The sequence below is a fragment of the Bos mutus genome, chromosome 5, assembly GCF_027580195.1.
Source record: "Bos mutus isolate GX-2022 chromosome 5, NWIPB_WYAK_1.1, whole genome shotgun sequence".
NCBI classification, from domain to species: Eukaryota; Metazoa; Chordata; class Mammalia; order Artiodactyla; family Bovidae; genus Bos; species Bos mutus.
In genome coordinates, this window is record NC_091621.1 from 41615899 (window position 1) to 41717543 (window position 101645).

A 101645-nucleotide genomic window follows, 5' to 3' on the forward strand; every position below is an offset into this window, starting at 1 on the left:
CTGGAACTCTCTTGCTTTTTCCATGATCCAGTGGATATTGGCAATTTGATCTCTGGTTCCTCGGCCTTTTCTAAAACCAGCTTGAACATCAGGAAGTTCACGGTTCACGTATTGCTGAAGCCTGGCTTGGAGAACAGAATGAGCCCACTCTAGGAGTCTGTAAAAACATTGGAGGAGTCTTCTGCCATTTAAAATACAGAGTTTAGGATCGCCAAAGGCCTTTGACGGCAACAGCCCAGGACGGATAGGATACAATTCTTTTTGTTGTAAACATACTCCTTATTAGTCCTCTCATCCTTCATCATCTTTTAAAAAAAATCTTATTGGAGTATAGTTGGTTTACAATGTTGTGTTAGTTTCAAGTGTTCAGCAAAGTGATTAAGTTATACATATGTATATTATTCATATATATATATATTCATTCTTTTTCAGATTCTTTTCTCATATAGGTTATCACAGAATATTTGAGTTCCCTGGGCCGTACAGTAGGTCCTTGTTGGTGATCTATTTTATATATAGTAGTGTGTGTATTTTAATCTCAAGCTCTTGATTTATCCCTACCCCCACACCTCGCCCCCCAACGTTTCTCATATGGTAACCACAAGTCTGTTCTTGATCATCCTTCACCAACTTTTTAAAAAATAATACTTTACTTTTATTGGCGTATAGTTGATTTTAAGGGCATCCCTGGTGGCTCAGATGATAAAGAATCTGCCTGCAATCCTGGAGACACAGATTCCATCCCTAGGTTGGGAAGCTCCTCTGGAGAAGGGAATGGCAACCCACTCCAGTATTCTTGCTAGGAGAATCCCATGGGCAGAGGAGCCTGACAGGCTACATTCCATAGGGTTGCAAAGAGTTGGACATGACTGAAGCGACTTAGCACACATAGTTGATTTACTAAACTAATGTGTTAGTTTCAGGTATACAGTGAAGTGATTCAGTTATACCACATATATTTGTTCATTTTTAGATTCTTTTATCATATAGGTTATCATTCATCCTTCACGATTTTAAGTTAAGCTCCTGCTGACTTCACATTCTAGGGTTGTGTTATTCTCCAGGTTAAAACAAAAGCGAAAACAGACTGGGATAAGAGGAAGGGATTGGTGAATGTATATACCAGGGATTGATGAGGACAAGGAGTAGACAGAGTTATCTACCAGTCTAGTTCTTCTTGGAAGGAGACAAGAAATAAGGCCCAAAAAATCAAATTTAAAAAATCGACAATTTTGGCTCAAGCTTTAGGGAAGAGCCATGTGTTTCCTTATACATATGGTCCAAACTTACAATGGTTCCACTTAATGCTTTTTTTTTACTTTATGATGGTACAAAAGTGATATGCCTTGAATAGACTCTGTGATTTGAATTTGATCTTTCCCCAGGCCGTGTGGTATGATTTTCTTCTGTGATGCCCAGCAGTAGCAGTGAGTTGCAGCTCCCGGTCAGCTATACCATCACAAGGGTAAACAACTGACACACTTACAACCACTCTGTTTCCCACTTTCAGGATAGTATTCAATAGATTACATAAGATATTCAACACAATTATAAAATAGGCTTTTTGTCAGATTATTTTGCCCAACTGTAGGCTAGTGTAAATATTCTGAACATCTTTAAGGCAGGCTAGGTTAAGCTATGATGCACTTTCGACCTTAGATATTTTCAACTTACAATGGGTTTATTGGGATGTAACCCCATTGAAGAAAGTAGGGAAAACCACTAGACCATTCAGGTGTGACCTAAATCAAATCCCTTATGATTATACAGTGGAAGTGAGAAATAGATTTAAGGGACTAGATCTGATGGATGGAGTGCCTGATGAACTATGGAATGGGGTTCGTGACATTGTACAGGAGACAGGGATCAAGACCATCCCCATGGAAAAGAAATGCAAAAAAGCAAAATGGTTGTCTGGGGAGGCCTTACAAATAGCTGTGAAAAGAAGAGAAGGGAAAAGCAAAGGAGAAAAGGAAAGATATAAGCATCTGAATGCTGAGTTCCAAAGAATAGCAAGAAGAGATAAGAAAGCCTTCTTCAGTGATCAATGCAAAGAAATAGAGGAAAACAACAGAATGGGAAAGACTAGAGATCTCTTCAAGAAAATTAGAGATACCAAGGGAACATTTCATGCAAAGATGGGCTTGATAAAGGACAGAAATGGTATGGACCTAACAGAAGCAGAAGATATTAAGAAGTGGCAAGAATACACAGAAGAACTGTACAAAAAAGATCTTTACGACCCATATAATCACAATGGTGTGATCACTCACCTAGAGCCAGACGTCCTGGAATGTGAAGTCAAGTCAGCCTTAGAAAGCATCACTACGAACAAAGCTAGTGGAGGTGATGGAATGCCAGTTGAGCTATTTCAAATCCTGAAAGATGATGCTGTGAAAGTGCTGCACTCAATATGTCAGCAAATTTGGAAAACTCAGCAGTGGCCACAGGACTGGAAAAGGTCAGTTTTCATTCAAATCCCAAAGAAAGGCAACGCCAAAGAATGCTCAAACTACCACACAATTGCACTCATCTCACACGCTAGGAAAGTAATGCTCAAAATTCTCCAAGCCAGGCTTCAGCAATATGTGAACCGTGAACTTCCTGATGTTCAAGCTGGTTTTAGAAAAGGCAGAGGAACCAGAGATCAAATTGCCAATATCCACTGGATCATGGAAAAAGCAAGAGAGTTCCAGAAAAACATCTATTTCTGCTTTATTGACTATGCCAAAGCCTTTGACTGTGTGGATCACAATAAACTGTGGAAAATTCTGAAAGAGATGGGAATACCAGACCACCTGACCTGCCTCTTGAGAAATCTGTATGCAGGTCAGGAAGCAACAGTTAGAACTGGACATGGAACAACAGACTGGTTCCAAATAGGAAAAGGAGTACATCAAGGCTATATATTGTCACCCTGCTTATTTAACTTCTATGCAGAGTACATCATGAGAAACGCTGGGCTGGAAGAAGCACAAGCTGGAATCAAGATTGCCGAGAGAAATATCAATAACCTCAGATATGCAGATGACACCACCCTTATGGCAGAAAGTGAAGAGGAACTAAAGAGCCTCTTGATGAAAGTGAAAGAGGAGAGTGAAAAAGTTGGCTTAAAGCTCAACATTCAGAAAACGAAGATCATGGCATCCGGTCCCATCACTTCATGGGAAATAGATGGGGAAACAGTGGAAACAGTGTCAGACTTTATTTTTTTGGGCTCCAAAATCACTGCAGATGGTGACTGCAGCCATGAAATTAAAAGACGCTTACTCTTTGGAAGGACAGTTATGACCAACCCAGATAGCATATTCAAAAGCAGAGACATTACTTTGCCAACAAAGGTCCATCTAGTCAAGGCTATGGTTTTTCCTGTGGTCATGTATGGATGTGAGAGTTGGACTGTGAAGAAGGCTGAGCGCCGAAGAATTGATGCTTTTGAACTGTGGTGTTGCAGAAGACTCCTGAGAGTCCCTTGGACTGCAAGGAGATCCAACCAGTCCATTCTGAAGGAGATCAGCCCTGGGATTTCTTTGGAAGGAATGATGCTAAAGCTGAAACTCCAGTACTCTGGCCACCTCATGCAAAGAGTTGACTTATTGGAAAAGACTCTGATGCTGGGAGGGATTGGGGGCAGGAGGAGAAGGGGACGGCAGAGGATGAGATGGCTGGATGGCATCACTGACTTGATGGACTTGAGTGTGAGTGAACTCCGAGAGTTGATGATGGACAGGGAGGCCTGGCGTGCTGCGATTCATGGGGTCGCAAAGAGTCGGACACAACTGAGCAACTGAACTGAACTGAACTGAGAGTGGGCTCCCGGAGAAGGCAATGGCAACCCACTCCAGTACTCTTGGATGGAAAATCCCATGGGTGGAGGAGCCTGGTAGGCTGCAGTCCATGGGGTCCAAAGAGTCGGACACGACTGAGAGACTTCATTTTCACTTTTCACTTTTATTCATTGGAGAAGGAAATGGTAACCCACTCCAGTGTTCTTGCCTGGAGAATCCCAGGGACAGGGGAGCCTGGTGGGCTGCCATCTATGGGGCCGCACAGAGTTGGACACAACTGAAGCGATTTAGCCGCAGCAGCAGCAGAGTGGGCTCCATGATACCTCCACATGATTTTTCTTTCCATTTCTTTTCCTAGATTTTTTAAGGCACACACCACCAGATTATGCCCTCACACTGATCACCAAAATTATGCTTTGCAACTGCCCTTGCCTCAACCATACCAAGACGCCTTGTGAGACTCTGATAGGAGGTGACACCTGTCAGTGTTCCTGCCCAAGTCTTCAGATCCTCTCAAGGTTGAGTCCCAGGTATGATAGAAGGAAGGAAATGGTGACAGTGTTGTATGGTTAGCAGCAAGTCCCAAGGTATTTGAATCAGGACTGATGAATGGAACTAGAGAATCTTCCAGCCCTGCTATCCTTCACCCTCTGGAGTCTGGAGAGGGAAGTGTCTATTGCAGCATTACTGGGTGCTCCCTATAGAGCAAACAGGAGCACAGACAGGAGGGTTGCTGCTCAGCTAGCAATAAGCCAGCCACTGCCACTCCCCAGCTCCCCAGCCACTTGAAAGGCTAATGCTCTAAGGGGAGAAGAGCTGTATCCAGAGCTGAAGGAGGCCGAGAGGCCTGACTGCAATTGATCAGTCTTTCCCTATCCCTCTGGCTGCCATTGGCGCTAACCAAGGCTGAAATTTTAGCCACCCGCTCTGTGGGTTGCACACTCCCCCTCCACCACTGACCCCAGGCCTGGGCCTGAGCCCAGTGCGTGTGCCGGGAGCAGGGGTGGGGAGGGGAGTGTTGGCCTCACTGACAAAATCCATTTGGAATTTCTCAAGGTTGTGGTTTGGGGCTTCAGTTTGCCACAGAGTGTGTCTGACGAAAGAAGAGAGAAAGCTAGTAAGAGAAAAGGAGCCAAAGAGAGCACAGAGGAAGGAACTGGAGGAAAACCGAAATAGTCCTGCTGTGATTTCATTGGCCATTCTCTTCCCTCTTCCTGAGTGTGAGAAATTCCTAGCCTGGATGTTCCTTATCATTATTTTCCCTCATATCCTATGTCTATTCTAGCTGCATCCATCTCTCTCCTGCTGTCCCATGCATACACGAAGCTCAGTCAGTGCCTAAAGGCCTACCTCCATCAAATTTCCAAACCAAGAATTCTCAGTGTGCAAGTGAAAATTTAGGACATCAAGTTTTACCATAAAGTACTACCCTAAACCAACACCCCTTGCTGTCTTTCCTACCTTGATCCTACCTGATTTTAAGGGTAATTGGGGGCAGATAAAGCTATTGCCTAGAGGTGTGAAAAGGACTATTTCTACATCTCCTGGCCAAGGAGATGACCTGACAGAGTCAGCATCCTGCAACCCCATAAACAATCAGTTATTTGTAAAGTTCTAAATTTGTGCTATAGCTTCCTTTTCTGAATTTAAAGATGATTGTTTATTTTCAATGATACTTGACTAGGAATAGAAAGAAAGTGGAATTGGAATAAAAGAAGTTCTGTTTTCTCTAGTTATGGTTATCTCTTAAAAGATAAAGGAGCTATTTTGCTGAGATTAAGTGCAAAAGAGCTCTAATAAGGAAAGACAAACTACATATGCAAATAATTCAGGGGGATAGCATGCTGATTTGGCTGGTTTCCAGAGTAAAAAACTCCCAATTTTGAGAGTAGGAATCCTTTATATATGTTTCCCGTTAGTCTTGCATCTATCATCAAGTTCTCCAATTTGGAACCACAGAGAAAAGCACCTGCCATTTTTGAGTCCAGGTTCAATGGTGAGACATCTTCAGGACCTGAAAATCCCAGAACAGACGTGACCTTACTGTGTAGGGTAGGTGTCAAAACAAACCACAGCCGAAGAACCAAATCTGGCCCCGCAGTCCATTTTTGTGAATAAAGTTTTATTGGACATAGGCATGCCCGTGAGTTGAGGAAAAAAAAAATCCAAGCCCTGTTATAGGGCAGTGGCCAAGGCAAAATCTGGAGGCGGAACACAGAGAACCAGAATGGGGCCTATGTCTACCTCTTGAGTCCCTCACACCTAGAAGTCCCCCTGCCCCACCCAGTTTTTTCCACACTAAAAATTGTCAACTGAGTCACCTGAAGACCATTTCAAATCCTTTGTGGAATGGGGCATGATATACATAAAGTCACTGAGTGTGGGCGGGTAAGAGAATTCACCTGGAAAAGAAGCCAGGCCTGGGATCCCAAGTGTGGCTAGAAATATCACCATCTATAGTCACCATTCCAGGAACTTAATTTATTTTTATTACAAACAAGAACCAAGAACAAGTCTCAGTACAATAAATTAGCCTTTCCCACCCCTCCTGCTGAAGAAAGAAAAAGAGGCTCAGAGAGTCTTGGGTAAAATTCTTCCTTTGGAGGGTTCCCTTCAACATCTGAATAGGGGCAGACAGCTTCCCTAAGGGCCTTGACAGACAACTTTCAGGGTTTTTGAGTGCCCTGCACCGTGTCCCTTCCCTAAGAAAAAACCTCTCTACAACCGGCTCCTATGACTCCCTAAGATGGGGTCCAGGCTGCAGTAGAGGAGTTTGGAAACAGCAAATAGGAGTGAGAGGTCTCTTTCTGGATATAGGTTGTATGGCTCCACACAATGCTGGGGCTATCCCGCAAAAGAAAAGAGTGGTCAAATTATAGGGACTCCCCAGCCAAAAGGAATATGAATATGAGAGTTAAAGGGACCCCAGGTTGGGTGGCTGGGAGAGCAACACAGTTCATTTCATCTTCTTCCATTCAGGTGTTCAAGGAGCAGAAGAGGGTGACAGCTCCCTGACAAGGCCCTCCTACTGTGGGGGAGAAAGCCACACATCACAGACTCCACCTGACCCAAAGCTGTTTCCAGGTAGACACTTTGAGCTGCCAGGGGCCAAGATTGACCCTGGACAGAAATCAGAGCAAAAGGCTGCAAAGGTGGCCCTCCCCTGCCCCAGCCCCGCAGTGAGGCTGACCCTCACTTACACACATTGACCCACTCTGTGACCTTGCACTCGTCACACAGCACGTAGCAGCACCAGTGGAAGCGGCAATTACAGCGCTCGACTCGGGTCTGCCGGAGCACGTTGTGCCCTCGGCCACAGCACAGGCTGCCACAGCTACCCAGCTGGTGGCTCGTCTTGTTGCAGGCCCGGCCCTGCGTGCCTGGGGAGCCCACAGTGGGGTCTCGCTCACAGAAGTCAGGAGAGTTCTCGAAGTAGACCAGCTCTCCTGAAAGGCGACGGGGCCGAAGACGGGGTTGAAAGGCTCCGGAGTTGCGGTTGTGAGTATCAATGAAGATGGCCCGGTCCAGCCGCTCCCTCAAGGCTGCTCCCACTGCCCGGAACTCTGGGGGTGCCCTCCAGCACGTCTTGAGCTGGCAGCTGCCTGACGTACCATGGCACTTGCATTTCCGCTTCAGGTTTTCAGTTACCACCTAGAGCATCAGCGAGGAAGAAATGAGAGGGGAGGGCAGCAAATGGACAGAGCACAGAGGTACAGGAAGGGGAGGGAGCAGAGAACATGCAGGAACAAACAGAGGGAAGAATGGCAAAGAACTATCAGAAGAGAAAGGGCACCGTGGGACGGCTAATAGCCCCACTCCCTCGTTTCATGTTGGAGAACGGAAGCCAGAGCAGAGAGTAAATTGCCCATCTTCAACAATCAGCTGGTTACAGAGATTTGGCTGATAACTAGTCGGCAACAGGATTCAGCTCCAGTTGCCCTGACTCCCAGTCCAGTGCTCTTTCCAGAGTGAACACTGGTAAACCAGGGAGTCTAGCCCAGAGAACCCCTAAATTCTAGGGAAGGCAGTGACTTGCTTGGCTCCAGGCCACCCCGCAGGTAACAATCACCCCCCACAGCTCATCCTCTTGTGCTGCTGTGCCCTCTCAAATCTAGCCAGGCCTTAAAAACGCCAGGAAGACCCAGGACAAGTTGCGCACACACATACCTGACGCCCCACCCTGTTGTTGTGGATCCGCATTCGTGCCTGGATGTCCCGAGGAGCTTCCCTGGAATCCAAAAAATCCCGAGAGAACTTCTCCCCGAAGTCCATGTCATGGTTACAGCCGCCCCATTCCCACGTGTCCTGGGGGCCAGGGCTGGGACCGGAGCCGGGGCCCGAGCTGGGCAGGGAGTGGGAAAAGCTCTTGCCCCGCGATAGTGCCTGCAGCTGCAGCAGTTTCGCCCTCAGTCGATCCTGCTCACCACTGCCCTTCCAGCCACAGCCACAGCTCACCAGCTTGCCCAGGCTGCAGGCGGTGGCTACCGCATGCATGACCCCAGCAGCCAGCATGGAGAAGGAAAAAGCGCTCTCTCGGAAACCTGGGGATGAAAGGGGTGTGGATAGGGGTAGGTCTGACAAGCCACTGAGAGTAAGGAGGCCAAAGGAAACAGCCAACCTGCAATTCCAGAATTTCCTAACTGACTCCAGATCCTGCCTTTACCAGTTAAGTAGTTTAGGAGCAAGTCACAGGAGAAGGAAGGGAACCTAAAAGCACAGAGTCTCAGTTTCCTCATCTATAAAGGGAGAGGATGAATTGAGATGATCCCTGAGGCCCATTCTTGCTCTGTTTAAGTCTGGGATTGTCAAGTGTGGATGAAAGAGCTAGGCTAGAGGGAAAGACCCCTGGGGATGAGAGATGACTAAGAGAGAGTCCTTGAGGTCTTTGAAGATATGTTCACTTAGTTCTATATCTGAAAGCCTTAGAAATTCCCCAGCTCTGCAGGTGGGATGGAAGCGGAGGCCTTGGTTTTGTGTTGTTGTTTTTTTTAATCAAGGTTATTTAAATCAGTCTTTTCACCAACTTACCCTCCACCAGCCCCAAAATCCTCAAAGAGTTGGAGCTGTGGAGCTGTCCTTCCTCTTTCCAGTTTCTAGTTTTATATTTGCCTGTTAAGACTGCCCCTTGTATTTATCCTAACCTGTTATTACTCTGTAAAATGCTGGGAGAGGGAGAGAGGTGGAGGTGATTCTCCCTAAGGTCCTCTTAAAATGTTGACTTCTTTGTTATGTTTTGGGAGTCACAGAGGCTCAGGATGACAAGCCTTCCCCAAGCTTAGATAGACATGCTTCCCACTGGGCCATCAAAGCCTTCCCCTATGCCAGGCCCTGTAGGAAAGCAGCCTCCCTCTCTGGAGCCTTGAGTGGATGTGAGCACCTCTTTAGGGGCCAGGCCTCTCCCGTCCCAGGATGCAGGGCTCCTGGCCCAGCCTCCTGATCCCCCAACCTCAAGCCTCCAGGGGTGAAGCTGTTTTCACAAGTCTTGGGAATTCCCCCGCAGATGGCAGCTGCCTATTAACCCCATAGTCCCCAAAGTATTGCCCCCACCCTTGGGCTGAGCCTGAGATGGATGTTTACTCCTTTAGGGAGTAAACTGGGGCATGGCCTGGCAAGAGACAGTGATGCACTTCCAGACCAGGGCCCCTAGGCCAGGCCCCACAGTGACCTCCTGTGGGGAACACCTCCAGTGAACACCTCCAGTGCTTCCTCACCTGCTCAAGTGAGAGCCACCTGGGGCCCCCACAGCACTGAGGAGGGGGATGCTCCCCGGCTTCAAAGCCATCGGGGTCTTTGTTCCCAGCTTCTGCTCCTGGGAACCCCAGTAATTAGGGGAGAAGGTTTAACCCTTAAACGGTTGGGGGCGTCACCCCACCCCTGCTGAGGCTATGGGGACACCAGCCTGGGCTTGTCCCATGCAGAGAGGAGGGGCAGAAAAATTGGGGGACGGGGAGGAGGGGGGCATTTAAAGCTTCTAGGGCTGGGGGCATCACTTGCTCACAGGTGCAGCCGAGATCAGCTGGGCGGAGGCAGGAAAGGGGGGCCCTGGGGTAGGGGAGCAGGGACCCAGCTGCCTTGCCGGCAGCAGGCAGGTGGAAGTCTGAAGCACGGGGCCCCAGACGGGTGGCCAGACCCTACTCCGCGCAGCTCCGGGGGGGAATTCCCGGAGAGGCCCCTCCCGGAGTGGTGAACCAGTCCCTTCCCGCCTCCGCTCGCGTCGGCGTGCCCCCCCACCCCCCAGCCCCGGCGGCGGCTCAGCCTCGCCCGGTCAGGCTCACCGCGCTTGAGGATGGCGCTGTGGTGCGGCAGGCGGCCGCCGCCCTCGAGCGCCGAGCAGTTCCAGCGCTGGTCCCGCAGCTGGTGCTGGCACTCGTGGACCGCGATGTGCAGGCCCTGGAGCGCCGACGCCGTCACGTCGGGGCTGCGCAGGCACAGGCCCAGCTGCTGCTTGCTCAGGCCCGACAGCGTCAAGCACACGGTGTTGGCGGTCAGCGGCGGCTCGCCGCCGCCCGGCAGCTTCAAGCCCTGAATCTCATTGCCGAGGGCCCTGGGAACCGAGAAGGCGTCTCAGGTCTGCGGTCCAGGCCTTCGCGCCCCCTCCGACGTCTCCCGACCGGCCTCTAACCCAGGGCTTTCTCTCACGGGCTGGGTGACAGGGGGACGGCTCACCGACTGCACAACGCCAGGAACAGGAGACCGGCGAGGCCCAAGGGCGGAGGCCGCGGCCGGGGCTCCTCCCGCATGTCGAATCCCGGGCCCGAAGGCCCCGATGGGCAGATCGAGCAGGGCCTGCAGGACAGGGACACTTGGGGAACGCTCCAGAATAGGGTGGCTCACCCGGGCAACCGAAGGATGCCCAACTCCCGCTCCTAACTCACCAGGGCCACTCCACTAATCCCGCTCAAACAAAACAGTAAGATCACGCCCTTGATTCCCTGAGTACCTGGGCCCTGGAAGAAGTATGGGCCTAGAAACTGGGACTTACGCCAGCGTCCTGGAGCTCACCCAGCCAGACACAGTGCCCGGCACACTGACACACTCACGTGCAAACAGCTGGATAGTCTCACAAACAGCTCTCCATTACCCTGTCCACTGCTCCCTTTTCAAGGGCCCCAAGATTGGCTTCCCAGGCCCAACAAAGCTTCACCCTCTCACGCTCAGGAGGCCTAGGGGCAGGATTGAGAGGGGGCGGGGTGGGGGAGTGTAGTCTCCAAGTGCCATCTAGCAGCTTCCCTGAAAAGGGTGGAGGAATGGGCTCCCCCTCCCACTCTGCCCTTTGCAGCCCCATTAGGGAGCCAGGGGAGGCTCCAGGTGCCACAAGTCTGGGAGGGGACCTTGCTTCCCTCTTGAAATGGGCCGTGGTGCCGGCTGAGTCCTTTACTTCGTCTGCTACTTTTCCTAACTACACGTTCCTCTCCTCCTGGCACTGCCCATCTGGTCCCCACCAGGTCCTCAGCCTCAGCCCCCACCCCTCCGCTCTCCACTCACTGGCCTCCAAATCTAGGGCCACTCCTTTATTTGCTAGGCTTTTATCTCTGGCAATATCCCGGGCTCTCTCTGCATCTCTGCGCCCCCGTGGGCGGATGCGTGTCTGTCTGACTACCAGAGTGCTTGTCGCGTCCCCGAGTGCGAGTCCCTGCCCTCCCTGCTTTCCCAATTCCGATTACCTCCAGCTGCTCTGGGGCCGAGTCTGCCACAGGCGCGGTTGGGTCGCCTGGGCTCGAGCTGTTCAAACTGTGGGGAGACTGCGTCGGGTTCTGGCCCCTCGGCAGAGCCGCATTCTTCCAGGGCAGGGCCACTCCTCTCCGCCGCTTCCCCAGCGCCGCCGCGGCCGCCGGGAGGAAGGGAGGGAGTGATCGAGAAAGCTAGCGAGCGGGCAAGCACAGAACTGGGGGCTCTGGCTCTACTCGCGCGGAGCTCACCGGCGGCTCTGCCGCGGCTGACAGAGCTGCGGCCCCTCCCCGAGCCCGGGGCATCCCCACCCCAACTCCTCACACCCCCCGCCTTGACCCGGGGAGCCCAGCCGCTCCCCCTCCTCCCGGCGTACTCACACACCCTCTCCCCCGACGCTTGGGTTTCAGGCTTGGCCCCACCGAAGGGGGAGGTGGCCAGAGTTCCACTCACCTGCTCTGGGACCGCCAAGGCTGCAAGGAGGGTGTGGCGACCCAGACTAGAGAGCCAAGCCTCTGGTCCCCAGTGGTCATGTCTCTTTGCCTCAGTTTCCCCCACCGATAGCTGAGTGACTGGAAGGTGCCTTTGACCAGATGAAGACGGAACTCAGATCGAACTTGCCTGGCTTGACTGGCTTGGTCTCCGCGCGACAGCCTGGGGAGAGCGCACTGCAGGGCAATCTGAGCTGGCGGGAGTAGCTCCCTTCTGGGTGGCTTGGCTTCCGCCCACCTCGGAGCCCTACGCCTGCCCCTTGGGAGGGGTCAGCTCTGGCCTCAGAGTTTGGCTGTGGCAGAGGTTCCGGGAGCTCCGGAGATCTTCAGCCTGCCCCTGTGCTTCCTTCGGCTCACAGGCATCCTTGCCAGCAGAGGTCCCCTGCCCTTCCTAAGATCCCAAGTCGCCACTCCGGGGTGGCCCATATTCCTGCTCCAGACTCGCAGACTTGCTTCACGTGGAAAGAGGAGGGATCCCAAACTGAGCCCAGCCTGAGGACAGCCAGGCAGAGTCTGATCGTGGGTTGCACGGACGGAGGCAAACCACCCTAGGGAGTTCCAGTGGCAGCGAAGGGGTTAGGCGCCACTGCGCTCCTGCCTGACTCACCCTCCCAGCTCTAACCACTGTGGGCTATTTTTGCCAGAGAGGGGCCCCAGGCTTCCCAGCCGCCCCCCGCCCCTGCCAGACCGCAGCCCAAGGCACGGCTGGCCCCGCGCGCCCGAGGCTGGCACGTTGACTCAGAGACAGGCCCCCCGGGGAAGAAGAGCCACGGGGTTGAAACCCACAGCCACAGTCATCTCTTCCTTGGTAGTGGCCATGCAGCTTTCCTGGGCAGCCAGCCTCTAGTCTGTGTGGCTGCAGGTCTTGCCCTGGGCTGCAGGGGGCACTGCTGTCTAGGGGGCAAAGCCGTCTGAGAGAGATTAATAACTTTTACCTGTAGGGATATTTATTAATCACCTTTATGTGCCAGGCCGCAGGCAGGCTGGGGAGGTGAAAGTACCCTAATTCCTGACCCCGGACAGCTGTGATCAAAGAGGGGTGCTTTTATCTGCTTTCTCACCTCTGGGTGGAGAGGGGAATAGAGGAGAAGCCCTACAGGAGAAGGGGCTCTTGTCCCTGCTTCCCGTTTAGGGGCCAAGAACCAAACCATGTGTGGCTTTTGAGACCACTAGAATCTGCACCCTATCTTAGTAGCTTTTGGATCCTGTCCTTGTCCTTCCTGCATGTCAGCCTGGAACTTTACCTAGGTCCCTGGAGGAGGGGAACAAGGTTTCCCATGCTCTTGGACACTTGCATTTTTCCATGTGACTCCAAGTCTCCCTCAGGTTTCAGACTGCTCCTTCTGATTTTACCCTTGTTGGGCTGTGGTATAGTCAGGTGCCAAGGAAGGGCCAGGGTCACAGCTACTACCACAGATTCCAACATCTTAGTGACCCCCGGGCTCCCCAGGCTGCCCTGTCCCAAATCCAAAGACCCATACTCCTGTTTCTTTCCCAGGAGAAGCCCAGCTCTGGGACAGGAGGCCACAGGCAGGCAGACTGGGTGGCCTGAGCTGGCCCCCAGTGCCCTCGGCCCGACCGGCTGGCCTGAGCACTGACCCGCAGGCGGCTGGAGGGTGGTGGGGCAGGCGGGGCCTGGAGAGGGCTGTGGGTACACACCCATTGCCTAATACCCCAAGCACGCGGCCAGCTCCAGGAAAGGAGAGGGGCGGGAACCAGAGAGACCTTGACAAGGGTTGGGGCCATGACAGCAGGGGGAAAGTGAGGGGCTGTCATTACTTCAGAGAGGGAGTGGGAGCAAGCTGGTCCCCCTTCCCCTGCGGGGAAGAGTAGGGGGCTGACTTCCCATCATAGGGCTGGACATATCAAGAGCAATCTGAGAACACTGGGACTCTATAGGGCGGGGGTCAAAGAAAAAAGTGGGGGTCCCTGGAGATTGGGGGATCCAGCAACTGAGGCGGTGGCTAAAGCTGAGTGCAGCCTCAAAAGCCTCCTCCTCCTCCCCCCGTGTTTGCCTTGGCCCGGGGTCCCGTGTGACTCATCTATTGCTGAGCTGCTGATAGGGGCGGCCAGGCCCAGGGAACCCAAATTATAGGCCCTGGAGGGATGGATGCACCCGCGGCGGCGGTGAGCTCAGCTGTGCTGCCCACCCTCCGCCTCTCACGCCTTCTGCTGCAGCACCCTGGGCCACCACCCAGAGGCACCAAAGCGTTCGCAGCTGACTGCACTGGACTTCAGAGAAACCCCCAACACTCAGCAGTTGCCCCCCACATATCAGTAAAATTACCCACGACAGAACTTTGCACCCTTCTCCACCAGAGGCTGATGCCTTCCCAGCCCAAAGAGGGAGTGCCACCTGCTGGTGCTTCAAAAGAAGGTAGGCTCCTCTGCCCACAGCTCTCAGCCCTGGTCCCCTGCTTCCCCCCAAGACCCCCATTTAGGTAAAGCCCCTCTCCCTTTGGATATCTCTCTCTCCAATTCCTATTTTAAGAGGGTAGTTTACTACTGACTTTCCACTTTAAGCCTTTAAAGGTATCCATGGTCAAAAGTGATGCAAAAAATAAATAAAGCAGAGTAAAGGAGATAGGTGGCAGAATTCCATTTTATATAGGGGGAGGAGTGAAAGGGATGTGGAGGAACAAACATATGGAGATATCAGGGAAGGGCATTCCGGAAGACAGAAAAGTGAGTGCAAAGATCTTGAAACAGATACTTCCTTGGTATGTTCAAGGAATTAGCAAGGAGGCCAGTGTGGCTGGAGGGAGGAACCTACAGGGGTTTTGAAGACAGAAGAGCAGGAGTTTCGTTTTCTGTTTTTTTTTTTTGACTGATTTGACTTAGAGTATAAGAAAACAGACAAGTCAAGGATGGCTCTAGGGTTCTCATCCTGTGCAACTCAAAGGATGGGGTTGCCATTCACTGGGATGGGGATGACTGAATAAAGAGTAGGTGCAAGTGAATAACTGGGAGTTTAGTTCTGGATATTGTACATTTTGAGATGTTTATTCAAGTGTTAGATGTGCAAGTTCAGAGTTCAGGGCCAGAGATAAAAGTAGGGAGTATGAGACTGTATAGTTCACCAAATGAGTGAGTGTAGACTGAGAAGAAGTTCCAGATTGAAATGGGGTGCAGTCCAATGAGTCATGTAGAAATTGGGTACAAAGGTGGGACCAGATAAAGAGACTGAGAAGGTGAGCAGTCAGGAAGGTAGGAATGGTGTTCCAGGAATCAAGTGAGACTATTTCAAGGAAGAAGTGTTCAACTTTGTCTGCTATTCCTAAAAAGTTTGTTAGGATGAAAACTGAGATTTGACAGTAGAGCAAAATGCAGGTCACGGATGATTTTGAGGAGGAAATGCAGTGGGTTCAAAGGTGTGATTAAGGTGGTGGAAAGAGAGAATAAAGAAAAGAAACTGGCACCGGGGTGATTAAAGCAACACTTTGAGTTGTGCAGTAAAAGACAACACAGAAATGGGGCACACTTAGGTAGTAATGTGACGTCAAATAAAGTTGTGGGGTTTTTTAGATGGGAGACATTATGGCATCTTTGTAGGCTGATAGGTATGATCCAGTAGAGAGGTAAATTGATGACATAGGAAAGGAAGAGAAAACAATTAATAGGGTGATGATTTGAGCTAAATAAATTTGGGCCAGGTCCTGCAAAATTTGACCAGCCCTAGAGCCCTCCCACTCTTCCCCACTATTCCTGGTGGGTGAGATAGTGGAACAAAGGATATGGAATCCTTCTTTCCTCCCTTCTTACTTGTGCTTGTCACCAGTGGCCACAGACAGGACTGCCCTGTCTTCAAGCCCAGGTCCCTCCTTCATGGGGTTTTATCAACCCACTAAAGCAAAAGATGTGACCCAGGCCCCAGTGGGAAAAACTCCTAAGGGACAAAGGGCAAGCTGCCCATGGTACACTATCTACTTACTTGAGCCGTCTGTGCTGGGTGGCCTCCGCAGGGGCCACTGGCTTTTAGACCTTTGGAAGATGCTAAGCCAGTACACCTTGTCCCTCAGGGTCAAATCCTTGGAGGGGCAAAGGGCCTGGGAAAGATATTCCCCTGGAAAATAACCTCCATCAGGTTTCATTTGGGTAATATGCATCCTTTTAAAATGCCCCAGGAAGTGCCCCAGGAAGATTCATTAAACTTATTAGGCATTTATTCTTTAGAGTGATTTGCCTGCACTGGCAGGGAGGCCTGATCATTTCTGGGCTTGGAACTCTTTGGGACCAGGCCTGATACATTACTCAGTCAAAAAAACATCCTAAAGTCAGGGAAGATGAAAAAAGAGAAGATCAAAAGGGAGGCAGGAAGATCCTAAAGACCATTTCTATTTATCTCCCAGTTTGGTGAAGGGCCCCCAGCCTGCTACTGCTGTACAATCACAAGCAGCCATCAAGGTGGAAAAAGCATGGGGTGTGAGTCAGAACAGTCTGGGTTTTAACCTGGCTCTACCGTTCATCCCTTTATTAGCTGCGAGGCCCATGGAAAACTGCCTAATCTAGTTTTTCCTTTGTAAAATGGAGAGAGAGAGGAGAGATGTAAAGGAGGAGATCCTCCTCTTCCAGGGGCAAACTGCATGTGTTGGCGGGGCCTGATAACCAGGCTGGCAGTGCCCCCTATACCCCACACGGGGAACAGCAGCCACTCCTTCCATAGGAGGCAGAGGGGCCCTGAAGCTGAGAGGATGTAGGGAGGCATGTTAGGGTTAGGTATCCCAGCATGGTGAGAGTGAAGAGAGCCAGAGTTTTAGGTGGAGAAGACAGAAACTTGGTGGAAATTTTCAGAAAGAAGCAGAAATGTGGATGCACAGGTTCTCTGCTCTGGGTTCAGTTTAGTCAGCAGCCCTTCTGCTCCCAGCCCCTCCACACACACACCTGACATCTAGTCTAATGCCTGTCTTTTCTGAGCCCAGTCTGAGAGTCACCGCTGCTCCAGGCCTCATCCATTATGATGCCACCTTGGTTACAGGTTTTGTCCCGTGCCCCCAGTGACATGCACAGGTTGACACATGCCATGGGGTGACACACTATAGGATGACACAAGGTACACAGGGCGAGAGTGACACATATATGCATATTTAATCTCCTACTCATCCACCCACCTCCACACACAGCTCCAGACACTTCCTCGGTCAACCTTCTGGGTCTCTCCTGCCCACCCCCTTCCCGACACATAGGAGATGATGCACTGTCCCAGGGGGTGTCTGTGACAAGATGACTCGATGATGCCTTCTGACCTGAGCTAAATTCCAAGATTCTTGAGAAAGGCTCCTAAAATCCCTCCTCAGAACATGGAGTTTCCGTACATGAGGACACACACTCATGGGTGTATGCACATTCTCACATGCAGTCTCATTTACAACTCTCCCACTTAATGCACACACTGGCAGGCATTTGTGCACTTCTTTCCTCCCACAAGTACAAACCTCTGCTGCCTCAGGTTTCTCTCCATGATCGGGCTCTGTGTGCTCAGCTCATCCCCCAACCCCAACCCACCCCTGGGATTTCCCTGACCACAGCCCCAACCCCACCCGTCTCCCCCTTCTCCTTCCCTGTTCAGCCGTCGGGGGTTCATGGGCAGGGAGGCGTCTCCCCAGAGTTGCTGCCCAGAACCACAGCTTTCCTTCTTCCACTCAGGATGGGGGACCGGGGTGACGTCGAAGGGACAGCCCCACAGTGGGCAGCGAAGTGGCTGAGCTCCTAGCCGTTTGTCCCCGCAGCACACTGGTCGCTGCGCCCCCTGGCGGACTCTGGTCCCCGACGGGCTCCGGACGCGGAGAGGACTGAGGCGGGCGCGCGTGGGAGGGCGTCCCAAGGGGAGGGGTCGGCGGCCAGTGCAGGTCTGGAGGCGGGAGCCACCGGGCAGGGGGCGGGGGTGAGCCCCGACGGCCAGCCCGTCAGCTCTCGCCTCAGACGGGCGGGAGCCACGGCCCCGCTCGCTGCCCATTGTCTGCGCCCCTGACCGGTGCGCCCTGGTGCCACAGTGCGGCCGGCGGGGCAGCCTCCTATCGTCACTTCAGCCAGCGCCGCAACTATAAGAGGCGGTGCCGCCCGCCGTGGCTGCCTCAGCCCACCAGCTGGGACCGCGAGCCATGCAGCCGGTCGCCCGCCCCCAGGGCTGTTAGAGCCAGACTGCGAACTCTCGCCACTTGCCGCCACCGCCGCGTCCCGTCCCACCGCCGCGGGCAGCAGCCAAAGCCGCCCCAACTGCAGCATAGAGCGGGCAAGGGCCGGCAGGCCATGGGGCACTGGGCGCTGCTGCCTTGCTGGGTTTCTGCTGCGTTGTTGCTGGCGCTGGCCGCTCTGCCTGCAGCCCTGGCCGCCAACAGCAGTGGCCGATGGTGGTAAGTGAGCTGGTGCGGGGTCGCCACTTGTCTCGGGGCACAGAGCCAGGGGCCAGCCCCATCCAGCTCCCACGCTCTGGGATCCGTCCGCAGACAGACTTCCTCCAGCGCTCTGACTTCCCTTTGAGACACCGAGGGGCGCTCTGGAGCGGAGCTGGTCCAGAAATTCCAGCTCTGCTGAAGTGGGGTGAATGGTCCGTCCGGCGGCCCACGATACTCCAGGAGGGGAGCCCTCTCTCATCTAGCATTGCCCTTCTTCCAAGAACCCCCAAACGAGCTTCACGGTGGTAGTCACACTACAGGGCTTCCCAGCCTCTGGAGAGAAAGGCCAGGCGTGCACTCCGAAAGAAGCCAATAAGCGGGTGGAACTCCCAAGCATTTCACGCCTTGGGTGGGCATGGACGGCAGGCCAGGATTTGCGAGCCAGACTGTCCGGAAACAGGCTCTGAGAGCCAAGGTGAATATCTAGTCCCTGGGCTCTCCATCCCTCCGCTGACCAGCTCCGGGCGCAGCCCGCAGTCCCCGAGCAGCCCTAAGATTCCTGGGAACACAAAAGTCTGAAAGCCAAGTCCTTTCAAACTAGTGAGTGCCTAAGCGCGGAATTGTTACCTTATTATTGATTTCTCCCCGCTCTTGTGGGCAAATAGCTCCAGGAAGAGGACAGAGCGAGCATGACCTTTCTGGTTAGGGTTAGGGTTAGGGTGCAGGTCCCCTTCCAGAGCTTGAACTCCTCTCATGCATCTCACCAGGGGCATCGTGAACGTAGCCTCCTCCACGAACCTGCTGACCGATTCCAAGAGTCTGCAGCTGGTACTCGAGCCCAGTCTGCAGCTGCTGAGCCGCAAACAGCGGCGGCTGATCCGCCAGAACCCGGGGATCCTGCACAGCGTGAGCGGGGGGCTGCAGAGCGCTGTGCGAGAGTGCAAGTGGCAGTTCCGGAACCGCCGCTGGAACTGTCCCACGGCTTCGGGGCCCCACCTCTTCGGCAAGATCGTCAACCGAGGTGGGTACCCCGCAAGTTGATGCTTCCGGGGACCAGGGGAGCGCGGGGTCACCTCAGGGCACGGGCGGGCAAGTGCAGGGAAGATGTCTGGGGCATCTGCAGGGTCACAGAATCAGCCTGCCAAGAGCTTCATGCCAGCACTAGCTCTGGGCCAGACTCGTTCCACCAGGAGGTTTCAACCCATGTGCCTCGGGCAAGAAGCTTAGCTTTTCTGAGCCACTGCCCCAGCGAAAGGGAGTGCTGAATGGTGGACGCTCGCTGGCCACCACTTTTCCGCAGTCCCTCTAAAAGAAGCCTGCGAGGCTGCTCTCTTGCCTCCAGCCCAGCAAGGCTTGCATCGCTGATGTGAGCTGGAGAGTTCTTGGCGGTGCAGAATTCTTCCGCTCCCCTCTATTCTCTTTTCCCTCCGGGGCTGCCCCACTTGCACCGAGAAGTCAAAATGAGCCCGGAGTCTCAGTAAAGCGTGATTACAAGTGTGGACGAGGTAGCGTGCCCACACACGTGCTTTCGCGGGGAGACCAACTTCCCAGCACAGCCGGTCGCCAGGCTTCCAGGACTCTAAGGGCGTGGGACTCAAAGGTCCCAAGGCCTCCCCTGAAGGTGCAGGCTGCACCCCGCGTGCCCCCTCGCTGATCCCCTCTCCCATCCCCAATAGGCTGTCGGGAAACAGCATTTATCTTCGCCATCACCTCGGCCGGGGTCACCCACTCGGTGGCGCGCTCCTGCTCAGAGGGCTCCATCGAATCCTGCACGTGCGACTATCGGCGGCGCGGTCCTGGGGGCCCCGATTGGCACTGGGGAGGCTGCAGCGACAACATCGACTTCGGCCGCCTCTTCGGCCGGGAGTTTGTGGACTCGGGAGAGAAGGGGCGGGACCTTCGCTTCCTCATGAACCTTCACAACAATGAGGCGGGGCGCACGGTGAGCCTGCTTGAGGGTGTCCGCACCCGAAACGGAATGGCAGGGATCTTGGAGTCCCTGCCTTAGGCTAAGCTCGAACTTGGGAAGTAACGGTCGGTGTTAAGGCTAGAGGTTAGGCTAAGGAATCAGGCGAGGGCGTCCGGAGGGCGCGGGGGCTTGGAGGGATTCACAGAATGAAAGGGATAGTCTGACAACGGAGAGGTTAGAAGTCATGTAATCCATGGACTGTGTTGCCTACGCCCGCCACTGTTCAGGTTCAAAAAATAAGGCTGAGAAGCAAAGACAGATTCTCCGGGTGGAGCAGAGTTGGGTTTGGTGTCCAAATCTCTGCGGGGCATTTCGTGGCTCCCTGCCTTTGGGCTCGGCTAGGCCTGGGCCTTTGCTGAGATCCCGGCGACGACCAGGAGGGGGCGGTATCCGGGAAGGTGGCTCTGGCTCTGACGGCGTCCCGGGCCGTCCTTTCTTCTTCTTCTTCCCCACCCCCCGCCTCCCTAGACCGTGTTCTCCGAGATGCGCCAGGAGTGCAAGTGCCACGGGATGTCGGGCTCATGCACGGTGCGCACGTGCTGGATGCGGCTGCCCACGCTGCGCGCAGTGGGCGACGTGCTGCGGGACCGCTTCGACGGTGCCTCGCGCGTCCTCTACGGCAACCGCGGCAACAACCGTGCATCGCGGGCGGAACTGCTGCGCCTGGAGCCGGAGGACCCGGCTCACAAGCCTCCCTCGCCCCACGACCTCGTCTACTTCGAGAAGTCGCCCAACTTCTGCACGTACAGCGGACGCCTGGGTACTGCGGGCACGGCGGGTCGCGCCTGCAATAGCTCGTCGCCCGCGCTGGATGGCTGCGAGCTGCTCTGCTGTGGCCGGGGCCACCGCACGCGCACGCAGCGCGTCACCGAGCGCTGCAACTGCACCTTCCACTGGTGCTGCCACGTCAGCTGCCGCAACTGCACGCACACGCGCGTACTGCACGAGTGCCTGTGAGGCGCTGCGCGGACTCGGCCCCTGGGAGCACTCTCCTCAAGCCCACCCCCAGATTCACCACTGGCACCTCAGACCCGGATCTGCGCCCACCCCGTCCCTCCAGCCACACTCCGGGATTCCTACTACCTATCCCATCATTTCTCCCACCTCCTCAGACCTGGGGACTCCTGAAACCACTTGCCTGGGGCGGCATGAACCCTCTGGCCATCCTGATTGACCCGCCCCCGGACCTACCTCCCTCCCTCTCCGCGGGAGACCCCCTTGTTGCACTGCCCCCTGCTTGGCCGGGAGGTGAGAGAAGGATCGGTCCCCTCCCCAATCAGGGTCAGCTCCCGACGCGAAGCTCTGCCTCCTCCACCGGGCGCAGCGACCTGCCTGCTTTTCTCCTTCCTTCTCTTTTAACCTCCGTTTTCTCCAGGTCCCCACATGCCCTTCCCCTTCTCCTGTCAAGGGTGCACACCCTGAACACACACCTGGGCATCAGGGCCTTTCTCCTCCCCACCTACAGCTGAAGTGGGAGGTTCCGGGGTGAGAGGGCAGCTGTGGTGATGTGGAAAATGACGTTGGGGACCCGCGAGAAATATCGCCATTCTCCCAGCCTCTGTCATGGAGCCATTGAACAGCTGCGAACCATGCCTCCCTCAGCCACCTCCTACCCTCTTCCTGTCCTGCCTCCTCATCAGTGTGTAAATAATTTGCACTGAAACGTGGATACAAAGCCACGAGTTTGGTTGTTGTAAATAAAAACTATTTATTGTGCTGGGTTCCAGCCTGGTTTGCAGAGACCACTTCCCTCCCCAACCTAATTCTTCTCCATTCTTCTCTCCTTTTGCTCTCCAGCCTTTTCTGACCCCTCTTTGTCTCTCCTAGTTTCTCCAAGATGCCTTTGCATTCCGGAATCAGTATTTCCTTCCACTGTAGCTATTAGTGGCTCCTCGCCCCCCACCAATGTAGTATCTTCCTCTGCAGAATAAAATCTCTATTTTTATCAATGACTTGGTGGCTTTTCCTTGAATCCAGAACACACTATTGCTTACCTCCTTTAAACAAATAGGATACATTGTTGAGGGACTGTTTTCCTGACTCTGGAAGAGGACTCTGACATTCTGTCCCTTGGATGACCCTGATGAGGCCACTGGGGATCCAGGTCTCCAGATGAACCCAGTCAGAAGCCAAAAGATGCTACAGGGTCCTTCTTCCTATTTGAACACCAATTGGCTGTATGATACTGTGAAAGTCCATAACTTCAGTTTCTTGCCTTGCTGAGTGGGGATTAAACAAACAAACTTGGAGACCCTGCCTTTCCTATGTAGAAGAGCTGTTGTGAAAATCGCTACAACTGAGTGGTAGCTATGATGGTGTTCTGAAAAGAAACCAAAGAAGAAAGAGAAACCCAAACAGAAAGGATACTGTGGCTCATGGGTGTAGAGGTTTTGGTCCCCAAAGCCTCTCTGGGCCAGCTGTGGTCAGGGTGTTGGGCAACGGGGAAGCCACTCTCCTTCCCAGGACAGGGAAATGCCACATTAGGACATCAACTTCCAAACCTTGGGCTACAAAGAACAGGTGAAAAGCTGAGAGAGGATAATGGGGGAGAAGAAAGGAACAGCAGGGTTAGAATCCAAATAGAGGCTAGACTTTAACCAGTGTAACTGAAAGGAAACCCAACTGTGGTCCATAACCAAACCATGAGGTTAGCCATTCCCATAGAAAGCCCAAATGAGAATTCTGTTACTAACAACACCAACATGATACCTCTGTGTGCATTTCACCAGATCGGAGGGAAGAACTAATTTCTCCTACAGCCCGAAAACCTCTCTCTAACTCTAATCCACTCCCTCTCCCTAGGATTAGGTCTAACCTTAGCCTTAACCTAACTTCAGGCAAACACTAACTGCTTGCTAAGCTCTAATGCCAGTCTCTAATCCTAACACTTCCCCCGCCCCAGGGGAGGGCTTGAAGGACAGGGGGAGCTATGAAGCACCCCACCCCCTAAGGGCAACGACTGATCCCAGCCTACTGGAGAATTTCCCCCTCTCCCCAGGACTCTTTGCTGTTGTTGCTGCCTCCCACCTCCCTGGATGTGTGAACTCTGACCCTTGTTGGCCTTTGGGATATGTGTGGGGGTAGGGAAGTGGAGCCAGGAGCTGCTCAATCCTGCAGTGATATATCCCTTTTCCTTTCTCTCATCCACCAAGCTAGCACCAGTTCAGCTTTGATGGGCAGTTGAGGAAGAGGAATAGAAATCTTACTGATCCTGGGCAGAAGGTACCTGACAGGGCTGCGTGTCCAGTAAAGAACCCCCTGCAATAATGTCCAGTCTATAATCCAAAGAGCTACTAGATCCCCCCAGAGGCAGGAGAGGAGGTGTGGGCCCCTGCCAGACAATACCCAGATTCGGGGAGAAGCAACAGGGTGAAGAGTCAAAGGGTTGGCAGCTGTCCCCAACCACTCTCACCTAACTCCTAACACTACGAACTAGAATGAGTATCTGCTTTCAGGCCTGGAAGCTGGGGGGGGGGGGGGGGCGGGGCGGCTCTGAGCTGCGCCGACACATAGGAGCTGGAAGAAGGGCAAGGAAGAAGTGAATCCTGTTCTGGTCCTAACTAGACTTTCAAAAACTCCGTAGCTTTCTGGGCTTCAGCTGCTTTGTCTATTCAACAGGGATGATTACTGGCACTTAGTCTTCTTCAGGAAGGTGATGAGGTTCAGACAAGATCATGTACATGGACGTGAAATACAGGGTCATTTGAACACTTGCTGACATCTCTTCTGTGCCAGGGATATGCCAAATGCTGGGGATATAGTGATGTATGAGCCATGGAGCCTGCTAGAAGTATACAGTCTGGCCAGGGAATCAGGCACATCAAGATATTGTCAGGATAATGGAAGCAGTGCTGTGAAGGCTCAATGAAGTGTAAAGCCCTCTGCACAAGCATGAAGTTTAAAGACAGACTCCCATACTCATGTCCTCAGCATGGAAGTCCTTTACTTCCAGCCACAGGAACTTCAAGGGAGGGGGTAGGGAAGTGCAGAATGGGGCTGGGTCCTCAAAGGGACATGTGATAATAAAGCAAAAAAAAAAAAAGTAAGCAAAAGAAAAAAAATTTTTTTAAAGCAAAAGGGCTAGATCTGCAAAGCACTACCTAGGAGCTAATTATTGATTAGGATCACATGTGCCATCCTCACACGGAGCAGGTAAACCCTAGGGAGGAAAGCAGCAGTGCCCAGAGCAGGCCCAGGCGGGGGTCACTATCCTCCCGCCCACCTCTGACCTTCAGTTGGGATCCGAGACTGGCAGGGACCCCGGACACAGGCTTGGCTCAGTGAGTGAGGGAGGCACTGGTCCTGAAATATCCTGGGGGGAGCGGAAAAGCTGAGAGGACTGAGGCTGCACAGTCCCCAGGGGGTCAGCAAGCCGGCACCACACACACCCTGCCACACGCACCCTGGAAAAACCCTGTCAGTGGGGCTGCAAATACCCCAGGGTCTAGCACCCCCCACCCCCCACCTCAGGCTGGCTCAGTCCTCCTCTCCAGGCCAGAGGGAGAAAAATAACAAAATGAGGAGAAAATAAGCTGTTTGGCTGTGGTGTGAGCAGGAATATCCATGCAGAGCTGCCCACCACTCACCCTTACTCACTCTTTCCACACCCAGCCAGGGCGCCCAGCATGAGACAGACCACCCCCCTGCCCCCTCCCCCGTCTGGGCTAAAAGCAGACGCTGGTGAGCGAGCAGCAGGTTATAAATATGCCCAGGGAACTGCCGCCAACTCGCTCCCTTGTCATCCCCTGGGAGGGTATAGGGTGGGGTGGCTCCTAGGGAGGAGCCAGGGCTGCCCTGTTCCCTGGGGCCCAGGAGGAAGTGGGGCTTCCAAGAGGCCACTGCATTTTTCCTCCCTTTTCAAAGGGAAAGAGCTACTGCCACTTCATTTTTCCTGGACGTTTGCTCATCTGCTCAGAGGTGGAGCCCTCATCCTCCCTGGGCCATAACTGGGAGCTCAGAATGAAAGGGCCCAAGTCCATTCACTCCATGTCACGGTGGAGCCCAGCGCCGCTTCTCCTCACACCCAACACCAAAGTTCACTCATTCACTCCACAGATATTAACAGAGGACCTGTTGAATGCCAGGCCCTGTGCACAAGCATGTCTGCACATACAAGTGTGTGCATGTGTGTGTGCAGGCACACAGCAGCCCCTACACCCATGCATGCACACCAGCTCCAGCCCCTCCTCAGACTTGGTTTTACCAGCCTCATCAGGAAGGGTAAAGCTTCAGGCTCCCGGTTCCACCTCAGAGTAGGTTTGAGGAGGTGGGGCATTGAGAACAGGGCCCCTAAATATTCCTGCTTTTACTACCTCCCTGAGAAATGAGAGGGTCCCTTCTCTCCTCCCTGCCCAACCATCCTACCAATGGAGGTACCACCCAAGGAAGAAAAAGCCACTCTGTGGGATGCTAGGGGGTACCTGCCCCGGCTGCCAGGGCCCCCTGCCTCCCAACCACTTGCCAAGTAAGTACCAAGCCGGGCAAGAGGGGGCAGTGCCACCCTGGGAAGCTCCAGCTCTCCTCCCCCAGAGCCGAACCCCTCCCTTCTCTCTCCTCCCTATTAATCCTCGGAAGTGAAGGGGCCGTCCCTGGCGGCCCCTCAGCCCTATTGTGGCCCCTCGCCCTCCTCGGCTGGCGTCTAATTAACTCCTCCTGCCCCTGGTTTTATGTGCCCCCCTTACCCCACCTTGTCGGCCCCGCCCCTCCGCTCGGCCCGCTCCCCGCCATGGACATTCCAGCCCGGCCGGGCTGGTGTGCCAGGGCAACCAGGGCCGGACCGAGGCCTAATCCCCCCGCCGCCTGGCCCGACTGGGAGAGCCCCGCTCACCTCCCCGCTCTCTGGGGGCTGCTCGGCTCTGCGGTGGCGGAGACACACAATCGGGACAAAGGAGCAGCCCCCAGGGGGCTAACTCAGCCTTCACGCCCAGGTTGTGCGGCATTTGGGGAGTTTAATGAATTGTCCATCACGCCTTTCAGGGCCCGCCCGTCAGCCTGGATTAATCTTCGGAGCCCTGGTGGGGTAGGAGACACTAAGCCTGTATTTATTACTCTCCCATTGTCACTAATTGAGGTAATTATCTGTGACTCTGGCCTGGCCAACAATGCGGCATTCACTCCCGGGACCTCGACGGGCCTGGCTCCCACTCTCAGCACCAGCCCTCCCTCCTCTCCTCTCCCAAACCCGCCAAGGGCTAACTGGAGCCCCGGAGCATGATGGGAAAGTGGACAATGTCCCATAATGCTTCACCTCCAAACCGGTGTGGAGTTGCAACTAGGGAGAGGTCCCTCTAAAGCAGGTGAGAAAAGAAGGCAGCCTGTCTGGGGACAGGTTTGGCTGGCAGAGCCCCCGAGCCACAGAAGGGCATGCCTCTGGGGTCTTTGGTTTTCTGGACCCTCATCTCTGTGTTGGTGGTGCCAGCGTCTCCCAGGGTCCTTCTGTGAACCCACCTTCATGTTCCTGTAGCCTCCAGAGTTCTAGGGTATTAGGAGGCCCTATCCCATACCAGGTATAATTTACGGAGGGCCCTAAAGTTTCAGGGCTGGCAGAGTAGTGTGGGTGGGGGAGGTGGGGAAAAAGAATAGGCTTGGGCTCAGGGGAAGAGCAAAAGGAGCCATCACAGGAAGGAGCACCGAGGGCTCATGCTACTGTGGCCATGCAATAGCCTTAGGGAGAAACTTGGATGTGAAGAGGGGAGCAGGGCCAAAGAGCAGATTTCACATGGGGATGGCTTCCCAGGTCAAGGGGATTGGCCCTGGGGAACAGGTGTGTGTGTTTGTGTGTGTGTGGGTGGAGGGGGGTGTAAAAGAAAGAGAGAGAGAAAGATAGCAAAGGAAGTTTTGGAAAGGACTAGAGGGTAAGCCCCTACCTTGAGGGTAGGGGCTGTGTCTTGATTACTGTTGTTTTTCTAAGAGCCTGCACTGTGCGTGGCACATAGTAGATCCTATCAAATGAGCGTATAGGATAGGTGAGGATAAATGAGTGTATACTGTAGGTGAGGCCTGTATGATCGTTGGGGTTACGATCTGTCGACTCCTCTGCCACAGCCACACACAAACTCTTCATTCTGCCTCAAGGCTTGCTGAAAGGAAGTTCTGACCATCTGCGGACAGTTCTTGAAGGGCACCTCACCAGCTACTGGTGTCAAGGATCTTGGCAGAGCTCAGTGCTACGCTTGGAACATCGCCACCTTGTGGTGCCTCTTGGGAGAGCTACTGGAGGGACCCCAGCAAAGGAAGCAGGGTCATCCCTGGCAGGTGGGGGGCAAAGAGGAAGGACTGTCACACCAGGCAGCAGCAACCCCTCCCTTATATATGGACCCTGAATTGCTGTGCCAATGTTCCTGTGGCACAGTTTTATCATTTGTTCCTTCTTTCTGCCAGCATCTATTGAGAGCCTGCTCCAGGCCAAGCTTATAGGCGATGCAGAACTAAATCAAAGGCACTACCCTTGAGTAGCTCATGGTCCAGTAGAGAATCACACAAAACCTCTCTGCCCCTCATCTCTCCCTCAGTTCCTCTCACTAAAGCTCAAATGTTTGTTTGTTTAATATTTATTTTTCTGGCTGAGCTGGGTCTTAGTTGCGGCATGCAAGATCTTTTAGTTTCAGCACACAAGCTCTTAGTTGCAGCATGTGGGATCTAGCTCCCTGACCAGGGATCGACTCAGGCTCTCTGCCTTGGGACCATGGGGTTTTAGCCACTGGACCACTAGGGAAGTCCTCAAATGTTTTATCCCTGCTTTCCTGGGATACTTCATGATGTGGTTCCCATACATCATTCCAGGATCCCATCCCCTTGCAACTCTGCCTTCCCCAGTGCCTGTGAAAGCTGTGTGCTCTCCCACCTCTCTACCTTCACCCACACCCTGGAATGAACCTTTTCCCCATCTCCCCTGGCTGAAATTCATCTCAAAGCTGCCTTCCTCATGCTGCTACTGCTGCTAAGTCACTTCAGTCGTGTCCAACTCTGTGCGACCCCATAGACGGCAGCCCACCAGGCTCCCCTGTCCCTGGGATTCTCCAGGCAAGAACACTGAAGTGGGTTGCCATTTCCTTCTCCAATGCATGAAAGTGAAAAGTGAAAGTGAAGTTGCTCAGTCGTGTCCGACTCCTAGCGACCACATGGACTACAGCCTACCAGGCTCCTCTGTCCATGGGATTTTCCAGGCAAGAGTACTGGAGTGAGTGCCATTGCCTTCTCCGGCCTTCCTCATGAGGCTCTTCTAATTTCCCTTGGCGAAGTGGCCTTGCCTCCTGACGCACCTTCTTGGCGGGGCTTTCACTAACAGCACATACTGGCTGCTCCATGGGTGGAACATCTGTGTATGTTATTCATATTTTTATTGGCTTCTAGCTTTCTGAGGGCATGGACTCAATGTTTTGTTCATCTTGGCATCTCTTGCAACACTGAGCTAGGTGCATCACATGCCCTCATTAAGATGGATGGATGGATGGATGGATGGATGAAGGAAGGAAGGAAGGAATGCATAGATGGATAAATTGATGGAAGGATGACAGATGAGTTGGTGAATGGGTGGATAAATGGATGGGTGGGATGTATGGATGCACAGATGAATAAACAAAAGGATGGATGGATGCATGCATAGATAGATGGATGGATGAAGTAACTCTTCTCTAAAAAGATTCACAAAAGCTTATGTAAGGGACTTGCCTGGCAGTCCAGTGGTTAAGACTTCCCCTTTCAATGCAGGGGGTGTTTGGGTCGATCCCTGGTCAGGAAGCTAAGATCCCACATGACTTGCAGCCAAAAAACCAAAATATAAAACAGAAGCAAAAATGATGCACCAATGAAGACTTTTAAAATGGTCCATGTTAAATAGAACTTTTAAAAGAGGCTAAGTAGTACCAGGGGCTTCAAAGGAGGGAGCCCCCACACCAGGACATGCAGAGGAGATAATGGATCCAGGCTGAGCCTCCTTCACTAACACGTGTACCCTCAGTGACTGGTCTCTCAAAAGCTTGGGTATATTCCGACTGCTCAGCAGTTACAGTTTGGGAGCCATTCCTGCCTTTGTGCTCCCCTAGACCCTGTGGGAATGCCTTTATCAACATATATTACATTGTACTGCCTGCACTGTGATGACTCTGTGGGTTTCCTCTTCCAAATCCCTTCCCCTGTTTCTCATACAGCCTAGATGTGTGAACTCCCTGAAGATAGGTAACAGGTCTGAGTCTTTTATGTGTCCCTAGGGCCTGGCATCCATGATCAATGGGTAAGTGAACAAATGAATAACTGAGTGAATGCACAATATCTACATATTCATGTTCAGCCATCTCTCCTTGTCCTCTCCTCCTCACTCACACACACACACACACACACACACTCCTGACGAAAAGTCCCAGAGTTATGGCCTGATTCTTTGTTTCATTTACCCATTTGTGATCTATCTCGGGAAGTCCCAGGGCTCTCCTGAGAGTCTGAAGGGGGAGGGGGCTCTTAGCTGCCTTCAGAAAGGGGCTTCCCTGGGAAGAACTTGGCTGGTGGAAGGGTAGGAGCATTCTGTGGTAACCTGAGGGCTGCTGCCCCGACCTGAGCACACTCTCCAGCATTGCCGTCCCTACAAGGCTGTCCCAACATGGGGTAGGGGGTGCGGTGTAGTTGTGGCCTCTGTCTTGAGGCTGGCTGGCTGGCAGACGCAGCCAGATTTAGAAGTCATTTTCGCAGCAGGGAGCCTCCAGCCTCCCACCCACAGGGCCCTGCAGGGCCAGTCTGAGATATGGCTCACCCAGGGCTGGCCCCCCAGGCCTGTACTAGCTTCTCCCCTTCTCCTCTCCTACCCTTTCTCCCAGATCTTTAGCAGCTGGTGCTGATTTCATCCTTAGGCAAAGATGGAGGAAGTCCTGGGGGAGGGGGTATTGCACTTGACATCCCAACCACCCATGTGCTCTCAGTACACCATTCACCCAGTCAAGGGGCTGCTTGTCTCCACCGCAGGAATCCCCTCTCCTCTCAGCCTCTGCTGCCTCTTCCTCCTATTCCTCTACCTCTACTTCTCTCTTCCCATCTCCCAACCTAATACTCCCAACACTAAAGAAAGTCCCCTAAAGAGAAATAACAGAGTTCAATACATATATCACATACTGTGTGCCAGGAGATGTTCTAAGTGCTTTACATATTGAATCATTAATCCTCCCAACAAGCTTATGAAAAACACACTATTAATAACTTCATTTTGTAACTGAGGCTGCTAAGGCACAGAGATGTCGAGTAACTGGCCCAAAGTCACACAGCTAGTATGAGGTGGTGGTGGTGGTGGTGGTGGTGGTGGTTTAGTCGCTCAGTCGTGTCTGACTCTTGCGACCCCGTGGATTATAGCCCACCAGGCTTCTCTGTCCATGCCCAGGCAAGTATACTGGAGGAGGTTGCCATTTCTTTCTCCAGGGGAATCTTCCTGACCCAGGAATGGAACCTGGGTCTCCTGCATTGCAGGTGGATTCTTTACCGACTGAACTACAAGGGAAGATCGAATATGAGGTAGATGCAAGATTTAAACCCAGGCTGCCAGGTCCCAGAGTCCATGTTCTGGATACAACACTACCATAGTTCTCTAATAATGACAGCAGTCTGCATAAGCTCTTAAAACTAGCCTCCTGTGTGTTCAGCCTCAAAGAAACCTAGGCAGCATTGTGGAACCCCCTCCCCAGGGCTAGCCCCTCTACTTTCCCATGCATCTTACCTCTCCTGCCACTCCCAGAGCCTGGGAGCCCCAGGGCTACAGCAAAATCCAGGCAGATGCTCTCACTACTGCCCTGGTCTTCCTCAGTCTTCCTCCTAGCCTTAAGTCCATCCTATTCTTAGGCCCAGAGGTCAAAGGCACACACCCCTGAGCTGGACCAGGCTCACCCTAGCTTGGCCTCTGTTTTCACGCCTGCCTTTATCATCCATATCTTCTCTGAATGTATCCTCAACTCCAGTCAAACCAGACCATTTGACAATTTCCTAAACAAACCATTTCCCTTACATTCACGCCTCTATTTTTGCTGTCTCCTCTGCTTGGAAACCCTTTCCCCAAATGCTATCTCAGATGCCTACCTCCTTCATGGAGCCTTTCATGATCTCATAGAATCTGTACAATCTGCCTTGTTTGATTCTTTATAATACTTAACACCAACTGCTCAATCTATCATTATTTTCGTGTTTTCCCTTCACCCCATCAGGCAGGTCTTACTCATCTCTTTCTTGGAGTTTAGCTTAGTGCCCAGTTCTTCTCAGGTGCTCAGTAAATGTTTAGGAGTTAGAATCAGCAGCAGTTAGAACTGTAGGTGGAAGGAAGACAGAACTCAGAAACCTTTGATCTCTGCCCAAGGTGAACCCCTACTTACTTCACTTCCTCCAGCAAGAGCTAACTTGAAACCTGGCAGTATGGTTTCCAGGCAGGTTCTGAGATGGACGGACCTTCCTGGGTGACTCTGACCAATGTTACCCATTTAGATTCAAAGCCCCCAAAGCGCCCCCCCTACCACCCGCCGCCCAACCCCTTTCACTGAACCAAGGTCAGACGCCCAGTTTAGGGTCCAATCCAGCGGCCTCCCTACCCTGCCCCACTCCCAGTCCTGCCCAGTCTCTCCGGTTGCGGGTGGGGAGCGACACTGAGATAATTGGAGACCAAAACTCTAAGTGGTTTGAGAGCGGGGCTGGGGATCGGAACGCTGAGCCGGAGTTGCTGTTGGCAGGACTCGGTGGGGGTGGGGGGCAGAGGCGGGGCCGAGGGCCGGGCCAGGACTCGGCGACTGAGTATGAGCGAAGCCCCCGCGCCTGCCTAGTCGGCGGCTAAATTTACCCAGGCTGACTCAGCCCTTGCCCGGAATGGGGGGTGGGGGGAGTGCATCGAAGCAATGGGAAGAGTCAGCGGGGGTGGGGTGGGGGGCAAAGAAGGGAGAGTCCGCACTGGGGGAGACAGGGGTGGACCACCGGAGTTTCCATCAGAGAAAGGGGTCTCCTCCACCGCCCACCGAGCAGGAAGGAGCGCAGGAGCCCTGGGGGGAAAGATGCTGTGGGCAATGGGTCGGTGAGAGGAAAAAGATGCCAAGGCTGGACAAAGGGAAGGTTAGATTTATTGAGCGCCTGCTGTGTACCAGGTACTGTGCAAGGCGCTTTACATACATTATCGCATTAAGTCCTCACAACAACCCTGCGAGGTAGGTGTTTATAAACCCCCATTTGACGGATGAGGAGACTGAGGCTCAGGGAGGTGAAGTGATTTGGCCGAGTTCACATGGCTAGTAAATAGAGACAGAGGAGGTGTCCGAGATCGAAGAGAAAAAAATACTTCAGTGTCTGAATCCCAAGCTGTTTGCTGTGGACGAGTACAGAGAGGGGCTCCGCGCGCTCCAGAGGTCTGCAAGGCCAGAGGCCTACTCGCGATCTCGCATGGCTGGAGACGGCAGGGCAGGGGACCCGCGCGCAGGAACTAGGGAGCAATTGATTAAGTGGCAGTGCCGGGGTTGGCAAGACTCGGGGACTAGCTACGAGGGAAATCCGCGACCTGCGCGCGCCCCGTAGTGGCTACAGCGAGTATCACACCCCACACCTACAGGCTTTTGGGGACTAGCCTCTTCCTTCCCTTGTTGGTTTCTGGAAGAGGCAGAAACATGTAAGACATTCTCAGGATTCTCTCAGATGGGTAATTCCACCTGGGTGGGAAATCGTGGTAACTATTTAGAGCATCACCAAGGGACACTGGGGAGGAGGAACAGGGCTGCTTCATTGGGTGCCTTCCCTCCCCAGCTCAGACCACCACAAACTAGGGACAGTGACAAGGCCACCATCCTGCTCTGCCTCGGGGATCCTACACCTAAACCTGAGAGACTGGAATAGGAGCCCTTGCCCACTTACTTGGCTCTTCTGCAAACCCTGCACAGTCTCTTGAATTGAGCCACCCAGGGACCCTCAGACTCTGTTCACTTATTCCTGTCTTGCGGAGAGGAGGATTGAGATAAGAGCCTCTCCTAGGACTCCAAAACATCAGGAATGGACCTTAGAACTCCCTCATTTTACATATTATGGGAACTGGAGAGGGGAAATGACTTGCTTAAGGTTACCCAGCAAATCAGTGTCAGAGTTGGGGTTGGAACCCAAGATCTGTGAAACCAAAGTGACTCCTCTTCTGCTTTGCTGGTGGCTTCTGCCAAGGGCCTCTCTGTCATCTGATCCTCAGTCTGAGGCCTCTCCATCACCTTCTTCCTCCGGCCCAGAGGTCCTGCCCTGCAGTTGCCCTGACTATCCCACCCCTGCCCTCCAGCCTAATCCCACTTAGGCCTCTCTGCTCAGCTCCATGTTAGTGCACTGGGCCCTGCTGAAGACCTTACCCACAGGCACTGAGTGGAACAGGCATTCAAATCTAGTGCACACCCTCAACTCTCCTGAAAAAAAAAAAATCATGAACTGACATGTGCTCCCTCTCATCTGTGTGCCTTCTATGCTGAGTACGGGAATGGGTGGGTATAGGTAAGGGGTACAAGGAAGTCTGTGAGGAAGAAAGGGGACACAAATACAATAAAGGGCCTCTCACTGTTGCTCCCTATTTCCCTGTGGAGTCCCCTTAATGTCCCTCGCCCCGTAGAGGACCTCCTCGGTTTTGCTGATGGCACCTACAATCTCTCGGGCATTGCCGCTCAGCTCGGCTGTCTTTCCGCCTTCCGGGGGCCCGGTCCGCTCTTTCCGCCAGGAGGCGCCCGAGGCTTCTGTGTCGCTCGCATCAGAAGAGCTGCTATGGACGCTGAGCTCCGCAGCTTCGTCTGAGTCGGAGTCCGGGGCGGTGTGGCGGCGGATGCGGGACACGGCTTCCCGCAGGGCCCCGGCATAGGGTCCAGGGGCTCGCGCCCAGCCCCGGCCTGCGCGCCGCGTGCCGGACGCCACTTTCTCCGATCCCTCGGCACCGCGCGCTCCCCGCGAAGCCGCTGGGCCTAAGGCTGAGTGCTCTGGGCTACCTGGCTGCGTGGGGGGATCCTGTAGGTTTACTTCGCCAACCGGGAGCCCCAAGATGCGGGAGGCGCGCTCCTCCAGTGAGGAGTCCGCGGGCTTCCCGCGCTCAGCTTCGAGCCCGCGTCCCTCACTGGGTTGGAGAGAAGGGCGACTGCTCAATGGCAGCTTTCGGCAAGGGGAGGGAAGGACCGCGGCCCCCTCTCCCTCCTCTTTATTGGGTTTCGGTTGGCTGGGGGCATTCCCTACAAGGCGCGGCACCCCGGCGGGCAAAAGCTGCACATGCTGGGTTCGAGGGGTCGGGACGTACTGGGAGCGTATCACAACGCAAGTGGCATCAATGACAAAGACGCCTTCCCCACGAGCGGGGCCACGGGAACTTCGGGGCAGGGTGTGGGGGCGTCGGGTCGCCTTCCAACCCTCTAAGGTCTCGGGTCCTGCCTCCCCTCTATGACCCAGGGACTCTATCCATCCCGTGCCTCCTGGAGCCCAGGGTCTGGGGAGGGTCTGGCTATGCCGGGGCGGCTGCTTTTTAATGGAGGGAACCCAGCGTTTGGGGAGCCAGGTCTGGTCTCTACCTTCCCTCCCTTCCCCGGAGCCTCTGGGATGGGGTCTGGACCTGGGAGTGGGACGCGGGGGGCTAGGGGTGGCAGTGGCAGACCCCGCAGGAACTGTGCCTGGGCTCCCAGCGGCTTTAGCTTGGGGATGGCCGTCGCTACCACTCTTCAGGCCAGCAGCAGCCAGCCTCAGGCTTTTCTCCGCGGGCCCCTTACCGGACTCCAGCCTTGGCCTGTCTGTTCCACAGCCTGGGGATCCCCCCAAGAGACCCCGCCCCTGACGGAGACCCCAGGCCCCTAGGACGTCCCGGTAGATGCGAGGATCTAGCCTCTTCTTTGCGCACCCTCCCTCTGTCCTAGTCGGCGCACAGGTTGAAGAGGAGCGCGCCTGCGAGGGCTCGGGGCCTCGCTTAGTCCCCAGGGTCCTGTGGGGGCCCTCGTAAGAAGGTGGAGCCACGTAGGGTGGCGGCCGGTCCCAGCGGCGTCGCGGGGCCATCCCCGCAGCGCCTCTCAGCAGCAGGTGAGCCTCGTAGCTGGGGGGCCCTGGCCGCCGACCGCCCCAGGGCCCCGCCCACGCCGCCCCAGGATTGCTCTGCGGCTGCGCGGTTGGACGGGGCGGTCGCCCCACCGACCCCAGGCGCTCGGGCCTTGAGGGAGCTGGGAGCCCTGCAGAGTGGGCCACCCGAAGGGCGTTCCGAGGCTCCGGGCGGGGCCGACCAGGGGGACTCCTTCGGGCCCCACCAGCCTTGCGCCTTTTTCGCTCGGTCTCCTTGGCCTCCCGCTCCTGCGACGCCGCTTTCCTTTTCTCTTGCTCCCGGGCTCGGGCCTCGGCCGGGGGCCCCGCCCGCCAGTTGGTCGCCTCCTGCAGCACCCTGGAGGCCCAGGGCCGGCGGGGCGGCGGCTCAGGGGATCCCGGGCGCGGCCCACACCTGGGACAATGAGCAGGAACCCAGGTGAGCAGTTTGTGGGGGAAGGGAGCCGAGGTCCGGGGAGCTGGGAGCGCTGGAGGCCACTTGGGGCCGCCGGGTGGAGGGGTGTGTGTGAGTGTGTGCGCGTGTGTGCGTGTGTGCGTGTGTGCACGTGCGTATATGTTAGGGTTGAAGTCGAAGCGGGACTCCTCACCATCTCTCCATGCACACTTTAACAGTATCTGCCCCATCTCACCTGCCCTTTCTCACGCCCACTCCTGTGCCCCCAAACAAACGGGATGAGTCAGGCCCCAGCCTTCGGGATGGGGTTGGGGGTGGCGTGGGGAAGAGAAGGGGTAACAGCAGCGCTGGCTGGTGCCCACGGGAAGGTCCAGACCCCAATCCCTGCCCCACCTCTCTCTTCCCCTTACCCGTCCTTCACTCACGTGCGGCTCTGGGGCCCGCGGAGCCAGTGGCTGGCCTGGAAGTCCATGAGCTGTCGAGGAGGGGCGCGGCGACTATAATGACAGGAAATAGTCTTCACTTCGATCACCAGCAGCTTGGATTTCTGCACCCAGAGGCAGCTGCCAGACTCCTCATCCTGGAGCTCCGGGGGCTATCGGGCCCCTCGGAGAAGAGCTGGCCATCCAGCATCCTGCCCCACCCCACCCCGGCCCCCCACCCTCCCACCCGCCCCGAAAGCCCCCTCCCAGCCCGGGGAGCCGGCGCCCACTGCAGAGCGGCAGGCCCAGCGACTGGGGACTATATATACCCAGGCACACGTGTGTGCCTGTCTGTGTGTGTGTGCGCGCGCATGTGACACGGCGCGGACGGCTCCGCGCTGCTACCTCCCCCACGTGCACGACCGCCCCCTGGGGCCCGGGATTGGGCGCCCCTTCCCACTGCTCTTGTCCCGCAAGCCTAATGGGACCCGCACGAGTGGGCAGGGGATTTCTTATTCTTGCCAAGATGACAGTGCCCCCACCCCGCCCCCGTCTCTTCAACCTTCCCGCCGTTTTAACCCTTCAGTCTCCTGCTTCTCAGGGTGCCTGACCAGCAGCATTCTGTCCCTGACATCCTGCCCCAGACTTTTATTTCTTCATCAGGGAGGTGATGGGAACAGAACTCAAGGTCTCCGCCTGCCACTCTCTGCTGGTTTCCAGGGGGTTGGGGTGCAGGAAGGGCTGGCCCACGGCTGGGGGGTTTATTTTTAGCGGCAGTGGCGTTCGGGTGCAGAGGAGATGAGTAACCAGCTTCCATGCGGTGGAGGGAGGAGGTGGTGGCTTGCCCGCAGCCTTTGTGCAACTCTGGGGGAGAGCTGCCTCCAAGCTCAAAAAGGGTCACCCCCACACCCTTAACTCCTTACCCTCTCAGTGTTGTGCCCAGGGCTGATGCCACAGCAGGACAGGAGTCTGTCTTAGCCATCGAAGCGGCCCACACTTTCATCCTTAGATGTTTGTCCTTGGGCACCCATGGAGCCCTCTCTCTGAAGCAGGCTCTCCCAACCCCCAATCCAGAAGCCAGGATTTGGGGGTCCTACTGTTCTCAGCCTGAACTCTGCTCATACTTGTGGAGGAAAGAGTGCTTACGCACTTGCACCCTTTCAGAGGGTATAGAGGCGGAATGGTGTGCTTTCTTGGCTAAACTAATCCCCTAGCAACTGAAATGATACAACTGGCCCCCATTTTCCAGTGTAGCACTCTCTGTCACCACTACCACAGTGCCTAGCTCATTCAACCCCCACCTGGAGTGGTGCTCAAGGTGCCCCCCTTTTAGGCTCATTCTGTCCCGGGTGGGGGTGTTTGCCTGCATGATCCCTCCCCCCAAGCCTATACCAGGTGTCCCCTGATTCACCATGGTAATGTTAGTGGCAGTGCAGCCCACGCCAACCCTTCCATGCAGAGACTTAGCAACCATGCCTGGCAACCATGGCAGCAGCTCCAGTGGAGAGGAGGGGTGCGGGGAGGTGGGAGAAAAGTGTGTGTATGGCAACAGTGCTGAAGAACGGATAATGCACCTCTCCTGAGGAATAGGTTAGAAGGCTATGAGGCTCCCAGACTTTATCCCTTGTTTTTCCTTCTGCTCCGTCCTCATACCCTGAGACTGCCTGGTTGGGTTTTTTGGGGGGACAGGAGAAGCAGATCCCAATTTGTTTTCCACTAAAGTATACACAGCCCTTGGACACAGACCCTTCCTTTTAAGGTGATGAGCCAGGAGGGTTGTTTTAGGATGGGCACTGACTTACTGGGAACCACGGAAACAAAACCCAGGCCTCCTGCTCCCTGACATGGACCTTTAGAGAGAACCCAAACATCCTCTATCCCATATGCTCAGCCCGCTTTACACCTACCAGCTATACCGGTGGGATGGCTCTTGCTTGAAGATGCTTCCTTCTACCCAGGTCCCACCAGAGCCCCAAGGCTTTAAAAGTCCTTGCCTCCTCCCTAGACACGATGGAATGTGACATAAGGCGACATCTGTCCTTTCCATCATGCACACACCCACACTCACATAAACATACCCTAATTCTAATAACTCCCTCCCTCAAGTGTGGGAATGTGCTGTGAGAGCTTTGAAGGGGTGAATGCAGAAGCAGGGGCTTTGGAGAAGCCCCACAACGCAGCACTGAGAGCAGAGCTTGTATGAGTGCCCAGTGCTTTTCCCTGTGTTCCATGGAGAAGCCTGGTTTGGAGGAACCAGTACAGAATACCCGGGGTCATGAGTTATCAGGCCCAGTCTGGGTAGGGGCAAGGAAGTACTCAGAAACTCCTTCAAATCTGGGATAGGAAATGGTACCATATCTCTAAGGCAGTGGTGAGACAGTCCCCAGAATGTGGTTCATACCCAACCATCTAGCAGCCCTTATGGTGCCTGTTGCTTGGACTCCTGCTTTGGTCCATGTAGTTTCAGCACTGGGAGAGGTCTGACAGGGTGACCATAATCCTGCTGCTCCCCACCCCTCACTCTCCAGATCTTATCTACCTTGGAAGAAAGGGATTTATGAGTTCAAAGACAGTGTTGGCTCAGCAAAATCCAGAGTCCAACCTTCCCTAAGAAAAGTGGATGGTAGTGGTAGGTCTCTCTGTCTAGTAGAGAGACTTTCTTTCTCTCTTTCTACTCAGTTCTACCCTCAGTCTTTCTACTCTCTGGAGACAGAGACCTAGCACTGTTATGGAATTTTCCTTGGGTGCCAGCTATGGTCCAGGCAGAGGAGAAAGCGAGGTGATAAGGAGACTGCAGGGAATAGGGTGGGAAACAGTTATGAACGGAGAATTAGAAAGACAGTGAATCTACTGTAGTGGTAAAGTGCATAAGTTCTAAAGCAAGACTGTTTCAGCTCAAATCCTAGCTCTACTTTTTATTAACTGTGTGGCCACAGGCTAGTTACTTGGCCTTTTTGTACCTCAGTTAAAAAAAAATTTGTAAAACTGAAATAGTATCTACTATTGTTCTGAGGATTAATTGAAGTAATATATGTAAAGCACTGAGAATGGTGGCTGGCACACAGTTTAATGTATGTGTGTGTGTGCGCTATTATTGTTGATCTTAATGATGAGTTGAAGAAGCCATATGAAGTAGAAACATTGGAGCAACTACAAAAATCAAACACCGAAATACCATGAAGAGGCTCCTGTCATTTTAATTAGGTTTGCCAGGAAAAGCAATAACCTCAGCTAACCACTCTGCCCTCCCCCTCCCTGCAACTCTCATCTCCTTTCATAGGCATACAGCACAGGAAGCCAAGGGCCCTCCTCCCCATGATCCTCCCCACTCGCATTAGAGGAAGAAATGCCACTACATGGACTCAGCCTCCTCCATACAGCATGAAACATGATGAATAAAAACATCTTTATGCAGAGTTCTGTTGTGCCTATTTTCTTAGGGTGGAGTCAGGGACAGAGGCAAAGGCTGGATGAGGTCTGGGGATCTCTTAGAGATCAGGATTTGCCTGAGGAGCACAGAGTCCATAGGTCACTCAGATAGGGGGCTATGTCTAAAAAGAAAGGGGCTAAGATGGGCTGGGTGAGGATAGGAGAGCTAAAAATCCATTTTCCTTCCTCCCCACACGTTCCCTCCTCCCATGTAGAAGGGTAGGGGGCTCCTGGGCAGGGAACAGTCACAATTCTCTAAAGGTCTCATTTGTGGTTCTCAGAGCTTTGGGCAGGCAGTGAGTGGGGCATATGCCCTGGTGCTGCACGACCCCTTCCCCCGGGCTCAGGGCTTCTCTCCGCCTGTGAGCACCAGCGCCTGCAAGATGTCAGACAGGGATACAATCCCCTTGACCACATCATTCTCATCCACCACTACAAGTCGGTGAACCTGCATAGAGCCATGAGGGAGAAAGGGATGTTCAGTGCCAGCCTCAGTGAAGGTGAGCCCGTCAGTCCCCACCCTCCATGCCAGACCAGAGCTGCTCCCCCAGCTCCTTCTGGGTTGCTGGCCCTCCTACCTCTGCTTCTACCAGCCTATTGATGATGGTTTCCAGAGTCTCATGCAGGTAGCACTTGAGAACACCCTCAAAGTAATGTGATCGATGTTGCAGGGCTTTGGTCACTGACACATCTAGGTTGTTGTAGGTCTTTTCTGCTGCCAGGTTCTGGGGAGAGAGAGGAAGATTCATGCAGGGAAGCAAGGGAGCCAGCCGCCAAACCCTGAGCCCACCCCACCTCACAGAGTGATTTAAAGTAGGTGTCAGCCATGCCCACAAGCCTCGCCCAGCTCATTCAATTCCTTTTCAACCAGAATTTGAAAGCTTGGAAGCTTCCAAAACCCTTAGGTCCCAGAAAAGACTCTTCTTCTCCCTCTCCACATTCAACACCCCACCCCTTTCCCTACCTCCCAACCCCGCCCCCAACAATCACTCACGATAACATCAAACTTGGAGTAGATGTCCACCACACGCCCTAGGGGGACAGAGGCAGCTCAGCAAGGAGGATCTGGCATCCAAGGCTCCCCCTGCCTACAGAATCACCTTCCAGGTTGAGCTGAGGGGACAGCAGATTTTCCCACAGCCTCCCTGGAGCCCTCCTCTCCCTGTGCCCGATCCCTCACCTTTCTCATCCACCACTGGCAGGGCTGAGACTCGGTGCTGTACAAAGATGCCCAGAGCCACGTACACAGGGGTGGTGGTGCGGACCATAGCAATGTTGGCATAGGTGCCAATCTGTAGCTCTTCCAGAGACTTAGACATGAACTCTGGCTTGGGGAACTCGGTGATCTGAGGAAACAGCCATCACCTTGATTTTTTTCAAGGCCCCTCAAACTACCCTTGGATACTCCTCCAACCAGTATCTAAGAAGGTGAGGAGCACTTACAAATAACTTGAGGAACTTGAGGATGCGCTTGTGGGTGAGGATGTACAGGGTGTTGCCTGATTCCGGGTCAATAACTGGCAGCCTGTGGATCTTGTTTCGAATTAATGAAGAGACAGCATCAAACAAGCTGTGGGAAGGCAGGGATTAACAGTAAGTCCCACAGTGGTGGGCCTGAGGGTGCTGAAGTAGCTCTAATTTAGAGTGTGCTTACAAACAGGGAAAACAGGTGGTTAAGGAGAGGAGCAGGGGGTTCAGACCAGACCTAAAGAATGTGCATGCGTGTGTGTGCATGTGTGTGTATGTGGGAGGAGTGTCTTTTTTTCTCTTCTATTCCCGGCTCTTTGGGTATCTAGGGCCTCAGCTATGCTGATGGCAAGGCTCTTTCCCCTTCCGGACAAATGGGTAGGTGGAACTCACCTGGCATTAGGAGAAATGCAGACAAGTGGTTTAAAGGAGTCCTGTAGGTACACCTCTGAAGGGAAAAGGGAGGTTCACAAAATATTACCATGAAAAACTGTTTCCCAGGAAACTCTCCATCCCTTTATCCTTTTACAACCCTCGGCTCTCCACATACCTCTCCAAGTTTCTATCTTGTGTTCTTCCAGCTCATAGATCTGCACCTGAAAGCAGAGGCAACAGAACTCGAGACTCGATCTCTCTGCTGTATTAACCCCTTATAGTTTGCTTGGAAGAAAGGAAATGAGAGTGAGGGACTCTGGGCAGGAAAGTGGTTTTGCTCATGGGCTCAGGAGCCTTACCAAGGCTGATTTATAGTAGCGGTGCAGGATATTGATGAAATCAGTGATGGTCAGCATGCCTAGAGGCCAAGATAACAGCCCTCAGCACTGCTCAAAAGCTTCTCTCCATGCCCAGTACAAGATGCCAATAAAACAGTGTTCCAAAAACTGCTTACCCACAAAACTCTGCTTCTTACTATCCCACAAAGGGGCCGCCCGGACACCATTAGTCACCAAAGCAAAGAAAGCTTTCTTCACCTGTAGTGAAAGAGTAATAACCACAAAGGAAAATTCACAGGAGGCAGGGCTGGAAAAGAACAGGGGTTGGATATGCTGGGGAAAATGGGACCCTAACCACATAGAAAGACAAGCTCATCACCCTTGGGATGAGGTATTGAACCAGCGGCTCTGAGGAAGGGGTAAGGGAAAAGAGGATTTCACCCACCTGAAGGGAAAAGAGGATTTCACCCACCTGAAGGGAAGTATCAAATACAACCAGTTTTGAGCTTGTGGGAATCAGGTCATAGCAGCGATGAGACTTCATGAAGGAAGTATACACGCTATTATTGGATTCCGGAGTCTCTGCATGGGGTGGGATGGTTAGTAGCTTCCTCCCATGCAACAACTCGCAATCAAAAGAGGCAGCAAATAAAAGTGTTGTAGTTGCTCAGATATTTACAGCATGATTTATAAGGCCCCCTTATAAAGGACAACAGGAACAAGTATTCTGTTTTGTTGCTATTGTTCCCACAAAACCTGGATAAACTCCTTAGAAACCATTTCATCCAACTTCACCCCCAGGCAGAACTGTATCTACTGGCTCCTTATGCAAAAGATGGCTGACTAAAACAGAAAATCTATTAAACTTTCATTAACCTGTTCTAGTCTAAAAGTTTTTTTTTTCCTCACCTTTAATTCATTTTCCTTCTCATATATTTAGCACATTTTCACTTGTTCTCTTTCTCAATTAAAATGTAATTAAGCTTCTTAAAATCCAAGAAGTAAACTTCTTAAAATTCTTGTTAGATTCACAGATGAGGAAGTCATGGACCAAGGTGGGCCATTTTAGAACAGCACTAAGTTAGAGCCCAGTGCTCAACTGACCTGGTCCCAAACAACCTGAGAGTCCATCTTGGGATGACTGTGTAATTCAGAAGTCATCCCACCTACTCTAGACAAATGGCTTTCCATTCCTCTGATTTTAACTGCTTGCTCTACTGGAGCAGCAACCCCCAAAAGAACAGCCCAAATGTGCTACATGGTATGCTTGTATATCTAAAAATATTATGTCATTTAATCTGTAAGGCAAATATTGTCATTTTTCAGCTGAGAAAACAGACAGAAAGCCATAAAACAAAAACTGTTCAACGTCATATCATTAGTAACAAGAAAGGCTCAAACATAGATCTACGTGATTCCAAAGTTCATGCTCTTAAATCCTAATCAGTTGTTTTTCATTTTTAATTTTTTTACCAAAGTCATATTGGTACACAGTTTAGAGAGTCAAATAGTTCTATAATTTTGTTAAGACAAACTGCAGTTCCTAGCACCCACCTCACTTCACCCCTCCCCAGAGATGAAACCTCTTTTAGCTGATTATTTGGTACTTATTTCTATGTCTATAAATAATATGCTTATATTGCTACCTTTTTTTTTTTCACTTTTAGGCATTAACTATTATCATGCAAGGAAGATGACAGGCACTCTCTATGATCATATGAGGAAGATGAAAATTTTCAATTCTATTTCCTACCAGGACCCCATTATAAACCTGTACCTCCTAACTCTCCATTCTCCCAGAAGTTAAACTGCATCAGTATTTAAGTAATTTGACTGAATATTCATTATTCTGAGCTACGTCAAGTAGTAAAGTCTGATTTTTTTTTTCCTTCACAACTTTGTTTTCCTTGGAGTTAATAATTGTCTGTTTGCTTAGTTCTCTGTGTTTAGTACTTATAACTAATTCAATCCCCAAACTCTTTATCAATTGTTTAAGTCTCCTTTCAAGAAGTTCAGAAGCATGGGATAGTCTATCAATTTAACTACCCAAAGAAGTCTCTCTGGAGCCTTCTGACCTGCTCAAATCTGGGCTGGTTTGCCTGCCATGCACTTCTGACATCTTGAGATCTTCCTTCATTTCCATCCTGGGACCCCTTTTACGTCTCTCCTGTATTAGCACTCTTGTGTCCTGTATCCCATGATTTCCTCTTTTTTGATTATTTCCTTGTTTTGGTGAAGCACATTTTCCAGTAGCTTCCTGAGAAAGGGTGCATGGGAGGTAAATTTTTTGAGACCTTGCACCCTGCAGACCTATGTTACCCTCGTCTTTGATTTAAATTTGTCTGGCTACAGAATTCTAGGTTGAACTTTATTTTCCTGCAGAATATTGAGGACACTGCTTCATTGCCTTCCAAGCTTCTGGTGTTATTGAGAGTTTGGGGTCCTAGGCCCTTCTGATTCCTTGTATATGTCTTGTTATTTTCTCTCTGGAAACTCAGGATCTTCTCTTTGTTCGGAGTTCTGAAATTTTATGATGATTGTGCTTTGGGTGGGAGAATTTCACCCAAATTGTGAAATTCAACGAGAAAACTAATGTTCTTCAGTTCTAGGAAATGTTCTTGAATTACTTCCTTGATTGTTTCCTTCCCTCTGTGTTGTCATTTTTCTCCTTCTGTAACTCCTATTATTTGGACTTCCAAAACTAACCCTTAACGTTTGTTTTTGTTGTTTTTAAAACACAGTAGTTCCCCCTGCCCCGCTCACCTAATCCAGGGTTTTACTTTCCACCGTTTCAGTTACCCACAATCAAACCTTGTCTGAATATTAAATAGAAAATTCCAGAAACAAGCAATTCATAAGTTTTCAATTGTGTGGCATCCTGAGCAGCGTGATGAAATCTCTTGCTATTCAGCTCAGTTCCAGCCCTGGGAGGCAATCATCCCTTTGTCCACCACATCCCATCCACTACTCATTAGTAGCTCTCTCAGTGATCAGACTGTCATGGATGTTATCACTGTGCTTGTGTGCAAGTAACCCTTTTTTTGGAGAACATCTCTGATGGCCTAGTGGTTAAGACTCCGAGTTTATTGGAGAAGGAAAATGGTAACCCATTCTAGTATTCTTGCCTGGGAAATCTCATGGACAGAGGAGCCTGGCAGGCTACAGTCTATGGGGTTGCAAAGTCTGGCACTACTTTAGCGACTAAACAACAATAACAAACCCTTATTTTATTTACTAATTGGCTATAAAGCATATGTAAAATTGAAGCCCTAATGCTGTGTGTGTGATTAGTCGCTCAGTGGTGTCCAACTCTTTGAGTGTCCAACCCAGGGATGGAACCCATTTCCTGGACAGCAGGCGGATTCTTTACTACTGAGCCACCAGGGAAGTCCTAAAACCTAGAATGCTTCCTATAAGTGAAAAGGTGAAAGTTCTCAACTTAATAAGGGAAAGAAAAACAATCATATGCTGAGGTTGCTAAGATCTATGATAAAAATGAATCTTCTATCTGTGAAACTGAGAAGAAACAGGAAATTATGCTAGTTTTGCTGTTGCAATTCAGTTGCAAAAGTTATAGGGTCAGTGTGTGAAAAGTGCTTAGTCAAGATGTGAAAAGTATTATGTTTGTACAGTAAGATATTTAGAGGTAGACAGACTGAGAGATGCAGGTTTGATCCCTGGGTTGAGAAGATCCCCAGGAGTAGGAAATGGCAACCTGCTCCAGTATTCTTGCCTAGAAAATTCTTTGGACAGAGGAGCCTGGCAGGCTATAGTCCGTGGGGTCACAAAGAGTCAGACACGAATGAGCACACATACACCTTACTCTTATTAGACTGACCAACTACATTCACATAACTCTTAGTACACTGTTATCATTGTTCTATTTTATTATTGTTGTTGTTAATCTCTTACTGTGCCTAATTTGTAAATTAAACTTTATCATAGGTATGCACGGGGCTTCCCAGGTGGTGCTAGTGGTAAATAACTCGCCTGTCAATGAAGGAGACACAAAAGATGTGGGTTCGATCCCTGGGTAGGGAAGAGCCCCCAGAGGAGTGCATGGGAACTGAAGAATCCCTTGGACAGAGAAGTATGGCAGGCTACATAGTCCATATGGTCACACAGAGTCAGACATGACTGAAGCAACTTAGCATGCATACACTTATAGGTATGATTGTATGTATGTATATAAGTCAGGATATATAGGAAAAAAACATTATATATACAATTTAATACTATCTGTGGTTTCAGGCATCCACTGGCAATCTTGCAATGTATCCCCCAAGGATAAGGAGGTACTAACCACTGTTTCTTTTTTCTATTTCCTCTTTTTTCACTTTTTTCATTATAGTTTATTACAAGATACCAAATACAAAACATCCTTGTGCTATACAGTAAGACCTTGTTGTTTCTTTTATATATATAGTAGTTTGTATCTGCTAATCCTATACTCCTAATAAATCCCCCTTCTTTCTTCTTTGGTAACCGTAAGTTTATTTTCTATGTCTGTGAGTTCACTTTGATTTTTAATTCTTACTTTATGAGAGATTTCTTCAACTTGATTTTCCAAACCTCCTACTTAGTTTAACGCTTTTGCTGTTATATTTTTAATCTCTAAGAGCTCCTTTTTTTTTTCTGAACATTCCTTTTCTTTAAAAAATTGCATCCTATACTTGCTTCATGGTGGAAATATGTTCTTTGAGTAAGTATTAATGTTAGTTTTTAAAGTTTTCTTCTTTATGCATTGACTTTTCCCACTGTTGCTTTTTTTCCTGTTTATCTTTTTCTTTTTTCTTCTTCATTTGGGGGGACAATTTGGATCACTCTTTTCACATTAGAGGCTTTCTTTAGATGTCTGGTAATCCTTGGTTTAAAGGAGGATTCAAACCATATTTTAAGAATGGAGTCTTTAAAGCTGATTAGAAGTTCTATGTGTGTAGATGAGCCTTGTTAACTGTGAACCATTTAGATGGGGAACAGTCAGTACTAATATTTTTAGGTTTTTCCTTCAGTGGGATTCTGAAGAAAAGGATTATTCATTTGACTTTGTGCTTGAGGATGAAGTCTTTTCTGTCAGCATTCTGAAAACTGAGTGCAGGAAAAAGACTAGGGTCTCAGCATCTAGTTCACCTCACGCTTGTGCTTTCAGCACAGTACCTCAGCCCCTTTCTGTACCTCCAGTCTGTGCCAAAGTTAGGATGGGCAGTTCTCCAGCTGCACTTAGTGGGGTAGGAAGTCTTGGGATGTGACTCCTCCTTAGACCTTCAGCGCTTCTAGGCTTTCCCCTCTGCTAGTTACAGTTGAGTTTTCTCAGGTATGCTAAGTCATTTACCACCCTTCTGTCTGCTTTCCAGCTTCCAAAAATTCATTGCCATTGTCTCCTTGCTTGTTCTCCCTATTTTGATGGTTTTTGTACCTTCAAGAATAATTCCTTCTGGTGGCTTTAGTGGCTTTTTTTTTTTTTTAGTAGGTTTGTTTTTATAATGGTTTGAGAAAAGCAACTCTGAAACTATTTTAGAAATATTTTAGAATTCAGCAAATTAGTGCTTTTATGGGGATAATCAGCATTCTTTTGAAAGTGAAGTCGATCAGTCGTGTCTGACTCTTTGGGACCCCATGGACTGTAGCCTACCAGGCTTCTCAGTCCATGAGATTTTCCAGGCAAGAGTACTGGAGTGGGTTGCCATTTCCTTCTCCATAGTGGCTTTTTGTGAAGGAACAGAAGTAGATACATGTATTAAACCCACCATCTCTTACTGGAAGGCCACCATTGTTCTTCGAATTTGAAAACTCACAGACTCCCAAGAACGTGTCTTTTGATACCAGTTCAAGACATGCTACAATGATAGTTAAATAATATTACAGGCTGCTGCTGCTGCTACTGCTTCTACGTCACTTCAGTCGTGTCCGACTCTGTGTGACCCCATAGACGGCAGCCCACCAGGCTCCTCTGTCCCTGGGATTTTCCAGGCAAGAATACTGGAGTGGGTTGCCATTTCCCTCTCCAATGCATGAAAGTGAAAAGTGAAAGTGAAGTCGCTGAGTCTTGTCCGACTCTTAGCGACCCCATGGACTGCAGCCTACCAGGCTCCTCCGTCCATGGGATTTTCCAGGCAAGAGTACTGGAGTGGGTTGCCATTGCCTTCTCCAGTATTACAGGCTACAGGCCTGCAAACATATTTGGTTTGGTTTTCATGGTATTTAAATAATTAATTTAAATAATTTAAATTAGTGCCCAATTAAAAAATTCTGGAGATTTATAAGAATCCAAATTCTAAGTTTCTTTTCATAATCAGAAGATCTGACAAAACTAAGTCTTGAATTCCTGAACAGCAGCAATTAACCAGACTAGGCTAGTTGCTGCCTCCTTTTAGACGCAACGAGAACCACAGGTTATTGTAATCATATGCAACCCACGTCACTACTTGATCCATGTAGACAATTTGAGTTTCTTACGCCTGCCTCAGTTGATGCTAATGCAAATGCACTCAGAAACACAAAATAAGCACTGACATTACGTTGCAGTCATCAATTATAAAGAATCATCCAGATAAATTCAAAATATGACTATATTAATTTCTGGATACTAACGACATGAAAATAGAACATTTAAAAATTCTTGTGGCGAACTCACAGACCTTTAATAATATATCCCAGAATCTCATCCCATATTTTAATCCTCTGAGAAAGTATGTATTCCTAATGCCATAAACACGTCCAAGAAAGACTAAGAGTGTTCCTGGGCAAAACCCTTTACCAGAGATGCCTATAATTTTGCTTCTTTCCAGATGACCGGGTTGGACCACCCTGCTCTAACCAGGTATTTGGGCAGATGCTGGAATTCCCTTCTCCTGTGTCCTGAATTTTAGGGTTTAGTGCCTCTATTTCTGGATTAGTTCTAAGGGTTTTCAAGTCCCTTCTATAATTTCTTGTGTATACTCAGTGGCTTTAGTGAGATCGCTAGATGGTAAAATCCTAGTGGCATTGTTTGGGCTACTCAGAACATTCCAGGGACTTCTAAAACATGGTTAGCCATCCCAGAATTGCCTATGGAAGTTCTCCCTGTACCTCAAAAGTTTCTCTCAAGTGGTTTGATGACTGAAAATATTAATCATCCTCACCCTGCCCAAGATTTATTCTTAGGATTTCTCACAAAATCACTTGTTCCTGATTTATGTGGTTTGGCACATTATCTGGCCCAGCCTTGATTTTCCCAGGGAAGACTCTGGGAAAAATTCAAAAGCACTGCTGAATACGAATTAGGATCAGGTTATTGTTTTCATACCAGTTGCCTTTCCTCAGTAAACTTACCTTGAAGATGCTCATTTTCCACAGCTGGGTAGCTATCTGAAGAAGGGACCTGGAAAGACAAGAGAAACAAAGATTCAGCCCGTCTTACGCTCCATCCATCTGAGCCTGGAAACATTAGGGGAAGGGCTGGTGAACTAATGACTTCCTTTAAAGCACTACAAGGTCCTTCAGAAATATTATCTCATTTAATCTTTATAACCCTTGCTGCTGCTAAGTTGCTTCAGTCGTGTCCAACTCTGTGCGACCCCAGAGATGGCAGCCCACCAGGCTCCCCTGTCCCTGGGATTCTCCAGGCAAGAACACTGGAGTGGCTTGCCATTTCCTTCTCCAATGCATGAAAGTGAAAAGTGAAAGTGAAGTCGCTCAGGTTGTCTACTTGAAAGTTACACAGTCGTGTCCGTCTCCTAGCGACCCCGTTGACTGCAGTCTACCAGGCTCCTCTGTCCATGGGATTTTCCAGGCAAGAGTACTAGAGTGGGGTGCCATTGCCTTCTCCATATAACCCTTAGGTGAATACTATTATCAGCCTTATTTTCACAGATTAGGAAACTGAGGTTCAAGAAATATTAAGCAAACTGCCCATGGCTGGCAAGGGGTGAAATGGGGATCTGAATACAGGTTTGTGTGGTTCCAAAGCTCATGGTCTTATATACTACATTGCCTAATGAAACATTAGGACTTAAAAGCTGACACTAGAAAATATGAGCTTAAAGTTGGCCCCACAAGACTTTCACAGACTTATTTATAAAAACCGGGAAGCTGGAGAGACAACACTGCTTTCCTTCAAATAGTCACTAAGTGTAGGCGCAGGCTCCTGAGTCACCGACATGCACCTTACCATGAGAGGGCCGCATCTGGGGAGGGTCCCAGCAGTTGGCTGTCACCAAGGATCAAAGTTTGAATGACTGAGGGGTAGATGAGAAGGATAAATGTTCTGAAACTAGGGAACTGAGTCCTCTCAGCACCTCTGTGAGTCAAAGCCTGCTATAGCCCAGAGGGGACTGGTTTTCTAAGTTTCCTTGTTTAAGACAGTCTGAGATTAGAAAGTGCTCTGAATACAGAGAAACCTTCAGAGCATCTCAGTGCTCCCTCAAGTGGGAACATTTGGAAATTTCATTGTTATCTAGAAACCCAGGAGAGATCATGATCATTTTTGTCTGCTGGAATCAATAGTTTTGACTCTATTTGCTCTTTTTGGCTAATATTCCCAAAGTAACTTAAAGTCACACTTCACCTCCACAGCTGCAGTAGTAACATGAATTTAAAGGCCTTGGCTTGAACCTGGGAGGGTGGCTGGTAAACAGGGTCAAGTTGGTTGGATAGCTCTAAATTTCCCTCCTCTAATAGGCCAGGGTTGGGGCAGGGGTGTAATCTCCCTCTCTTCTCTCTAGGCTGCATAAGACTTTCATCATGGCCTGGCATTTTGGCATAGCTATCGGAACAACAGCCTCATCATTTATAAGTGGGAGAGAGGCCTGTTTAGCAGTAAAGCAGTCTCACAAAGACCTATACAAAGAAGCAGAAACAGTGACTTCTGTAGAAATTATTGTACCGACCATATGATTGATACTTACTTACTTCACTGTGCTACAGTTATTTTGTTCATTATCTATCTGAACAGACTGTAAATTCCTGGAAGCCTGAAACTATCTTACACTTCTTTGTATCTTTCTCTCATATCACCTAGCATGTGGGTTTGCATATAATTCTCAAGTGTTTTGCTTCTCAACACTCAAACTGGTAATGATTCACACTGATATGGACAGAGAGATCTAAGACTACATTACAGAGAGAGAAAAGACATACAGCTAAACAGAGACATAGATACCTACATAAGAGTCAGACACAATTGAATATGACTTTCTTTCTGCCTGTTTCTCCACACAGGAGTGGGGCAATTATGTCTACTCTCTCTACATTTAATAACAGAGGGCACTTGAGACTACTGTACTACATAAGTACAAAATATTATTCACAGAGACACACCCTACATCTGCTACAAGACTCACAATTTCTTCCAAACTCCTGATCCACCTTTCCAGTTGTTTGCTGGACCACCACAGTTGTCACAGAGACGCCTCAAATGCTTCACTACAAGACAGAACAGCATCTGTCCCTCCAATCCTATTATTCTTTTTTTTTAATCCTATTATTCTTAACTGTGGTTCCCACCTCTGCTTTTGTATTGCTCTCTTCCCAGGTGCCTGAACTGTGGTCTTGATTTCTCCAAGAATGAGCTATCCCAACATGCCTGCTTAGAATGATAGAGCAGGGTGTGACCTAAACTTGTCCTTAATGTCTATCAACTAAGCTGCTATGTTAGAAATAAATGCCTCAAATCCATCTCACTCCTTTCCACTTTCACAGCATTAACATAGCCTCTTACATCACATTTCTGCAACATTCTCTAAACTGTTATCCCTGACAGTTCAAGAGAAGAGGAAATCTATTTCCTCTTCAATTTGTCTTTCATGCTGTCACTAAGTTCTCTCCCCAGGCATCTCAGGTTTGGAAGGGACTTTCAACTCCAGGAACCAAGAACTCACTACTTTCTGAAGTAGCTCCTCCATTTACAGAAAGTTATTAGGAATATTCTTAAAGTACACTCACTACCTTGCTCATATATCTGTGTGTGTGTGTGTGTATGTGCATGCACTGTCATGTCCGACTCTTTGCAACCCCATGGACTGTAGCCCGATAGGCTCCTCTGTCCATGGAATTTTCCAGGCAAGAATACTGGTGTGGTTGTCATTACTATTCCAGGGGATCTTCCTGACCAAGGACTGAACTTGTATCTCTTGTGTCTCCTGCATTGGCAGGCAAGTTCTTTACCACTCACACCACCTGGGAAGCCCCAAATCTTCCATGGGTCCCCTTATTACAAAACAAAGTTCAAACTTAATGTGATATGCAATATCTTCAACCTGACCTCAACCTACTTTCCCAGTCTTTTCTCCAACTATGATCAAAATCCAAAGTTCCAGCAACATCAGCCACTGTTCAGTTCACTCACTCAGTCGTGTCTGACTCTTTGCGACCCCATGAATCGCAGCACGCCAGGCCTCCCTGTCCATCACCAGCTCCCGGAGTTCACTCAGACTCACGTCCATTGAGTCAGCGATGCCATCCAGCCATCTCATCCTCTGTCATCCCCTTCTCCTCCTGCCCCCAATCCCTCCCAGCATCAGAGTCTTTTCCAATGAGTCAACTCTTCACATGAGGTGGCCAAAGTGCTGGAGTTTCAGCTTTAGCATCATTCCTTCCAAAGAAATTCCAGGGCTGATCTCCTTCAGAATGGACTGGTTGGATCTCCTTGCAGTCCAAGGGATTCTCAAGAGTCTTCTCCAGCACCACAGTTCAAAAGCATCAATTCTTCAGCGCTCAGCCTTCTTCACAGTCCAACTCTCACATCCATACATGACCACAGGAAAAACCATAGCCTTGACTAGCCGGACCTTTGTCAGCAAAGTAATGTCTCTGCTTTTGAATATGCTATCTAGGTTGGACATAACTGGCTGGTCAGCCACTGGCTGACCCCCAATTAATCGCTACACACCCCAGTTTCTATGCCCTTGCTCACACTGTTCTCTCAACCCGCAATGCCCTCTAGTGGGCTGACAGTAATTTCTCCCTCCCCTATGGTGCCACAGTCCTTTTTTTGCATCTTAATGATAGCATTCACTACAATCTACCTTAAATAACAGCTGTCACTGACTTGCCCTTGCCTCCACTGCAGTTAGGCTAAGCATTTTCAAAGTGGGGTTTCTCTTTTTTCTTCATTTTATTTATTTATCAGCTGCACCACGTGGCCTGTGGTATCTTAATTCCACCAGCAATCAAACCCAGGCTCTAGCAGTGAAAAGGTCGAGTCCTAACCACTGGACTGCCAGTGTACTCCCTTTTTTTTTCTTTTTAGAACAATTTCTATTCCAAGAAGCTTCTAATCTAGTACATAAAATATGATGGCTAAATTAGAAAATCCATATAATAAGTAAAAAATAATGTCATTTTGAATTTAATGGAAGAACACCTTTTATTTTTGCTCAAAATTCTAATCTATAAGAACTTACTCCCTTGCCTGGGTGACCAGCTGCAAATCATTTTACTTTGGTTTGATTTCTTCTTTATAACCTGAGGGACATGACCTCTCTGCAGGCAGAGAAAGAGCACAACAAGGGAATTACTCTGGGCATGTAACTGATGGAGAGAAAGGTGAACCTGCAGCCGTCATACAACTAAAGTAGGAGATGATAAAAAAAACCAGGAGAGGAAGAGCTACTCTGACAAAGAATACATGGAAGGAAGGAAGAGAATGGGAAGGGTTCCAGAGTGCCAGACCAAGGCTCCTGAGAGTGAGGGGAGGTACAAACAGATAGTAGGGGACCTGCAGCAAGTTAGGGAGGATGACAGGGTCCTGCCACAATCTGTCAATGCCTGCTACCCAAGAAGGAGCTAGGCCAACACACCTGCTCAGAATCGCAGAGCAGGGCATGACCTAAACTAGATCAGGGACACAGTGGCCTCAAACACTGGAAAAGTCCCTCCTTCAGGGAAACCCCACTTTTCAGTCTTATTAAGGCTGTTATCTCGCTGAACACCTCAAAGCAGTATAAGTCTTTCAGACGTCCCTCCTGCCAAAGATTCTATGGATCACACTCGGACAACTGGGGACCAGGTGCTACCTGCAAGCGGGGGTCCCTCGGAACCCCCTGCTTCACCTAAGGAAGCTGGCTCACGACCCTTCTCTCTCAGGCAAACCTCTGAAGGGCTTGAGGTGCTAAATGAGGAGGAGGTCCGAGATCGCCAGAGAGTGCGTGGGTTTCAAGGAGGGAGGCAGGAGTCATTGCCCGCTCGGGCTTAAAGTATCGTGGACCGAAGGCAGGCACCGGCGCGGCCCAGTCGCTGAGATGCGCTCAGCCAAAGAGCGGAGGAGCAGGGTCACGGTCTAGGACAGACACCCTGCTTCTCGTTGACTGGGCACCAGCGCCGGTCCCGGTTCCCCAGTCCTCTGACTGGGGTCTCGGGCTCCACAGCGCACCCCCGCCCCCCGCCACATTCCCGCGCTCCTCACCGCCTCCATCGCGAGACGCCGGCTGGGTTCTTTCGCTTTAGGAAGCTGGCCCGGGGCAAGGGGGCGGAGAAGGCCCCGCCCCACGTCCGGTACCGCGACGCACTTCCGCCTACGTCAGAACCTACGCAAGCCAAGGGTGGAAAGCGGGGAGCTCACCCTTCTGGTGTGTCCTGGCCTCAGAAACCGCCCTCCCCGGGTCCTCAGACCTCACTGATCCCACCGGCGGCGAGGGTGACGGGACGGAGTCGCTTGTATTTAAAATGTTCTTTTTTTTATTTGTCGTTTAAAAACAAACTTGGAAGAAGCAAAATCCAAAACTTGCCCTTTGCCTCTTGCAACATAAATTATGTACACTTCAGAATGATCGCTGATACAAAACATGCCAAGGACAGGGGCGCTGGGGGTGGAAGGAGAGAGGGCACTTTAAAAAAGGGAATCATTTCATCCGTTGTTACGAAGGACCAACCTTGCTGTACAGGATACACACAACACAAAATAAAGTCTTCACGGGATTCACACTTGTCAGAGATTTATTTTTTAAAAAGGGGGAGGGTCCTGGAGGTGAGGGGAGAAGACCATAAATGGGAAAAAAACTGAAAATTGAATATGTGCAAGTGTAAACCAACCCAAAGTACAAACATGGGGGGGGCGAGGGGGAGGGAGGGAATTCTGATGCAATTATACAGGCGGGGTACTTAAAAAAAAAAAAAAAAAACCAACAACCAAAATTCCAACCTTGTAGCTTGGGTCTGAGTTAGTTTATATAAAAATTAAAAACTGTATAAGGTTTCTTCACTAAATTCTACAGGACTATCAGATACCTAGCATATGCTTACAAAGTCTGCCCCATCCCCTTTTCCCAATCCCAGGGCCCAAGCCCCAATCAGAGCCTGACTGGCAGGAGCCAATCTCCCCTTCCCTGTAACCTAGACCTTTTGCTCTTGAAAAGGAACATCCAATACCTTTGGGGGCAGAAGCCCAGTCTCCCCACTGTGATTTCATTACAGTGGTTTCTGTGGGGGTGGGGGATGTTATTCTCTTAAAACATTTGCAGCTTGAAACAGTTGAGGAAGCAGCTTAAAAAAAAAAAAAATTCCCTACCCCCATCAATCTGCAACCCCCCAAATTCAAAAACAAACAAAAACAAACCTAAAATCACAACAGCGACCGTGCTCCCCCTCCAGCAGGCCCACCCATACACCACCACCAAGCCCACCCCCACACTCCAGACATTTGATTCTTGAAAATATTAATTACAAAATGCCCTTTGCCCACAGCCCCTAGGAGAGAACTGCATATAAGCTTCATCTTCATCCCCATGGCTCCCTACCAGAGAGGGGTCTGGGGCCTCACCCACCCCCTGATCTACCCCTACCCCCAGGAAGAGGTTCAACTGCAGCACAAGCTTGGGCAGAAAGGGGAAGGAAAGGGAGGCAGGGGAACCCATTACCCTCTGGCTCCCCCTGGGGCCAGCTCACTTTTGTGCGTTATAACATAGTCCAACTATACAAAAGGGGGTGGGAATCGCCCAGCCTCTATACCCCCACCTTACAGCAGTCACAGCCAGGGGGTGGGGAGGAGGGGGTGAGGAAAAGGGCGGTAGGTTGGGTAATGGAGGGGGCTCCCCCACAAGGGGAGCTCCATGTATCCGCCCCACACCCCCCTACCATTTATAAACTGGTTTTGTAAAAAGAAAATAGATATATTTATATAGAATATATAAAGCACAAAAATTAGTAGTTTTACATTTGCTCTCCCCGGGGGTGGGGGGAGAGGGGAGGGTTCTCACCTCCAGCCGGCTCCCCCATGCCCCACAAGACTATGTACAATCCCATGTATAAATAGATAAATACCCCCACCCTCCCCGCGCTGACACTAAGCTCCCCCACCCCCACATCACCACCCCTTCTCACCAGACCAGCAGCAGTTTGGTGACTGAGGGAAAGTGGGAGCTCCGGGCCACACCCTGCCTCACTGGGTATGGGCATGCCACTCAGGGATAGCCCTCACCCTACCACCCACCCACCCCATCCAGGGGCTGGAGGGCAAATGGGCTCATGATGGGGTTGGGAAAACAGGAGGGAGATACTCTGGTCCTAAGTTGAGCACACCCCTCCTGCCCCCATGTCCAGATGGAGAAGGAAGTCCTAGAGCAACTAGGGGCCAGTCATCCCCAATCTTCATCATCATTAGCCTCAACCACCATCCCATGCCCGTAATTAAAAACAAAGATGGATTTTTTGTTGTTGTTTTTTCTTCTTCCTCCTACCCCCCTTCCACCCACTCAGAAGAGGGCAGTGAGGTGGGGGAGAGGGTTGGGGCAGTAGGGGGCTTGGAGAGGGTCTCACATTTCAAAACAGCAAAAAATCCAACACTTAAATGAGGTAGGTGTGGGTGCGGGGTCTCCTTGCCCGGCTTGCCTGGCTTGCCCTCCTGGGCAGCTGGGCGCCTCTTTCCCATTCATGTTGCATTTGTCAGAGTGGAAAACAAGGAAACACAACCCATAGAGAGACAGAAACACAGAGGAGAAGAGGGAGACAGAGACAGATCGAGAGGGAAGGGGATGGGGGTGAGGGTGGGGGCAGGACCCGGCAGGCAGGGCCAGGTGTGGGACCCGGCCTTTGGGATTGTCAAGCTTAGTCAAGTCTCTTTGCAGCCTTGAGTTGGGCCAGAGAGGTCGGTGGGAGCAGCAGGGCTGTGAGGCCCGGCCACACATCCTCCTCCCGCCTCCCTGCTGCCTCCCAGATGCTTCTGGGTAGTTCCCGGCCCATATCCCCCTCAAACCTGAGATGCCCAATGGCTGCTTCTGTCTGGCCCCTCCTGGAGCTGGGGGCAGAGATGCCAGCCTGGGGGCCGGTGGCGGGGAAGAGGGTCATCCCTGGTGCCCAGGGTGGGCTTGGCCTAGGGCCCTCTGCCCCAGCCTCCTGCTCCAGGGGCTCCGGTCAGCCGGCAGCCCCAGCCCTGGGTCCTGGCTCTGGCTGCTACCTCTCTTCCCCCTCATCCCTTTCAGGGAAGAGGTTGGGGGTGGGGGGACTCCCCTGCCTGGTAGCCTCAAAGCTTCTTAGTTCATCCATTTCCGACAATTCCAGGCTCCACAGTGGCAGGGGATCTTGTGCTGATCGTCCTCAAAATCAAACTGATAGTCATATGTCAGCTGGAAAGAGAAGAGGGCACAATCAAGGCCAGTCCACCAGAGGAAGTGGGGGAGGGCGGTGGCCTTGGGATTGGACTTTGGGCAGAGAAGAGGGAGCTGCTCTGTCACTCACTAAGAGACGCTTCCTCTTACCTCCTCTCCTTTGGGGATTCGCCGGCTGGAGATGATGATGATTTTGTCCTCCTTGTCAAATGTCACAACTTCCGCCACACAGTTAGGAGCACAAGAATGGTTAATGTACCTAGGCAGTGGGACAAAGGCAGAAATATCAAGCTACTGGGTTGGATGATGCTGGTTCCTTGTTGGCCTACCCCCAGAGTACCACCCTGAGGGACTCCTAAATCCCTTCTTGCTCATCCCTCTTCTCACCTGGCGGGGCCTCCGGTCAACGTAGCATCAATGACATGTTCATTGTTTATTCGAAACATGTAGATGCCTCGATTCTAGAAAGGCAGAGGTTGCAGAAGGGGCAAGAGTATCAGAGAAGGGCAGGAGTGGTGGTGGTGGGGTCAGGTGGTGGGCTTGGGCAGTGAGCTCATCTTCATTTCTTACTCTTCCTTTCTCCTGCCTCTCCCCTCCTCTTCCCACAGCAGCTTTCCACCTGCTCCTCTGGCCCCAATCCTGCCCCTGCCCCTTGGCTAAGTGCACCATGATGGCCCCTCTGCCAGCCCATACCTGCTCCTCATAGATTTTCTCCCGCCGGTTGGCCACCTCATTGCGAATGATGGTGCCAATGTACTCAATGACCATTGTGTGCTTTTCTAGGTCCTTGGCTGCATAGAGACCCAGGCCCTGGATACGGGAGCGAGCCAGATAGACATTGTTCTTCCACTCAGTGCGCAGCCGCCGGTACTGAGATGACTTGGAGTGCACAAACTGCTTGCTGTACGGGGTGTTGGTCTCTCCTGTGAAGGTGCTCTGATATGCCTTGGACATGCTGGTGCTGTTCAGAGTGTGGGGCCTGGGAGGTGATACAGTCCATAGTCCATGACAAGACAGCTCTAGCCCAGACCGGGCACACACCACCCGCTTCCTCCCTGGGATGTGTAACACTCCAATGAGGGCACGTGCTGCCTTGGGAGTGGAGTAGAGGCATCTGAGTCTTGGCTGTGGTGAGGCAGCAACTAGCTACGGGGACCCTTCCAACACCCTGTGTGGTGGAGAGAGCCCAGGATGGCGGGGTGGGGTGTGAAGGGAGGGGAGGGGCACTGATTCCCCTACACTGAGCCTGCTCTCCCATCTCCCCGCCTTCTACCACCCTCCTGCCAAACCAGACTCAAGGCCATGCTCACGACCTCTGGGAGGTCTTCCCCAAGCAGCCCAGGCCTGGAATTTAGGCTCACGGATTTGTTCAAATCTCTGAGTCCTATCTCCTGCTCGTGCTGGAAGCTCCGCAAACGGGGGCCATGTCTACCACACTGGGCTGGATGTGAATTAAAACTGGCCCTGAATTCACAGCCAAATGGTGGTATCCTTTCCTTTCTTTAGACTGTTCTCTTTCTCTGCCATAACATTGGGCTCTGTGCAGATGGCTCAGTGCAGGGGAATGACTGCTGCCTAGCAGGATGCCTTTTCACCACCCTAGGGCCCCAGCCAAGTTCTTGCCCATCCCAGAGCAGTGGTTTTCAAACTGACTCTTTCTCATACAGCAGAAATCTTGTATTTTTCTTTAACAAAACATTATAGGAATGCCAATACATAAACTAGATGGAAACGGAACTCTTCTGGTTGAATCCAATATGGGGAAGGGGAGAGTTATGCATGGAGAGGGCCAAGTTCTGCCCACTCAGTTTATGTGTTCCAGGGCTTTCTGAAACACAGTTTGAAAACCACTGGTGTAGAGCATCAGGGACCAGGGCTGGCGGGGGTAGAGTCTGACGCTCTACGACAGCCCAAAGAGCAACCGAAGACCTTCAAGAAAGCCCTCCTCTCATGGATTCTGCCTCCCTCTACCCAGGGACCAAGGTCAGGCTACTGTGGTACACAGCAAGAACAGTGAACCACAAGTCAAGAGGTAAGGCTCTGGTCCCAGCTGTGACCTTTGTCTAGTCACTTAACTTTCCTGGGTCTCAGTTTTCTCAGCTGTAAATGGGGATAATACCACCTGCCCTACCTACCTCATAAGGTTGTTGTGAGGATCAAATGAGATAATGGATGTGAAAACGCTTTGAAAAAAAAAGTATAAAGTGCTATACAAATGTAAGGTTTTATTATGTTTTTCTATTATATTCCTAACTATTTATTTTTGACACCAACTCAGCCTGGGGATGGGAAGGTGAATCTAGCACTTGTGGGGCATCTGTCTAAGGTTGGGGAGAATCACAGGCCCCCTGGAAGCAACACAGGAGAGGAGGTGGCATCTGGGTCCTTTACACATAAGATCTCACCACCATCTTCCCAGAACCTCCCCAAGGGCCATTCCCAGGACACCCAAGAGAAGTGTCCCTAGATGCAGGTCAACCCCAAGCACCTGAGAGGCTGGGGGAGGAAAAGGATACCCTAGTGGTACCTGTATACCCTCAAGTCAGGAGGCTAGAGTGAACCCCCAGTCTTTCCAAGGGAACTCTGGTCTGTAACCCCAAACACTCGTAATTAGCCAGAGGGCCCTACCAACCACATACCCACAACCCTTGGTCCAGCCCCACAAGCTCACCGTTTGTAGTGTGTGAGGATTTTAGGCTCTGACCGAGCACAGCCAGTGGGGTTGATCATGAGCGGTAGCTCCATCAGGGGGTGGCGTCCATAGCGGAATAAATAATTTTGACAGCTTTCCACTCCAGGCAGCTGTGGGCACAGGTCACACTCACTTCAGCCTGAGCACTTCTGGGGCAACACCAACATTTCCAGGGCCCTCCCGGCCCCCAGCCACCAGCCGCCAGCCCTCGGCCCTTTCCTTACTGATTCAGCTATGCGCAGCACGGCATGCACTGTCAGCCCAAAGAGCTCCTCGCCTTTCAGGTACTCAGGGAAGAGACGCAGCATGTCGGCCTCTTTCCTCATGGCTGCCACAGGCTCAATGATGCGATTCCAAACGGCTAAGAGACAAGGAAAGACAGCAGCCCTCAGAGGCAACTTCTGCTTACTGACCTCAGCCCTCCATCTGATGCTAGGGTGGTTTTCTGTAGCCTGCCCACCTTGCTATCAAGAGGGTGTGTGGTTCTTCAGGAACCTCTCTTGGCCTCCCAGTCTCAGTCTCCCTCAACAAGCCAGGAGGTTTCCCACCCTGGAGGGGCATCAGAGAGCCTTGTGACACAGAAACATGAACCCAGGGCCCAGGATATGCAACACAGTCCATGGATCTTACATGAGAGCCAGAGCAACTCAAGCTCCAGGCATGTTCTGGAGTGAGAAGACTTAGGTTCAGGTTCTAATGCTGGCCATGGGGCCCTTAAGGCAAATATTAGGTAGGTGAAAAAGTTTGTTTGGGTTTTTTTCTAAAACCTGAACGAATATTTTTTTGGCTAACCACTACTTAAATCTCTCCACTACTCAGTTTATGTATAAACTTGGCATAATAATAGTACTTACCTTGAAGGGTTGCATGAACAAAATAACCTACATAAACCACTCAGCTCAGTTTGTGGCACATAATACACACTCACTACAACGTTAATTCTGTTACTTTTACCATTAATACTGAAACCAAGATCAAAAGATTTTATCCAGGGGAAAGCAACCATAAGGAACTCAAGCTTAGGATGAGATTGGGTAAACTGGGTGACAAGGTCTCAGACCCGTATCCTTCAGATCCACTGAGATTAAGAAAAGGAGCTGGAAAGAGAAGCAAAGTATCTTCAATTACATAGAGAATTCAAAGTGGCTGAGAAAGGCCAAAACACTTTCTCTGGAGAACTTCAAGAGACCTCTACCGGCTGGAAGTGGGGGAACAAGATCACTCAATAAGGAGCCTGAAGGTCTCGTCTCAACATCAGAAAGGTGACTCTGGGAGAAACTCGCCCAATGCTATACTATGGCTGCAAGGGTCCCGTGCTCACCCTGCGGAGAGGCGTCCGTGAAGACCATGTCCTCCAGGCCCTGCTCCATGACTTTGATCACGAACTCCGGCCGCCCATTGTTCTCGCCGATGGAGCAGCGGTAGCAGCAGCGGCGGTTGTTAGTGCGGAGGCTCCAGTAGATGCGCGTGGCCTCGTAGCCCACTGGATAGAGGGCAGTGGCACTGTGGAAGTCGGCCATCTGGTGGGGCAGCAGCTGTCCGATGGCGTGGAACACAAGGCCCCCCACCCGGAACATGTGCAGCCGCTCTCCCCGCTGGATGATGCTGGCAATCTGCTTCACCTCATCCCGCTCAATGTAGACCCTCCGGAAGACAGCAAAAGAGCTCAGCTCCTGCTCACAGGGCCCCTTGATCTTATGCATTGGACATAGCATGGTCTTGTCCTTGAAGAACATGCACTTGGCGCGGATGGCGCAGGCAAAATGGTAGACGTTGGGGCAACGCATTCGATTGCAGCTGCTGGTGGCACCAGTGCGCTGGCACAGGGAGCACTTGGTGAGCAGGCCTCGGTGCAGGGCAACCTCCACGTTCATCAGCGCCCCGCCCTGGGTCTCATATACCTCTGTGGACCACAGGGCACAGTTGAGATGCACCCACAAGTCCAAGTCCAGGTTCAGCAGGCGGGCAGGCCCATCCGTGGCCCCATCCCCCTCCTCATGACAGAAGCAGCAGCGCCGCATGTCTCGAGGCACCTTGTCAGGTCGCAAGGCTGTGCCGAGCTGTTCCATGAACTCAGCCACTTCCCGCTCATCCTCCTGCCGCACACCACCCTTCTGGATAGTCAGCAGCAGCCGGAGCCGCTTCCAGCGCACCCCCTTCCACTTCTTGAGGCGAGGGGGCCGGGAATCTTCACCTTCTTCAGGAGGCCGGGCTCGGGGCTTGGGCCGGGTAGATTCAGGGGATGAGGCCAGTGGCAGAGGCGAGGGGATGGGTGGCTCAGCTGAGGGTTCAGCTGGAAGTTCAACCAAGGGTTCAGCAGGGGGGCTGGCAGGAGAGGGTGCCAGAGGGGAAGGAGGTGGGGAGGGTTCTTCAGGAGGTGGGGCCGAGAGCTGTCGCACATCCAGGTTGGAGACGTTGTAGGTGTAGCTGTGCTGGGCGGGGGGCTCTGGGGCAGGGCTCTCCTATGGGAAGATAGGAGAGCCCTGTACCGTTAGTGCTGGCTCCTCAATTAACTAGTCACCTCTTTCCTCCCACCCAAATTCCACTCGCCCCAAAGCCCTCTGCCTTCTCTGTCCTAGCCAGATATCCACCCTGTCTTCTAACAACAGACCCACCTGTTTGAGGAGACTCAAGATGTCTAACTGACTCTTGAGTGTATAGCCAGGCAACACAGCATCAAACTGCTTCAGCCAATCAGGGCCAGCCTCTGGGCTCTTGCCTCCCAGACTCTTTTCTTTCCCACCTGCAGGAAGGAAGGGGTCAGAGATTCCCACCACAATCACTCCCCGTGGGCCCCAAGGAGTTTTTCTGCCATACTCACCAGGGCCCTCAGCCTCCCCCTTCTTAGGCTCGATGCCAGCCCGGGCAGGGCTCTCTGGGAACAGCACCTCATAGGAATTGGGGATCTTCATGCTCAGCAGCTCTGCCACTGCCACCATCATGCCATTCAGGTTCTGCCAGGGCAGGAAAGGGGATATGACAGCCATGTCGGCAGAGTGGCAGAGTGAGAACTATCACCAGCTTGGTGGGGACCACAACACCCAGAACGCAGGTCCCTAAGCGGCTTGTCAGTCCTGCCCCTGTGCCATCTGGCTTCTTCTCATGCACCTCTTTTAAAGGCAGCCTTTCTCAAATCGCTGTGGGCATTAATGGGAGCTCACAGAAAGAGACCTGCGGTAACTGGGCTTAGGAAATGACACACGGCGTCCACCCCTTGGAAAGTCCCAGTACACATGAGCAAAGTAAAGGATCTGCAGAGTCTTGTAACAAAGAAACCTGTTTTGCTATTTTAACTGAGATTTCCAATTTCCTTTGATCACAAGACCCTGATAACATTTTCAAAAAAAAAAAAAAACAGAATTCCATGCAATGTGACTGGGGGGACATGTTTAGTAACACTTTACCCCTGAACTATGAGCTCCTTGAGGGCAGGGCAGCCCCTTGTGCTACATTTTTTCTAATCCCACACTCCAGCTCAGTGTGGGATTTCATTCACAGGAGGTCCTCAATACACAGGTTTAAATGACTGGATTTATCCAGAGAAGCTGGACTGCCCTCTGACTGGCATCCCCTCCTGGCCCAGAGGCATCCCCAGGACATACCTTGGCGGCAGCAGCAGAAACCGTTAGCATGACTGACACCTCGCTTCCTTTGCCCTTTTCCCAAGTTGGGGCAGGCAGCTTCCTGGTGGTCTCCAGATCCAAGACTCCATAAGGTTTGCTCTCTGGGAAGACTGAATGACAAAGAAGGACCTGTGTAAGCTCCAGCTGCCTCACTCCCTGACCTCTGACAATGCAGCCTGGCCAGGCCAAGCCGGGTCCAGGCCCAGAGTCACCTCTACCTGGAATGCTGGCCCGAGGAATGATGGGGATGACGGGGGAGAGAGCCCGGTCATCCTGCTCCCACCGGCCTGAGCCCAGCTGAGGGAAACGGGGAGCCTCCTCCCCCAGGATGCTCTCAGGGGATGAAGCTGGCACGATGCTGTCAGGAGAATCGCTGTCCTCATCACTCTCCATCCTGTGGGCCAAAAGTAGACACTCACTGCTATAGCCCAGCAGGTGCCCCCTCCCAAATCTAGAGATTTGTGGATGTTACAGCCCTATTTGAAATCTGCCATTGGTCAAAAGAAAAAAACAAGGAAAAATGAGCAACTGGTACCCCACCCCAATTCCTCATCCCCATCTCTGCCCCTTCCACACCTGACATCCTCAGTCTGATTGTGAGGGGGGGTAGGCAAAGCGGCCAGCAGGTCTAGACTTTTCACTTCTGAAGCATCTGCAGGGTAGGGAGAAGAAAAGTCAGGCTGAGGTCAGGCCAGAGCTGCTGGTGCTTTCTCCCACGATTCAGGCCTAACGGGTATAAGATCTAGCTCAGTTCTATGACCACTATCTACTCATCCACCCATCTGCCAGTTTGGGGTACATGAGCTATAAATTTATTGAGCCTTTCTAAAGAATGTACTCTGCAGTGTACGCTCATTGGTTATAGTCTTTCAACAACTCCATTAAGTGAGTATTGTTTTTATTTTAGAGTGAGAAAATTGAGGCTCACACAAGTCAATCAAGTTACTCGGCTACAGTAGCCCAGCTAAATGAATGCAGGAGCCAGAGTTCAAATCCAGATCTGACTGGAGTTCATACCCTGTGGGTAAGGAAACTTGGGTCATTCCTCAAAAACAAAAGCTTCATTAATATTCTCCCTGCCCTGCTGCCTTTGCTCTGGACTCCAGAAGCCCCTCCTTGGCTCCAACAAATCAGTCCCGAAGAGGCCCTTCCTATCTGAAGTACCATCTGTTGTGTATGCACACACAGCAACACACAACCCACTCCTACCCCAAACCCTACCACAGGACCCTAGCCACCAAGACGGGGCCGAGAGGCAGCCCACTCTGCCCCTGACTTACCCCTCAGCACCCCTTCAGTATCCCGGGCACAGGCGGCATCCTTGGGGTGCTCCCCCAGCTCTTCAGATGGAGTGACGCCATTAACCATCTTCTGCTGCACCGATGGGGGTGGGGTGGGGGGCAGCGACGAGGGTGGTGTCGGCGGGTTACTCAGGTTATTCTGGGGGCGGGGTGGGGTGTTGTGTGCAAGATGGCATAGGGAGACTGACATAATCTCCTGGCCCCACACTCCATCAGCCCTTTGCTCAAGTCTGCCACCCCCAACTCCACCTCCCCAAGAACCTCATCATCCCCAAAAGGTACTGCCATTTTTCTGACCTTGGTAAGCAGCTGGGAATAGTAGTCAGGGCCCGTGGGCAGCACCCCACTTCCAAAGGCCCCCCTCAGCTGGCACTGCCCACTGATCGGGCAGCCGCTGCCAAAGGGAGCAAAGAGGCTAAAATTGGCGGTGATGGTAGGCTCCGTGAGGGGCAACAGGGACAGCTCCTAGAAGGGGAAAGATGACAAGGTTGGAATCCTGCAGCATGTACCTCTCTGCTACCGCACAGCTGGGGGCCAGGCTGCCCCCTTATCCTGGGATGGGACCAGGGGACTGGCTCCTGGGGGTCACCTGTTTCAGCTGTTTCAGCAAGGCCTCGCTGGCCCTGACCCCGTCCTCCTTCCGCAGCTTCTTTCGGGAGCTCACCAACCTGTCGCTTGCCTTCTGTACCCGCTTGGGCTTCGGTGTCAAAGGCTTCCTTGCTGCTGTATCCTAAGTCGGACAAACCCACAGTGAAGGCCACCGTGCCCCTCAGCGCCCTCACCTCTTGTTTAGCCCAGACCTGCTCGCTCTACCCCTGGGCTCCAGGCCCCACAAGGTCTGCTCCACTCTAACTGGAGTACTCACCTCCTTGGTGCTGGGGGTACCCTGTGGTTTCTGCTCCAGCCCAGCAAGCTTGCTGTCAATGTGCCCGTTGATCTCAGCTCGCAGCCCCTCAGGCCCCCGCCCAGTGCTGAGTTGCACATTCTTTGCTCGTAGAAGCTTCTGCAAGAGCAGATGCCCGGCTTCTGAGCGGGGCCCTGCCAGCAGGAGGTGGTTGCTGGTACCTGGTGCCCCCACAGGCTCCCCGTTGGCCTCCCTCTTCACCGCCTGGGACCCCAGGGCACATGGCTCTTCCCGAGGCTCCTGCTTGATGTTGAGATGCGGTGGCTCAGGTACCACCTGCCCATTCACCTGGTCCAGATGCCCAGGTACCAGGCTGCTTTGCTCCAGCTTCTGGGCTTCCGCTAGGTGGTCTGGGGGGTCCCAAGGTCCCAGTCCCTTGCCAAAGAAGGTATCCGCAAGCTGGGCAGCAGCAGGTGAGACCCTCCCAGGAGGAAGCTCCAAGGGTGGCCCCTGGGGCTTGGGGGTTCCTGGCTGGGTGGTAGGGAGCTGGGCCTCTGAGGGGAGCTGGGAGCTAGGGGAAGGTAATTGGGAGGAAGGTCTCTTTGGCTCTTGGGGGCTGGATGGTGGAGGTGTGGGATGGACAGGGCCAAGAACTGGTCCTGTGGATAAGGCTCCTTGTGGGGCGGGGAGTCGGGGTGGGCCCTGAGGTCGAAGCCCGGCCCCTAGCTCCTGAAGAGGGCCTGTCTGGGATCCAGGGAAGCCCCCAAGTTGGGGCTGGCGGCCCAGGAGGCCTTGGAGGGGAGAGGGCTGGGTCCCAGGCTCCTGGTATGGTGGGGCCTGGCGTGCTGCCTGACTCTGCTGTAGCTGCCGCTGCATGAGAAGTGCATGGAGCTGCTGCTGCTGCTGAGGACTCAAATGCCGCAGCTGTGGGTTTTTGGCCAGGACTCCTTGGAGCTGTGCCCGAAGCTGACCCACTGTAGGCATGACCCCAGCCCCTGGCAGGCTCTGCCCAGACTGCGGGACAGATCCCAGCTTGGCAGGCTGTGGCCCTATGTTATTTTGCATGGGCCGCTCTAGTCCAAGGGGCTGTTGGGAGCTCAGAAGGTTCTGGGTCACGGATCCAGGCTGTTCCCCTAAGGAAACAGAGGATTGGGCCAGTAGGTGGGGCACAGACGAGGCCTCAGATGATCCACTGCCTGGTTGCCCATGGCTTCCTGCACCTGCTGTGTGGAGCAAGTTAACCGGCGGCTGCTGTTGTCCTGGGAGCCTCAGAGGTGGCTGCAGCTGCAGAGAGTTGGGCTGAGGCTGGGCCTGGGGCTGGACAAGAAGGAGTTGTGAGTCCCCAGACAGTGAGGGCTTCACCTCTCCTGGTTCAGGGGCCACGGACTCTGGTACAGTCCCCATTGGTAAGGGCCCTCCCTGATGTGTGGAGGACCCCTCACTGGCCTCTGAAGGAAGAGCTGTCTCTACAATGCTTTGTTCCTTGCCCGTTAGGATAAGGGTTGGGCCCAGGGCTCCGGGGCTAGAAAAGTGTTGCAGAGGCTTGGCTGGCATGCCAGGGCCAAGTGTCATCTGTTGCTGCTGCTGTTGCTGTTGAGGAGACAGTAAAGCTCGACTCTGGCTCAAGAGGCCCATCTGCTGCTGCTGTTGAAGCTGCTGCTGCTGCTGCTGCTGTTGAAGCTGCTGCTGCTGCTTGAAGCTGCTGCTGCTGCTGTTGTTGAAGCTGCTGCTGCTGCTGCTGTTGTTGAAGCTGCTGCTGCTGCTGTTGTTGAAGCTGCTGTTGCTGCTGCTGTTGTTGAAGCTGCTGTTGCTGCTGTTGCTGTTGAAGCTGCTGTTGCTGCTGCTGCTGCTGTTGTAGCTGCTGTTGCTGCTGCTGCTGTTGTAGCTGCTGTTGCTGCTGTAACTGCTGCTGCTGCTGTTGTAGCTGCTGTTGCTGCTGCTGTTGTTGAAGTTGTTGCTGCTGTTGTTGAAGCTGTTGGTGTTGTTGAAGTTGCTGCTGCTGCTGCTGTTGCAACTGTTGCTGCTGCAAGGCAGCCATGGGCTGAGCGCCCACTTTGGGCTGCCCACTGTGTGGCATCAGACCCTGTTGAAGATGGGAAAGCCCAGCCATGGATCCTTGCTGTTGGTGCTGTTGCTGCTGCTGCTGCTGGGATGTGACCAGCCGGTGTCCCATAAGGCCCTGACCCTGCTGTGCCATCTGGGGGGAACTTAGCACCCGTGGCTGGGTCAGGAGCACCTGTCTGTGAGGGCCCTGGGGGCCCAAAGCTCCAGGGTGTGGTTGCTGCTGCTGCAACACTGCGACCTGGGCAGGGCCCAGCATGCCCTGGGGTCCCGGGGGTGGTTGCGGGGACAGCTGCTGGACCAAGAGGCCCTGGTGGCTGCTGGGAGGCAGAAGGCCCTGGGGCTTGGGACCCAGAGCCTGGTTTGCCTGTACTCCCGGGCCCTGCTGCTGTTGCTGCTGGATTGCCACCTGTCCTAGGAGATGCTGCTGCTGCTGCTGTTGCAGTTTCTGGGCCAGCTGCATGCGCTGCTGTTGGAGCTGCAGCTGCCTTTCCTGTAAAAGCCTCGAGTCAGGTCCCAGGCCTCGAAGAGCAAGGTTGCCAGGGAAAAAGCCCCCTGAGGGGCCAGCCAAGGCCCCAGCTCCTCCAGAATGTTGCTGTTGCTGCTGTTGGGCCAGGGTGGTGTTGAGAAAGGGGCCACCAGGCTGTCCAGGTAGGGCCATGCCCCCAGGGGTCAGGCGAAGGCCTGCAGCTTGGCCCCCGGGGGGTCCTTGAGGTGGCTGCAGCCCATGGCCTGGGAGCAGCTGACCAGGAAGCTTGGTGAGTAGCCGGGGACTCTGGGAAGGGCTAAGGGCAAGTACGGCTGAGTGCTGCTGCTGTTGCTGCTGCTGCTGTTGTTGCTGCTGCTGCTGCTTATTCCGATATTCTGCCATTAGGTTAGTGTGCTCCTTCTGCTGCTTCCGGACCTAACACGGGAGGGTCAGGGAGGTCAGCAGGGAGGCTACCCACCAGTGCCACCCCTCTTCCCAGGTTCCTGGTTGCTAGGCTGAAGTCTGCCTTCCCTACCTGATCCAGCTGTTTCTGGATCTTGCTCTGTTGTTCTGTAACCAGCTTCAGCTTCTCAGCATCAGCCTCGGGGAACTCCCGGCCAGCCTTCTTGGCAGTGCGCTGCTTGGCACACAGGGCTTTCCGGGACTTGCGGTGCACCCCTATCTGCTCCTCTAGCACCTTCAGTTGCATTTGTAGGAGCTGCTGGGTATGGAACAGCCACTCCTCATACTGCCGCTGGTCAGCCTCATCTGGGAAAGGAAGTGGACTGGTGTCAGGGGATCCAAACCCCTCTTTCCCCAAGCCACTTCCTTGTACATTCCTCCCTATCACCATACTCACTGATTACTCCCTGGGCAAAAGTGGGTGGATTGGGACGAGGCTGGGAGGAGTCACCGGCACCCCGCTCCTGGGATGAGAAAGACTGCTGAAGGGTCATTGTTCTGTAACAGGCCCTAAGAAGTATGGCCCGAAGGCATTGGACCCAAGTTCCTGCTCCCACCAGACCATTTACCTGGCCACTCCCAGCTGCCACATGGTTCTGCAGATCACTGCCGGGCCCCCCTGAGAGCCTCTGAGCTAGCAGGGACACTTGCTGCCTGGAGTCCACCAAAGCAAAGAGGATGAGTTAGTGATGCGGAAAGTTGAAGGGCAGAGAGGTGGGACAAGTAGGAAGGAGGATCATGAAGAATAGGGGAAGGACTGGAAAAGGAAAAAGCCAATGCTCCCACCTCATACCTCTTACCTGTTCATACCAGGTGCCACTCCAATGCTGCCCTGAGCCATCACCTTCTTGATGCCTTTCAAAGCCACCATCTTGGCCTTTGCAATTGGATCAATGATATCTTCTGCAGCAAATTTGTCCAGGTCTAGAGACAGAAGAGCCAAGTGAGCCTGGCACTGAGGTCAATGTTGCAACTCTTTGACTTCCACCAAGCCAAGCAGAACAATGGCATGGCATGGTGGAAAGACCACTGGACTAGAAGCCAGGTAGCATAGGTGACTCAATTCTGTTATTCACAGGACACATAGCTGTTTTTACTTGCATGGTGTTAGGAAAAGGTACTCAGTAAATATTTACTGAACCAATGCATTAAAGTCACTTCACCCCTATGAGCCTCAGTTTACTCTTCTATTTGACATAGATCATGATTCCTTATTCTGCTTATCTCATGGAGCTACTGAGAAGATCATATATGACCAGAATATGAGTTTACTTTATGACCTAGAAAACATTCTTCAAAAGTCATGTTCTTAGGACAACTAAGTGCAGCCCAAGAACCCAAGATATGGGCAGGGTGCCAAAGCCCAATGCCAGAGTTGCTTTGGCCACAACACACACCACCTACAAACCACTATTCTACCTGTTCAGGACACTGGGCAGAAAAAGAGAAACAAGCAGATACCAAATCATCCTAAAATCTTATACACTGCATATTTCTCCACTACTCAGAAAGCTTAACTGACTCCCTACTTTTAAGAAGATTAACCAAACACCTTCTCCTGGTTATTCTGAGGTGGTAAAACAGTTAAAAGGATATGAGGGCCAGGCTTCAAATTCCAGCTGTTAGTTGTATGATATTGAGCAAGTTAATCTTTCTGCCTCAGTTTTCTTTTCTATAATCTAAGATAATAATAGTACCTATTACATGTACACACTGCTGTATTTAAAATGGATAACCAACAAGGACCTACTGTACAACACACAGAACTCTGCTCAATGTTATGTGGTGGCCAAGATGGGAGGGGACTTTGGGTGAGAATGGATGCATGTATATGTACGCCTGAGTCCCTTAGCTGTTCACCTGATGCTCTCCCAATACAAAATTAAAAGTTAAAAAAAAAAATAATGGTACCTATTTAATGTTTTTGTTGTGATGATATTACACAATAAATGCAAAGTCCTCAGCAGTGTTTAGCAGTCATTATTCAATAGATACTATTATAATTTGAGGTCTTCTTCAATCTGGGCCCCCACCTTACCTCTCCAAAGTTAGGGCAGTGCCCACTCGCTTCCTTCCACAAAGCCTACCCCAGCCTAAGCAGTCCACTCATGGTCTCCAAATACACCTGACCTTCCTGCCACTAAGTCTCATTAAGTCTTTTACCAGGCCAACTACTTCTTGCACCACTCTGCTCCAAGTCCTAAGCTCTGGGTCTCACCACAGCTACAAGGACTCTGCTAATCAGACTTCAGGTGTCCATTCCATTCATTCACTCAAACATCTGAACACCTGCTAGATGCCAGGCACTATTCTCCCTTAAAAGGTACAGTGTTTCTGTCTACACACCACTCTGTGTCCAGTCTCCTTAAACTAGGGAGTATCTTGGGTCTGCAACCTCAGAGAGAATTCAGTTAGTGGTAACCGTGATCACTCCTGAGTTACTAAGCCAGTCTCTCCCCCCAGCTGAGATTACCTGTATCAGGGAAAAAGCTGTTAGCCAACTGCTGCTGCATTGCCAGCTGCTGTGGTTTCATGCACATGGACGGTGGCACGGTACCCATTGGCTTCTGTGCCAGCACCGGCTGTGGGTTCTGCTGGGGCACCAAGCCTGCCTGTCCCCCATGCTGCCCACTTAGCATATGCCCTTGGTTGGATACCATGGCCATGGATGGGGCCAGGCGCTGCTGGAGGGCATGAGCTGGTGGCTGGTTGGGCATCAATGGTTGGGCCAAGCCTGGCTGTCGGGAGCCTCCAAGTCCCAGGGCAAGCTGCTGTTGAGGGCCAGCCAAACTGGGAGAAGAGCCCTCATGGGGCAAAGACACAGCCTGGCCAGGGCCTGGGGTGGACAGCAGGGAATGCTGCTGGGGCTGCTGCTGCTGCACAGGCTGCAGCTGCGCTGAAAGCTGCTGCTTCTTTTGCAGCTCTTTCTTCTCATGTTCCAACAGGTCCTCAATGAGCAGGGGTAACTCACTGGCTACCAGTGAGCTCTCCATCTTGTCCAGCTCATCCCCAGATGCATGTCCACCAGGCAAAGTCAGGGCCCCACTCTCTAGCTCAAACTTTTCCAGTAGGGAGGACCCTCCCGGGCCACTTAGTGGGCTGGGCGTCAGCAGGTGAGCTGGTGGTCCTCCTGTGGTCCCAAAGGGGACCTTCTCAGCTGTGTGCCCACTGCTAGAAAAAGGTCCTGTGCCCATTCGAGTGTCCCGGCTGCCCGTCACACTCTGACCTGGCTTCACCCCCAGGCCTAGGGAAGTGGTGACAGGTGCCAGCTCTGCCTTGGGGGTGGTAATGGTAAACTGGCAAGGGGAAGGGTGGCGCCCACCCTCCTCCACCTTGGGCTTCACCTCGGGAAGCCCTGACGCCAGACGGGGCTCAGAGGCATCAGCGGCCGGGGGAGGGCGCTCCTCGGGGCCGAAGGGTCCTGGCTCCACCCCTCGCAACAGAGCCTCTCGTTCAGCCTTTTCATTGGCCGACTCCACCAGCCTCAGATGCTCATTGAAGATGTCCTTCTTGTCCCCCGTGTCCAGCTCAGGGTCAGTATAGGCCAGCAAGTCAAACTCATCCCCATTGAGCAGGTCATCGAGGTGGGGATCATTGGTCTCCAGGTTCTCCAGAGTGCCCAGCTCGTCATCTCCCTTGGCCACATCCACGCCCAGGCCCAGGTGAGCCAGCTCCTCGTCGTCCTCCAAGGCCTTGTGGGCGTCAAAGTCATCATCCAGCTCAGGGTCCTCACAAGGTAGTTTTCCAGCTTCCAGGGTCAGAGGAGGGGGGCGGCCAAGCTCAGTACTGGAGGGGGGCCGGCTGACTAGCTCCAAGCCAGTGGGCAGGTTGGGACCCTTGGTGTGGGGCGTTGGATGGAGGCTGTTGTTCAGTTCAGGAGCTGGTGGGGCTGAAGGTTTCTGTGGGGGAAGGCCTGAGACTGCTAGGCCACGAAGCCCTTCAGGGGCCAGTCGGTGGGAATCCTCAGTTACAGGGTAAAAACGGGGTCTCTGTGGAGGTCCCTGACCGGGAAATGGAGGCCCCCCTGGTCCGAGTCCTTTCTGTACATTGTGCCGCAACTCAATGAACTGGGCAGGACCAGCTGGGCCAGGCACTGGTTCACCAGGGCCAGGCAGGCGGTTGGAAATTCCAGCCAAAGGGGAACCTAGGGTTTGGCGGCCAAGTTCAGGCCCAGGAGTTGATGGAAAGCGCGCAGACATGGTAAGTCGCATGGAAGCTGCTGCTGTTGCCTGTTGCTGCTGCTGCCACAGTTGCTGCTGCTGCTGCTGCTGTAAGGGCAGGGACCCAGGATACGGTGCTCGCTGATAGAAGGCTTGGGAGCCCCCCACCAATTGCCTGGAAGTATACGCAGTAGTAAGATAAAATCAGAATGAAAAAAGAACTAGAACATGGGCTTCCCTAAAGAAGGAAAGAAAGAATGCAGTGAGGGGGAAGGAATGGGGAAGAAAAGAAAGTGATGCTGAGGATTAGAGAGACAGGAAAATCAGGGGCAGTGCACACTGGATACAATATACTCCCTTGATTTTTCCCCGAGGGAAGCCCAGGAGCCTCACCGGCTGTTAACATCCATAGAGGAAGGGGTGGCTGGTGGAGGCGGCCGGGAGAGTCGGTCATCACTGGGGAAAGCCCCTGGCCCCAGGATGGGGCCACCCAGCTTGCTTGGGGGCAGTCCCACAAGGCTGCTCTTGTCCTAGGAAAGATAAGGGTAGATGAAAGTGGGGCCACCTTCAGCATCTTGGATCCACCACCTCTTGCCACTCTACCTACCTGGGTCCCAGCAAAGGGGGTCTGGCCTCGACCCAGCTGCTCAAATGCGGGGCTACTAGGCTCAGCACCCCAGTTGCCTGGGGGTCCCACCGCTCCGGCAGCTGCCGCAGTCTCCTTCTCCTGCCGAAGGGTGTTGCGCTGCATCTGCTGCCGAATTAATAGCTCCCGTAGTCGCTGGCGCTGTGCAGGGTACAGACAAGATGGTAAGTCCATTGGACGAGCACCAAAGCCCAAAGGGCTGGCCCACAAACAGAGATGTCGACCCACCTGTCGCTGCTTCTCTAGTTCTGTCTGACTGAGGCCAGACATGCCTGGGTCCTGGGTACCTGAAAGCTCAGGTGCCGCCAAAGAGCTGCCCGTGCCAGCCCCTGGATCTTCTCGCTTCTCAACGGGAGAGGTGATGCCCGCCCGCTGTGTGGCCCCATGGGGCAGGCAGGGGAGGGGCCCATCGGGTGCGGGTTGGGGCAGGACTGACGGGGGGCGCAGTGGGGACGGCCCGTAGCCCTCTCCTGCGGGCCCGCTGCTGGGCCCCAGGGGGCTGCCCGATGGGCGGAAGTTCCCTGCGGCTACTGCGTAGTTTGTGCTTTGAGGCTTGCCCATGGTAGGGCCAGGCCCAAAATGGCTGTTGATCCCATGGGGTGGAGGGAGACCAGGCTGAGGGACAGGCGGCTTTAGGGGAGGCTCCCCAACCGCCTGAGGGAAAGTGAAACGCATGGGAGAAGGGGCGCCCACAAATGCACTGGTCCCAGGGGACCGGGCAAAATTCGGGGGTTGCACACTTGGGACCTTGGCATGGAGCTCACCTGCTGGCCCTGAGGGCAGGGCTGCTGGGAAACCCCCAGCCCCCAGCGGAGTGTGGGCTAGAGGCCCAGCCTTGAAGGCAACTTCAGAGGGCTGGGGGCGGGGGGGCTTATGCAATGGGGCAAATGGATCCCGGGACTGAGGGCGCGAGGGTGGACGGGAATAAGGGTCAGGGGATTGGAAGCGAGGGGTAACAGGGGATGGGCAGAAAGCCTCAGCAGACAGAGGACGGGGTGTCAATGGGGACTGGGAGCTGGACTGGGACTGGGGACTGGCGGGCACTCGGGAGAAAGGGTCAGAGGGCAGTGAGCGGGGAGGCAGGGCACAGCAGCTCTCAGGTGGTGGGGGTTGGGGCCGAGGCGTCAGCGGGGGCTGGGCGTAGGGGTCAGGGTAGGGACCAGGGCGAAAGATGTCTGAGTGGCTGGGAGGAGAAGGGGCCAAAGCCTGGGCAGGGGGTGGCTCCTGGGGCCTTAGGCCCAAGCCCGGGCTCTGGGGCTCTACCTGAGATGCCCGAGGGGTCAGGGGGGCTTTGAAGACATCAGGTGCCTTTAACTCCAGGCCACCCAGGTGGGGGCCTGAGGAGGGAGAGTCAACAAAGCCCAGGTTTGGGGGCCCATAGCTCGGAGAGGATCCCCCAAGCTCTTCCTTCTTCACCTCCAGGGCCTTCCGAGACTCCCCGAAAGGCAGGGGCGACAGCAGAGGCTCAGCAGCCTTGCTTCCCCCTCCTCCTGGGCTCTCAGGCACAGCCAGGTTGTCCAGGGAGGGGCAGCGGGGTTTGAGGAAGGGGTCAGGCGTGGAGGGCTGGTGTCGGGGGGTGCCAGGTGGGGTAGTGTGGAACTCCCCTGGCTGGCCAGTCCCAGGACGAGATGAGGCGCCCAGCGTCGGGGACGGTGCAGGGGCCCCAGTCGGACTAGGATAGGGAGGGTAGGTGGGTGGTGCTGTGGGGAAGCGGGGCTCCAGAGCATAGGCAGAGGCCAGTCCAAAGGGGTCCTGTGAAGGCACTTGGGCGGGCACCTGGGGCGGGAGCTTGAGGAAGAGCTCACCAGGTGAGTCGGGGCCGGGCACCGTGCCCGCTGGCGGCTTCAGGAACCCGTCCGCAGAGGTAGACAAGCCGGCGGGGGGAGTGGGGCTGCCAATGAAAATGGTGGGGGCAGCAGCAGGAGGCGGACTGCCCAGGGCCCCTGGCTGGGGGGGAATGCGGAGATGTAGGGCCGGTCGGTCAGTCTTGCGGGCCATGTCGCCCACCTTGGTCTGCTTGTTGATCTGGCTCTCAGCCTGCTACAGGAGGAGACCAGGCACAGAACAGTTAGGCTGCTGTAGGCAGGCCCTCTGACCCCCACCCTCAGGGAGGCTGCCCCACAACCAGACTTGGATGCCCCTGCGCACCCTGAGCCCACTCACCTTCTGCACCTTGTTGATGCGGTGAGCTGCCCGGTTATCTTTGGCCTTTTGCTGAGGAACAGAGGACACAGCCTGAGGCTGGGACTCAGTCTCAAGCCCAGTCCCACTCCCTCACCATGCCCTCACATTCCCACACAGAAGCCAACCCCTACTGGCCCAGCTGCCATGAAAGTGGGAAGTAGAAGGAATGAAGGTGACTTTCCCGAAGACACGCTGCCTATGACTCATTTCCCACGCCACTCCAGGCTCCTTCTGTCTCACCAGGTAGGGGGCTTTATCAGCAGCTGGAACTTTTCTCCACAGCTTCATGATTTGTTTGCAGCGGCTTGACCAATCTGGAGGACAGAGACGACGTGTGAGAGAAGAACTGGCAGGTGACCCCTGCGCTGGTCATGTCGCAGGCTGTCTCCCTTGCTCTGTCCCACAGGTACCTGGGTAATCCTGCTTGAGACTGGGGAAGTTAATATTGGCGTACAGCACAGGTGAGATGGTGGAGAGCTGGCCCAACTCCTCGTCCTTCTCCCAGCGCTGAAGACTCCGCTGATTATAGGAGAGCCCGTCGCCCTCACCCTCCGTGGTGGGGGTGGTGGGGGTGGAGGGCGTGGTGCCCCCCGAGCCTGTCCAGGGGCTGTCTGGCTCACCGGGTTCCGGGCTAAAGAAGCCCCCGCGCTCCCTGGGGCGCAGGGGCAGAGAGTCACAGAGGGCAGGGATGCCAAGCCCACCCCAGACAAACTGCCCAGAGTCCCCAGGCTACTGCCCTGCCCCAACAGAAGACAGTCACTAGCAAGGCAGCAGAGGGAGGGAGGGGTTGCCACAGCAGCACCCGCGAGTCCAACATTCCCTCCCCCAGTGTGGCCCCACTGGAGGGAAGGGACTGCCCACAGAGGTTAAGCACAAATACCAACCTAGAATCCAGGAATGGGGACTGGCAGAGGCCTGGGTAAGAGTCCATTGGGCTGTTGGAGGGGAGATTGCCCAAAGGGAGTCCACCTACAAGAGGCATAGGATCAGAGAGAGGGAGCAAGCGGCCCAGTCTGGAGGCAGGCTTGATGGTACCTGCCCACCCAGTCTTCAAACCACCCCCATCGGCTCACCTTGAAGAAAGGGCCTCTGCAGCGGTGTCCGGCTGCCGTCCAGGCCAGGGGTTCCGCAACCCAGATGCTGCTCTCGTTCGGAACCCAGAACGTCCTTGAAAAGCTGCTGTAGGTCCTTGGATTCCATCTTAGGCAGTTCTGTGAGGGATCAAGGAAACATGCTGCTGAGGAAGACTAGGGGGCTCAGGGGATACCAGGGAAGGTGCCCATGACTCCCCACCAGAGGAGCTATATAAACGAGTCCCTCAGGCAGAGGAAAGGACCCTTATACATGAAGAGTGTGGGTCCCAGCCTCACCTTCTGTGGGAATCCTGTCTAAGTCAGAGCTAAGCATCCCTTCACCTGGGGTGCCTGGCTTCTCAGGGTCACTGGGCACCGGGGATGCCTTTATGCCACCATCCTCAGGTCCTGCAATTGCCAAGAAAAGCCCATCAGCTAAGGTCGGTGTGGAGGCACCACAATGGCCACTCTGGCAAGGACCACAGAAGGCCTGAAACACTTTTCAGCCTCCAACCTTGATGGTGCTCAGGGGCAGAACAGGTTGACAGAAGCAAAACCAAGATGGCACCCAGTCCTCCCAGCAGCCCTCACCTGGTGTATCAGCCTTGCCCTCGGGGCCACGGGATTCTTCATCTGCAACATCCGGACCATCATCTCCTATGAGCAACAGCCCCACTTCAATCAAAGATGCCCAGAACAGGACCCCAGCACCAAGGCCAAGGCCCTTGGCCAATCCTCAACTCCTAGAGACCAGCCCATTTCCCACCAAAATCTCTTACCAGCTTCCAAGTACAAAGTGAAGTTGGACCCCTTCAGACTACCTTACCCCACATGACTGACCTTTCTGTGAGGTCGGGAGCTCCTTCCTCTCTGAGCCTCCATCGCCCTTGGCTTTGGGGGTTCCCAATCCAAAGCTTGGCCGGCCCACGCCAACTGCAAACAGGGCCTTCCGGCTCAGGTCCAGCAGCTCCTTCCCAAAGAAGGCTTCCTGTGGGAGGAAGCAGAAATAAATAGGCTTTCTCAGGCCCTGCAGGCCAGGAGCCTGGCCAGTGGCCCTCAGAGACTAAGACCCACCTGCAGGTAAGCAGGGAACATGTCCTCCAGTTTGTTCTTCTTGCGCCCTCGCCGCTGCTGTTTCTTCTTTTCATCCCCATCGGCTAAGCCCTGGTCCACAGAGCCCTCGGCAGGCAGGTCGGCAGGCAACACTGAGGACGCAACAGGAGGGTCAGCCTCTCTGGGGACTGTGAACACGCTGCTCCCAGGTTGGCCTGGGAACACTTTTTGCCTATTCTCCCCCGACACCAATTGGGCCCACTACCTCCTTGGCCCTTTGAGAGCACCCCTGCCCCCAGCCTCCCTGGCAGTGTCCCACGGGTCCTGCGAGCCCCACCTTCTCCCAGGCCCCACTGGAGCCCTCACCCGTCTCACCCTCGTCGGGCTGCCCATCCCCACTCAACACCTCCGCCTGTGCAGCAGGCCCTTTTTTCACACGTGTGTGGGATTTCCGCTGTCGCACCATGAAACCACCGATGCCTGTAAGGAGGCAGAGCTGAGGCTAAGAAGCCGCTGGGGACCTGGTAAGCTGCCCCTCACCACCCCACCCACATCCCAGGGCCTCACCAGGCCGATAGGGTTTGCGTTTGCGTTTTTTGCTTTCCTCGGTCTCCTCTTTGCCAGGCTCTCCATCAGGGCTGACAGGACCCTCCAGTTTAATTTCGCACTCCATGTGCTCCACACTACCTGTGTATGGAGACAGAAGAGATGGAGACAGGTCAGAGGCTTGGACCCTTTGAACCCTGTCATCCTGTCAGTTAAGAACAGAGAACTGGGGACTCCCCAGATGGTCCAGTGGTTAAGAATCTGCCTGCCAATGCAGGGGACATGGGTTTGATCCCTGGTCCAGGAAGATCCCACACACCAAGGGGCAACTAAGCCTGTGAGCCACAACTACTAAAACCCGCACACCCTAGGGCCCATGCTCTGCAACAAGAGAAGCCACCACAATGAGAAGCCTGTCTACTGCAACTATAGAGTAGCCCCCACTCACAGCTACTAGAGAAAGTTCACGTGCAGCAACAAAGACAACACAGGCAAAACAAAAAAGAACAGTTGAGTTCCCTGTCACAGAGCCATCGGACAAGACCCACAGTGGCCCAAGGGTGACTGGGAGTGGCAATGCTGCCCTGACCCAACACTCAATTCTCACAGGCGTGATCCCAGAACTCTGGTGCTCCCCGAGATCCCCTAGGCTGACCTTCAGCCTTGAGCAGCTCGTCTGTGTCCAGGTCACCATCCTTCTTGTCATCAGGGCCCAGGACCTCTGAAGGCTCGGCCCCCTCCAGCCCCGCCTCGCCTGGGAGGCCAGGCCGTCCACGCCTCTGACGCCGCTTGTGCAGAGGCGACATGGTCAGGTTACGCAGCACCGCCATGCCCGTTTCTGTCAGCCACACGCCCTCAAAGCGAAAGTACTGGGGCTCTGCACAAAGGGGGAAAGCACGTGACTCCATGGAGCCCCAGGGAAACTGGGACTCTGAGTTTCGGCCTAAGTCCCTAGCTGGGACAAGAGCAATGAGAGACAACAGACTGAAGTCCAGACTGGGGATCTGAGGGCTATAGAGAGACCACTGATAGGCACCAGCTGAGACCTGAGTGCTCTCTCAGTGACCCGAGGGGGTCTGAGAGACAGCGGCTGCTGAAGCTAGACTCTGCTCCTAATGAACCCTCAGGTCACCAAATATATTCTCTGGCTATATGGACCACCCCTCCTTGCCGAATGCCAGCTCATCGTGCCCCAGATGCCAGGAGCAGTGCCCACATCATGATGGATGGAGGTGGGAGAGCTCCTTCACTAAGGAAAAAGAGCAGGGTTCAGAAAGAGTTCTGTGTTCTCTGAAAATGAGAGTCTGGCTGTACAAAGGCCATGTTGGCTGGTGAATGGAATTCTGCCTGGAACCTAAAGGCCTTGAGTGTCACCACAACTTCACCACTGACCTACGGGGTAACCTTGGGCAGGTCACTCAACATCCCTGGGTCTTAGCTTTTTTTCTGTGAAAAATAAGATAAAATTGGGGGACTGGAGCTGGACTAAGTGTCTAAGGGTCTTCTCTGGCACTGGCATTCAGAATTACTGTGACTCACCAGGCTCTTTCACCTTCATAGGTACCAACTCTGGAGGCGCGACAGGCGCTGTGGAGAGGACAAACAGCTGGAGGCCCTGGCCCAGAGCAAAACATCCCTGCGCTGACCCCTCCTCCCCTCTCCCTAGCACCCGGGACTCACCAGCAGGCTTGACCACGTAAGGCTGGCAGGAGACACAGTCGAAGCCCTCATCAGCTGCCTGCTCCACATCATCCTCTGTGAAGAGGCTCTCACAGCCGGCATGCATCCACCTGGTTGAAAGGAGACAGGAGGAGGTGAACAGAAACAACGAAAGGCTGAAAACAGCGGCGGGGGGGCCTATCTGGGGGAGACGGGCACCCTCACCGTTCACAGTGGCGACACTGGATCAGCAGGTCCTCCTCCACGTAGGGGGCGTGACAGATAGGGCAGGTCACCAGGCTGGCACAGGGCCCGCAGTGTGTGTAACTATTCTGCCATTCACAGTGGAAGCCAGGGGAGGCGGCCCCACACTGCATACAAGACACACACCTGGTGCGGGCAGAAAGACAGACCCTCAATACTTGACCTACCCAGAGTACCCAAACCAGCCTGGCCTTCTAAACCCAGCCTCAGCCATGTATTCAACATCATACCCACTCTTAAACATGTCAGGCCCATCTGACGTTGCTAGTCTCCTTACCACTTGCACTTCCAGCCACCCTTGGGCACGGTGAGCAGTGGGGGGTCCAGGCAGTACGTGTGGTAGCTAATGTCACAGTCATCACAGAGCAGGAGGCGGGAGGGGTCTGAGGCCTGGCCACACACCTCGCACACGATGCACTCCACACAACGCCAGCCCTTCAGCAGCATCACCTTGGTGATCTGGTGCAGGAGATGGCAATTCCTCAGGGGGTGATGCAGAGGGCAGGGCAGACCTCTCCAGGGGTGCTGGGACTTATACAGGTGGGGCTGGAGGACCCCCATACCCAGGCCAGACCTTCATTTGAGCACAGGGAAGATACACGGAGCACCCTCACCCCTAAAATAATGGCTCTTAAACTTAGGCTTCCAGGGATCTCCGCTGATCAAAGAACAGCCTCACCCAGCCACTGCCTGGTTAAGATCTTTCACTACCCAGGTTGTATTTCCCCCAGCTTTTCTTGAACATACTGCTCCAAGTCAGTGAATGTTAGCAGTGGACAAGTTCTAAATGTTAATGAAAACCCCAAAATGACTGATCATGCTTGAGTCAAAAACTGCTTTCTCTTTGTGAACATGTGTTTGGTGCTGATTTTATATTTTATATCCAGACCACGTTTTCTACTAGAAAAGTTCTCACAATTTATACAATGTACTCAATTATACTAGGAAGTCATGACCTATCACAAAGAAACTTATAAGACCACTATGTTTTCCAAAACATTTTTCCCAAGATGAATTTGACAGCCACTGGAAACTGAGGAACAAGTTCCATGACCAGTGACCACTTTAAGTAGAGTGGCCAGGAAAGAGACCTAGGATAAATAATAACTGATCCCATTCCCCAGACCAGATCTCTGGAGCTCTGAACTCACCTTGCTGTTGACACAGTAAGGGTGATAGCACTGAGAGCACTGGGAACAGGCAAGGAGGTGGCCCTCTGCCCCCCGGCCAAAGCTGCCACACACCACACACATGTCCTGGGGAAACACACAGAAACCCAAGTGTCCCGCCTCACATCCTCAGCACCACTCAGTCCCCGTGACTGACTATGACACTAATCTGACAGGAGAGAGTCAGAGAACCAAAAGCCTATCCCTGCATTAGGACACAGCGAGCCATCACAGGACCCTGCTCCTTCCTAGCCTGCCTGCTCGTCTGATCAGGTAATCTGAAATGATACAGCCTACCGTGGATAGAGGTAATGAGAAGTGAAAGACAAGGTGGGTGAAGACTGATCAGGATCACAGTAACATACACGACAAATTCTGTAGCTTCAAGATTACTCATGTTCCTAGACTAGGAGCTTCAATAGAGCAGAAATCGTTTCTGCCTTTTTCACTGCTACATTCCCTGCTCCCAGTTCAGTGTCAAGCTCATTTTCTAGTATTCCAAGAAGTAGGTCTTTGGTTTTCCTCATTTACCCTCCCATCAAAACACATATATCCAAATGCCATCCTGGCATTCAGTCTGCCAGGTCTTACTGCTGAAGATGGGACTACTTGAGTCAAGTACAGTACCTGCATTAGCACAAATTTGTCTGTGTTGGAGAAGAGAACCACAGTATTTTGCATGGTATCATCATCATCGTCTTCTTCCTCCTTGCTGGGAGAGCTATCGATATCAGCAACCTTATAGGCAGAGAGTTGTGCAAAGTGAGGCAGCTAAATCTGCCCCGACTAAGCTGCTTTCCTCTTTGGTGTTGGGGGAAGGCGGCATAAACCCCCGGCTAAGATGAAGGCCAGGAGCCAGGACTAAGAAGCAGAAGAACACCCCAGCTCCCAAACTGGGCCTCAGCCCAACATCACATTTCAGAGAAGCCTGGGGACCAAGAGGACAGAAGGAGCACAGACATAGCTGGACAAGCCCTAGGCTAGCAGGCAGGCAGAGCGTGCAGGGGACTGGCAGGATTTAAAGGGTGTTTAATCTTGAAGGGGCCAGCTGAAGCATGTTTGGGGGATGGGAGGCCTCTCCTTACTACCAGAGTCTCAATGGAAGAAGTAGTTGATTTTAGCCGGGCCCGTCCTCTCCCACGTCCTCCATGTGCTCCTCCACGTGGCCGGCGTCTCCCTGGGAAACTACTGCTGCGACCCTGAGTGAGGGAAATGGGTGATTACAGGAGAAGTAGAGGGCTAACAGGTGGGGTCCATAGGCTTAGCGGCATGAGAAGAGACAAAGGGACAGAGCATGGCAGGTAACAAAGACCAAGCTTCCCAGTCAGGGCCAGAGAGGAAGCCCAAACTCTAGGGTAGCAACAGGTAGAAGCTCTGGTCCAAACCACTCCTGATCTTCCAAGAAAGAGTGGCCAACATAGTACTATACAGTAAGAAAAAAAGAGTAGCTTGAGAGATCTGAGTTTCTAGTACCGATTCTATTGACTGAGTAACCAAGAACCTGGGCAAGTTATTTTCCCCTCTGTTATTGGTGTTCTCTTTAATAAAATAACAAGATGAACTCAAGAATCTCTGAGAACCTGCTGCTGCTGCTGCTGCTAAGTCGCTTCAGCCGTGTCCGACTCTGTGCGACCCCATAGACGGCAGCCCAGCAGGCTCCTCCGTCCCTGGGATTCTCCAGGCAAGAACACTGGAGTGGGTTGCCATTTCCTTCTCCAATGGAAGAAAGTGAAAAGTGAAAGTGAAGTTGCTCAGTCATGTCCGACTCTTAGCGACACCATGGACTGCAGCCCACCAGGCTCCTCCGTCCATGGGATTTTTCCAGGCAAGAGTATTGGAGTGGGTTGCCATTGCCTTCTCCCTCTGAGAACCTAGGATTCAATAAGTCAGGTGGGAAGGTATCAGTGAGTAACAGAACCGTACCTCTGACAGTGACGGGACATCAAACACACCCAGCGGCTGGATAGCCCCTCACCTGTTTGATGCGGGAACGAGCTGGGGAGCTGCGCCGCCTCCCCTTGTCCCCCTCGGCTTTGCCTCCTCCAATAGCTGTCCCAGCATCACACAATAGCGAGTCATCAGTCTCTGGAAGCGAGTCGGTACAGAGCCGCAGGGAGCCCTCATCTCGGGCTGGACTAACGTCTGTAGATACCCCCAACTCCATGGACAGGGAGCCACCCCCCTCGGGATCTGGAGAGCCTAGCAGGGGCTCTGAGCCAGGAAAACTGGCACTGGCATCGCCCTGGCTCAGATTGGAGATCTCATTAACGATGTCGGATTTGATGAGAATAGGTGGGGTTGGGGCCACTGGTGCACGTGGCTCCTCTTGCTCTTCACAGGGTGAGCCCTGCCCTGCCTGCTTGCATTCTGGGCCATAGACCTCCATAGGGGTCACAGGGGCCAGCTCCTCAGAGTCCAGGAGCACAGGAGAACCCTTAAGTTCACTAGCCAAACTGCCAGGGGTCTGTCCAGCCTCTGGCTGTGAACCAGGAGTGTCAGTCCCATCCAGAGGGGCTGTATCTTCCCCCAGGCCAGAGAAGTCATCCAGGGCTGGGGCAGGGCTGGGTGCAGGGCAGGAAAGGTTCCCCAGAGGAGATGGAAGAGGACTAGTAGGGCTGGGTTCCAAGGCTGGGCACTCAGGTTCTGGGGCTTTCTCAGTCTCCATCTTCTGTGGCTCAGCCTCTTCTGAGACCTCCACTGCCTTGTCCATGGGACTCAGCGGGGAAGGAACCAACAGCGGCAGGGCAGGAGAGCACTGGGAAGGAGGTGAGTTTGAGGGAGGCAGGGAATGCTGGAGGAGAGGGGAACAACGAGGGGGGAGGGGCTCCATCAGGATGGGAGAGGCCGGTCCCATGGGGGAGCCTGGGGATGGGGGAAGGATCATAGGGGGTACAGGCTCAGGGTCAGTGCAGTTAGCTTCTGGTGGAGGGCTGATAGGTGTCTCCAGGATGGGGGCAGCCAGTGGCGACTCAGGGTCACTGTCCCCTTTAGCATCAAAGGGGTACTCTAACTCTCCCAACGGAGACAGGGCTGGTGGGGCCACAGTTGTGATGATGGGTGAAAGTGGAGGAGGAAGAGGATCTGGAGGAAAAGAGAAGCTCTTAGATTAGATGTGCCATAAAGAGTTAAAGACCATCCCAGAGTAACAGGGTACTAAGAGCCCCTTACCTGGTGGCATCAGCTGAGGTGACAAAGATGGCTCCCCAGATGGGGACAATGGCAGCTCCTCAGGCAGAGGGGACAGAGGTGGTTCCCCAGGCTCAGACAGGGCCGGCTCTCCAAGCACAGGGGATAAGGGTGGCTCCCTGGGTGGGAGGAGTAAGGGCAATTCCTCAGATGCAAGACACAGGCTTGGCTCCTCAATGGGCTCTTCAGGTCGAGGGGACAGGTGTGGTTCCTCAGGCCGGGGGGTCAGGCGCGGTTCCTCAGGCCGAGGGGACAGGCGCGGTTCCTCAGGCCGAGGGGACAGGCGCGGTTCCTCAGGCCGGGGGGACAGGCGCGGTTCCTCAGGCCGGGGGGACAGGCATGGTTCCTCAGGCTGGGGAGACAGGCGTGGTTCCTCGGATGCAAGGGGACAGATGTGGCTCCTCAGGCACGGGGGACAGGTGCAGCTCCTGAGGCGCGGGGGACAGGCAGGGCTCCTGGGATGCAGGGGACAGGCGCAGCTCCTTGGACGCAGGGGACAGGCGTGGCTCCTCAGGCGCAGGGGACAGGTGCGGCTGCTGGGGCACCGGGGACAGGTGCGGCTGCTGGGGTGCGGGGGACAGACGCGGCTCCTCGGGTGCAGGGGACAGGCACGGCTGCTGGGGTGCGGGGGACAGACGTGGCTCCTCAGGTGCGGGGGACAGACGCGGCTCCTGGGGTGCAGGGGACAGACGCGGCTCCTGGGATGCGGGGGACAGACGCGGCTCCTGGGGTGCAGGAGACAGGCGTGGTTTCTCAGGTTGAGGGGACAGGTGTGGCTCCTCAGGCCGGGGGCAAAGTCGTAGTTCCTCAGGCAGTGGCAACAGCGGTGACTCCTCCAGCGGCAGGGACACGAGCAAGTCTTCCGGAGGTGGGGAAGCAGGCGGGTCTTCAGGTGGCGGAGATGTAGGGGAGTCCTCAGGTGGAGGGGACAGGCGTGAAGCCTCAGGTGGAGGGGATGTGGGAGACTCCTCAGGTGGCGGTGACAGGGGAGACTCCTCAGGCGGGGGGGACAGGCGTGACACCTCAGGCGGGGGAGACATAGGCAAGTCTTCAGGTGGTGGGGACATGGGTGAGTCCTCAGGCGGTGGGGATAGGCGTGACGCCTCAGGTGGCGGGGAGAGAGGAGACTCCTCGGGTGGAGGGGACAGGGGCGACTCCTCAAATGGTGGGAACAGACAAGAGGCCTCAGGTGGCGGAGACATAGGTGACTCTTCAGGTGGCGGAGACATGGGTGACTCTTCCGGTGGTGGAGACAGGCGAGATGCTTCCGGTGGTGGGAAGTAGGCAATTCTTCAGGGGGAGGGGACAGAGGAGACTCCTCCAGTGGTGGGGACAGGGGTGACGCTTCAGGTGGTGGGGGTAAGGGTGTATCGAGTGGGGGATGTGGGGGGGAGTCCTCTGGGGAAGAGAAGGGTGGTGACTCAGGTGGGGGAGACAGAGGAGACTCCTCAGGCGGTGGAGAGAGGGGTGAGTCCTCAGGCGGTGGGGACAGGCGCGATGCCTCAGGCGGCGGGGACGTGGGTGAGTCCTCAGGTGGTGGGGACAGGGGCGACTCCTCAGGTGGGGGCAGCAGTGGCATCTCCTCATTTAGGGGGGCCTCCAACTGGGGCTCAAGTTGGGCCCCTTCTCTCCCTGCAGACATAACACACTCTGCTCCTACCTAGCTCAGCTGCACCCCCACAGCAAGTATAGGGTCGGGGCAAAGCAGAGATTGGCCCTTGCTGCAGGATAGAAGGGGATTACTTTCAGGAACCCTCAAACCCTACTCACCTAGTGGTTTGGCTTCACATTGCAGGGGCCCCGGTTCCTTGGGTTGCATAGAGGTCACGTGTCCACCCTTTGGCTGCCCTTGGCACGCAACATACAGACTATTGGGCTCATCAGTGGGGGTAGCGCCAGGCTCTAGGGGTGAGAATCTGCAGAGGGCACAGGAAGCAGACTCACATCACCTACCGACCCCTCTAGAGCACACAGAGGTGAGGCATGGATGCTCTAGAATGTACTGCTCACCCGATGGCCCTCCTCTCAAAGGCTGTTTGCTTGAACACAGCCCCTGCCCATCTCAGTACCTCCCAGGCCCCCTCCCCACCTCTGCCAATCCACACCACTTACCTGCTACAGACCAGGGGGTGCTGCTCAGCAAGAGAACTGACAGGCTGTCCTCCCGGGGCTTTGTGACAGCGGTGACAGAGCGAATAGTTCTCAAACCACTCAGAGTTGGGATTCAGCTCAGCTGAGCCTGCCCCACAGGCCCGGCACACCCGGCATGCCTAGCGGAAGGGAACAAGCAAAACGGCCACTGGTCAGACAACAGAGACGCAGAGACGGGAGAAGAGCACAGGGCATGTCCCAAAGGGGAAACCTGGGGCGCTGCAGGAAGTGGAATTAGGGAGAGTAAGGAGCACTGGGGCACACTCACCTTGCACTTCCAAGAGTGAGCAGGCAGTTCTTCCATTGGTGGTTTCAGGCAGAAGGTATGGTATCCTTTGTCACACGTCTCACAGACCAACATCTTAGAGTCATTCCCAGGTTTCCTGCGGGGGCACATAACAGGGTTCTCCCTGCCCTCCTTTTCAACCCTGACCTGTGCTTCACCTAAGGTTCCCTTCTGCCCTCCCACTTTTACCTGCAAGCTTGGCACACTTTGCATTCAGGGCACTGCCAGCCAGCACGCTTGCGGGCAGTCAGAGCAGTGTCCAGACAGGCCCCGTGATAGTGATGCCCACAGCTGGTACAGAAGAACAAGTCACACAATTCCCCTGGCCCCTCACATACTGCACAGCGAGCCTCCTCTGCAGTAGGAAGGGAAGGATGACACAGGTCAGCTATGGATTCCTTACAGGACTCAGCACAGTGCTGTCTACATAACTGGCATTCCACAGACACAGAATGAACCAAGTTTGTAAGTGTCTGCCTAACATACACCAGGCACTGCTCTAGGCACTGCACTACATCGCGCATGTATGCTCAGTCATTTCAGTCGTGCCTGACTCTTTGAGACCCCATGAACTGTAGCCCACAAAGCTCCTCTGTCCATGGGATTCTGCAGGCAAGGATACTGGAGTGGGTTGCCATGCCCTTCTCCAGGGGATCTTTCCAAATAGGGATCAAACCCACGTCTCTAACTTCTCCTGCACTAACAGGCAGGTTCTTTACCACTAGTGCCACCTGGAAAACCCAGGTACTGCAGAGACCACGGTAAATGAGACAGGCAGAGCCACTGCACTCAGAGTCCAAGCCTATTTTCATGGGGCAGACTGACAGCACGTAATTACAGATTTCAGAGCACTCTGCAGAGCATAAAAACCCCAGGAGCCGTGGACCCTCACGTGTCCCCTGTCCAAGGGGCGGGACTCCTCACCCAGATGTGTGGCCCCCTCACTGTGCTCTGGGCATAGCAGCTGCAGTGTTTTCATGGATAAGAAGGAACCGCTGGCAGTTGCACAGGGGAAGTGGTAAAGACGTGAACATCCAGGCGAGCGGCAAGGGATGGAGGCACCAAGTCTGGTGCAGTGGGAGCAGCGCTGCCAGGGTGGAAACAAAGCCTCAGGACTGGCCAGCTCTCTCCAGAGCCACAGGCCAGGCACCAGTTCTAACCCAGCATGCCCTCTGCCCACCCTGCCCTTTGCCTGTGCCATTCCCTGGCCCCCGCCCCACCTGTGAGATCCCTGAGAAGATGGCCTTGTCCACACCACATAGTTCTGGGCCCTCCTGCCCCCATACGCCTGCCGACCATGCAGCGCACCAGTGGTGAGCCCAGCAGGACCCTTTATAGGTGGAAAGAGGGAAAACAGTTAACAAGAACGTGACCCCTGGTTCAGGACCACCTAGCCCTTACCCCATTTCCTCCCCAAGTCAGCTACCCCACTTCCCTTCCCTTACCTCCAGGTTCTCCCAGGTGGGCAGGTGTCAGGCCCTCAGGGAAACCAATCTGTGATAGGTCCTCACTGGGCAGTGCTCCCTCACTGGGCCCTGGGTTCCCCCCAGGGGACACCACGGGACACCGGGGCCAGTCAAATGGCAACTCAAAGCGCCGTAGCTCCCGCTGCCCATGTAGACTGGGCTCTCCGCAGTTACAGAGAGCACAACGCCGCACCGGACCCCCGCTGTGAACACACAAGCATCAGCACCACGCCAGTCCTGCACCCTCAACAACCCCACGACTTGGCACACCTATGCTTCCTGAACACTCATTTCCTAAATCTTCCACTTTGAAAGCCCCAGATGCTCAAATCAAGTCTTCATACATCCTTATATTCTCATTTCCCCAAACTAGTTACCTGCAGTCCTGGGGAGGCTCCTGAAGCCGGGGACCCCCAGAACTGGGCACAGAGACCTCCCCAACATGTGGTTTGGGAAGGTCTGGCTCAGTGGCACCTGACTCCTCGGAGGCTGCAGGTCCATCAGCTGAATGAACAGAGAAAAAACATGTATCAGCCATTATCCTCTGTTTAATACCAGTCCACTCATCAGACCCATGAGATTACCCAAAACCCTTGGTGGATAACAGTGATGACATTTCAACTTCTGTCCCAAAGAACAAAGTCCTTCAATTATTACCTGTCTATCAGACAGACTTAGCTTCTGTCCCTGTGCTAGGACCAGAAATCTAAGATTTCCTGGGAAGAACAGAAACCCACTGTTTGTCCTACCCACCTGCTGGTTCCGAATCTTTATCCTCACCAGGCGGCTTCGGGCTGTCCATCCCTCTCTCCGACTGGGCAGAGCCCTCTCGGGGAGACCTGTCAGAGCCAAGAGATATCTATTTGTCTAGGAAATCTTCCCACTAAACACTTTCCTCCAAATCCTGAGGAGAAGGCAGCTAATGTTATCTAGAACCTATAGAAATCAGAGCAAAATCACACCTACAAACTCCTGTACTAATGACAAGGAAAATCCTTCTCCCCAATCCTTGTCCCACCGTCTACTTCCCCTCCAATAAACACATATCCTCTTCTTCCACTCTGAATTCCCGGGGGGGTCCACTTCCCATCTCCTGCCTAAGAGTTCCCAGGACAACCAGAAGCACCCACAAGCTACATCTAGTACCCCTCTTTGCCTCACATCTGAGTTCTTGGCTTCTGGCAGGCCCTATCCCTTGGACTTTTCCCTCAGTTCTCAAGTCAGCTACCATCCTAGAGGTCTTTCAGCGCTAACCCAGGAGTAGTCATAAACCAAGAAGTCTGAGTTCAGCTGAAATCCCTCTACTGGAGACCAAATTTGGGGTCTTGCAAGATGTAGAACATGTTACTGGAACGAAATCCCAGCTTTGGATGGATCTCCCCCACCTCCACTGGTTTCAACCAGAATATTCCAATCATAACAGAAGAAACTCCCAATTTCCCACCAACTGCCCATCTAAATCTAGCTCAGGCCCACCCCCTGGCCCCTGCCATGACTGAGCTCAAGTTCTCACCCAGCCTGAAGGCCTCAGGTCGTTGCCCTTAGCAACGCCAACTGCCCTTCCTCCTTAGATGTCCCTAGAAGTTAACAGAAGGGGCCTTAAGAGTTACTGAGCATGTGTAGCCAGGCCTGACGCTAGGCATGCTGGGAGTTGTAGTCTCAGGAAGCACACAGCCACTTGGAGCTGTTCTAAACGGGGGCAGGACACAGCAAAGCAGCTTCCTTCCTCTTCCATCAGGCAGGGTTTCCACACACACTATGGGGGTGGGGGGTAACGGTCCCCTCTTCTAAGATATGCCTGCCTATCCCAGAGCCAAATGAAACACACTAAAGTTATACCTAAGAAGGTCAAGATACACACCTTTGGGCATATTTTCCTAAATCTCAGAGGAAACTAATAAACACAGTACAAAAAAGAGAGAAGTAAAGAATTACAGAGCTGAGGAAGAGGAAAGGGGTCCTATAGAAGAAGGGAAGAAAGGGACAGGTGCCAACCGCTCTTAGTGGGAAGGGTAGGGGCTTAAGCAGAGAAACTATATAAAGTATAATTTTCCCATAGCAGGTGGAGCAGGTTACAGAACTCTAAATGAAAGTTTGAGAATTTTCTGTCTCCCCTTTTCCACTCCTCTTATTTAACCAGAAGGACCACACCAACCTTTGTAAAGACAAGCCTCTCTCCCCACACCAAATACCCCAGTCAGCCACTTGGGGTTGAGTGCATGGGGCAGATGAGGCTGGGGGAATCCTCAAAGGTGCCCAGGATCCATAAATCAATCACCTAAGAACCACAGTATCAGTGCTCTTTCCCTGAGTTAATATTCCATTTCCAAAGACTGGCAATGGGCCTCATGGGACATGCCACAGGAAGGGCAATTTGTACTCCTTTCCCTTTACACTATTAGATTCTACTAGACTGGGAAAGTGAAGTATCACTTGATACCTGCTACCTTTACTCCCAGATCATCTCTTTCCCAAAACTGTCACTCACATAATCACACCTAAAAGGAAAGCAGGGTGGCCATCTAGCCAGCCCAGAGAAAAGATGCTCTGGCACTTCAAGGGCCCCCCAGAAGCCACCTATGTGAAGTAGGGGTTGGAGGTCAGGGCACCAGCTAGGCTCCTCTTCCTATTCAGCCACTCAAGGCCTGACCACACCCAGAAGGCTTCAAAGTTTCCTAAACATGTGCAATTTTCGTGGTACCTTACCACTAAATATCCCCAAGAGCTTCCAACTGTTGTACTCTCAAAGTTGAGGCTAAAGGAGTCACAAACAGCAAGAAATCAAAAGCAACAGTGACAGCGCAGTGGGTGGGAGGACTGCCTCACACAAGGCCAGAGGGACGAATTCCTCCGCCCTCCCACAAGCGCAGCCCTCTCAAACTGGTAACGCTGGCACTGCCTGGGGAGGTGCAGAAACCACCTGCATCTAGCTTTGGGAAACAGTACCAACATCCTCCAAAGCTGCAGCCTCATTTATGGGATCATGGAAGATGAGAGATAAGCCAAGGGTTGAGTGTCCTCCAAGCTGGACCAGAGAATCCAGAGGCTCTTCTAAGGAGTCCCATTTCCCTTTGGACAGTCCAGCACCTCCCCCACCAATGCTGAGTCCGAGTTGTCAGGCCCCTGAACAGATCCAAACAAATAAAAACCACAGGTTCCCCTGTCTCAGCATTCAAAACCAGAAACACACATATACTCCAAGGGTTTTTCCCTGGGTCTAAACTGGGCTAAGGCCTGGCCAGGATTCCTCAAGGGAACTAGGGATCCTAGAGAAACACAGATCTAGCGAGTGAAACCATGGTGGGTCCATTTGATTCCAGGCTAAAGAGGCCCAGGACAGCAAGAAAGAAGGCAGAGATTCATCTCAACCCACTCTCCCCTCTGCCTCCATCCCAGACCAAAAGCTTTAGCTCCATTATGCCAGCCAAAGGGGAAATGGAGGCTTGGAGAGGTGAAAGGCTGAAGCAGGCCCTTGAGTGAACAGCTCTTCTGTAGGACTTCAGGACTTCCTGGTTCCCAGCCTGAGAATCAAACCACACCTCTCCCCACCCCCATTTTGGGCTGGCCCTCCAGGGAAGAACCCAAATGGCAACAGGGGCTCTGGAGACCCTCTGAACTATATCCCTGGGTCACTCTAGGGTCAGCTACAGCCAAAAAGGAGTGGTGTCTCTTAAGGAAGTTCTTTAGGGACAGACAGCCGGAGAGGCCCTCCACAGGAGGCAGGGGCAGACAGCATGGGTGACAGCTAGCCTCATTTCAGCACCCCTGTGCCACCTCTCACCTCAGGATTACCACCCAAAACCTTTCAAGGGCAAACCCCTATTCTGTCTTTTCCAAGACCAGGCTCAAAGTGGTTGAGCCTCTGTATGTTGGAGGAGACAAAGTGAGGGAGCAAAATACAGCAGCCAAATCCTGGCTGGGCAGCATGACAGCTGTGAGAGGGGCTGTCCCAGCCCAGGGTCCAGAGGCTCACGCTGCACCCTTCATGCAATCACACACACACACCCCTTCTCCCCAACACCTCCTGCCAGGGCTGAAAACACTGGCTTCAGAGACATGCTCCTATCAGGTCATTTCTCCTCCAAAGAGGTACCGGCCACCCTATTCTGCAGGGTTGGGACAGGATCACAGGACTAGTTAACATTCCCTGACTGAAAAAGGTTGGCGAGGTCTGGGAGGGGCCCTGCAGGACTGGCCAGAGACTTACGGGCGACCAGGCCCGGAGAAAGCAGGAGACAAAAGCCATTTTTTGCAGCCCACATTCACAGGGAGCAAATCTCAACGGCCTCCTCTATAATCCCCTAGAGATTATGTCCATCCCAAGAGGAGGGAAAGCAAAGCAGGCTAAGACAGCACTAGGCCTCGTTGGGGTCACTTTGCCAGGCAGGGGTAGTTTAAAGTTGACCAGCAAGGCCAGAGCTGCCCCCAGCCCCGCCTCCTTCTTGCCCCAGCCACCTCCTTCATCACAATAGTCAGTTTCCACTCTGCCCCATGCACAGTGAAATAAGGCCTAGTGCAGGAATCAGGATTCCTTGAGTCTCCCAGAGACTGCTCTCAGTGCCCGGATGAGCAAGAACAACCTTAAAGTCCAACCTGGCACTAAGTCTGACCTGGCAGTGGCACCCTACCCCCGTTCCCAAGTTGTTCTATTCCCAAGGCCCACAAGGAACCCTGAAGGAGAAGCAGCTGACTGGGATTGGTGCTGGCATCAGGGCTTGGGTCCTAGTTTAGTAGAGCTCCCCCCAACACAAAAATAAACAGGCAGAGAGACTTTCTGGCCAGGTTCCCAAACTCCCGTGGTTCCCTGAACCCCCCAGTCTTTAAAGAGGCACACCCCAGGACACCAGGCCTCGGTTCTCCTCTGGCGACTGGCTCAGGTTCCCTTGACAGACCCTGCCAAAGGAACCCTCCTCAGCTCTGGCACCCCCTTCTCCAACCTACAGGCCAGCTCGGGCCAAGATAGTCCATCTGGCTATGCCCCCAGTCCAACCCTTTCTGGGCCCTGGCCGGGCGGACTTCACTCACCTCTTCACAGGGCGATCCAGAAATCCTCATCCGAGAACATGGCCAGAGCCCGGGCCGCTCCCCGACCTCCAACCGCCAGAGCGATCACAGCCGCCCCCCGCACGGGGGGGCTTAAGGGGGCCAAGAACGGTAAATCCAGGTCGGAGTGGCCACCCTCCCCCCCCTCAAAAAAAGCAAGAAGCCGAAGAAGGGTTCTCTGCCTCGGGTTCCAGCAGTTTAGGTTTCCATGGACAGCCCCAAGGCGGCGAATCCCGAGCGGACACAAAGAGAGCACCGGTGGCTTTGATCTTGGGCGAGCAGGCTCCGCATCCGCGTCGCCGGGCGGCCTCTCAGTCCTAGGGCCGGGCCAGCGCCCCGGTCGCCCGCGCCGGGCTCGGGCGGAACGTCGAGGCTCTCCAGATGGAACGTCGAGGCGCCTCCCCAGCAGCCCGGAAGGAATGCCGCGCCGCCGCGCCGGGCCCGGATGGAACGTGAGACCCTCGCAGGAGCGCCGAACCCCTCTCCCCCTCGGGCCGGCGCCCCGGGGCCGCGCGAGCTACGGCGACACGGAGCCGGCGGGGCCGCGGGGCTGAACCTGACACACACCCAGTGCTGGGCTCCTCGACCCCGAGCACTCTCCCTCGGCGGCTTCGAGCCCCCCACCTTCTGCTCCCCCCTGGGGAAGGGAGGAGGGTAGGTGGGCGAGGAAGAGGAAGGGGCGGGCGGTGCGAGCCCTCTGCCCGCTCCCCTCCGGCCGCTCCAGGCCCTGCGCTCGCCTCCCTTCCCCTCTGGCCTCGGGAGCTGCCCCGCCCCCGGCCTGGCCGGCTCAGATCGGCGGCACCCCCTCGACCCCCGGCTGGCTGTGATCGCGGGGGGCCTAGAGGTGCATGGCCCAACCCCGGCTCCCGGCGCCGGGGGGTCAGGAAACTGAGCGGAAAGTGGGGAACGAGGCAGCCATTTGCAACCGGAGAGGAAAGTAGTGCAGCGCGGCGCCGCTCCGCCTCCCCCCCCCTCCGCCTCCTGTTCGGCCGGTAGGGTGGTTCCTGCGAAGGGGCTATTTCCTGGCCCGAGATCTCGGCAGCGGTCGTGAAGATTCAGGAAGCCTCCGGCGCGAGATCCGGGTGGCCCTTTTGCCCGGGGAACCCCACTCCAGAAGGGGAGAAAAGAGAAGACGCGGCCCTATTTTGTGTTGGAGCGGAGCGGCGGAGGGATTCGGTCCTCTCGGAGGAAAGGCTGTGACTCTGCAGTTCTACGCACACGCAGCGGGATCCCTCCGCCATAGGTTAACCCCGACTGCGCCGGGCCGGCCGCTGTGCAGACACGTGGGAATGAAGCCCCCCTCCTCTTCGCCCCAGACCTGGAACTGCCTCCTTTACCACCAGGCTAGTAAAACTAGGACTCTGGACACTTTCTAATTCCGTTTCGCTGGAGTTATCGGTCCCTGAAACTCTTAGCTGCCCCTTGTCTTGGCCAAGAGCAATCTTTCCCGGGAGGGGGATGGAAGAAGAGCCTGGAGATTGGCCGCTGCTCTGCATCCTGGGAACTGGAGTCCGCAAATGGAGAAAGTGAGGCACGGCGCCTGGCGCTGCAAAGGGTGGGTTCCTGCCACGTTCGGGGGCCTAAAGGAAAGCGGAACGAGTCCCTAGTCGTTCCTGCTGGCTCTCAACCCCCCTCGAGAGGAAAGAGGACTGTTAGTGCCTCCACAATCACCTCCCCTGTCAAAACAGAAATGCAGAGTTTCCCCTCCTTTCCCTGGTGCTCCCAGCCCCAGCCCTTCTTTCCGAATCTTCAGGGCCTGTGCTCCCCAGCACCCCCCCGCCCCCCCCCCCCGCCTTTTCAGTAAACAGAGGGCATGTAACTTGTAGCCTTGCTACTTGGCTAGAGTACTGTTATTCTACGCAAGATCCCAAAACAGCTTGCAGGGACACCCCCCCGCCCCCCTTCCCCCTCCCCCTACCCCCGCCACCAATTAGTCTGGATGAGAAAGGGTTGGAATGATTTCTCTGCATTAACTCTACCCACGGGATAGACAGGAGGAGACAAATTAACAAATGCGCTGGATACTTAAAATATTCTTAGTTATTCCTCACCCTCGTTATGAATTAATGTGGAATTATGTCCATATTACAGATGAAGAGATTGACACTAAAATACATAAAATTGTTCAACAAACCACATCTAGTGAGAAGTTGAGCCTTGCCGTAATGCAAGCCAATGGCCATGTTTGTCCTAGGATGTGTGTATGTGTATATAAATATTTTTTAAATTTTTATTTTAATATGTGGAGAAAGACACAAACCAGGTGCAGGGCTGGTTTTGTGGGAAGGGGTTTACAGTGCTGTCCAATAGAACTTTCTGCAATGATAGAAACGCCCTATACATTCATGTGGCTTAGTCACATGTAGCTATTGGGTACTTTGAAAAGTAAGTGGTGCAACTGAGGAACTTTTAATTTTTAAAAATTTTAAAACTAAATAGCAATATATGACTTGTAGCTTTTATATTGGACAGTGCAGAAGACCTAAATGCCTACTGGCCAGAGTCATAGGAGGGATCAGGACTAGGTATGTCTTGGCTAGCCAAACACTGACATATGCTCTGCACTGACCATTCAGGTCTAATTCAGCAAAAAAAGTCCAGCAGTAACTCCTCACCTGTAAATGGAAGGCCTCTCCCTACTTTCTGCACCCAGAGGCCAGGAGGCAGATCCTCACCAGAAAAACCTCAAATAATACACAATAGCCATCTTTTAAGGGTTTATTATGTATGAGGACCTATGCTAAGCATTTCATATATCACCTTAGTTTTATTCTTACCTCAATCCTATGAGGAAGGTTTAACTACACATAGTAAATGAGACACTAAGAGAGGTTCAGAGGCTCAGAGAGTTTAAGTGTCTTCCTAGCATCACACAGTTAAGTGGAAGAGGAACTCTTTTTAACCCAGCCATTAACCACTATTCTTTACTACTATCAGGCTTTGAGATTGTTTGATATGCCTCTCAAAAACCTGATATTTGTTATTCCATTTCAAACCTCATGGACATAACAATAGTATAGATACCTGTAATGAGAATTCCAGGTCTGATGTGCAAAAAGACCTAATATTAGTGTAAGGAGAGAGAGTGATGAGAACCCTAAAGAGATTCCTGAGCCCCTAAGAGATTGCTCTTTGGAATATGCTTTTTTCTGCAGCCCTTATTTCTTTTTAGATTCAATATCAGAGATGCAGAAGCTGCCAGCAGGACTTTTAAAAACAAGCATGACAGACCATCACCCCCAGTTATAAGCCCAACTAGCCGGGAGCCAGGCCATAACAAGGTCATAGCTAAAAATCACACCCGGATTTTGTCCATTTTTCCCAATTAAGTGCATTGACAGAGTACCTCAGGCTCTCCCAGTTGGCAGAACTCTATGCCTTTCCTGTGAAGGATACCATTCAGGTCACCCTTATAAGTCGTTGCAGGAGGTATTAGGCCACTTAGGACCTAGGGCTGCTGGGGAGGGGGTGGGGGTAAAAGCAGTTAGGACCAAACTTTCCTAGCTGAACCCATCCTCCTACTGAGGTGGTGGGTCAACAAGAACAGAAGCAATAGCCTTTGACACCTGGAAAAGGTAACACAACTTCAAAAGTGTGAAAGGTATGAAAAAAGCAAAGAACATCTATTTTAATGAAAGGCACTTGAAGAGATAAGGGGCAGGGAGTGAGGGTTGATCGGGGCATTATTCCTTCCTTTATTCAACTCTCTTAAAAAATTAAAATCTTTGCAACACTTTAGTCCCTGCCTTCACACTACTTCACAGTTGTTACATCATTAGGAACAAGGGTCTTTCTTCCAACCCAAACGTATCCTCTCTGAGTTCCAACAAATCCCAAGGCCCCAGGAGGGAAGCTAGGGCAGCATGTGGCAGCTGGCCACTAGAGGGCGGTGTTTCTGTAGTTAAGGGGGTTGTGAGAGCCTACAAATTTGGATGGGAGTGGCAGTCAGTTGGTTACCTGTATGGGAGAACAGGGTAGAAAAGAAAGTTGGGAAAAATAAGTAGTAAGTCTTAGGGTGATGGTCCTGAATGAATTAGGGGTAAGGAATAGGAACAAGGTTGGAGGAGTAAAAACCTTGATTCTCTACCAAAGGCCACAGTCATCACTCCTTAGAAAAGAAGATACTGGCCCTGAGTGCTCCCCAGACACAGAGAAGTCAATTACAAAAAGATTTCTCAGTTTATTTGCATATGTACATTGTCACTCCTGGGAGCCAGCTTTGCTTCAGGAGTCCCCAGCTCCCCTCACCCAGCCAACACCCAAAACCTACAGAGGAGACTGGGTCCTGAATAAACAATGCCCAGGACTCATATACCAACCCCATAGGTTATCACAGTTCATATATTTAGCAAAAACAGAGCTAGAGGACAGTGCCCATGAGACATCCTTGCCTCTTTGTAAACATGGACAACCAGGCCACTGGAGCCTGGGTAAGTGTGCAAACATGAGGGTACCTCACTGTGTGCCTAGAGGGCCAGGGACACAGCTGGCAACCAAACAAACCCGTGAAGTCCTGAGGGCGCCCCCACACGCCCCCACTGGAGCTTGGAAAGTACCAGGGGCAGAATCAAGGCAGCTGCCCCTTGCTCAAGAGCTCATCTCTGGGCTCACATGAGATGGCAGCGGCGCTCTTGTCCATATGAATTCTCTACCCGGGCAATCTCCTGGATGACTTTGGTGAAGATGCCTTGAGTCAGCTGCAAGGGATAAGGATTCAGGGCAAAAAAAAAAATTGGTTGAGTTCACTGCCAATACCACCCAACTCTCAGGTGAATGCCCCACTCCCCCACCATCCCCACCACCAAGCAGTGGCATAAAAAGAAAAACACTGCTACCCCCACCACCTTCCTACTCTTCAGGCCCAGTACCTGATTATTTCGAGCAGATGACTCCATAAATGTTGCACCCCAGGATGCTGCCAGCTTCTTCCCCTCAACAGCCTGGACCTCCCTAAAAGCAAATTCAGGACATGAAAATGAAGAATAGCAATAGGCCCCATGTTCTCTGAAAAATCTTTACAGAAACTAGACTTCCTCTGACTCATCTCATTCCAAGGTTTGGGAGAAGGTTTGGGAAAGAAGAAAATACAAGAAAACAAAGGAGCCTAGGACTAAGGCTTGAAATATGAAATTATAGCTTTTGAGATAGAAGGATCATTTTGTCTTAACCTTCAAGTTAGAAACAAAGAGGTAAAACGACTGGTTCAAATCAGTGGCAGAGCCAGGACAAGAGCCTGACTGATTCCTACACACTTTCCTTTGCCTTAAGCTACAGAGATTTCCATACCTGTCTGGAGAGAGATCGGCCTTGTTTCCCACCAGCACCACCGGCAGCCTGGGAGGAAACAGCAGTTACAACAGAATCCCCTCTGTTCCCCATGGACCCCAACCTCCTTCACTTCATAGCTGGACAACTCCCCATCAAACCAGATAGGATCTATGTCCCGGCTTCCTCCTTAATTTGGATCAATACGCCCCTCTGCCCTCCCTCTTCCCTGGTGTCCACACTATGTCTTTATCCCCTGTGGCACGTACCGGGTTTTCCCGTGGCCTTCATGTAGCTTTTGGTACAGACTCTCAATGACTTGGAAGCTTTAAACACAAGAAAAGAATCTTACAATTTTATTCTGGGACAGCCCTCAGGTCCTCCCAAGTCCCCCACTCTCAACCTTGGTCACTTACCTATGCAGAGAGGTGACAGAATACACAAGCACATAACCATGGACCCCAATGATGAATGAATAGGGCAGAATGCTGTACTCATCCTGACAAGAAATAAAAACATCAATACCTTGATTCACAAGACTCAGATGGCCAAGTTTGCTGGGCTGCATCCTGGGGACCCTCCCTGTGGCACTCCCTACTCCAGTCACTTCTATCCAACAAGTACTTATAGAGTAGCTCCAAACAGCACTGCACACTGAAATACTGCTAAAATGCTTTTCTTTTAATACTACTTTACAGATGAGCCTCAGAGGCTACCAGACTTCATCTCCCAGGACTGAACTGCCACATTTAGACACCCTACCCCAAACTGGTACCTGCCCTGCTGTGTCCACCAGGTGTAGGTGAAACTCATCTTTGCCAACAGTCACTATCTTGCTGTAAGCTGAAAAGAAAAGAAAACTTGACTGTGAGGTGCCTTGTAGGGTGAGCAATCTGTGCCCCTATATATTAACACAGATGGGCCAGGTTCAAGGAGCTCTCCAGGAAACTTAAGATACAATGTTAGGCTTCTTATTGTCTACACATGCACTATCCTGGACTCAGTATCTTGGAAAATGCACACTCTAGCTCCACTCACAGAACAGGATTGATAGAGAAGAGATTAGATTTAATATCTAATTAAATCATCCCTTTGGCACCCGGAAAATCCCAAAGTGTGGCCTTGGTATGGGGGAGGGGGGGCACCCAAGCCCTCCCTACCTCACCCCAAGGGGAGAAATTTACTCACTATTCTCCACAGTAGGATCATAGTCTTCCAGGAACTCGCCCTCCACAAATTGATGTGCTAAAGATGTCTTCCCTGTGGGAAGCAGAGGTAATTGTAGCCAAATCACCCATCCACATTCATTTCCTCTGTCCTTTTGGGCTGTGGCCCTGGACTAAAGGAAACCCCGAATTAGCATCCTAGCCTGTGAATGCCCCATGCAATGCTTTCCCTTAGACTCCTTCACCCTCTTTTCGCCCCAGGTCTCTGCACCTTGGCCACCGGATGCATACAGGAGCGACGCAGGAAGCCTTTCCTGCTGTCTTTCCCCACCCAACTCCTGGGAAGATCCGGATTCCCCAGGATTCAGTCAGCCTTGCATCCGACACCTGAGACTTGCCCCACCCAGACCGCGCCCCCGCCATCAAATCCTGCCCCCACCTCCACCCCCCAGAGTAACGTACACTGAGGACCACTGTGATGTTCAAGCCGTAAGCCCATGTTAACTCTTCCATGCTCCAGCTTCCTGCCGCCTTGAACACTACCACCACCCCAGCCTTTCCCACTCCAACCTTTCAGTCCTCGCTCTACAAGCTGGTTCTAAGGATGCCACCATTTCTCCCTGGGTCGCCTTCCCGCGGCAGTGCGCCTCCTCTGGCCACAAAGCCGCGGTGCATTGGTGCTCTGCCCTAGACGGAGACTCACCTACAGAACGGTATCCGAGGATGACCACCTTCCTGTAGCGAACTAACGGCATGGCAGGAGCCGGCCCCGAGGGGCTTGCAGAACTTGGAGCTGAGAGAGCCCCAAGAAGAGAAAGTCGCAGTGCAGTCAGGTGTGGCAACCGGCACGGGAAAGTCGCTCACTCTGAAGCTGCCAGGGGCAAGCTAGAGGGAAACCAAAACAAGCGCCGCGCCCGGAGCTGGCCACGTGATCACAACACAGCAAGACTAAGGCGAGGGAGCCGGGCGACCGGGGAACTACACTGCCGCGCCGCTCAGGGCTCCGCCCCCCAGGCCGCTCGCCATTGGTCCATTAGAAAGGATAGGGGCGGAGCCGTTAGCAGGAGGGAAGGGCGGGCCTCACGTGGAGCGGGAGAAAAAGGAGTTGCGCATGCGCACACTAGACCCGGTTCATTCATAAAGAAACAGAAAGGAACCCGGGGTCCTAGAGGTGTTTGCGCGTTTGCAATCGAGTAATAGTGGCTGCAAAGAATCGTGGATGGAAAAGCGTTGTGGCTGGGCTAGAATTTATGGTCAAAAGACTCTAGGTCTCCCTTTTCCAAGATCTCCGGAGTCCTTGGGTAGGGGAAAAAGGCCAAAGTTTTAATATATCCCCCTCCAAACTTTAGCCCCAGATATTTTATTGTCAGGTTTCTGTAGTCTTCCAGGATCTAACTTCGGAACTGCGATTCTTATTCCTTGAAAAATTGTTAGAATTTGTGGCCAAGTCCTCTGAGGTTTAGCTGTTATCGTTATTACAATCAAAGCATTTATTTATTCAACAAATATTTATTAAGCATATATCTGATCTGATCTGATATGTTTTAGTTATTGCTCTATCTTTGAAGATAGAGTGATGAACACAATAGATAAGGTCTCTGAGTTCACAAGCTTAAAATTCAGTTGGGAAGAAACAAACATAAACAAGTAAA

The 101645-nt window shown here is 52.9% G+C and overlaps 6 protein-coding genes and 1 long non-coding RNA gene across 9 annotated transcripts; 2 read left to right on the forward strand and 5 right to left on the reverse strand.

Annotated features, from left to right (window-relative positions):
• Positions 1-1384: 1384 nt before the first annotated feature.
• Positions 1385-6861, forward strand: LOC138987819 (uncharacterized). Its single transcript, XR_011464112.1, has 3 exons — positions 1385-1465; positions 4147-4318; positions 6768-6861. It is a non-coding gene; the product is annotated as an uncharacterized lncRNA (long non-coding RNA).
• Positions 6862-6980: 119 nt separating this feature from the next.
• Positions 6981-12134, reverse strand: WNT10B (Wnt family member 10B). 2 transcript variants are annotated; one of them, XM_070369972.1, is made up of 5 exons: positions 11910-12134; positions 10455-10574; positions 10064-10332; positions 7956-8329; positions 6981-7439 (listed from the first exon to the last, which is right to left on the reverse strand). In XM_070369972.1, exons 1-5 carry the CDS (start codon positions 11987-11989, stop codon positions 6981-6983), a joined length of 1302 nt encoding a protein of 433 aa, XP_070226073.1. In that variant the 5' UTR covers positions 11990-12134. The 2 variants fall into 2 exon arrangements, with proteins under 2 accessions (XP_070226073.1, XP_070226074.1); XM_070369973.1 differs by lacking the exon at positions 11910-12134 and adding an exon at positions 11453-11717.
• A 6059-nt stretch (positions 12135-18193) lies between these two features.
• Positions 18194-21205, forward strand: WNT1 (Wnt family member 1). Its single transcript, XM_070369974.1, has 4 exons — positions 18194-18297; positions 19047-19300; positions 19956-20221; positions 20717-21205. The coding sequence occupies exons 1-4, from the start codon at positions 18194-18196 to the stop codon at positions 21203-21205; spliced, it is 1113 nt and encodes a 370-aa protein (XP_070226075.1).
• Positions 21206-32373: 11168 nt separating this feature from the next.
• DDN (dendrin) lies at positions 32374-36308 on the reverse strand. The gene is given in 3 exon segments (XM_070369975.1): positions 32374-35675; positions 36101-36266; positions 36269-36308. Coding segments are annotated over 3 exon segments (2106 nt in total). The 3' UTR covers positions 32374-33775.
• Positions 36309-39265: 2957 nt separating this feature from the next.
• PRKAG1 (protein kinase AMP-activated non-catalytic subunit gamma 1) lies at positions 39266-54181 on the reverse strand. The gene is made up of 12 exons (XM_005896383.3): positions 54089-54181; positions 49018-49066; positions 42179-42288; positions 41883-41964; positions 41728-41786; positions 41544-41589; positions 41387-41441; positions 40970-41096; positions 40707-40872; positions 40521-40558; positions 40105-40251; positions 39266-39974 (listed from the first exon to the last, which is right to left on the reverse strand). Exons 1-12 carry the CDS (start codon positions 54095-54097, stop codon positions 39870-39872), a joined length of 993 nt encoding a protein of 330 aa, XP_005896445.1. The 5' UTR covers positions 54098-54181; the 3' UTR covers positions 39266-39869.
• Positions 54182-54733: 552 nt separating this feature from the next.
• Positions 54734-94759, reverse strand: KMT2D (lysine methyltransferase 2D). Its single transcript, XM_070370708.1, is given in 56 exon segments — positions 54734-57242; positions 57375-57483; positions 57612-57685; positions 57918-58203; positions 59896-60026; positions 60141-60277; positions 61238-62378; positions 62532-62659; positions 62738-62870; positions 63519-63649; positions 63758-63933; positions 64116-64191; positions 64820-64979; positions 65138-65305; positions 65430-65570; positions 65706-67313; positions 67315-68649; positions 68750-68982; positions 69074-69155; positions 69246-69330; positions 69477-69600; positions 71150-73011; positions 73230-73366; positions 73444-73623; positions 73711-75522; positions 75646-75696; positions 75907-75980; positions 76077-76318; positions 76551-76635; positions 76740-76877; positions 77037-77147; positions 77331-77396; positions 77580-77727; positions 77814-77944; positions 78159-78272; positions 78360-78479; positions 78994-79215; positions 79878-79925; positions 80019-80128; positions 80223-80387; positions 80539-80720; positions 81413-81517; positions 82058-82168; positions 82516-82629; positions 83406-84511; positions 84599-86248; positions 86387-86532; positions 86729-86886; positions 87036-87150; positions 87243-87408; positions 87978-88140; positions 88274-88383; positions 88499-88722; positions 88897-89023; positions 89273-89358; positions 93545-94759. Coding segments are annotated over 55 exon segments (16893 nt in total). The 5' UTR covers positions 89322-89358; positions 93545-94759; the 3' UTR covers positions 54734-57149.
• A 2847-nt stretch (positions 94760-97606) lies between these two features.
• On the reverse strand, positions 97607-100922 carry RHEBL1 (RHEB like 1). 2 transcript variants are annotated; one of them, XM_005896386.3, is made up of 8 exons: positions 100697-100922; positions 100016-100087; positions 99603-99670; positions 99244-99326; positions 99097-99153; positions 98849-98896; positions 98431-98512; positions 97607-98259 (listed from the first exon to the last, which is right to left on the reverse strand). In XM_005896386.3, the coding sequence occupies exons 1-8, from the start codon at positions 100746-100748 to the stop codon at positions 98170-98172; spliced, it is 552 nt and encodes a 183-aa protein (XP_005896448.1). In that variant the 5' UTR covers positions 100749-100922; the 3' UTR covers positions 97607-98169. The 2 variants fall into 2 exon arrangements, with proteins under 2 accessions (XP_005896448.1, XP_070226807.1); XM_070370706.1 differs by lacking the exon at positions 97607-98259 and having other exon boundaries at positions 98281-98512.
• Positions 100923-101645: the final 723 nt, after the last annotated feature.

Excerpts from the sequence above, each read along its gene's own strand:
- RHEBL1 (XM_070370706.1), bottom strand. The coding sequence starts at position 100,748 with ATGCCGTTAGTTCGCTACAGGAAGGTGGTCATCCTCGGATACCGTTCT. Across the intron at positions 99,671-100,015 it reads TGATCCTACTGTGGAGAATA|CTTACAGCAAGATAGTGACT; the intron begins GTGAGTAAATTT and ends TTTTCTTTTCAG. Across the intron at positions 98,897-99,096 it reads GAAGGCCACGGGAAAACCCG|GCTGCCGGTGGTGCTGGTGG; the intron begins GTACGTGCCACA and ends GTTTCCTCCCAG.
- WNT10B (XM_070369972.1), bottom strand. The coding sequence starts at position 11,989 with ATGACCACTGGGGACCAGAGGCTTGGCTCTCTAGTCTGGGTCGCCACA. Across the intron at positions 8,330-10,063 it reads CAGCGCCATCCTCAAGCGCG|GTTTCCGAGAGAGCGCTTTT; the intron begins GTGAGCCTGACC and ends TTTCATCCCCAG. Across the intron at positions 7,440-7,955 it reads ACAACAGGGTGGGGCGTCAG|GTGGTAACTGAAAACCTGAA; the intron begins GTATGTGTGTGC and ends CTGATGCTCTAG.
- WNT1 (XM_070369974.1), top strand. The coding sequence starts at position 18,194 with ATGGGGCACTGGGCGCTGCTGCCTTGCTGGGTTTCTGCTGCGTTGTTG. Across the intron at positions 19,301-19,955 it reads CGGCAAGATCGTCAACCGAG|GCTGTCGGGAAACAGCATTT; the intron begins GTGGGTACCCCG and ends CATCCCCAATAG. Across the intron at positions 20,222-20,716 it reads ACAATGAGGCGGGGCGCACG|ACCGTGTTCTCCGAGATGCG; the intron begins GTGAGCCTGCTT and ends CCGCCTCCCTAG.
- PRKAG1 (XM_005896383.3), bottom strand. Across the intron at positions 41,965-42,178 it reads TATTTGATACTTCCCTTCAG|GTGAAGAAAGCTTTCTTTGC; the intron begins GTGGGTGAAATC and ends CTTTCACTACAG. Across the intron at positions 41,590-41,727 it reads GCTACTATAAATCAGCCTTG|GTGCAGATCTATGAGCTGGA; the intron begins GTAAGGCTCCTG and ends CTCTGCTTTCAG.